Raw genomic sequence first — 144,179 nt, 5'->3', positions numbered from 1 at the left:
TGGGATCTCCTGCTGTCTACCGAACACTCCACACTCCTTCTCTCCTCTTGTTACCCATGCTCTCCCCTTTGCTCATCATGCCCTTCCTGCTTCCTTAGTGAGACCCTCCTCATTCTCCTAGACTCAGCACAAATGTTTCTCTATGCAGAGTTAGTCAATCCTTTATCTGTGTTTTCACATGTGGTGTATACACTCCTTCACACCAAACATTTTTATCCTAATTATCTCTTTTTGTGACCATCTCACTCACCAGACAGAAGTGCCCTAAGTCAAGGCCAGTGTTCTAGGATGCATAGTGCCTGCAGTATGGTAGAGGTTCACCACAAAATATATTTGTTGAGTAAATGAATAGTCATCTCTGGTAGAAAGCCAAAAGAGATACAGTCAGGAGTTACTATGCTTTTAAAAAACAACTACAGAGTCATTGTTTCACCTTTACAGAGCTCTGTGTCTGTAGCAGAATTTACAATTTACTGGTTTATCATGGACAAAGCACAAAAGAAGCCCATGAAACATGAGCATAGTTGCACCCACCCATTGGGTCCAGATCTATGTGTATAAGTGTGTGTTTATGTGCCCATATATATATGTGTATACGTGTGTGTCTGTGTATGCACGTGTGCCTTTGCTACCTGGGAATGCTTTCCCTTTGAGATGTTCTTGTCACCTGGTTTCTTGCAGGGCCCTTTCTCTATTCTGGTAGAGGAAGCTTCCATTTTTCCTCTTTGCTTGGTCTTATTTTTCTCCATATGGAATGTTTCCCTAGACCTTTATAAACTGAATCATTGGCAGTGAATATTTTCCCTGACCTCTCTGAACCCATAGTTGGTAGAAAGGATTCTAAAACATAACAGCAAATATTTTTAAAGAAATACGAAATCTTGAACATAATATACCTCTTCCAAGCCATTCCCCTTACACATAACCATGTGCTTAATGGAAAGAAATGAAAAGCTATATTTTTGTTCACAGGAAACAATAAACAAAATGAAGATGCAGCTAGTTGTGTATGTGTATTTTTTCCCCCCAGACTGTTTTTCATTAGAAAAGAGGTATGTGGAGGAGTGGAGGTTGAAGACTGAATTGTGAGCCAAAAATATTCCTATGTGACTGTAACTCTGTAAGAGGACAGGGCTAAAATTGGCAATTTGTTTTGATTGGTGCACGGAACTGACACCTTAGATCTCCATTTAGTACTTGTTCATAGAAACACAGCCTGTGGGTTTGAATAAGAGCCCAAAGGAACAGCAGAGTGACAGACACAGTATCCAGGGAATTAGGGGAGAGAAAAGGCCAAATAACCTCCAGGAAACAGGCCAAGTTTCTGTAGCTAACTACTTTATAGCTCACCCCTCGGCCTTTATTAGACTCATGATGCAGTTAAAGTGATCAGGGACATTTTCGCTGAGTTGCCCTTTCCTATGCAGAGACATTTTAGAAACGTGCTGGGAAGTCAGGGGCTGTAGGAGCAAAGTGGCAGTTGTAGCTCTGTTAATCAACTAACAGCCTGGCTCAGGAGAAATCATCAGATGACTGACTGTGTCTCCCCCACTCGCCTACATCCTCACATTAAGAACTTAAGGGGCCCAGTGCAGCCCTGACTCAATGAACAAATGATTGGGGGGACACATGTCAAAGGTAGCTGCAACAGATCATGGATTTTCTCTTCTACTTTTGATTCCAGAAGGGGGAAGCTTGCCTTGTCAGTGAAACAAACAAGGAATGAATAAGGCGAGCTGGGGTCTTTCTCACATTTGTCCCATTTATGAAAACATGTGTTCGTATTCATTTCATTTGACATTGAGATGGATCCAACTGAGATAGCTGCTGCTGGATCTGCCTGGTGAGAGGAACTGGTATCAATAGTTTTTGAACTTTGGAATCTAAAGGCAGGAGAATGAACCCTGCTGTCCTAGAGGCCCATCACATCTTTACCCTTCAAGGCCATTTCCAATTACTCAGTGAAAGAGTACAGCAGGAGCAAATGGAAATGCATGTTGTTAGCAAACGGAGATTGATGTCACCTTAAACTCTATTTGTAGATTCGTAATATTCTCCTGAAAATCCCTGTGCCCAGAATAAAATTATAGTTTCCTTTGCCTATGACCTATTTTGATAGAATCATAGAAGGTCATGGCTGGAAGAAACCTTGAAAATCAAACAAATCCCCCATTTACAAATGAGGAAACCAAGGCCTGGAGAGGTTAAGCGTGAGGTCACTAACCTAATTAGTGGGGCTTGAGAGAAAATGAAGCATTGCCTTTTCTTTTTAAGAGGGTCCTGATAGCTCCACTTTGTGAGTGCATGTTATAAGAGCTTTTGTGTGGTGCTACCAAAACTTTCTAGTAGAAAAGGGATTCTTTGAAATATGAAGCCAATTCTCTCCCTGCCAAGATACTTAACAACAGCAATGAGCTAGGACATCTGTCTGTCATTTGGAATTTGGGAGGCAAATATTTTTACAGAACCTAAGTGTTCAAACAAACATGAGGAGCAAATATGGCCTCAACTCCAGCTAAGCCATTAAAACTTGGACAGAGAAGCAACAGAAGATGGAAATAGAAGGTGGATAGGAAATACAGGGTCCAGGATTCTTGTATGGATTACATGAAAAATGAAGTTAATGAAGACTCAGGTTTTCTTTAAATGACATGATTGCATTAGAAGACTCTGCACCATCATCATTGGTTTCTAGGAAAGCATATGAACTTACAAGTTTCTCCTTTGGAATGTTAAGTTTCTGGTTAAAAACTGGCAGAGCTGGTTGTATGCTTAGAGGATTGGGCAACCCGAGCCAGGGAGAGCCTTGTTTCTGCCCTGCAGGACTGGGGTGGCCTAGAATTGTTAAGGGGCATGAGTTGGACCTAGAAGCTCTCAAATAGATTCAAGCCAGGACTTGATTAGGCAAGCAGGATCCTGGGCAGGGAGAGGTCATGGATGGGGAAAATGCAGTATGGGAGGAAGAACAGCAAGGGCCGGGATGTTGGTTTGACGTAAGACAAAATAATTGAGTAGGGCAAGAACTGTCACAGAGGGGTCTATGCCCAGATTTGCTCCTGGTGGGAAAGGGCCAGGTGGGAGCAGGTAAATGGGGCTCTTGACCTTGAATCTTCAAGTGCTTTTGAGGTAAGAGGTGGGGTGAGGGCGTGGGTCTTCCATCCCAGAGCAGTCCCTTAGTGATCCTCCTACACCTACCCAGAACACATGCCATGAGCTCAGGGGGGCCAGGAGTGCTAGCTTACCCCAGGACTAGTGGAAATGGAAGCTCTTGCGATAACCAATGTCATCCAACTTGGGTTCTGATACCACAGATATTGACATAGACCTGATTCTCCCCTTCCTTTTAGGGAAAAGCTGTGCTCTTACAGAAAAATGAGTCGAACTCTTCACTATCTCTTTTGAAATACTCCTGCCTAGATACAGGAGGATCTTATCTCCCTAAAAATTTCAAGCAAATGGCAAACTTAGTCTTTCAGCTTATGAGGAATATGTGATAGCCTACATGATTGACTTAAAAACTAGTTACCCCAGACCAGTGCAATAGCTATTGGAATTCCAATATTAGAGAGTCATTCTTTAGCATTGACTGTAACCCTAACAGTGCAGCTTGCCTTTAAAATGCGAAATACTGTTGGGGTAAACACTGCACATGACATCAGTGTGAATTAACTCAGCAGTTCAGGGCCCTGTGTCAGCTCTGAGTGACGATGGGTGAGGAAGGAAAACTGAGAGGTTAAAAGCATGGGGCAATGTTTTGAGAGGGGAGAAGAAACCCAAGGTAAGGTTTACTTACTGCAGAGGGCAGTCCTGGAAAACAGTGTTGCTTGTCTGCTTCTGATAAAACACAGAAGAGCATGAGCAGACTTGGTGCCAGGTAATATCCTACATGTCCAGGGAAAGGCACAGGGGACTAAAGCCTATCCTCACTGTGGGTTGTACTTTCATTAAGAGAATCACCATGTATTTACACAGTAATCTGCAGTTCCAGTGTGCTTCCATAATTGATACTTCACTTCCTCCTCAGAGTATTGTGATGGAGTAGGATGAAGCACTGTGACAGAAGATTATGGAGAAGATGAAACTCAGAGGCTCAGGGAGGTTAACTGGTTTTCCTGATGTCATAATACCAGAGGTGATCTATTGAAAACCTTAGTGGGATTCCTGGAAAATTGGAGGATGAAGCTGGTGTTGTTGTTGTTGGTGGTGGTGGTGATGGTGATGATGGTGGTGATTGTGGTGATGATGATGGTGATGATGATGATGGTGATGGTGGAGACTGTGGTGGTGGTGATGGTGATGATGGTGGTGGTGGTGGTGGTGGTGGTGATGATGGTAATGATGATCATGGTGATGGTGGTGACTGTGGTGGTGGTGATGATGATGGTGATGATGGTGGTGATGATGGTGGTGGTGGTGGTGGTGGTGGTGATGGTGATGGTGATGATGACGGTGGTGATGATGGTGATGGTGATGGTGGTGACTGTGGTGGTGGTGATGGTGATGATGGTGATGATGGTGCTGATGGTCTTCCAACATTGCTTAAAAGACCTTTCCTTGGGCAGCAGGCAATGTCACTAGGTGGGCATTCATCTTCCATCTTCATTACTTATTCAGAAGACCCTCCAAATGCTCACAGGTACAGTGATCCTGGTATAGTACCAGCATTTTGTCACATGTAAGAGAGGTTCAATTTATAAAATGTTAATTTATAGGCTTGTTGTGATACCTACAAGTTTCTTAGAAATACTTGGCAACTGTGTGTGTTACTTTTGGTCAATCTCAGGTGCTAATCAAGAAGGCCTAGTTAGGAGGTGGCCAGCCAGGGTTAAATCAGAAAGGCCATTCCCATCTTTTACAAAGCCTCCTTGTTCAATTACCATTGCTTTGATAATTCTTATATTAGGTATCAACAATGGGTTTTCACTGATGAAACTAGAGTCTTGTTAATTACTTCTCATTGGTGAATTTAAAGGGATTCAAAATGTATAAATTAGAGCTCAGAGGTGCTCGTTCTCTGTGAATGAACAGTACCTAAGAATTGACTCAACAATGGACCCAGTCCCCTTGGGGATATTTTCTTAGCTTGAGCCCTATTTGGTGCTACATCCAGTCATTGGTTTAAGAGATGAGATGGTGACAATTACAATGTTTTGACTCTTACCTAGGAATATTGCTGTATCTGCTATGAGCAAACATTTTACAGGACATGTTTAGAGTACCTAAAGGAACAGAGAGTTGGGATTTGGTCAAATTTAGAGAACCAGCTAATGAGCTGTTCTGAGCCTGCTTTATTAATGAATGTTTATCAAATAGGTGTCTGTTTGTGTATGAGATCTGGCCTGAGACTTGCTCTCATAATGACTTGTTAATGAGGTTGCAGAGGAAAGTTAATTATTGCCCATTCAAATATTTTTGAAGGCTACTGTGATCTACCAAACCAAAGCAAACTAAACCAAACTCCAAAAGTTGTCCAAGAGCCAAGTGAATTAAGTTATTTCCAATAATTCTATTTTTCAGAGGGTTGCAAATTGCATACGTAATGTAGAGTTTACCTACACAGATTTGGAACATTTTTATTACTCCAAAAATAGTGTGAGGAAAAAAGGCTACTGTTGAAGAGGATTTAGTGAGATGAGGAAGAAGGTGTAAAAAGGCAAGTATAAGAAGACAGCTTAGGGGAGGTCTTCAGAGTATAGGTGAAGATCTGCTCTAAGCACCAGGGAAGACAGGTGGAGACATGGAGGGATGGAGACCTCATCTCTGGATGGAATGAATGGAAACAATGAGCAGAAGCACCGCCTCTCTCCCTGATCCCAACAGAAAAGTTAGAGAAGGAAAATGATGACTTTGCTGTTTCTAGAAAATGCTTAAATGTACCTCGAGAAAAGTTCTAACTGGATTATAAGTAGGGCACGACCATAGCATTTCTGAAAACTTCCTACTTCCGTTTTCAGAAATCTGTGAACTGTGAGCGTTTTACTTGTCTCACGATGTTGGCATGGACCACATCTTTGTAGGTGTTCCGAGTTCCATGTTTAGCAAAATGAATTAAATGTTTATTTAATGTCTATTATGACTATGTAGGCACTGAGGGGGACAGTGGTGAAACACTAGACTCAGTTCTGGCCTCAAGAGCTGGTTGAAGATGCCCATTTCACAGGCATTAAATAACTAGCGACCTATTCTGTGCATTTTGTGCTCACGGTCATTATTGCAATGGAATTTAGCGAAAGGAGATCAGTGTAGGTAGACAAGAAGGCTCTAAAAAGAAGATAGGATTTGAAATGAAGCTGTAGTTTAAAAACATTTGTTTTGATGGGGAATATGGAATCTTTGGAACAGAGCCAAGGGGCTGGGCATGGGGAAGAGGGAAAGCAAACAGTCCTCTACATCAGTGCAGCCGAGTCACCCGTAAACCCGAGGGCTTGGGAGACAAGGGCCCCGTCCCCTCCTCTATGCAGCCAGTCTCGGCTGAATTACACTGTGTCAAGCAGGCATCTGGCCAGTGATTTATGTGGCAGCTTAGCAGACAGAGCACCCTGTGCCACCACCGTTAAGTTAAAAAAAAAAAAAAGGCAAAACTATAACAAAACTCATGTCCAAAAAATGTTAGACCATGATATGATTCACCCACAGGCAAGGATTAATCTGCAGGTCTATGTGTTGCTGGGCTAGCAACCTAATAGTCTCAAAACCATATAGGAAAGGCCCTGAGACATAAGAATGAGCATGGGAGAAACAAGAAGGACTCGTGGGTCCTACTTAGAGTGAGCACGCAGGGGCCTCCCAGGTCCTCAGCTGGGTGCCCCAGAGCCTGGTTCTAAGTAAGCAGATTTTGCTAGTTCACCCCCAGCCCAGCACACAGAAAAAGGCTGTTATCAGCATGTAAACAAATCATGCTAATTTAAAACGCTTTGCTTTCATTGAAATCAAACACAATTAACTTACTATTTTTAACTACCCAATGGAGTTCTTGGTGGAATTTTAAAAACCAAGGAAAAGAATATTATAACTTTAGAGAGTTCAAAGGACAGTCAGACCATTTTATCGGCACAATTGTTTGGGATGTCACTGTTTTTGGAAAGAATTAGAAGTGAGATGGTCCTCAGAAAGCATTTGTTCACCTCACCTCAAAGGTGAGGACACAGGTCGGAGACTAAAGGGACATGCCTGGTTACTTAGCTGTTTAGAGTAGGGTCAATGTTAGGACAAGACAGCAAAGATTCATGCTCTTTCAATGAAATTTGTCGGCAAATTATGAGTATTTAGAAAGCTCACAGTTGTTATTTTTAATATTGTGTTGAAATACAATTCACCTAACACACTCATTTAAACTGTACAGATTGCCTTTAATATATTCACTGGGTTGTGCATCCATCACCACAATCAATTTTAGAATGTTTTCATTACCCTAAAAAGAAACCCCACGCCTCTTAGCTGTCAGTCCCAAATACCCTTATTTGGCCATTTCTGCATTTTCTTCGGAGAAATTTCTATTCAGATATGTTGCCCCCTCAGCCCTGCACAACTACTAATCTACTTTCTATCTCTATTGCTGGTCAGTTCTGGACATTTCATAAAATGAAGTCATAAAATATGTGGTCTTTTGCAGATGGCTTCTTTCACTTAGTATGTTTTCAAGGTTCACCTGTGTTGCTGCATGTACCCGCGCTTCATTTCGTTTTATTGCTGAATAATATTCCGTAGTATGGCTTTATTGCAATTTATTTATCCATTCATCAGTTGTTGGACACTGGGCTGTTTCCACTTTGGGGCTACTATGAATAATGCTGTTATACACATTAATGTACAAGTTTTTGTGTGGATATATGTTTTTATTTCTCTTTGGTATATACCTGGGAGTAGAATTGCTGAATCATATGGTAACTCTACATTTAACTGTTTAAGGAACCGCCAGATTGTTTTCCAAAGTATCAGCACCATTTTACATTCCCACTAGCAGTGTCTGAGGCTTCCAAGTTCTCCACATTCTCACCAACATTTGTTACCTGTCTTCTTTATTATAGGCATCTTAGAGGATGTGCAGTAGTTTTGATTTGTGTTTCTCTGATGGCTAGCAATATTAAGCATCTTTTATGTGCTTTTTGGCCATTTGTATATCTTCTTTGGAGAAATGTCTATTCAGATTCTTTCCCACTTTTAATTGTGTTATTTGTCTTGAGTCCTAACAGCTCCCTGTACTGTATATTCTAGATCCAAATCCCTTATCAGATATATGATGTACAAAACTTTTCTCCCATTCTGTGGGATGATTTTTCACTCTCTTGATGGTGTCTTTTAAGGCACATAAGTTTCAAAATTTGATAACTTCATAGGCTTTTAAATGGTGAATTATATTTTCTCTGTCTTTGGGTCATTTACATATAGACTTTATTATACATGTGGTAATTAAATATGTGCTAAAGAACATACAGTGTCTTGATCTATATGAGGTAGTTTCAGCTAGATATAAGGGACAATGATTTTTTTTTTTTTAATTTGGCCATGCCACACGGCTTGTGGGATCTTCAGGGATCAAACTTGGGCCCTGGCAGTGACAGCGCCAAGTCCTAACCACTGGACCACCAGGGAATTTCCTAAAGGACAATAAAATTGATAGATGCTTCAATATTAGAGAAAACAGCAAAAAAGTAGGGTGTGGTGTCTGAAAGTGTTTTGTGGAGAAGGGCCCTTGCAGTCTTGTATAACTAGGAATCACTCCAGTTGCATAATACCAAAGGCCCCCTAATCAGTGTCATCATGAGAAGAAATAATATCTTTAGGGAACAGAACTCATGTAGAAAAGGACAATCATAAGAGATTATAGTTTATAATTTTCTGCATTCTCCTGTTTAAAATAAACAGAGCCCCGCAGCAATAACTGTTTATTAATGAAGCCAGGTGTGCTTGCTCATGCGCAGTCCGGTTACTTTATTGCACACATATAACACAGGGTTTTTGATAGATGTATGTGTATTTATGTATGAGTGAGCACTTTTATTACACTTGTGGATGAAGCCAGAGTTCCAGGTTGTTATCATTACAGCATGAATAGAATGAAGTTGTTTTTTTTCTTGTTATTTTTCTTGTCTTTCTCCCTTCACTTCCCCCAATCCTGCCACTTCCCGTCTAAACACAGGAATATACTAATCAGGGAAATATGCACTGCTGTTTAGTAAAGGGGTCAAATCCATTTGGATGGAATTCCAGGCTCAATGTGCTAACAATGGCAGGAAACCGGGTCCTCGAGCTGGCTGCAGCATGGAGCTGTTGAGCGATAGATTGTTGAAAGAGTCGGCCCTGGGGTATGCTACTTTGGCTTGCTTTGTGTTTGGAATGTTGTGATTGTTCCAGACACAATGAGGGATCTGTCTGTCCACACAGGAGAAGTTGTAATTACAGGAACAGAAGCTAAATTACTGCTCTTAATTGCAAATGGTCTATATACAAGGCTGCTAATTTGGACTTTGTAGGGACAGGCGGGATTTTTAATTTAATGATTTTGGTGATTAGGGGAGTAGACCGTATATCTTAAATCCACTTCATCCTACTGCAGGTGTTGCCAGGATCCCTTCTGACTACCTGTCTTGTTGATTTTGATGACTCAGGCCAGTACGTGATACTGTCTCTGGGGAAAAGACAGGGTGTTGAAAGTCTGTCTTTGGTGTCCTAAAACCTTGATTTGTTGTGACCATAACATCCTGTAGAGAGGTCTCCTTGTGTGTATCACTTAGGAACCATTTCCTAATGAGGAAAGAAGGTTGAAATCTGGCCTGGCATCATGTTCTAGAAAACAGCTACAACAGGTGAGAGTTTGTAGCCAAACAGAATCACCAAGTGGATACATTTTTTTTTATTGTGAACGAGGATCTTTGTCTCTTTATCTATTTAGGGCCTACTATATGCCAGATATTGCATTAGGAACGGACTGAAAAGTAGCATAAGAAAAGGTCTACTCCATGTGCTTATAGTCTCAGGGGGGACCAAAACATGTCAATGAATAAGGCAGGGGGATTGTATCACGACAGAGTTATGAATGTTTCATGGCCTACAGATAAGAGTGATGACGAACATTTCAAGGAACAGCCAAAATCCCTTCTTCACGTATCACTGCTCAGAATTGAGATGTGGACCAATACTAAACCATTTGCTACGGCAAAGAGTCTGACTCTTAGACCAATCAGGCACACTTAAGGAGATGGAGGGAGGGACAGCTTTCCTCTACACAAGGCGGTAAAGGGAGTTATGGATCCCTGAATAAAATCCAGGCTTTGTTTGAAAGGAGATAGCGAAATGATGCTGGGAGATAACAAAGAACATCCAATGCCTTCAGCTGACATGTCAGAGAGCTCACTCTGGCAGCAGCGTGGAGAATGGGGTGGTGGAGGCAGACTGAAGGCAGGGAGACAGGGAGGACGTGCTGCAGTATCTGGAGAGAAATGAAGAGGCCTCGAACTGAAGTGATGACAGTTACCAACAAGAAGAGGGAACAGTTCTGGGAGCTCTGAGGAAGAACTTATAGTAGCGATTCTTAAATGTCTGGGGGGAAATGCACCCTTTTGAGAATCTGATGTAAGCACTTCTGTAGTAAACATCAAGCTTGCTGGTTTGCTCCATTTTAGCATCAGTGGCAGGGAAGCTGGGCTGGTGTGCCCTTTGTACGGCCACGGTCCTTTGTTCGGGTGGGCACCAGCAATTTCTAACCGTACCATGGGAGTTGGAGAGATAAAGAATGAGAAGCAGCATTTATCGGGGACTGACTACCTGTATCATGCTCTGAGGCCCACCAAGCAGATGGGAAAACTGAGACTTTATAATATGCTGTTCAATGTCCTACCCTGAAAAATCGCAGCTGTACGGTTTAAGCTTGAGTTTGTCTGAATCACAATACCAAGCAGCCTCCTTCTGGTGCTGCCATATTTGGTCCAAATGTGAATTACTATGACTACCAGCTTTTTTCTTTCCTGAAATCCTTTGGTGGTCCCTGTTTGTACAGCTGAAGGAGATACTACCTCATTCCTGACAGTTTTGGGAGCTGACAGCAGAACATTCAAAGAATGACATCAAGCGACTTTCCTCAAGGTCATTTCCTGCCCATGATCTCCACAAAAACCACATTCCTTAAGGATGTGTAGGGGTCGGAAACAGCCCCTGCTCTGTCAGGAGAGAGATGTCTGGGGCAGCTGCAATAGGCAGATGAGTGTATGCGTGTGTCTACATCCTCTGTGACAGGCTTTGCTGGTGAACACACACACCCGACACTTGGCTAAAAACAAACCAGGTCTCCTAGGCTGCATGACTCATGCTTGAACTGAAGTCTTCACCCAGAGTCAATAATTCTCATTTTAAAGGCAAATGCTGAGCTCAACAGCTACTGAGGTTACACTGCCTGGGGTAGCTCTCTGTATTAATTTCGCTTATTCGAAACAGCACCTCCTTAGGTTCTTGAAGCAGGACATTATTCAGTATAATCACGCTATACTGGAGAGTGTTTATGAGACTTGAAGACAATGTGTGAAAAGTACCTGGGCACACAGTAGATGCTTAACAACATGGGCAGCAGCATTTGCTTTGCTGTATGCCCTCTGCCTAGCTGGGACAGGGTTTTCTCCCTTCCCCCTTTACTTTACATTAAGAGCTTTATCTCTTTCTTTGAAGGAGAAAGACATTCAGTCTAAGTGATGTATATTATTATATTCCAGAGTGGCTTTTGCCACCTCTCCCATCACCTCTGTATTTTGCATCACCCGAAAGGAGGACATTGGTTAGAACAAGCATTATGGGGAGGGAGAAGCAGAAAGCGCAGAACCAGGAGACCTCACGTCCATCTCTGGCTCTTCTCTAACTTGATAAGGGCCCAAGGAAAGTCACCTAAACTCTTGGGACCTCCGTTTATTTGTCTGTAAAAAGAGAGGCTTGAACTAAAAGATCTTTCAGAGACTTCAGCCTCTTGCTGGGCTGCTTCTGGGGGCTGTTCTCTCTCAAGCAGTGACTTGAATTCTGGTGATGTGCCACCCATTGCACGAGACACTACCACTCTGCTAAGTCTCGTAGGTGTTTTTCTGTACTGGCTGATACTTGGGACCAAATTTCCTACGCCCGGCACACTAAATAATGCCTTTACCACAAATGTTCCTCTAGAGTACGAGGCAGACAGGGCTTGTCTCTGCTAATCAACCTACACATTTCCAGGAAAATTATTTTTTTCTCCTTGTTATTCAAATATATGGCTTGTGCATATGGAGATTTTAAAACACAGTTGATTTATAAGGGGGTGAATTTCCCTGAAACAGAATTTGTGTTAATTATGTCAGCTAGCTAAAATTGGTAACCTGGCATGGGTTTGTTAAGACATTAAATATCACTCTTCTTGTTTTTCTCATACTCAGGAATGAATCGTAGGTTAAGAAGTACACTTCCAGTTCATAAAACATCAGAGGGACTAATTGGGTCTATTTATGTTTTACTCGAGGGTGTGGAATGTAAACCTTTTCTCCAAGTTAAAGGGTGAGTTTGCTTGGGCCAAGTGTTAGTATCAGAAACATTCTCAAACCTTTTGGAATCCTAGCATGTTAGAGATTGGAAGGGCCTAAAGAATTTCTGGGCAATTCCTTCTCCTTCTCTCACTTTTCCTTCTTTTAGCTCAAAAATGAACTCTGCATAAAATATATTACTTTAAAGAACATTTTCACTTAGAGAAGGACACCTCTGCAGGAACACAAATTGCCCCAAGTGGTGAGGTATCTCAGATGGGAATTTTTTTCAGTAAGAAACGTAAATTCTCTATATTCTTAGAAGTTTACCAAATAAGTTGTATCAGGGTTTTTCATATCTAGTTCATTTGAGAGAATGAACGCATTTACATTCTGTGAATGCTAAGAAGTCAGCGTGGATTTTGCCAGCAGGTGGCACCAAATGTTTTCATTAGAAAAATAACACTGTGAAGGAAAACCTCGTTTGCATCCTCCCTGCTAGTAAAAAAGCCTTTTAGGTGAGTGTTGTGGTTCATTCATTCAAATTCAGGAAACATGTGCATTTCTTATTTGGTAGCTCTTTGGCAGTACACTGTTGTAGTTCAGGGTGAGTTATTTCCTTGAAGTTTGTTAAAAGGGAAGTATGGTGAAATTAAAGACTTGAAAAAAGCTTTATTAGAGTTTTGCCGACCAATCAAAGTCCAATCTCTCAGCCTACAAACCCTTCCACCAGCCCTTTCTAGGCCTGCAAGCACACAGGATGCTGAAACAAAGGACAGTGAGATGGTGGGTGGTTCAATTTTCCCTTTTTATCACAATCTTATTTTTTTCAGACCCCAACCCAGCTTTTAGAGTCTGGTTAAAATTTTGTCCTATTTAGAAAAGAGTATCATAAAGTGACGTTACTGATCCAGGCCCTGTTTTGGAGGGACACACTTACACTTTCAGGTGTGTGTGGTGAGGGGGATGATATTTTTCTTCCTCTGTTCAGAGTCACCAGAAGAAAGTTCTGCCATACTAAGGATCCTGAAAAATACTGGGCAATTTGTGCCAAATTTTCATTCTTATAAGACTTTACTTTAAAAATAAAAAGGCATGTGCATGCATTTACCATTTATTTATTTGAAAAATATTTATTGAGTGTCCACCATGCTGGACATTGTACTAAAGAGCCAGGGATACAGTGATGAAGAAAAACATGTGGTTTCTGCTCTTGTGGTGCTTATTGTTTAGTGGAAGAACCAGATACTAATCAAGTCACCCACATGAATGTATAGAAACAAACTGAGGAAAGTGCTTTGAGGGAAAGGAACACTATCGCATGGTATTGTTGAACCAAGGAAGTTGACTTAGATTCGAGGGGAAATGAAAGCAGTCAAGGTTTCTTAGGGAAGTGACCCTGCCTGGAGCTGAGATTTGAAGGATAAGGAGGAATTAGTTAGGTGAAGGGGTGGGAGGAGCTGGGAAGAATGTTCAAACCAGAGAGTAGTGACCTCAAAGACCTTGGGATGGGAGGGAGAAGGGAGAGTTTAAGACACGGAGCTGCAGGTCGGGAAAGAACTCAGCGATGGAAGGGGAGAATGGATGTTCTTACAGGAGTGAAAACTCATCATGATTTTTGCACTCTTCTCCGAGTTTATTATATTTTCCCTCCATTAAATAAAAAAGGCCAACACCCACACTCCAAAAGTCTATTTATCACCTGATCCCCACTAATTCCCTGCTTTTATAGTATTGTTGGTTTGAAGTCAATGACCTAATATTTCTGAAAAGTCTGGGCATTTTCCATTCCCCATTACAGTGAATTATATAAATAGACACAAGTGCCTTTGGGGAAGGCAAGGAGGAAAATTTACAGAATACACCTGCAATATTAGTACAACATGATTCCTTAGGCATTCTCTTTCCCCCATGATTAGAGGATGTGGCTCTGTGAACTGACTGGGATTTAGAGCTACCATATGATCCAGCAAGCCCACTCCTGGACATATATCTGGAGAAAAACACAATTAGTAAAGACACATGCACCGCAATGTGCACTGCAGCACTATTTACAAAAGCCAGCATGGAAGCAACCAAAGTGTCCATCGACAAAGGAATGGGTAAAGAAAATGTGGTATATATATGTAACAGAATATTACTCAACCATAAAAAAGAATGAAGTAATGCCATTTGCAACAACATGGATGGACCTAGAGATTGTCATACTGAGTGAAGTAAGTCAGACAGAGAAAAACAAGTATCATATGATATTGCTTATATGTGGAATCTAAAAAAAATGGTACAAATGAACTTATTTATAAAACAGAAATAGAGTCACAGATGTAGAAAACAAACTTATGGCTACCAGGAGGGGAAGGGGAGGAGGGATAAATTGGGAGATTGGGATTGACATATACACACTACTATACATAAAATACATAACTAATAAGGACCTGCTGTATAGCACAGGGAACTCTACTCAATACTTTGTAATGGCCTATATGCGAAAAGAATCTAAAAAAGAGCAGATATATGTATACGTATAACTGATTCACTTTGCTGTACACCTGAACCTAACAAAACATTGTAAATCAACTATACTCCAATAAAAATTAAAGAAAAATGAAATGGCCCCAACTTTCAGATAAAGTGGTAGCCTTGATTCAAAAGACTTGAAATTTTTTCAGTTACATACATCAAGCTGGGCCAGAATCTCCATGACCAATCTACCATACCCTAAAATCTCAACAGGTCTGTCTATTCTAATGAGCCCTAATGTCTATTAAAGTAACCATACCCATTTCTATCTGACTGTTCTAGTGTAACTACTTGCCCTTTGCCATCTTGGGACTTTTTCACATTCACTGTAATCAAGGAGTCCTGTTTCTACCAGTCTCCCAAACCCACAGAGAATAGCCACTACACTGCTTTTCAAAGATGCTGGCATTTCCCTTATCGGTGTCTATCTCAGGCCTTGATGATGAGATCATCTATCGGGCTAAATCTACAGCCACATTCCTATCTCTTGACATCTTTGAATTCCTTTCTCTAATTGAACGCCACCATTTCCGGCATCTCAACTTTCCCTAGGCTACACTCCCAACTGATTTCAAGTCTTCTTTAGCCAGCAAGCAAACTATCAGAACCTCTCTCAGCTGCTCTAACTAGCATCACTACACCCAGAGTTATTGCTAAGTGCATCCAAATTTACCTTGATCAAAATGATGTTCCTTCCTCCGTGATCAGTAGCCCCAGGGATCCCTTTCCTCACACATTTTCAGAACGTTGCCAATATAGCTGAGTAAAGTCCTGTAAATCTTTTGGTGGGTAAATCTCCTACTGGGTTTGACATTGTAAATATCCTTCCTCCCTTGGAAATTGCTGGACTCTGACTCCAGCTACAGGTCTCAGAATATCAAGAATCACTGTATATGGGGTGGAGATAGAGCATGAAGAGAATCCGCTCCCTCTTCCAAGGTAACTAATGGCCTCTGGAGAAGGCAGCAGTGTTCTCAGGCCAGACATGAAGAGTCTAATCAAAGCAGGGAAGAGGAGGATGCTAAGGGAGGCAAGAAGGGCTAAGAGTGGGCTGAGGGTTGGGAAAACTGGAGGTCTCTATATCCTCCCACACATCCCCATTCCAGCTCTCTTCTGATCAGTGTCCTTACACATGCAAAACAAACAAACAAAAAGCCATCATGAAGATATGGGTTCAGCTGATGAGGTAATTCAGTAAGCTCAGATCAAACTTCACCTTTGGTTTCCAGCTATCCTGGCCCCATCCTTTTGGCACAGTCATTGAAATCCTTGGTTAAAGTCCATGACTTCATGCTTTTCATCTGTCTTTCAATGTCAGTGCCCTGACCATGTCCCTTTGACCCTTTTCACTTCAGTGCACACATGCCAGACTTCTAGCTGCCAGCATTTACGTTCTTTACATCAAGCCTTTCTCTGGCCTCCAGAACTCCTCTGCCCGTGCACAGCACACTAGAAGGGCAGGGAAGGAGCAACCGTGGCAGCAGCACTCGACCAATGACTGGTGGGAACTGGTGTACAAACACTCCAGCTGCCGTGTCTCTTGGGTGGGACGCTTCTGGCATATGCTTTACTTTCGCACCTAGAGCACCCCATGGGCTTGAGCTCCAGTTGCCCACGGTGGTAACTGGCTTGGTAATGAACCCAATTGCTTGGCTTCCTTTTCCCTGTCTCCCTCCTAGCTCTCCTGCTGGTGTTCCTGGGCTCACCTTCCAAATAAACTATTTGTACTAGAATTCTTACCTCAGGATCTGCTTCCAGGCAAATCCAAACCAAGATAGGACCTTACTGGAAAAATCCCAGGTAACTCACAGATGGATGAAGATGAGTGAGGGACAGAGATGCCAGGGAATAAGATACACTGCCATTATTGATTCATGGCAACATCTGGTTGGGATGCCCCTGCTGGACACCGTATCTTCTAGACCATGCATTCTCAACAGGAGTGATATCACCCCTGAAGGGGCAAAATACATAAATTCTACTCTTTATGTATAATGCATGGATATATATATATATATATACAGTATGTAAGCAGATATACTGAATATCTGTTGTCTTAAAATTACATGGTGGGGGAAATTTGGAAAAAAATGTCCAAAAAATCTCCTTATGAGAGCAATAATGAAAAAAAGATTGAGAAACACAGCTCTAGATACAGTAGTGAATACATGAATGCTGTATTGCTGCCCCTGATGGTGCTGCCTTGAATTCTAATCATAGCATCACTCTCTTAAGGATCATGGTCTGATGGGAACATCTGATTGACAGCGTATATATCATGTGACCCAGTTCTAGTTGTAGGGGTGGGAAGAAGGAACATCTGCCCCCTTGTCCTTCTGTTGCAGCTGTCAGAGTCCAGATTTCCCCTAAGACTCACAAAATAAGGGAGTTCTCCTCCCAAAGACTGAAGGAGGTCTAGGTCTTCTGAACAGTTGTAGACCTTGAGGCGCTTGAGGGCTCCATCTTAGGAACTCCTGGTACTGCCTCCTTCCAGAAAGTAGAATTTACTCAGCAGTGCTTGTGGGGAGACATCAACTATATCTTGAGTTATAAAAGTCTACCAGAGGTTTATTCATCAGAGCAGCTTTTAAAATAGGCAACGGTCTAGTTCAGGGTTCTTGAGTGAAAAGCGTGAGATAAGAGAGCTATCCTTTTTGATATCCCCTTGGATTTGGACCTTTAAGTTCATGCACGTATACATTTTGGAAATTGGGATTTAGAATTTCTAATTCAGCTACATGTGCCCTCCACCCCAAATGGCTTAGTGGAAAGATCACACTATATTCAGGAGATCTCAGCCTTGCCAATGGCCAATGGTGGGACACATGCAAGTCTCTTGCTTCTCTTACCTGTATGAGGAGGGTGCTGCAGTAAAGGATTTTAGGGTCTTTTCTATCTCTACCATTTTATATATCGAGGGAGGTAGGAAGAGGGGATGGAGGAAAGGAAGAAAGGGAGGAACAAAAATAGGCATTGTGGCTTTTTCACGTGTCATGGCCCTTTAATTCTTCTAATAATACCAAGAAGACTTTATTATTTTCACTGCATAGTGAGGAAGTGGAAGTTCAAAGAGGTTAAGTCACCTGCTCAAGTTCACTCAGAAACTAAACAGCACTCAACCAAGATTTGTCTGGTTTTGAAAGTCATGTACTTTCCACCAAACTGCACTGTCCCATGCTCTAAGGGAAACATTAGAGTCAGCAACTGCATGCGTTAGGTGTTTTTCTTTCCCCTGATTTTGGGTGCATTCTCTTAGATGCCTCGGTGTCTCCCATGTTGCTCAGATCCTAAACTATCTCATCCTGGCATGCATGTCTTTGCCAGTGCCCTACATTCACTCTCTTTCCTTCTTTATTTTCAGCTTTCCTTGCTCTCACTGAAATGCACAGTCAGGAGACTGTAAAATGCACTGAATGAACTACACAGGCTCTCAGGACTGAGTGCTGATAGCTTGCTAATCTGGTTAATATATATGTTAATGGGAGAAGGGTAAAGCAGCAGCAGGTCTTTCTGCCTTCAGGCTGTGGAGTAAATTAGATGTCCACTTCAGTCCAATACCTCTAAAGCGTACATCCAGGGCTTCCCTGCTGGCCCAGTGGTTAAGAATCCGCCTGCCAATGCAGGGGACACGGGTTCGAACCCTGGTCCGGGAAGATCCCATATGCCGCGGAGCAACTAAGGCTGTGCGTCACAACTGCTGAGCCTGTGGTCTGGAGCCCGCGAGCCACAACTACTGAGCCCGCGTGCCACAGCTACTGAAGCCTGCACGCCTAGAGCCTGTGCTCCGCAACAAGAGAAGCCGCCGCAATGAGAGGCCCGCGCACCACAACGAACGGTGGCCCCCGCTCACCGCAACTAGAGAAAGCCCGCACACAGCAGTGAAGACCCAACACAGCCAAAAATAAATAAAAATAAAATAAATAAATTTAAAGCATACATCCATATAAACTGTGAGTATAGGGCTGAACACCACTAATTCACAGTAGATATTGCTTCTAGTGTAGCAGCAAAAGCCTTGGACCATGAACTGGGAGAGCAGAGTCCTAGCTCCAGCTCTGGCAGGAAGGAGAGGACTGTGGTGCAGAGCAATGAGAGGCAAAGGAGAGGTTCTGAGCGCGCTCCTTACTTAGTCACAAATCACTCCCATGGGCAGCCATCAGGTCTACCCCAGCCTAGGCTCACTCACCAGGTTCATGCGTGTGTTGCCCTGAGCAGAGATCAGAATGCAGACTGAATTAAAATTTTGGAAATTCGATTAGATGATGAGTGGCAATTTCTGAAAAGATGTGATTACTTTTTCTCATCTCAAAGAGCATAATGATTAAATTTCCCCCATGGTAATCCCAAGGCAATGTGCTCCGGTGGGGAAAGCTGTGTACTGGCAATAGAGGACCCTGGTTTGGGACCTGGTCTTCAGTAAATCGAGTAAATCCTCTGAGTTTCCTCCCTCCCTTCCCTCCTTTGAAATCAACTTTATTGAAGTATAATTTACATACAATAAGTGTACCCATTTTACGTGTACAGTTGATAAGGTTTGATAAATGGATATGTTCACCATAATCAAGATATATGATTTTCCATCAGCCCCAACTTCTTTATTAGATATAAAGCTATAATGACTATTTAATTCTTCTTGAGTGAGTTTTGACAATTTATGTTTTTCAAGAAATTTGTCTATGTCACCTCTGCTATTAAATTTATTGGCATAAAATCATTCATAATGATTTCCTTTTATGCTATCAATGTCCGTAGATCTTTAGTGATGCCTGCTTTTGCATTCTTTATATTGGTAATTTGTATCTTTTCTCTTTAGGTAGAGATTATCCATTTTATTTTGAAATAGTTCTTTTGAAAGAACTAGCTTTTGGTTTTTATTGATTTTTTTCTATTGCTTATCCATTTTTTGTTATTTCTCCTTTTCTTTACTATTCATTCCTTCTACTTACTTTGAGTTTAATTTGCTCTTATTTTTCTAAGTTATTAATGTTGAAGTAGAGATCATCGATTTCAGATCTTTTTCTACTCTAAGCATTCAAACCTATATATGTCCCTTTAAGTACTGCTTCAGCTGCATCCCACAAGCTTTGATATTTGTGTTTTCATTATAATTCAGCTAAAATATTTTCTAACTTCCCTTTTCAGTTATTGGAAATTTTGTAATTTGTTGTTTGATGACCAAATATGTGGATATTTTCCAGATATCCTTTGTTACTAATATCTAATTTAATCAAACATTATTAGTGTGGTTTCTACCCTTTCAAATTCATTGAGATATGCATTATGGTCCAGTATATTGTGTGGCTTGGTGGATGTTCAACACGCACTAGAAAAGAATGTGCATTCTGTAGTTGTTAGGTGTAGTGCTCTATAACTGTTAATTAAGTCAGAAGGGTTGATTATGGTTTCCAATACTGACTTTTACGTGTATGTGTTTTCATAGTATATATTTTTCTCTTCCTACTTTTACCCTATCTGTATCTTTATAGTAAAGTGATTTTCTGTAAATTGTTGGATCTTGCTTTGTTACCCACTGTGACAATCCCTGTCTTTCAGTTGGAGTGCTTAGACTTATACACATTTAATGTAATTATCAATAGAGTTAGGTTTAAGTCTATCATCTTGGTATTTGTTTTCTGTATGTCTCATATGTTCTTTGTTCCTTTTCCTCTTTTTCTGACTTCTTCTCCATCAATTACTTTTTAGTTTTCCATTTCATTTCCTCTATTGGTTTATTAGCTGTATCTCTTTGCTTTCCTTTTTTAGTGATTTCTCTAAGATTTACAAAATGAATCTTAAAATCATCACAGAATATATTCAAATAATATTGTTATTTCACTTATAAAACATAAGTTTTACCCACATTTACTTACATATTTACCATCTGTGACATTTTTCGTATCCTTGTACAGAGATGAGTTTCCATTTGTTAGCATTTTGCTTCTGCCTGAAGAACTTTAACATTTCTTATTGTACAGATTTGCTGGTGAGAAGTTCTCTCAGTTTTTGTTTTACTGAAAAAAAAATTTACCTTCATATTTGAAGGATATTTCTTCTGGATATAAAATTCTATGTTGACAGTTTTTTCTTTATTTCAATACTTCAAAGATTTTCTTCCAATATCTTCTAGCTCACATTGTTTCAGATAAGAAGTCTTTGGGAATACTTATTTTTGTTCTCCATGTATAATGAGTCATATTTTTCCCTCTGGCTGCTGTTAAGATTTTCTTTTTCTCACTGGCTTTTGAGCAATTCAATTATGATGTACCTTGGTATGGTTGTCGTTGTGTTCATCCTGCTTGGGGTTTATTGAACTTCCTGTATCTGTGAGTTTATGGTTTCCATCAAGTTTAGAAATGTTTTATCCATTATGAGTTTATTATTTCCATTTCCCCTTTTTATTTTCTGGGACTCCATTTATACTATGTTAGATTTCTTAATATTATCCCACATGCCACTAAAGCTCTATTCATTTTTTTTTCAATCTTTTTCTCAGTGCTTTAGTTTGGATAATTTCTGCACCTATGTCTTCAAGGGCACTGACCTTTTCTTCTGTGCTGTTAAATTTGTTGTTATTCCCATCAAGTGGATTTAACATTTTTTTAGACATAAGAATAGAACTTTTTGAGACCAGCTGGAAGTACTCTATCCTACACAAATACCAATATGACTTCCTCTACCCTAGGGCTTCTACGCAGAACCACTTTAACAAGTGCTAGCTGAATTACAAGTTAGTGTTAAGCCAATCTTGATCTTGATAATTCTAGACCTGGCCCAAGTCTTATATTAGAGATAACAGCTGACCCCAGGAATGTGAATTCCCTAGATGCTTATCCTATTTTAGCTTTTCATCAGTTTTGGTTCCTGCTCTATACACACACACCTTTTTTTTTTTTTTTGAATAAAATGTCACTTTAATTGAAATAGGCTATTTTCTAAAATCTTACATTTTATTAGTTTGCTTAAAATCTTAATGAAATAATAAATAAAAATAGTATTTTCAATCATATAGTTTTAGTATTTAAAAGCCCAAGAGGCAATTACATCAGAAATTTACATATAACACCAATGCTTGCTTGCTTTATTTATTTATTTTAAAATTTTTATTGGAGTATAGCTGCTTTACAATGTTGTATTAGTTTCTACTACAGCATAGTCAATCAGCTGTACATATACATATATTCACTCTTTTTTGGATTTCCTTCCCATTTAGGTCACCACACAGCACTGAGTAGAGTTCCCTGTGCTGTACAGTAGGTTCTCACTAGTTATCTATTGGGATTGACATATATACACTATTGATACTATGTACTGAAGAATTCATAACTTGAAAAATTGCATTATGTTTAATCACTTGCATTATATTTAGACAATGTTGAACGTTCAGTGGCCTGACTTATTTAAATAGTATCTCATCCTTTTACAGTTTTCTAGATTTGGTTGTTGGAGGACTTAAGTGAAAGATGTATTATCTTGTTAAATAAAACTATGCACATAATCTTGTTAAATAAAATAAAAATGTATAAAATCATCTTATTTCCTTAAATAAATTGAGATACTTGGAAGTTGTTTTAGTGACAAACATATATTAAGCCATCGCTTGCTTTAGAGAAGAAGGTGTTTTTTAACTACTCTACACACTACTTCTTAACATCGAAAAAATTTATAATTTATCATGATAGATGTTAATATTTATACAGGTATCTCACACTTTTCAGAAGTTCGTTTTATGCCACTTTGCTATTATAAAGACTTACATTAGTACCTGTTTACACTAAGTGAACGAAATCCAAGAGGATTTTCAGTTTTATGAAAAAAAGACAAAAAGTGAAAATAGCGTTTGATACTTGTTTTGCAGCAAGCCATTATAGGGGCAGCACACTTCCCAAGCAGGGAGAGTGGATCACCAAGCTCCTTCCCTGGGAACTGCATTCAGCATCTCATCATCAAGCCACCATAGCTTTGAACTGTATCCGTGAGCATCTGTACTTTATCTTGACTTATTCTGGGTACTCATTAGCAAGATCTGTTCTGAGGTAACTGTTTCTTGCTTTACACCATTTTGGCTTATGAAAGGTTTCTTAGGAATGCTCTACTTTTGGATAGGAGGGGAAACCTGTATTTATATATTTATACATATATACATATCATCATATCTAAGATTAGCTTTTTATATTTTATTTTATTTTTTTAAAGATTTATTTATTATTTATTTGTTTAATTTATTTTTGGCTGCGTTGGGTCTCAGTTGCGGCAGGCGGGATCTTTGTTGAGGCATGAGGCCTCTTTGTTGCGGCATCCAGGCTTCTCTCTAGTTGTGGTGTGCAGGCTCCTGGGCACGTGGGTTCTGTAGTTGTGGCGCACGAGCTTAGTTGCCCTGCGGCCTGTGGGATCTTAGTTCCCTGACCAGGGATCAAACCCACATCTCCTGCATTGGAAGGTGGATTCTTTACCACCGGACCACCAGGGAAGCCCCCAGTAGCTTTTTAATAAATTAATTAATTTATTTATTTTTGGCTGTGTTGGGTCTTCATTTCTGTGCGAGGGCTTTCTCTAGTTGCAGCAAGTGGGGGCCACTCTTCATCACGGTGCGCGGGCCTCTCATTATCGCGGCCTCTCTTGTTGCGGAGCACAGGTTCCAGATGCGCAGGCTCAGTAATTGTGGCTCACGGGCCTAGTTGCTCCGTGGCATGTGGCATCTTCCCAGACCAGGGCTCGAACCTGTGTCCCTTGCATTGGCAGGCAGATTCTCAACCACTGCGCCACCAGGAAAGCCCCGAATAGCTTTTTAAATTGTGACCAAAAATCTTGTTTGTGTGCATAAGGGTTTTATTATGCCCAGAAATAGATGAAATCTGACACCTAAAATAACATTAAAGACAGAACAGTACAGAACTCCTAAAATGTGGAGTTTTTAACTTTATAAACCACCAAACATGCAAATTCCTCTCAACTTTGTATAGAAGAGCTCTAAAAACAACTGTCTTTATAATAAAGCCAAAAGTCCTCCTCTCTATGACCAGGATAAAACAGTGAATTAAGACAGGGTTAATGCATTACAATTTGATCAATACCATCTAGATCTAATGTCACTCAATTTTGAGGCGGGTCTGTATGAGATGACAGGCAAGAGGCATGAAGAGGCGGGCAAGAAGGGCATGAAGCCTGGAACTGTGTCGCCATTTAAGTGAGTGTTGCCAAAAGGTGCAGAGTGATATATGTGGAACCTAGAAAATGGTACAGATGAACCGGTCTGCAGGGCAGAAATTGAGACACAGATGTAGAGAACAAACGTATGGACACCAAGGGGGGAAAGTGATGGGGAGGGTGGTGGTGGTATGAATTGGGAGATTGGGATTGACATGTATACACTAATATGTGTAAAATGGATGACTAATAAGAACCTGCTGTATAAAAAAATAAAGAAAAGAAAAAAAAAAGTGCTGCCCAGACACTTAAGATTCTCCTTGTTCCTCTGAGTCCTGGGTCCAGCTAACATGGGACTTGATAAATGATAAAAAAGTTGTCATCATTTCCTTTTCAGAACCTACATGCTCCTTCTCATCAACATTTAAAATACTTAAGACTTTCCTGTACTTTAGGAAGAAAAGCCCTTGACTACAAAATTCCCTTGAACTCTTTCCTCGCAGGCAAACTTTTTGAAAAAGTTTTCTGTACTTCCTATTCTCATTTTCCATTTTTCAGTAACTCTTCCAATACTGCTTCCACCACTCCAATGAAACTGCTCAAGTCAACAATGACTTTTTTACCAAATATAATACATGGTCTCATTCCTTATCTTTTAATCACATTTGATCCTGTTGACCACACTGTACTGAATTCCTGAATTCCACGAGACCACTCTCTCCTGTTTGTTTCTTTTCTCACTAGATTCTCCATAAGTTCTTCTCCCTTTGATAATTTCCTAAACATTGGTGATCTTTAACTTGCTTGGGCCTCATCTTTTCTCATTTTTTGAACTCTACCAGGGAAGTTCATTTAAAAAAAAAAAAAAAGGTGGAAAGAGTGGAGAGGAGAAAGCCCAGGACAAGATGACAGAGAGCCGATATGGAGGAGAAGGTTAAGTACTCACGTGGGTTAACGTCCAGCCAGGATGCCTGGATGTCTCCAGAAGGAAGGAGATCCCGCATTTGATAGACGGTCCAAACAGAGCCCTCCAGCTCCGGCCACTTGCCCGGGATCACGATGCTGTGACCAGCCTGTCTGCCTCCAATGTCGGGCAGGCCTGGAGGGCTGGGGGCGACCCCATCCAGGGTCCGCATCCACGACACTGCCGCCACCTCCTACTTCCGGGATGACGCCTAGCACCTGGTGGTCCTGAAGACAGCGCAGGACCGGGGCATTTCCCCCAGACAGAGTCTGCAGCCGCAAAGTTCCAGAGGCTCCACCACGGGCGCCCCCCGAGCTGAGCGGGGCCTGGGGACACGGGCTGCCTGGTGACGCCGGCACGGAGAAGCGGGTCTTCCTGCTTGTGGACGCGCAGGCCCCGTTTGACGTGCTGGACAGAGACATACTCGACAGGCCCTCCACACCCGCCCTCCGCTGGGCCTTCATAAAGGGACCGTGTCTCCACACAAGCGGACACAGGCACCGCGCGAGCCGAGGCGGGCGTGTCCTCTGCCGGGTGTGCGCGCGCAGCCGCATCTCACCCGGGCCCCGCGCGCCCCGCACCCCACGTCGGCGCCGCCACCCACGCGCCTATAACTGAGCTGGGGCCTAAACGCGGGCAGACACCGCGCCTGAGCTGTGGCCGCAGCGGTCCAGACGTTCGCGCGCTGCGGCCCGAGGACCATGGGCCCGCCTCTGACTACGAGTTCATTAAGTTCTTTGTCCACTGGCGGCGGCGGCTCTGTGGGCACAGCCGCGAGTTCCCGTCGCTGGGCCTGGGGCCCCTCGTCCTGAGGAGATTAGCCGGCGCGTTGAGACCTTCCCGGAGGCCTTCGGGTGAAGGACGGCGCGGCCTTCTCACGGTAAGGACAGGCCTGAGCGCCTCGCGGGCGTCACTGCCTGTGCAGTCCTGCTCTCTTGGGAAGAGGTTCCCGGGGCCCCTCGCTTCCGCTTCCGGCTGCCCTTCCCGTCAGTGCCATGGGGGCTGGGCTAGGGGCTCGGCTAGGGGTTCAGGGCGCCGGTGGCCCAGGTGGCCCTCTGCTGCCCAGGCGCGCCCGTATATCAGCAATTTATCAAGCAACGTAACATGCTAACTCGTTTTATCAGCCAAAAAATAAAAAAATAAAAAATTTTAGATTTTAAATTTTGCATCTCTAGAAGTCCCACTTGGTTCTTCTTAATATTTTCTGTCTCTCCCCAAGACATTTGTGTTTTTCTTTACACACTTGAACATATTTATAATAGCTGTATTAACATTATTTTCTGATAATTTCATCATCTTTGTCATTTCTGTGTCTGTCTTGATTTACTGATTTTCCCCTTGATTGTTTGTCCCATTTCCCTGCATCTTTGTCCAGGGATTATTGGTGGGATGATGGAGGTTGTGAATTGATTGGGAGCTGGATTTTTCCTTTTTCGTCTTTTAATGAGTTTGAATTTTGTTTTGGCAGGTATTTAAGTAATTTGTGGATCAGTTTGGTTCTTTTTAGGCTGTTTTTAAGTTTTATTAAGGCAGCCCGAGGGTAGCCGTTATTTTAGGGTTAATTTAGCTCCACTTCTAAAGTATGGCTCTTCTGGGGCCCATACTAATGTCCTGGTGTTCAGTGTGTTCTCTTCGGTGTAGCTGGTTGGAATGCAAATGCTCCTACCGCTACGATGAACTCTAGAAATTGTTCAGCTTTATAATCTATGATAGTTGTTCTAGGCCTGACTTTGTGGAAATTCACCATGTATGTGTGTGTGTGTGTATATATATATATATATATATACACATACATATATATATATATATATACACATACATATATATATATATATATACACCACTTAATATTCAGCAAAAATTCAAGGGTAGCCCTATTCAGATCTCTGAAGCATTTTCTCTTTGTAGCTCTGATTTCTCCAATACTTTGTCCCATATGTTCTAACCACTTTAGCCTCCCTGGATTCAGATGTCTGTATTCGCAATTCATTGAGACTGCCATGCTCTGCTTGGGTTCCCTTGTCCTGTGTCAAGGTCCAGAAACTGCCTGCAGGAAGAAAGCTGGCCAAATTGTCGTGCTCACCTTACTTGCTTTTGTTCTTTCAGTGATTACAGTTTTGCACTGCCTATTTTCCAGTAACTAAAAACATTTGTTTCATACATTTTTGTCTAGGTTTATATTTGTTTGCAGTGGAAGAACAAGTGTAGTACTAGATAATTAAACTTGGATGGAAGTGAAAGTCCTCTGAGTCTATTTCTTATTCAGTAAATTATAGGTTCTAACAATATTTGCCTGGCCTATTTCACTAGATGGTTGTGAAGATAAACTGAGATAATGTACATGAAATTGCTTTGTACACTGTAAAGTATTATACAAGCCGGAGGTATAATAATAACAATAACAACAACAATAACAATCATGATTAAATAAATCAGGAAGCACTTCAGTAAGACACAGCTCTTGGTGATTAAAGAATTACAAAGAAATACCTCCAATCTAGGGAGTTACGATATATACCTTGAAAGTCCACAACAAAACAAGATGGCAAATAGTATGTGCCATATAATAACATTATAGCTACTCTACATTGAACATGCTAGCTAAGTTGTTTATAAACATTACTTCATGTAACCCTTGAGAATCTTGAGAGGTAGATATTAGTATCTCTTCTCCACAGATCAGGGAACAAGGTTCAGGAAGGTTAAGTAACTGAGAAAGTTTACGTAGAATGTGCTAGAGCTGGAATTTAGACATATAGTTGTATCTTGACTCTCCATTAGGAGGTTAGACCATGAGTTTTATGAATTTGGAAGATAAAAAGAGATGTGTTGGCTTGAAGGCTGCGTGAATGCTTTATACAGGAAGTGGGAGTTTAGACGGATCATTGAAGAAAATTTAAATAAGAGTAAATAGGAATCCAATTTTAGAAGAAAGGGATTACAGAAGCAAAGAAATAAAGATAATGTGTTTCAGAGACAGTAACTAGAGTAATTTTACTAGTTTGTAGGAGTAGGAGTAGGAGCTAAGGTTGCAGCCACATTGAGTAAGATGGTGATAAATTAAGTTTAAGATATTAATCCATTACTTCGATCTTAACATATCTTCAAATGTAATGCAAGTGTTGGTTGTTATTCTTGTTACTTAAAAAAATAGTAACCAGTGCCAACATATTTGACTATTAAGTGCTTTCCACAGACATTATTCCATAATCCCGTAGTCTTACATAATATCCATTCGTTTTTTAATATCTATGACTGTCTACTCTGTAGTACGCGTTGCACTAGGCATGGAGGATATAAAATTAAATCTGATATTGCTCCTGCTTTCAAGGAATTCACAGTTAATTTTCAAGTGGGAAGGTCTGTCAAGCAGATAGAAATTTAGGGGTAGAATTCTGGAGAGAAGTCAAGGCTAAAAATGTAAATTTTGGAGTTGCTGACATGTGCATAGGGAACCTGTGCATCTAGAAAGAAAAACAGTGGTGAGATTTAAGGGAGCAAACAAGAGCAGCTGGAACCTTTAAAAAAGTCTCTGAGTCATACACACACACACACACACACACACACACACACACACACACCTATTTTAGCTAATCTTGCACTAAGGAGGTAGTGAGAAATGTTACTTTGCGGTCACAGAGTAATTATTACAATATGCACATTCCCTTGAATCGGTGGAGTAGGGAAATGTGAATCATTTTCTCAGGACTCTCACTCTTGGGGTAGAAGAAGATAGCTCATTTCCAGAGGTAGAGCTGAACTGTACTCAGTGTATTTGGGACTCATCTCCATTTCTTCAGGAAAAGATTTTATGGGGAATTAATAGCAATAAAATCTTACCACCCACATATGACATACCCAGGGATTTCTTTATCCAACCCTATATTACGATGGAGCAGACTGTGGGAGGGTTCTGAATAAAAGGACTTGGGAGATCCAGGAGCCTTGAAACCCGCTGCAGAACTTGGCCCCTAGCCAGGGATCCTGGAGGTCATAATCATTAAGAGTAGCCAGTGAGGGAGTTATCCCCACAGGGATGCTGGGTGAAGAGATGTTCAGTCTGGGACAGAAAAGGTGAGGCGAGGCAAAGGTGAGGGCCAGAACACTGGGGAAGGCCTGTGATTAGGATGTGGGAAAGACAAAGGGATGGAGTGAAACAGAAGATGAGAGCAGTTTCAGGAAAGTGTTGAATCAGAAGATGAGGAAAAGAGATTTCATCAGAATCAAATACGGCTAAGTGAAAGAACACAACAGGTTTATAAAGATCTTAGATCCGGCTTTTCAAAGTCATTAGCAAAATTTTGGAATATAGTTTCTGATCTTAACTTTCTGAGATCACCAAGGTGTTTTGTTAGCTGCCTTTTTGTTTCAGAAAGCTGATCCTACAGATCAAATCAATTTCTATATATATATATATACATATAAACTAGTAATAAGCATATTTGCTACTTAAAGATCATCTTACAGAGATCAATATGGGAGAAAAGAGGTTAAATATTAATGCATATGTAAGTTTATAACAATTGATAAAAGCAAGTTCAGGTGCCTTCTCTGTCCAGAAGCCAGTGGCTCCCCTTTGTCTGTAAGCCAGAGCACTCCTTCTTCCATCTGAAAATGAAAACCCTGCCATTTGAGCTTTGTCTCCCAGGACAATGACCCTGAACCCACTTATTCTTCCCACATGTGTAGCTTTGCTTACCCCTCCGCTTAGACTTTCTTTGACACGTTCATTCAACAAGTATTTAGATGCCTTCTGTTTACCAGGTAAGGGGATTACTATGGAAACTAAGATGGCAGTGGTCCCTGTCCATGTGCAGCTTGACATCTTGTGGGAGAGGAAGGCATTAAATAACACATATAAGCTGTGTACAGAGGAAATTGATATAAAACTATGAAGGTTAAATAAAAAGAGCTGGACTCAATTTGGGGTAGAGGGGGAACCCTAAGCTGAGATCTGAAGGGTATGTAGTAGTTAATTTGGTAAAAGGTGGGGGAGGTGTTGGAGGTAGAGAGAACAGTGTGAAGGGGCACAGAAGAAAAGAAGAAAACAGCACAAGATGAGATAGTGAGGAAGGCAGGGGCCAGGTTTTGCCACAACCTGGGCCAGAATGAGGCTTTGATCTTTTTCCAGCTGGTAATTGGAAGTAACTCAAGGATATAAGCAGAGTGATTACACAGTCATATTTATGTTTTAAAAGATCATTCTGGGGCAGTATGCATGAATAAAATTACTTTTTTATAACAGCAACGGTAAATGAAATTTAAAAGAATTATATACCGTGACCAACAGGGGCTTGTTCTGTGATGAAAGCCTGGTTCAATATGAAAACTAGTCAGTGTAATCCACCATGTTAACAGGTTAAAGGAGAAAAGTCACATGATCATATCAATCAATGGAGGATAAGTACTTGACAAAATCCAATACCCATTCATGATAAAAACTATCAGCAAAATAAGGATAGAGGGGAACTTCCTCAATCTAGTAAAGAATGTTCATAAAAAAGCCTGTAGCTAACATCAGACAATGGTGAGAAGCTGAATATTTTCCTTCTAGGATGGGGGACAAGCAAGGATATCCACCATGACAACTGCTGTTCAACATAGAACTGGAAGCTCTAGCCAGCGCAGTAAGGAAGAAAAGGAACTAAAAGGTGTATGGATTGGAAAGGAAGAAATAAAACTGTCCCTATTTTCAGATTACATGTTGTTCCACATGGAAATCCCAAGGAACGTACAAAATAACTCCTGCAACTATTTAGTGAGTTCAGTATAGGTACAAGGTCAACATAAGAAACCTATTGTATTTCTATATACTAGCAATTAACACGTGGAACCTGAAATTAAAAATACAATACTATTTACAATTCCTAAAAAAAAAAAAAAATTACTTAGATGTAAATCTAACAAGGCATGTACAAGATTCATATGCTCAAAACTACGAGACAGTGATGAAAGAAATCAAAGGAAATCTAGATAAATGGACAGATATTCCATGTTAATGAATTGGAAGACTCAACATAGTAAAGATGTGAATTCTCTCCAAATTGATATACAGATTAAATACAATTCCTATCAAAATTACCGCAAGAATTTTTGTAGATAGAGACAATATTTTTCTAAAATGTTCATGGAAAGGCAAAGAAACTAGAACGTGTAAGACAACTCTAAAGAGAAAAAATAGGCTTATACCCAACAGGCCCCATAAGAATTAGGGCTTCCAGGCCCCTATCTGCAGGGCAGCCCGAGGCAACAGGTCAGGTGTCTGTTCTGTGCTACTGTTATGGCATCTAGTGAGACCAGTGGTGGTGGCTCTAAAGAAGAACTGAGTTTTCTTGAGGAGCTGTAGGCTCAAGAGAATCAGTTCTGTTTTTCCCTTCATCTTGGTTTTGTGCTTTGAAATCTGCCTGAAATTTTAAATATTTATAACATTCTTTGCATAGAAATTGTGTCTCTCTCTTTGGATGTAGTAATCTGTTTGTGTTTTTTGTTTATTAATTCATTTTGGGTATGTTTTAAACACTTTACCATGAAATAATTTTAGTCTTATAACCAAATTGTAAAAATAGTCCCAAAAGTTTTCACATGATTTTCTTTTAGCTTCCACAAATGTAACCATAGTACAATGACCAAACCCAGGAAAATTAAAACAGTACACACAATATCTTTGATTAGTTGACAGACCTTATTCAAACTTTACGAGTTGTCACACTAATGTTCTTTCTAAGATCTCGGATCCAAGACAGCATCAACAATTGCGTTTAGTTGTTATGGCTCCAGTCTGGGACAGTTCATCAGTGTCTTTTTGTCTTTCATGACCTTGATACTTTTGAGACCTGTCTCTCAATTTGAGTTTTATCTGATTTTTACTCATGGCTAAATTAAGTTTTGCATGCTTCTCCCTTTTAGGCACTGGGTCTTACAAGCTTGGGAACAGGAATGTATATACTATTCAGTCATTATGAGCCTGTGTTCTTAGTGAAGGGCACATTCATTTAGAGGAAGAAGAATCTGCTTCTGGTTCCACCTCTGGAGCTATGAAATTAATTCTAAATGCAACTAATATAACACTTATAGTTCACCTCCTGGGTTTTCATAAAATATTTTTTAAGGCACATGAACTTTAAGTGTTATATTGTTTAATGTGCTATTTAAAACAGCTAAATACCTGGGGTGTCAGTTCTAAATCCCTATCATTAGTCAACATTAATTCACAAAGAAACATTAGTCAACATCCCTATCATTAGTCAACATTAATTCACAGCTAAATCATCAAAAACTAATGCTTAGACCAATTATTGGATCCACTGAAATTCCTAAAGACTAGAGTCACCCATAAATAACCTCAGAGCATAACAGTTCTTTAGGCCAAATGCACCAGCAACTAATCATGGGACATGGAAGGACTGACTCTTTAAGAGATTTACAGGCTGGGTATCATTACTGACATCTCCAAAACAGATATGAGAGGCTGACAGCAGTTAAGAAGTTCTTTCAAGCTTTTAATTCAAATGCCACATGAAACCTATAACTGGGCCAGGAATCAGAAGCCCAATTCCAGTTTCCCAACTTATTGCCATGTCACCGTAGTCAAGGAACTTAACCTAGCTCATTCATTTATTCATTTTTGGAAAATATGGAGTGTCTTCTGTGTGCTCAACTCTATGCCAGGTGCTGGGTATCTTATGTTGAGTCAAAATAGATAAAGAATCGCCCCAAAGGGGTAAGGAATAGTGCTCTAGGTGGGGGGAACAGCGTGAATAAGAGCCTTTGGCAGAAGAGAGCAAGGGTTCTGAAAAAAGTCTACTGTAGCTGGATGGCAGAGAAAGAGGCAAGCAGGGTTGAAGCTGGGTGGGGAAGGGCAAGGCCTTGGGGAGCACTGCAGGCATTTTAAGGAGTTTTGTCTCACCTATCTATCTATCTATCTATCTATCTATCTATCTAAACTTACACTATTACTATTAAAAAGATGTTTAAGTGATAAAACTGACAGGACCAGGAAATAAATTGAGTATATGAGATAAGCAAGAGGTACATGTGTATGTGTTTGAATTCTTATTTGCAAACAATAGATAGTGCCTCTGTCATATTCAAGTTGAAAGGAATTGACAAGAAGGGTATTGGCAGAATGAAGTTCTCCTTGGAGCCAAAATGGGGTAATAGCGACAAGATTTCCCCTCCTGCCTGAAACAACTAAGAAATTAGAAAAAATATATGAAGCAATGGATTTCAAGATGTTGGACATTAAGCAATGAAGGACAGTTATCCCTGAAAGATGATAAAAAGAAAATAGGAGATAAGCCTTACAAATGCCCCACCTTGCTGCCTTGAGAGTTTCTAGGCTACAGTGCAAGGAGGAGGAGCCACCTGGCCCCCCTGAGTTGAGGAGGTGGAGCTTCTAGGGAGTCCAAGGTAGCTAGAGTTTTCAGGTTGCAGTACCAGAACGGAGAGAGCTGTACAGAAAGATAACTCTGGAGGTATGCATAAGGGCCCCTTGAGTATTCAGATGAGTACTGAGCAGCACTCATGGTTACAAACATTACCTGAGGCCAGAGAATGAACTCCTCAAAGGTTAAAGGGTGGTTAGAGGAAACAGTATCTAGAGCTCATAGAATGCCGCAAATAGTTCCTGTGTTCAGCCTGACTGGAAAATGGGTCATTGAATAGATTGCTTAGAAGGGTCTTACCTCAGTAGGAGGGAGAATAATTAGCCCTAGACTAAATTACTAAAAAGTAGACTGTGATAAGTTTAAGATGTATACTGTATACTATAAATGCCAAAGTACTGCTAAAATAACAAAACAAAGAGATCTAGCTAAGATGCCAACACAGGAGATAATGTAGAATTATAAAAATGTTCAATTAATTCAAAAGAACACAGAAAAATAGGAGCTATGTAACAAAGAATAGGTAGAAAACAAATAGCAAGATGATGGCTTTAAACCTAATCATATCAGTCATCACATGAACTGTCTGAATACCTCAATTTAAAAACAGAAATTGTCCAATTGTCTGCTGCCTACAAATATAATGATACAAATAGATTAAAAATAAAATCATGGAAAAAGATATACCATACTAACATTAATTAAAAGAAAGCTAGAGTGATAATGTTAAATAAAGTAGATTTCACAGCAAAGAATAATCAAGAAATAAAGTCATTTTCTAATGAAAAAATGTCAATTTATGAAGAGAACATAATAATCCTAAACTTTTATGCCAATAGTAACAAATTTTCAAAATGCAAAAGCAAGGAGAAATAGACAAATCCACATTTTTAGTTGCAGATTTCAATACCCAACTCTCAATATTTGACAGAACAAGAAGAGAGATAATCAGTAAAGGTATAGAAAGTGAGAAAGCCACTATCAACCCACTTGACATATTTAACGTTGATAGAAGACCCACTATACAACAGTAGAATAGGCATTCTTTTAAAATGCATGTGGAATCTAGCAAGATAGGCAGTATTCTGGGCAATAAAACAAGTGTCAGTTTTCAAAGGATTCAGGTAATGCAGAGTATGTTATTTTGCTCAAAAGAGTTAAATTAGAAATCAATAAGAGAAAGAAATCTGAAAACTGTGCAAATATTTGGAAATAAAGTAGTACTTCTAAGTAAACCATGAGTCAAAGAAAAATTTAAAAATGTGTTAAACTAAATGAAAATGAAAACACAATGTATCAAAATTAGTAGGATGCCACTGTAGTAGTACTTGAAGGGAAAGTTATGGTACTAAATGCCTTTATAAGTAAAGAGAAAGGTCTTTACTTACTTTAAAGCTAGAGTGATAAAAATTGTCATGAAGATAGATAAAAGTGTCAGTGAAGCAGAATAGAGTCCAGAAATGGACCTACACGTATTTAGACACCTGATTTTTTTATCAAGGTACAAAGGAGAAAGAATAGTGTTTTCAGCAAATGCTACTAGAACAGTCAAATACCCAAATACTTGTGTGCACACACACACTCACAAGAACTTCATATCTCACACCATATACAAAAATTTACTCCAAAAGGATCATAGAGCTAAATGTAACACCTTAGATTATAAAACTTTTAGAAGGTAATATAGGAGAAAATCTTTGAGACCTTGAGTTAGGCAAAGATTTCTTGGATGTGATACTAAAAGCAATTTATAATGGAAAAAATTATAAAGTAAATTTCATCAAAATTAAAAACTTATGATTTTTAAAAGAAATTCTTACGATAATAAAATGGCAAGTCACAGGCTGGAGAAAATGTGAAAATATTTGTATCCTGAATATGTAAAGAGCTCTCAAAACTCAGTCATAAGGAAGCAGACAACTCAATTAAAAATGGGCAAATATTGGAACAGATACTTCAGCAAAGAATATATATGGATAGTAAATAAGCACATGAAAAGATACTCAACATCATTAGTCATTAGGGAAGTACAAATTAAACCACAATGAGATATCATTTAATACCTATTAGAAAGGCTAAAATTTAAGAAGACTTATCATACCAAATGTTGCAGAGAATATGAAGAAACTGGAACTCTCTTATTGCTGGCGGGAATGTAAAATGGTACAGTCACTTTGGAAAGTTCTTTGCAGTTTCTTAAGGTAAATATTACCTACCATGTTATCCAGCCATTCCACCCTAGGTATGTACTCAGAGGAAACAAAAGCATATGCTCCTATAAAGACTTATATGTGAGTCTTCATAGAAGCTTTATTTATAATAGCCGAAACCTGGAAACAACCCAAATGCCCGTCAGCAGATGAATAGATGAATTGTGGTCTCTCTTTACAATGGAATACTACTCGGCAATAAGAAGGAATTAATTATTGATACCTGCAACAAGCTGAATCTCAGAATAATTATGCTGGGTGAAAAAAGCCAGACAAAAAGTGTGTACTTTGAAACAGAGGCTGGGAACAGAGACATACTTACCTTATAAGATGGAGGATTCTCCACATGCTACAAGGGTAATCAGATGCTGCGTAGACAAGAGGAAGAATGGCCAACATCAAGAGTCAGGAAAAAAAAAAAAAAAGAGTCAGGGATGCCCTTCAGCTTACCCTCAATGTCCTAGTTTCCTTAGCCAATAAAGGAGTATTTAAGATTTCTGTAACAATCAAACGAGGTCATATATATGGAAATGCTTGGCAATTTTCAGTATAATGTAAAATGTTATTTTTAAAAAACCCAAAAACTTTGGAACTGAACCTTTCTGGGGGCCAACTAAAGCCTTTTTTTTAAAGGAATAAGCGAGAGTTAAATGGCTGAGGGAGGCGGCCCACTGAACAAATAGCAGGAGACTCCAGGAGACAGAGGAAGGCCTAGATAACAGGGTGTGGTAAGAAAATCACAGAGGTAAAGTGCCATTTTCATCACATCATATCAAGCACACATGTTACCAACATGAGTTATCACAGTTGATATGAACCTTGGTCACCCAAGTTAGATATGTTCTGTAATTTGTGTTGTTTACTCTGTGCTATAGCCATTCTGTCTGCCATTTATTTTTTCATTGTTTTCCAATATTTTGAGAATTTGAAAACATGCAGAAAAGTTGAAGTTTTAAGTTTTTAAAATAGTTTTTTACATACACCCCCAACCTAGATTCTACTGTTGGTCTTTTACCACACTCACTTTATCACATACTTGTCTGTTCATTCTGCCATCTATCACATCAATCCACCTTGTTTTTCTGATGCTGTCATTTATTTTAGATTCTGCCAGTTTTGCCCTTTAACATAATAGGGAATAGAATCAGCCTTGTTGCAAAGAAACAAAGGAAGAGAATCATGCTGGATTTTAAAATCCCAAGTTTTATAGATGAGAGGGAAGGGGCACATTGAAAAGAATGTGAAGGATAAAAATTAGCCTGCAATTTAAGAACTGGTAGAAGTCCTTTGACATTGTGAAGGGTGTCAGAAATATCACTGCAACCTCAAAGATTGCCAAACATTTACATGGAAAGAAGCTAAAGGAAACTGTGGTCCAAAGCATGCATGCCCTTAGGACATTTGAAAAGAATGGAAGAGCAGTTGCCAGTTTTAGATACCCAGGAGCATGTCTCCAAAGGGATAATGCCAGGGAGACCTGGATTTGCATTCCCATTTCCAGGAAACCATTCCCGGCACTAAACAGGGAATGCTGGGATACTGCATTTTAATTATCCATTCCCCTAATGCAAACAATGAAGCAGTAATGTCCCTTTATATTTCTCCTTGTCTACAAGTGAGAGAGTTTCTCCAGGAGAGTGGTCTTTGTATATGGTTTGCTAGGGCTGCTATAAGAAAGTATCACAGACTGGAAGGCTTATACAACAGAAATTTATTTCTCACAGTTTTGGAGGGTAGAAGCCAAAATCAAGGTGTTAGCAAGGATGGTTCCTTCTCAGGGTTATTAGGGAAAATCTGTTCTAGGCCTTTCTCCTCGGCTTGTTGATGGCTGTTTTATCCCTGTGTCTCTTCATATTGTCATTCCTGTCTATCTCTGTGTCCAAATTTTCCTTTTTATAAGGACACCAGTCATATTGGATTTGGGCCCACCCTAATGACCTCATTTTAACTTGATTGCCTCTATAAAGGCCGTATCTTCAAATAAGGTCACATTCTGAAGTACTGGGATTAGGATTTAAATGCATGAATTTGGTGGGGTGACACAATTCAACCTATAAGTCTGCAAATTTATTTTTTGTATAACCCTTAAAAGAATTTAGAAAAACTATGTGCCTGTCACACAGTTTAACATTGACATTTAAGGATTTAAATCATAGGTTTAAAAAGTTCCAAAGAATAAAGTTTCTGGCATTTTGTAAATATTAACACTTTAAAATAAAACGGTTACCTGTTTAAGTGTATCTAAAGGAATCTGAATACCATAACAATTTGACTCAGTAACCATAATTCATTATGAAAAATGCATGCGTAATTTCCTGTGGAAAGTTTCTTTCTTTCCATTTTCTCCTTTCTATTCCAATTCTCCCACAGAACTTTATCTGCATGTAATATATTTTCATGCCAGAAAGTCTCTTTTTGAACCACCCTATCATACTTCTCCTTGACAAAATTGTAGATAGAAACTGAAATTTTAAAATATGTTTTATTTCCTGGATCATAAGGCTGTGTTTAAACTTTCTTGTAGGTTGAGTTGTTGCAATTGTTATTGTTACACAATTGATCAAGATAAAGTTTTTTTACAATATTGTAATTTGTTAAACAGAAAAAATAAAATATCATTGAAAATGCTTCTCCTGAAATGGTGCTCCTCTCTCTAATTAGTTCTTGTATCCATTGTTGAGTGGCATAATGCTAGAACAATACAGATTTCTGCACTGATTTTATTTCTGCCCCAACCCCATTTTTATAGCTGAGAATCGGAAAGACTTGGGCCCTTTGCACTAGAAGGTGAAGTGAACTCACAGGTGGGCCATTAGGATACACAGCGGGATATCAGTAATTCCTGAACTAGCTGAAAAACAAAAAAGTTAAAAATAAAGATAAAATAAAGATAAATAAAATAAAATAAAATAAAGATAAAAATAAAGATAAAAATATTTCTCTTACCATGTTTTAAAGTATATTTTCATCAAACCTGAAGCTGCAGATTTATCTAATTTAATTTACAAAACAGTATCCTCCCCATGTAAACAAAACCAATACCCTCTTTAAACCTATCATCAAAATAAGACTTATTTTCTGACGGAAATAATTTAACTTCATTTTTAATTCAAATGTTAATACTGGATTCAAAATCTCATTAAGTATTCCTTGAATTTAATTTGCATCTAATATTGAATAAATATTAAATGCTACTGAAACTACTAAGAAATAAATTTCAAAATGCGTATTGTAAAGAGATTTAAGTGATGCAGATGTACTATAATTAATTTATTTACCTTATAGTAAGTTATACAAACAAGAAAATGTATTGAGATATTATTTCTCATTATTTAATTTATAATAATGTAACATACTATTTAGCAAAAATCATAAGTTATTTTTGAAGTGAGGTATATGATAAAAAGCATGGTGTTTCTTTAACAGACGCGTTCGTGTGCATGTATTGATTGTTGGTATTCTGCTATGAGGAATAATTAAATTAGAACCAACTATAAATATCATAAATAATGCTATTAATTTCTAGACCTCAGGATAAAACTTTTCCTAGTATTTAAAGGAAGAGAAAGCTACCTACTGCTAAAACTCATTGGTCTAGAAGCAAACATATAATTTTATTATTTTTTTGTTACAGGAGTAGAAAGCATTAAGTGTTTTATAAGTAAAATTAGATGAGAATTAACTTCAACTGGAATACATGTTTAATGATACGCTTTTATCATGTGAATTTTAACTGCTTTATTGAAGCGCACACAGCAGATAAGAAAGAAATCATGAACACGTTTCATGTGTGAATTTTATTCAGTTTACTTTGGGCAGTTTGGTAGTTCCAGGAAGACATTTCAAGTGCATTTAAAAAAATCAGAGCCACTAACATATACTCCTTTGGCTAGTCAAAGCTGCTTTTCTTTCCAGCTGATGATACATTTTAGACATAAATATTGAGGATAGCCGAAAGGAGTTGCCTACCCCTGAAATTGCCTATACATGAAAAAGTTAGAGTATTAAAAATATCTTACCCGTTATTTGTTCTCATGAACTGCCCCTGCCCCACCACTGCCAATAGTGTTGCAATTTTTGACACTAGTCTAGGAATAATAGAGGTAAAAAAAAACAGAAGTTATCACTTCCATGCCTCTCTACTACGTAAGAGAGTATCCCATTTTAATTCCAAACTTCACTCTTAACAGAAATGTGTGTTACATAGGAAAGACTGGAAGACCGAAGGCTTTATGGTGCTCTAAGTAATCATTAAAGGAGGCTTCTCTTTTGTTTAGTTAACAAAAGGTTTTGGAACTCAGGAGCAGTGCACTGAAGATTTGGGATGGATGTGGAAGGGGCTTTTGCGAACAGTTGCAGGCTCTTAGGCCAGTTCAGTAAAACTCTCTATATTTGTGAACTCTTTGAATAGCTCTGGTGTGAAGACCACCAAATTCTTGGATACGCACATGCTCGATTTTAATAAATATTGCCAAATTGCCCTGCAAGGTGTTTGGCCAATTTACACTTCCACCACCTGTGTATGGGCATTCCCATCACCCTAGATGCTTGCCAACATTTGATATCATCAGACTGAAATTTTTGCCACCTTAATAGGTGAGAAATGTTATTTCATGGATTTTGCTTTACATTTTCCAAATTATTAATAAGCTTGGGTTTAAACATTTGTTGGCTATTTGAGTTTCTACTGCAATGAATTGCCTTTTATTTCTTTTCCTCATTTTTTGATATTATTTTTTAAAATTGAAGTTTGAAGTTCTCTATGTATATATATTTTATATGCTATTCCTTTGTTTCATACGTTGCAACTATTGTATTCCAGTATGTCACTGTCTTATAACTTCAGTTAGAGTGATTGTCATCATCATCATTATCACATCGTCATCAGCATCATTTTAATGCTATTAATAATAACCATATAGTTAAAATACATTGAGTGCTTACCTTGTGCCGGGCCCGCTTAAGTACTGTATGTGTATTACCTCATTTAATTTTCACAGTAGCCCTATGAAATTCGTGCTTATTATATATCACCATCTTAATAGATACAAAAACTGAGGTATGAAAAGGCCTAAGGAAATTGATCAAGGTTGTTCAGCCAGTAAGTGGCAGAAGCAGGATTAGCACCAAGGCCGACTCATTCCAGAGCACTCATCCTTAATCACGATACTGTCTCATGTAACTTCACCTCAATACAATACAAATAGTATTGCAGTCTTCAAGTAACTTCATTTTGTTATAGTGTAAATGTAGTTAAAAGCTATTGTCCACTTCATTTTGAGAGTTGACATGAAGTTCCCACAATGGGTTATATATTATGCTAGACGTGTGGATTAAAAAGAAAAAGAAAGAAGACAGTCCCCACCCTCAGAGAACTTACAGTGTACTAGGGAAGATAGACAGTTGCAGTACTGTGTGATGAGCATTGTAATAGGGTTCAGCCCAAAGCACTGAGAGAACCCATAGCAGGGGTCCCTAACATGCAATCATGTGTGATCATATAAATAACCATGTCATATGAATGATTCATATTGACTCTTCAGTCAATAAAACTGACGGGAATAAAGACACAGACCTACTAGAGAATGGACTTGAGGATATGGGGAGGGGGTGGGGTGGGATGTGACAGGGTAAGAGAGTGTCACGGACATATATACACTACCAAATGTAAAATAGATAACTAGTGTGAAGCAGCCGCATAGCACAGGGAGATCAGCTCGGTGCTTTGTGACCACCTAGAGGGGTGGGATGGGGAGGGTGGGAGGGAGGGAGATGCAAGAGGGAAGAGAAATGGGAACATATTGTATAACTGATTCACTTTGTTATAAAGCAGAAGCTAACACACCATTGTAAGGCAATTATACTTCAATAAAGATGTTTAAAAAAAAAAAAAAAAAAAACTGCCTCATCTGTATCACATGTGCCCACCTTCCTTTATTTTACACATTAGTTTGGACCTGAATGTCCTAATTAATCTTGTTGATCTGCTCGTTGAGATCTTTTTGGACTCTCATTTGCCCATGGAAAGTTTTAGCTAGCGTTTCTACCAATTGCCATTTACAGGTGCTTAGAACATTATTGACATCCTTATTCAAGTCATTTAAGCCTGAAAAATTGATAAGAGCCCTAGGGTAGATTTCTCAGACAACTCTGGGGGCAACAACCAGGGTGCTGATCCGCATTCTGAAGGTGGTTCATCAGTTTTCCATCTACTTCTAGAGCACAGAAAGGTGGTGAGGGGGAGGGGAGCACAGCGCAAGGCGGAGCTCACCTGGTAAGCAACTGAGGCAGCAGTGTCAGTCGCTGCTGCTGCTTTTATTTTTCCGTTTTCTTTACACACCGCCCCCCCCCCCCAAAAGCTGCGTAATCTCTTCAAGAAATTAATGAAGCTTTAAGTTTTCGTTTGAGCTGAAAATTATGAGATTTACACTAAAACTGCTGGCACCTCAGTGTATTCCTCTTTCCAATGGAATAAGTAATGCTGGACACTAAGTGAAAAATTTTAATTGCTTAGTGTGTTTTGGAGAGAAGGAAGATTAAGGAATGCAGGAGATTATTTTTGCTTTTAAATATTCGTGGTACCATCAGGAAAAAGTGCATCCAGCAGTAAAGTTACTTGTGACTTCATAGCAGGGCAAGTGTTGTTTTATCTGGATTTTTCCAATTCTGTCATTCCAGATTGGTTATTTTTAAGCACACAAGCACAAATATTTATTTCTTGGCCGCTAGTTTTTCGTCTCACCTCAGTTGCTGTTTTAGCGATTGTTCTATACACAGACAGTGCTGTGATCTCACAGAGGGCTGAAAAAGGGAGGGAAGAAAGGGAAGAGGCAAGCACGATGACATGAGTGGAAGGAGAGCAGCGCGTTTGCCGTGAGTGCTGTTAGCGAGCAAAAGTGAACAGGAAAGCAGGCGATGAAGATGCTCCCCCACGGGGATGGGCTCTTTGCCATTTATGGGACAGTTAGGTTCTGTAGAATCACGAAGAAGTGAGGCTGGGTGACACGGACACCGATGGTAAACAAACAAGGGGCAAGTCCCTTGTGATTCTATTACGCCCTAATGGAAGAGGCAGACTTGACGGGAATGGCAAAGCAGACATGGAGTTTGCAGAGTCAGTGCCAGAATCACAAAGCCAAGTATGGAAGGATGGATTTGACGTAGAGAGAGAGTAGCTTAAGCACTGGCTCACTAGCAAAGTGCACTAGGGTGAAATCCTAGCCATTTATCATTAGTACACTTACAGACATGATGAGAGTCAGGACAGTAATTAGGCAAGTAGGAGAGGACGTATACCTTCCCTAGGAAGGAAAATATTATTAGTTTCCCTGTGAAAATGTTTCTTTCTGAAATAGCCTCCGTGGGGTTACTCACTTATACTATGAACATTATTTATTAGCTCATGCATGTATTTAACACATGTCAAGATGTACCTTCTAGGTTTACGGTGTTGCTTCCCGGGGATTGTCTCCCGAAAAGAAGGCTCACTGAAAGTTGAGATTTCCACTGTGGCAGTAGCAAATTTTTCTGAAGCCAAGCAGTTTGTTTTGTTTTTTTACCATGGCCCATTCTTTATCATCAGAAGGGGGGGGTGTGTGTGTGTTGTGTGTGTGTGTGTGTGTGTATGAGAGAGAGAGAGAGATTGATTTTAAAATATTAAAAAATAGAAACACTACCTAATCCCTGCTACTTAATCCATTTTTGCAATCTCTCAGGAAATTTGAGAGAGGGAAGGAAGTTTGAGTCTCTCTCTTCAGGCACTGATTATATAGGGTGAGATTAATTCTCCCATATGGCGCGTGGAATCCAGCTCATTGCTTTGCAGTCATACTTCTGCCTCACTTAAGTCTGTTTGCATCTAGCTAAGCACACAGAATAGGGTGTAGCTGAGAATAGAAAAAAGGTGTTGGGAAGGTAAAAGGAGAAAGAAATGTGTGGAGGGCAAAGAGGGAGATAGTGGGTCATTTATTTCTAAGCTCATCTTTCAGAATGAGTTCAACCTATTCGGGTCCAGTCATTCATTCAGGCATGTACCGTTTAGTAAACATTTACATGCCAAGTGTTGCAGGATACAAAGTCTGTAGACACCAGGCATACAAAGACAAATAAAACATGACCCTTACCCTCAAGAAGCCTTCTGTCCAGTGGAGAAGCTGCATGAGTGAAATAAGCCACAGTACGATGTGTCAAGAGCTCTGTAGAGGGTTGCACAGGGCACTGAGAAGAAGAAAGGGTTCAAAATCACGCTAAAAGTCTGGAAGCCTTCCTGGAGGAAATAGTGCTTTTAGCTGGCTGAAAACAAAGGAAATAAGATTTGGGGTAGAGAGACTAGCATCTTTCAAGGCACAGGGGCAGGAAATAGTTCAGTACAACTGGAGCATAGGACAAGAGATAGAACAAGAGACAGGAGGAGGTAGGGCTATCAAAAAGTGAAGGATATGGAATTTCCCCCTATTTGCAAGCTAATAAGTTAGCTTGGTACAGACTTGTGGATGCTGGCAGATGACACAAGGCTACTGGCTCAGAGACAAAGGACTTCATTATTAATGGTATAGCAAGCATATCATGAGCATCAGCATATTTGCATTGGTTTCCCTTCCCCTCAATGTCCCACACGGGTGATGTGATGGACCTAGGTGGTTGCTACATATTCAGTGGGTTTGCATGGCAGCTGAGAAACCCAGAGCCAGGGGCACAGCACTTTTTATGCAAGCAGCCAGCTGTCCAGTCCCCCTCTCCAAGGGAGTGAGCAGTTACACACTAGTCATGCTGTGGTTGCCTTATGCGAAGACTAGCTATAGGAGCTGCTCAGGACCAGGAGATGGCTGAGTCTTGCAGTTTGGCATCCTCAGCAGAGGGCAGAGACACTTAGCACCCATGGTAGACTGTCTCTTCCAACAGGGGCCAGAGAGTTAAGCACGGGCTATACCATGAAGGGAATTTTAGGCAATGCTAAGGAATTTGAACGATGTTCGAAAGCATGAGGTGCCACTGAAGACTTCTGACCAGAGAACCGTGATGATGATAAGCAAAATTTGAAAAGATTACTCACATAGCTATGTGTGGAAAGGATTAGATAGATAGCTGAGAGAATGCAGAAAAACTAGTTAGGAGGCAATTCCAGTATACCGTGTGTGCAGTGAACTGCCCAAAACCAAGGTAGTAGAGATAGACTAGGGCTGGGGAAAGTTTGCAAGTCAAAGAATATTATGTAAGGTAAGATCTCAAACATTTTTGTGGGGTTAGTAAAAAGAAGAAATTTAAGAAAAAGTGTGATAGGCAACATTACCGATAACTTACTTTGTGTCCTGTATTTTATTAGCATTTTACATGTATTGACTTATTTAATCTCATTCTCTGTGAAGTCGATGCTGTTAGTATCCTTAGTTTACAGGTGAGAAAACAGGCTTGGAGAACCTAGAAGGTGGCCCCCGGTTACCAGTTAGGCAACTGGGTGGGTGATGCTGTCCTGCACGGAGATGAGGCACAGCAGAGGCGGAGCATATGTAAGAGGGAAGGGTAAGGCATTTGGTTTTGGCCCATGTTATGGACTGAACGTTTGTGTTCCCTCCAAATTCATATGTTGAAGCCATCATCCCCAATGTGATGGTATTTAGAGATGGGGCCTCTGGGATGTGATTAGGGTTACATGAGGTCATGAGGGTGTGATGAGATCAGCGCTCTTGAAAGGAGAGGAAGACAAAAAAATCTCTCTCTCTTTCTCCACACACACACACACACACACACACACACACACACACACCCAAGTAAAGGCCGTGTGAGCTTACAGCAAGAGGTGCCATCTACCAGCCAGGAAGAGGGCCCTCACTAGGAACTGAATCAGGTGGCAGTTGGATCTTAGACTTTCCAGCCTCCAGAACTGTGAGAAATAAATTTCTGTTGTTTAAGCCACCCATTCTGTGGTATTTTGTTATGACAGCCTGAGCACACTAAAACAGCCCAGTTGAGTGTGAGGTATCTGGGGAACATCTTAATGGTGATTTCTAGTAGGTATTTCAGTACATAATTGTGGACTCCAGAAGGGAGGTCTTTGTTGGAGAAATACATTTAGAAGCAGTCATTGAGTGGGTGGTAAGTGAAACCATGGGTTTGGATGTAATCCTGAAGAGTGTGAAGAATGAGAGGAGCAGAGGGCCATGGGATGGAGCTCTGAAGAATGCCTACATTTTCAGGGCAGGCGGAGGAAGAAAACCCCCCAAAAGACAGAAAAGGAGTGGTCAGAGTGGTAGAAGGGAAGAGAAGGAGAAGGCACCGAATCCAAAGGAGGAGAGAATTTCACAAAGGAGGCAGTGCTTAACAGTGACTTGACCTCAGACTGGGTAGTGAAAGCACATGTCCACTGAGTAAGGCAATTTGTAGGTAATTTCCGGCTGTGAAGAGAATAGTGTAAGATAGTACACAAGTAGGGCGTCATTGAAATTTGAATTATAGATCAAGTTGAAATACCATTTGTTAAGTGAGGAAGTTACCTCAATGAAAAAGACTTTACAGGATGTTCTGTCTGTGTTGGTTGGAGGAATATGTGAAGCAGAAATGACAACAAAATGGAAAGTCTTTTTTTCTTTTCCTAAAAAATGTGTTTCCATATCTCTTTGGAAAAGAATACAGTTGGCTTTTAAGAAGGTCTTAGCAAGAATATGCATTCCTCTTGCATAGTTTGGAAAAACAAAATGGGCACAAATCCCAGATACTCCACTTATGTTTCAGACAGAGTTTGGACGCTGGTCTAGCATTCCTGTGCCTTGTTCTTCTGCAATAAAAATTGAACACGAGGGGTTAAGAGAAGAGAAGAGAGCTGGCTATCTTGTTGGTTATGCTAAAATGTACCGCTGTTCATAAACGTGTTGGGAGTCTTTTAAGATAGTAGAGAGCAGACAGGCCAAAAAGACCATGTGATGGAGATCTTTAATCTTTCACTGCAGTTAATTAACAGCCTAAAGGAGAAAAGAAATGCTAAAAAAAAGTAAGTAAAACATAGGCATAGGGTCAAACAGTATACTTGTTGTAGAAGGAGATGATTGTTATGATTAATGGTGATGCATATGGATAATGTCAGTTTGTGAAAGCTGTGTACTATTTCTTCCATTTTTCTCTCCTTCTGCAGATCTCTGCTAACTCAGCTACTCCTCTCTTCTACTCTGTTAACCTGGTCACTAACTGTCTTTATATTTCTGGTGTGTGTTGGCGTGGGGGGAATCCAGATAGCTAGATATATGGCTATGATAAGTATTTCTACAGTAGACAAATATCCCAAAATGATGAAACGGGCTGGAAAATGTTCTTAGCTGAATGTAATTCAAAATGTAACCAAGTTCATGGTCACCTGTGATTAAAGTGAACTAACATCCTTCCATCTAAAGATGGTCTTCCCCAAATATTGACTATTCCACATTATCTAGCCAATGGAAGAATTACCAGATTTTAAAGGTGGAAGGGCTTTTAGGAATCAAATTTTCTAACTTCTTATTTTTACAGTAGAAAATTGAGGCCTAGATAGGTGAAATTATATCTCCAAGATCACACAGCTGGATGGTGGCAGGGTCCAAATTAGCACAGAGGTTTTCCAGTAACTTTACTGTTACTCATTGCATGTGGTATACATGTAACTAGAAGAGGTTAAATATGTTATGTGTTCAGACACATTTGAATATTTTTTTAAAACTGCTCTCTCTACACTTAGGTTTTTCATACAGAGACATGGGTTCAAAGACCTATTAAACTTCTACTTATATATCCTTAGACAACAAAATGTTGCTATTTGTAGAATATCAAACTAAATCATTGAGAACCTTACCCCTTGTATCCTTCTAAATCCTGCCTTTCAAAAGCTTCTTTGGTAACCTTTCACTATGATGATAAAGGAAATAACATCGTTAGCTTGACATAAACTCAAGTTCTCTTTGATAATCCTGCCCAAGGAGGGTTCCTTGGAACACAGGGTGGTCTCTGAACTGTAAAGGGGAGAACAGGAAGCAAAGAACACACAGAGGGGTAGAGCTGGTGAAAGCTACAGGGCCTTGGCAGTGATCTCTCTAGCTCCTGCTTGGTCTTTTCTGGAGACTTTTGTCACCTTGAATATTCACTTTTGAAACTTGCTCTCAATTGCTGCTTATAAAAATAGCAGTCATGTCACAGATGCATGTCATTCTCTCTAACATCAGACAGACAGCTTATGTTCTTTGTTGGCATTGTTTCCCGTAGCTGAAGGACGGCCTCCCCTAGCAGGCCATGGGCTCGTTAGTCATAATTCTCCATTTTTATTCTTCCTTTCTTATTTCCATCAGAACTTGTAGCATCAATTGTCAAATCATTTATTTTCATGAATGTTTATATTTACTGCTATTGTTTCCATTTGTCTTTGAAAAAAGCACCGTCAAAAGTTTGGATGTCACGTTCCAGTTTAGCTACTTCTTAATAGCTCCGTGGCTACAACCAAATCACCTGACTTCTCAGAGTCTTATTTTTTTCCTCTATAAAATTAGAAAATTTATGCCTGACTTGCTGCTCCAATGAAATGAAATTGGGATAGTTCTTGTCATTTTCTGGTAAGTATGATAAACAGAATGCAAAGATGGACCCCGAGATTCCAACCCCTGGTATACACACCCTGTGCAACCCCCTCTTCTTGAGTGTGGGTGACCACCTGTGAATATGATGGGATTTTACTCCTATGAATGGGTTAATAATCAGTTGACTATGAGTTAATCGAAAGGGAGATTATCCTGGGTGGCCTTGCCCTAATCAAGTGAACTCTTAAAAGAGGAACTGGGGCCTTCCTGAAGGGAGATATGAAGCCTGAGATACCCTGATGGCCCTGAAGAAGCAAGCAGCCTTGCTGTGAACTTCCCATGAGGGATGGACCTGTGGACATGGCAAGAACTTGAGTGTGGCATCTAGGAGCTGAGAATGGTCCCCACCTGACAGTTGGCAAGAAATCAGGGACCTCAGACACACAGCTGCAAATGAATGAATTGTGCCTCCACCTGAGGGAGCTAGGAAACAGATTCTTCTCCAGTTGACCCTCCAGATAAGAATGCAGCCTAGCTGACACCTTGATTACAGCCTTATGAGACCCTGAGTGGAAAGCCCAGCTGAGGCTATGCCAGAATTCCTGGCCCACAGAAACTGTGAGATAATCAATTTGTGTCATTTTACTAACTGCTAAGTCTGTGGTAATTTACTATGCAGCAATAGAAACTAACATACTCAGTACCAAACACCAAGAGGTGAGGGGTGAAGGAAGTGGGTATTGTCTTTTCTTACCCCCCTAACAGCTAGGGCACAGGCTTGGCCAATCAGACATGCCCACCTGGAACTTTGAATCTGGAGGGAAGAATACAAAGACTCAGGTGCTATAAGAGGTCAGCCCCCAGGGAATGGCAGCAGTGGTGGCAGATTCCCAGTGGTGGCAGAGTCTGGGGCAGCTTTCAGACCAGAAGTGACTGTGGCATGACTTCGGTTGTGCCACAAAGTCCCTTAAGTTCCTGACTGTTCTCCATGCTTTGGTGTTTATGTAAATTCTGTGAGCTAGTCTTTATCCTTCTAATACATTTATTTCCACTGCAATTAGCCAGAAATAGCTTCTGTTACTTGCCACCAAGTATTTGGATTATTATACATCATATATGTAAAAGTGCTTTGTAAACTTTGCCAAATAATATAAGCATAACTATCATTTTAATTATTTCTCTGCTTTCACTTTCCTTCAGGCTCATATGTTTGACTTTTGGCTCTCTTTGAGCTATTATAATTCTTGGTGTCAATCTGCATGCTGATATTCCAATAAATAAAGGTGCCTTTACTCCAAAAAAAAATGGAAGTAATATGTAAGTCTGTGTGAAAATGAGACTATTAGCAAAAAAAAAAAAAAGAGTCAACATTTAGGAGCTCATAAGAGGGACTGTTTTCTGGGAATTTGTAGGGCTTATTTCGGCTTAAGGACATGCCTTCAGTCACACTGAAGGGTCAGACGGAGCAATCTCTGCCTGCCTTAAACCATTTAGAAAACATGTGTCTGCTACTGTGAGGCTCTCCAGGCAAGATGCTTCCTTGACCGTTCTTCTGAATGGGTTTGAGTCTTGGAAGCATATGTTGCAATTGATTCAGATTGACATCTTCACTTGCAGTGAACCACAAATCTGTACGTATCTTCACAGACTTCCTGTATCCCTGCCACTGAAAGGTGCAGATTGGGGAATAAATGCAATGGAAAAAATCATCCGTGAAAATAAATGATTGAAAAGCATGGCTTTAAAAAAGCACTGCATTTATCAGAGCCACCTCAGGGGGGAAAGGAGTTTGGGCAGCTAATTACACGCAGTCCTTGCAGCTATGCTCTTAGATTTACACGTTAGGGTTTTGAGGCTGTGAAAGTTTGAGAGCACCTGATGGCTGATCTATTTGTTTTGACTGTCTAAACCCAGGACCATTGGGTTAGTTCACGTATGGCCACTGGGGCTCCAGGAACCCTTTATGCAAAAAGGCCCCTGTATTTTAAGGGAGAAGACTATAACCCTGACTTTCTCCACTTAAGACATTTGCATTTAGTCTTCAGCAAAGGGAAATGAGGTTTTTGCCTCTGAGCCATGGTCAGAGAGCTCTGGTGAAGTACGAGGCCAACTTGGGGCTGGAGGCAGTCAGAGAACAAGAGTTCTCTTTAGAGCACAGAGAACGTGGTAGGAGGAAGAGGAGTTGGGCTGTTGCGTGGAGCTTTTGCTGAATAGCTTCCCCTGTAAAACAAGCAGAGGACTTCATTGAAGAAGAGAAAAAGCTACCAACATGACCTCAATAGAGAAAGCTGGAAAAGTGAATAAACATAGCAACCTCGGGTAGCAGTTTACCTGTAGCAGTTGGAACAGAAATGAGGATTGTATCAGAAAGCCAGCAACCAAGTGATAATCAGTGGGGGTACCGAGTGCATTGGTGGTAAAAGCAGCAGCTGCAGGAAAAGCAGAGCAAGGGCAGGAGCCCTGCCCTCTGACCTCACTGGCATCAGACCCAAACTGAGGTGGGTGACAGGTTTAGAGGAGCAGTCTAGAGGCAGTCCCAGGCCTGGCCATATCTGTCCTGGAGGAACCTGTTACCCTGAGGTGCCTTATGTTGACTCGACATTAATGGTACATCCCCCAGCATGGGAGAAGACAGGGGGTGGCCAGGGGACTTGGCAGTGTTTAGAGTCCCATGGCATCTGTGTGGTCGCTTTATTTTGCAGGCGTAGGCTTGGCTGCGAATAACGGTTGTGTGCCAATTGATGCAGCAGAATCAACCTGGCAGTCAACCCCTCTGGTTGATGTGAGGTCAGGAGCTCTGCCTCTGTCCCTTCAGTTTGCATTTATGAACATGGCCTGTGCTTTAATGAGACTTGTAGCTTTTAAATTTCCTATGAAAATGATGCTTCCAGTTAAGGATAATATCATTTCAGTATTTCAAGGCTCAAAAGTTAACAAACAGCTAAACAAAGTTTAAATTATAGTCCTTGGTTTATATAAAAATGAATGTGTCTATATGTGAGGCACTTTATGTTTAGAAAAATTGATCACTGATTTATACACACAGTTCACTTTATTCACATTAGTGAAAAATCAGAACTGCAGTCTTTAAATTAAAGGTAATGAGAGAACAAAGGGCACTGATATTTGCGAATACTTTGATTATTGCTGGAACCTGATGTGATTGATAACAGACGCTTTTCTAACGGGTATTCTGATTGGTTGCTTTGGTCAAAGCTTTAGTATGGCTGAGAGAGGGAGAATCATGCAGCCTGATGAGGAGCCCTCCTACCTACCAGGGAGTGACGAGTTGGCCAGGAATGAAAATATGAACAAGAACCATGGTGCGAACAAGCCAAGGCGGGCATCAGCAACAGCTCTGTATTGAGCAGTTATTCGGTGCCAGCTACTGCACTGTGCTTCATGCATGTTACATCTTCTAATCGTCATGATGCGATGTAGGCATTATTATCCCCTTTTTGTAAGCTAACAGTAACATATCTAAGGACACGCGGTTAAGTGGTCAAAAGATGATGATGATGATGGCGACGATGACGACGACAACGAAGATGAGAATTTATCTGTTTATCATGCTTTTCTGTTTAGAGAATGAATTACTACTAAATAAATGACCTCATTGGATCCCTGTAGTACATAGGTGATGCAGTTTTATTATTATCATTCCAGTTTTTGTGTAGAAAAACTTGGACTGAAACTGTTTTCAAAAGTAATGCTTACTAACATAGTAAGACAAAACTTCTTCATATTCATTGCAGATCCACCAATTTTTAGCTGTGTGACGTTAACCAAGTTACTTAATTTCTGTAAGCCTTGGTTCCTTGTACCTACTTTTTGGAGCACAAGGAATGAATGTGATGATTATTGTAAATTGTTTAGTATTGTTAGGGGTCAGTAAGTATTAGTCATTTAAAAATAGTTATCACTACAAGTTCAAAATTCCTTGGGCCTTTTTCACGGGATTTATTTTACAAAATTGTCAAAAGGACTTTTTTTTTCTTTTTCTTTATTTTATTTTATTGAAGTGTAGTTGATTTACAATGTTGTGTTAATTTCTACTGTGCAGCAAAGTGATTCAGTTACAATAAGGTGTTCATATCCTTGAAACAGTACCAAGGTGTAACCAAGACAAGCTGGATTGAAGATATATTGTCTGCTTATATTTTTTGTGTTTTTAAATACTTTTTCTCAATATGTTGACTCAAGAGCTGCATGGTTAATGCCTCTTGTGTGCCCTTTACAGTGCAAGACATTGGAGATAAGCCAATGCACCAAACCTGGTCCTACTTTCAAAGAGCTTGCAGTTCAGTGGGGCAGCCATTTATGTGGATAATTACAATACGGTGTGGTGAGTGCATTTTGACCCAGAAGTTGCACTTCTAAGTATTTCCCTAAGAGAAAGGAGAACATATGTCCACAAGAGTACTTGTACGGGACTGTTCATAGCAAATTTATAATGGCTCAAACTGAAGTTCACCCAAATGTCTACAGTAGGAAAATGGATAAACAGATTATGATATATGCATACATACTAAAGGCAATAAAGAGAATGAAACACGGACGCAAAGACATGGATAACCTCAAAAACATCATGCCCATGCTGAGGGAAAGAAGCCAGACACAAAAGAATACATACTATCTGATATAATTTCTGTGAAATTCTGTAGTAGACAACACTATGGTGAAAGGAGTCAGAAACGTGGTTGCCTGGAGTTGGAGGTGGAGCACAGGTTGACTGGGAGGGGCAGGAGGGAGCTTTCTGCAGTGAGGAAAATGTTTTGTATCTTGATTGGGGACAGGAGTTGTGGGATAACATATGCAGGTGTATGCATTTGTCAGAACTCATCAAACTGAACACTTAAATGCATTTCACTGTATATAAATCCTACCTTAATTTTTAAAAATTCTAAATACTTTGTTTTTATACTACTGTAAATAATATTTTTGAACATTTTATTTTCTGAATTTTGCTATTATTAAATAGCAAGATAATTTATCAATATTTCTAATATTGATAAATTCATTAATTAGTTCTGGTAGTGGGTTTTTTATATAATTTCCTCTGGGTTCTACATATGGTAGATCTCCTTTCATCTTCCATTTCCCTTAACTGCTGCCTTATGTTTTCCAATTTTGTCTCTCCATGCTACAGTTGGGATAATTTCTTTTGATCTGTAGTCTGTTTCTCTCTAGCTTTGTCGATTCTGCTCTCAAACCTATCAGTTGAGTTTTTAATTTAGGTTTTTGTATTTTTCATTTCTAGATGTTCTACTTGATTCTTTTTCAGATCTGCTAGGTGATTTTTTCAAGTTCCTATTTACTGCAGATTTTACGTTTTTATTTTTTTAAACATAGATATTTTATAACTTGCCTCTGATTATTCCAGGATCTGAAGTCTTTCAGGGTCTGTTTATACAGTTTTGTATTTTTCTTTTGCTGCTGTTTCTTTCTCATCATAACTTTTTTCCTGTGACTTGGTTGCCATTGACTTCTCACCGCTCACTCTCCATGAGACATCGTTTTTGGTGATTCCTGTGGCTTGGTGGGTGAGGAGCCCTGCTCCAGACAGTCTTGCATTTGCCTCTCCAGATATTTAGGATTCAATTCAAACTAAAGTAATGGCTTGAAGTTTTCTGAATCACTCCTGGGTTTTGAATTATGCTATAAATTCTCAGAGGGCTGGTCACTGGGTAGAACTATGCGAGGACAGATTTTGTGTGTGTGTGTGTGTGTGTGTGTGTGTGTATCCCTTCTTTGCTCTATTAAGACATCTCTGTCTTTGGACTGTTGGGTTTTTATGGGAAATGGGAAGTGAGGGGTAGGTAGTTTTACTCCTGGTTTACCTTTCTCCTGTAGGTTCTCCCTTTGGGATTCTAGGTTAACATAAGAGGTGGTGTCTAATATTAACTTTTCACCCTGGGTGGACCCTGAGCTTTGACTTGTCTCTCTTATTCTGTGAGATCTTCAAAACAGTAACACAAGTCCCCCAGCATACGTCCTCAGAGCAAAAGGTTTTGGTTGTTTTTCTTGCCTTTCTGGGTTCTTGGAGTCTCTTAGAACTTGGTCTCGTAATTCCTCATTATCTTATCCTTCCTTTGATGCTTTTAAGGAGATTGGAAAATTATCTGACACATTTTTAGCAGGAGGGTTGGTGCAAATGGCCCAGCTCTTTATTATTGGAAAAGGGGGAAAATGAAATTAGGAACATTTTTTAATGGTCTCTTTTTCAACATTTCTGAGTATAAAAGTATTCCCCTAAATTTCACGATGTTTACATATGTCTACATAGTGAATTTTAAAAATTCTGCATGGCAAGAAAGAAAAGAAATAAAAAAGAAATCACAAAGAAGACCAGGAATAAACATTCAACAAATGGAGAGAAGTATTTGAAACTCATATAAATAAGCTCAAACTCAAAGGAAAGAAAGGACTGGTTTTTAAAAATATATTTAGAGCTCTACATTATTATTGATTGAAGTATAATAAATTACTTCAAAACTTAACAGCTTAGAACAACAAACATTTATTATCTCTCAGTTCCTGAGGATCAGGAATCTGGGAGCAGCCAGCTTAGCTGGGTGGCTCAGGCTCACTGTTTCTCATGATGGGATTGCAGTCAAGCTGTTGGCTGGGGCTACAGTCTCATCTAAAAGCTCAGCTGGGGCTAGAGGCCCCACTTCTAAGGTCGTCATTCATGTGACTCTTGGCAGGAAACCTCAGTTCCTCGCTGGCCACTTGCTGGAGGCCTAGGTTCCTCGGCACTGGCCTTCTCCATCAGCAGCTAGCTGAGATGGCAGCTTGTTTCCTTCAGAGTAAGGAACTCAAAAGAGGCGCACCTCCAAGAGAGAAGTACAGCATCTTTTACGAGCTCATCTTGAAAATGACATGCCATCACTTCTGCCATATTGTATTGGTTCACTCAGACCAACCCTGGTACAGCACGAGCGGGGACTGCACAAGGATGTGAATATCAGGACGTGGGGGTCATCTGGGGCTATCTTGGAGGCTGCCTGCTACAAGTGCCTACAGTTCAATAAGGAAAAAAGACCCTTCAAAACAGAAAAATGGAAAAGAGATATAAAGTCTGTTCATAGAAATATATATAAATTATACATACTAAAATATCTTAAACATAAAAAGATGCTCATCCTCACTCAAAATAAGAATAATGTAAATTAAAACTATATTGAGATACTGTTTCTACCCATGAGATTGTATAACCCACTGTATTGTTGAGGATTTGGGGAAACAGGGTTTCATATCTTGTCGGTGAGTGTAGATATTGGTAAAACCTCTATGAAGAGTGATTTGGCAATAACTATCAATAGTAAAAAAAAAAACACATTTCCTTTGATCCAGCAATTCCACTTCCAGGAATTTATCCTAAATATGTGCTGGCACATATGCAAAATGGTGTCTGTATGAAGATCTTTATTGCAGCATCCACTTATAATAGCAAAAGATTGGAAACCATCTGAATTTCCATCAATAGGGAACTGATTACATAAATTATGGTAGTATATATGTAATAGAATTCTTTTAATCTCTTAAAAAAGTATGAGGCAGCCCTCTTTACACACATTTATGATTTTCTCCAACATGAACTGAAAGATGTGAAAACAAGGTGCAGAACAGCATGTCACTACTGTGAAAAAAATATGTATATGCTTGTACATGAATATAGTATCTCTAGAAGCATACGCAAGAGATTGGAATTATAGTTTGCTTTTGTAGAGGGGAACCGGGTGGCTAGGGAATTAAGGGTATGAGAGAGACTGACTTTCTATGCATTCCTGTTGTACTTTTTGAATTTTATAATATGTGCATGCATTAACCACTCAAAAATAATTAAAATATTTAAAAAAGTATATTGTAATAACCTGAAATGATGGTGCCCTAAGCTAAACTGGTGTCAGTAGAAACAAAGAGAAGTAGAATTGGCAGGACGTGGTGAGTAATTGGAGTGGTGAGTAGGAGAAGGAAGTGTCCAGGAAGGTGCTCAGATTCCTGCTACAGGCAGCCAAGAGGATAGAAAGGTAGAGAACCTAAGGGTATAACTCTTAGAAGAAAAAATATATATTTTATAAGACAATTAAGTTTTATAGAAAAACCGCATTTTAAAAAGCTAAAGGCTCTTGTTTTCTGTACTGTTCAATAAGCTTCTTGTAATTAGAGATTATATTTTAAATTTCCTTGTATCTCTTACAGTACATAGTATGGTCTTTGACTTGTTATAGATGCCCAATAGATATTTGTTAGATAAATGTCTGAAAATTAATTTTTAAAAATGTGTTTTAGCTTTTCAGAAGGATTTATCTGCCCAAATATTTGCAGAGTGTGAGCATCAAATAAATTGAAAATAAAATATCTCATCATCTCTTTATCCGAGGGTGAGGGGTCACAGGTGGAGAAAAGGTGAAGTTCATGCAGCAAGTTGCTCATGAGAACAATGCATAGGGCTTTCAAAACATAAGATAATTTGTTTTAATATCTCTAAGAAAAGGGAAGAGTAAATTTAGCCAGCAGAGGGCTCTCATCATTCCATTTAATTGTAGGCCTAGAACTATTCATGAGATAGAGAAAAGTGCAGTTGAAGACCAGAAGAGGGTATATATCCTTTCCCACTCCATTAACTTTATACACTACCGTTGTAAGGACATCCTGCCAAGTCATCTTATTACAAGATGAGAGAATTGAAACTAGCAAACTTGTTTTAAATACTCCGTCTCCAAACGGGAAGGAGGGGCTCCTTGTCTTTTGTTAATTGAAAAATGAATTTATCTCTCATGCCCTATAATAAGGCAAGGACTGCTTGGGAGGTATTCCCATATGTCAGGTGGAAAGAAGTGGGGAGTTACAGTGAGGCCTAATGTAAGCCTACCTGAAGTGGTGATGTTTGCTGAAATTTTAGTGCTTTGTGAAGACTTAGAGGGTTCTAAAACCTAGGATTGCTGGAGTCTATGGCATTTACGATTTTTCATTGCCTTCTCTCATTTTTATATTGTTGGGTCATTTGTAATGGTCTTCTGTTTGTATTTTAAGTTAGGGAATGATTGGGACCCTTTTGTGGATTTTGTGAAGTCATGCAGACAATAAGTTAGATTTCCCATTAAAATCTTCTGACTCCTGGTGCCCCCATTGACTGCTTTGTGCTCTGTGATTTGACACTGAATCCACCAAGGTCACAAGTGACAACCTATAAATATATCCCTCCTTGGATTAATAGAGCCTTTGAGTTAAGAGAGCAGAGAAGGAAATGGATGTTTGTTGAGTGCCACACACTGGGCTGTGTTCTAGGTTCATTATTATAGTCCATCCCTAAAGTAACTCTAACACAAGGTAAGTATTGCTCCCCCAACTTACATAGGAGGAAACCCAGACCCGAAAGGTGGAATGAGTCACCCAAGATGGTAAATGCTGTGGGCGAACTGAATTTTGCCTACCCGTGAAGCTCATCTTCTTTCTGACATTGCAGTAGCCCTCATAATATGAGCTTATACCTTGGGTTTTCTTTATCCTCTGGCTGCCCAAGGATTCCTCTCCCCAGGCCATTCAGGGGTCTTTGGAAGTGTGCTCATTGGTTGGGCAGCGTGTTCCATAGCCTCTGCAGTGTGTGCCGAGCGTGTGGCTTAAGGGTGATTGCAGCAACGTCACAAGGCCCCTCCACACAGGTGGTGGGAAAGGGAGGGGTAGTGTCCCCCAGCGCTCCGTCATCCGGAGTGCAGGGGTCAGTGACAGTGCCCTTGCAGGTCTCTTGCAGGAACCGCCATGGTCTGGCCATGGCTATTCTTCTCATCCCAGACACTAACGTTCTCTGACCGTGGGATGGTCTGCAGGTAAACACAGGCAGGGTTGATGAGCCACCAGAATGATTGTACGTATTGATCATTTGTGTTGAGCTTGTGTAAGACTGGGCTTTGCCCCCAGGAGGAAGGCAGGAGGACATATGCTTATGGATTTGTCCTGACCCCTTTACACCTTCTCACCCAGTTCACCTGGTAAATAGTGTCACATGAGCAGGAGGGTAGTGTGAGGTTGGTTGTAAAATCTGTAGCCATGGAGGGCAGTGGCCTTCAGCACCTCAGTCCGGAAGCCACACCCAAGACCATGGCCTCGTGAGCATCATTAGCACGTGTGAAGATGTGCCAAAGACAAACCTCTGCAGTGCAGACCCAGCCTCTTGCAGCCTGGCCCCTAAAGCAGAGAATTTTGAAACACCCAAGTCCCCTTATGGTCATGTGTGCAACAGTCTCAGAATTTAATTTTCAAAGCAAAGCTCATACTATTAGAGTTTTTTCAGAAATCTGTTCCACTGAATGGACTCATCTGAGGGAGGACAGACTGTTGTTTCCTTGATTGGATAATGTGGGATTTTGGGAGACTCTTGAATGAAGAGAGTGGGGAGAGAGTTTGTCACACGGAAGCTGAGGGCTTATTACAGGCCTGTGAGTCACAGGGGCTGCAGGCAGGTGATGGGGAGAGGGGTGAGTGAGTGCGGGCTGGCGTGGAGCAGAGCCTGGGAAGGGTGGGGTGCAGCCAGGGAGGGAGGGAGCGAGGCCAGGGAAGAGGAAAGGCAGAGGAGTGAATGAGGCTAGCCAGGATTCTCCAGAGAAGCAGAACCAAGAGGGCTCTGTGTGTGTGTGGAGAGAAGGAGGGAGGGAGATCGAGAGGGAGAGGTTTCAGGGAGGTTGGTTCACGCTGTTGTGGAGATTGGCAAGACCTAAATCTGCAGGGAGGGCCGCCGGGCTGGAGACCCAGGAGAGCCGGTGCGGCAGTCAAGGCCAAAGGCCGACTGCTGGCAGAGTTCCTTCCCCACAGGAGCGGCGGCTGCGGCTGTGTTCTAGCAGTCTGGAGTTTGTCACCGCTAGGGAGCTGCGCTGAGATCGAGGGATAGACATGAGAAAGCCCAACCAGGACGCTCCGGAGAGGACTGTGAACCATCCTCAGAGCCTGGCCACACTCTGCCTCGGGGTCACCTCTGATACTGCGTGCGAAGCGAGCAGACAGTCAGTTATGCCACCAGGTCTGCCGAGCACTAGGATGGCGGGGTTTCAGAAGGCAGCTAGGGTAGAAGGCGGTGGCTCTCCCAGGCGATGTGTAAAGCAACTGCAACTTCTTATATTCAATCAGACCTCAGCTGCTGCCATTTCCAAATAATATTCGATCAGAGTTCCCATATATCAGTGCTTCCAACTTTGGCTGCACGTTGGAATGACCTAGAAGTGTTTTTAAAACTCCCAATGCCTAATCCATAGCCTAGAACAATTCAGAATTTCTGGAGGAGGGATCTGGGCATAAGTACTTCTATAAGCTCCCCAGGTGACTCCAGATATACAGGCAAGGCTGAATAGCTCTGCCATATACAGCTCCAGCAGCTTTGTTCTACGGTTGACCCTGAGTAACACAGATTTGAACTGCACAGGTCCACGTTTATATGGATGTTTTTCTGTAGTAAATAGTACAGTACTACATGATCTGCTGTTGGTTGAATCTGTGGATGTGGAATAGTGAATACAGAGGAACCTTGGATACAGAGTGCTGACTATAAGTGATATACAGATTTTCCACTGTGCGGAGTGTTGGTGCCCCTAATCCCTGCATTGTTCAAGGGTCAGCTGCATTTCCTTCCCCACCTCCCCTATGTGAGGCTCCCCCAATGTCCATTTAACCCGTTTCCATGGCCATTCGAGCTGCTAGGGCTCTGGAAAGGGAGTTTTCCACAATAATGTGATTTTCTTGGGGCCTGCACTTTCTCACATTGTATCAGAGGGTTTAAAATGAAAATGTTTTAACGTTTTGACCTTGAGGAGCCAGCAGGAAGGGTTGATCTTGTAGACATCATGAAGGAAACAGAAGCAAGATTTGGCAGAAGTTACGTGGTATAAAGAAAAGGGGGCATCTGAACTGACCAGACTGGGCTTGGGCTCCATTTTTCTGGGGTAATTCTTCCTTGGGCAAATTCATCAGCCTCACTGAGCCTGTTTCTTTATCCTTAACATTGGGATGATAATGTCTGCTTTTCAGATAGGGAAGGACTAGAGATAATGAATAAGTAAATGGCTATCCTGTAGTGGGCGTTCAATAGATGGTATAAACTGTTGGTGACTGCTTGACTTAAGACAGACAAGACAGAGGAATTAAAAGCCAAAATTTGATGTCCAATGACCTCTGACCCTCAGTTCTCTCATTTGTAAAATAGGGATAATGTGTTGGGTTGAATAGCATCCCCCCAGTATTAATGTCCACTTGGAACCTCAGAATGTGACCTTATTAGGAAATGGGGTCTTTGCAGGTGTGATTAGTGAAGGATCTCGAAATGGAATCATCCTAGATTTAGGGTGGGCCCTAAAACCAATGACTGATGTCTTTATACGAGAAAGGAGAGGGGAATTTGGACACAGGTTCCAGATTTCCTCTAAGGTAAGAGACACAAAGACATACAAAGTAGAATGCCATATGAAGATGGAAGCAGAGGAGTGATGTGGCCACAGGTCAAGGATTATCAGAAGCCACCAGAAGGAAGGATTCTTCCCTAGAGCTTTCAGAGGGCACATGGTGCTGCTGACACCTTAATTTCAGACTGTTAGCCTCTGGAACTGTGAGAGGATAAACTTCTGGGGTTTTTAATCCACCTGGTTTGTGGTCCTTTGTTATGGTAGCTCTAGGAAACCAATTCAGGTAGTAATATAGTACTTCTGGGCTATTGCAACTATACATGAATTTATATTGTAAATATTAAATTTAGAAATGCTAAAGTTTTAGCTAACTGTTAATTAGGATTATTTAGATATTGGATAAACAGCCTAGTCTGATGATATTCTGTGCTAGGAGCCAAGGCCGCTGGCGCTTGGAGGGTCCTTCAAGGGTGACCGTTTGAGAGATGGAGTGAAATAACGAGTGTTGCATGTAGCAGGGGGCCACGTGAGAGGCAGTAAGGCAATAAGTAAAAATCAAATTGCGGCCTGCCCTGGGCACATCCACCCACCAATCAGGGGAAAAGGGCTCCCTGCCCTTTGATCTCAGGAGCAGAAGCACAGCCCCTTGTGACGCACACATAAACACACGCACGCTCAACTAGTTTAGACTGTGCTGGCTCTCATCCTTGGACACCGGCTCCTGGTGTTGTGATTTCAATCTCTGTCCCAATAAGCAGCCACAGAACAGAGATTCATGTGCACATGACATTTTCGTTAAACCCACTGGAATGTACAGCAGAGTCTCCCTTTATCATTGTTGATACAGTCACACAAGTAAGCCCTGCAAATACTCCATGCCTAGGGTCTAATGTGGCTTCCAGGTGGGCCCGGGGGAGGTTCATCTGTATGTTGGAAGAATATTTTGCAACAGGTCTTTTCTTTCTCTTGACGTGAAGCTTACCCAGAAATCCACTTTGCTGGGCGGGGAGACTGTGACTGAATTGGTTGCAGGTAGATCTCTTGGCCTCTTCCTCTGAGTTGGGTGATATAAGGGCACTAAAAGGTCACGATGGCAGGAAGTCTAGCAGAGGAAAATATAGGCAGTGCCAATGCAATTTATTTTACAGTAAAAAGAATATTATTTAACCCCATGACTTTAAAAATTGGCAAAGTTGAGTTAATGCATGTACATAAAATGTCAACACGAGTGCATTTTAGAATTTAGTTAGAAAATTTTTCAAATGGAATAAAACGTGCCTAGATTGAGAGTTTTCAGAACGCTGTACCAGATTCCTGGCAAAGTAGAAGTCGTATAGCATTTGTTTTCCTAACTCTACATCATCTAACTTCATAATTTGAATCTTAATAAAATTAAGTGTTGAGTGAAAACAAATCCCCAAAGTATAACCAAATATATTGGCTCAGGCCGGATTAAGCCTCAGCGGAAGGTTTTGTAAGCTCTTGTAGTGGAAGTGTTTTTTCTCTTCTTCCTGTCAGCATCTCAGAGGAGCTGAGTCTGGCAGAGCAGCTGCTAACAGAATGAGCTGGAAAAACAAGGCTTGGTTCTGCATTCCCAAAGGTGCTGCACGATGAAAGGATACAAATCCCAAAGCCTAATGCAAGTGGCCTGGCTGATGGCCACCATGTTCCTGTCCTCAGGCCATGACGTGCATATGGCCAGGGCCATACACGTAGTAGGCACTTTACCATTACTTGTTCAGTGAGTGAATGAATCCTACAGTACGGTGGAGTACAATGTTGATCAACTTATTGGTTGCAACCCTATTGTTGTTGTATTAAGAAATCAGTTTAAAGGACTTCCCTGGTGGCACAGTGGTTAAGAATCCGCCTGCCAATGCAGGGGACGCGGGTTCAAGCCCTGGTCCGGGAAGATCCCACATGCCGTGGAGTAACTAAGCCTTTGCACCACAACTACTGAGCCTGCGTGCTGCAACTACTGAAGCCTGTGCACCTAGAGCCCGTGCTCCACAACAAGAGAAGCCGCCGCAATGAGAAGCCCATGCACCGCAACAAAGAGTAGCCCCCACTCGCCGCAACTAGAGAAAGCCTGCGCGCAGCAATGAAGACCCAACACAGCCAAAAAAAAAAAATCAATTTAATGGTCACAATATCTTTCTTTTTAAAAAATTTTATTTATTTATTTATTTTTGGCCGTGTTGGGTCTTTGTTGCTGCCCGCAGGCTTTCTCTAGCTGCGGTGAGCCGGGGCTACTCTTCGTTGTGGTGCACGGGCTTCCCATTGTGGTGGCTTCTCTGTTGCGCAGCATGGGCTCTAGGCGCACGGGCTTCAGTAGTTGTGGCACACGGGCTCAGTAGGTGTGGCTCACGGGCTCTAGAGCACAGGCTCTCAGTAGTTGTGGCGCACGGGCTTAGTTGCTCCACGGCATGTGGGATCTTCCCGGACCAGGGCTCGAACCCGTGTCCTCTGCGTTGGCAGGCGGATTCTTAACCAGTGTGCCACCAGGGAAGTCCCACAATATCTTTCAAACAATAGGATAGAAAATAATAGGATAGAAAATAAAGTGGTCTATCACACGTGTTAAAAGTGTGTGTGGGTGTGTTGTGTGGGTGTGTTGTGTGTGTGTGTGTGTGTGTGTGTGTGTGTGTGTGTGTGTGTGTATGTTTCTACTGAGCCATGATGTAAAATGTATTTTTGAAGGCATCAGAAGCTCTTCAGGAGCCAATGGAATCTATTTTCTCTTTGCTGTCTCTCCTCTTCTTAGGTATGGTGACAACCCAACAGTAACTTCTCTCCCCAGCCATAAAGCAGGTTTAAATTCTTGTAGTGCCAGCTAGTTAGTCAAGACTGGAATCATAAAGTGTGGCATGTCACAGCTGTGCCTCCTCTTTCCACTCCTTCAAAGGGATGCAGAATTTTGCTGACCCATCAGTGGCTAAGATCACTGTCTACTCTATATTGCGGTACTCTAACCATAGATTAGCTCTCTTAGGGAGGGGTGAGAGTCAAGACACACATACCTAGCCATTTCTTGGCAGCCACGTGGTAAAACACTGTGAACTCGGTAAGGTTTGTCCTCCAAGTCTGCAGCTGACCCTTTCTATACCGTTCCTTTTCTCACAATATCCCCATTTTTATTCTTCCAAGCATGCTTCCTCCCATGTTAAAACTTGCTTTTAAATAATCAAATAACAGGTATCATCTGTGAGGAAGGGGTTAGCAGGCACCTAAAGGAAAATAAATTCAGATCTAAACGAGATTTTAAAGATCAATCTCCCTGATTTTGGACCCTAGTGCCCTATAGGCTCTCCTTGGGGTAATCAGGGTCATTCTAATAGTCCAATCTGGAGTGTCACCTGCATGCAATCTTTATTCTGCAGGCCTTCCCTCATCTTTTTTTCTTTATCAAAATTTATTTGTCCTGTGTCTCATTCTATCAGTATGCTTTCCACTGCTGGATCACATGAAATTATAATTTGATCATCATTGTCAATAGGATTCTGGGATTTAAGATGGAGAGAGTATCTTAAATGAAACAGTGAGTCTCATGTTGGGAATCTCAGCTTCTGGGAAAGGAGGAAGCTATTTGGTGATTAAGCCTGTAAAATTAATAAGTTGTTAGTAATTCTCAAGTCAGTCTGTATGTATTTTCAGTGCTTCCTAATGGCACGGAGTTAGGCCTTACTGGGGAAACAGACAACTACCTGGCCTCAAGGAGTTTGCAGTTAAGCGAGTGGAATGGGGAATCTTGGATCCCCAGCACTTGGATCCGTCACTTTAAATAATATTTAATCGCAGTAGGGATTATCTTATGACTTTAAGGAACCAAGGCTGAGAAAAATAAACTGCTTTCCCCAGGTTCTATATAAATAGTGAGTGGTGGAGTCAGGATTTAAATTCAGATCTGGTCTGGTTCTGATGCCTATGTTCTTTTCAGCATTCCACATTGTTATGGACACAGAAGCCGAGAGGGAGAGGTGAAGAGAGCAATAGAAGACTGTGTGGGGCGGATGTGGCCTGCTGTGGGAGTTTAGAGGAGGAAGCGCCCAATGCCCTGGACCGGTAAGAGAAAACTTTTTAGGAGAACTGGGAAGTGGCACTCAAATAGGGTCAGAAGCCATGAAGGGCAACTTATTTGATAGTAGCTGGAAGAAGAGAGGTCTTTCCAGGTAGGATGACCAATAAAGGAAAGGCTTGGGAGTAAGAATAAAAATGTGCTGAAGGACAAAAGGGGGGAGATCTGATTAAGGGAATGAAAATTATTCCTGTGGGCTGCCTTCTCTTTTACTGCATCTTAATTCAGTTGAGGGAGGGGGAGTCATTGCAGGAGATGGTTTCCCTCTAAGGGACAAGAGCTCAGGAAGCTCAGCCTTCCACATAGTCTTACCTGGAACCACTGCCTCTGAGAGGATGTTCAGGGTCCCCAAGGAGAGGGGCCTTTCTCAAAAGTCCCTGATGATGTAAGTGGTGAGCTTCCAGGGAGCCAGGGCAAGGGAGCCAGGTGTTTCTTCCTTCCCTTTTTGGAATCCAGGCCAGTTTCAATTTACATTACACAGCTTAATCCACAGAAACAGGAGCCAGAGGCTGGTTCTTTCTCTCTCTCTTTTTTTTTTTTTTCTCTCCAAGACACAGAAACCTTTATTTTCTCCCTACACCACAAACCAGTGCTGTTAAATAATATTGGATAATTGCACCTGTCGTACTCCCCATATTGTGCTGAAGAAAAATAATTGCCGGTTTTCTGCTTTTCAGTTTAGCTGTGACTCCGTCATTTGACTTGGAGCATGTCATTTTCTCCCATTTTAGACTGTGTACAGTCAAACTGTGTGAAAGGACTCATAGATAGCGGCCCTGGGTGTGTGAGCGGGCGCGGGCCTCATTCAGCAATGATTTCTAATTTATACAGCATTGAAAATCCACAGCTATAAATAAACAGTTCTGACTGGCTTTGCTGCCTACTCAAATGCTTTATTAAAAAAAAAAAAAAAAAAGGAACCACCAACTGCATGAGAATGGAAAATAATATCTGGATATGGATTCTGGTTGCTGACACTTGTGCCCTCGGAGGGAGGGATACCCAGACTTGGGATGGGTTCAGTGCTCATCCAGGCAGCCTTCTGGGAGGCCCAGCCTCCCCACTCTTTCCTTGCCCCGCCTCACACTCCCCATGTGCAGGCGCAGCATGTTTGGGGATTAGGGTATATGAAACTGACTTCCTGTTATGACAAGTATTGCAAGCGAGTAGGTGCAGAGGAGCCAAAAATAGCTTGAGAAATGTATGACCCATTTGCAGGGAGCATGGGGCTAATGTATTGTTTAGGCAAACAAGGTTAAGTCTTCTCCCCAAACTCAAAATTGGTGTCACATGTGAGATAGCAACTCCAGAATATAAGCACAGGTATGGACCAGTCCGTGAAGCAGTAACGTAGCTCCTCCCCCTGCCTGTATGGGTGAGAGTTTCCACCCAGTTGGGGTCCCTAACCCCTTCTTTTGTGTAACCTTGCAGATGTACATACGTTTTTGCTTTTTAAAATAAAGGCTTCCAGATGCTCAGTTCCTGCTTTGTTCTGTAATAAAGAGGAAGGAAAGTTGGCTTGGGAATCAACCATCTGTGTGACCTTGGATCAGTTTTTTCCCTTTCTCTGAACCCAGTGGTGTGCTGGAGAGAGTTTGTACAGGCTCACAAGGATTCAGTGGTCTGCGTCTCTCTTCCCAACTCTGCATTCAGTGACATGTTGGTAGCTTGAAAAAGGTCATGTTGGAGTGTTTACACCATGGCAGTGGGCAAACTATAAATCAAGGCCTTAAAGTTTTCTTTTTTCCAGAGAGTTGGATTTTAAACATTTACAGAACACCAACATCAGAAACTCAGTTTGCTCGTTTGTGAAATGAGGACATAATACATTTTCTACTTTTAAGACTTTTGTGAAGATAAAAGGAGGTCGTGGAGGTGAGTGGCTCTAAATTACATGACGCTGTACAAGTATTATTGCTGGTTTTCTCATCATTTGGTTTGTATTGTTGTTTTCTAACCACTAAGGGCCAAACACAGCCTTATGTAGGCAGCTAATACTGTCTCCCTTTTAATGAATGTTTAGTCAGTGTTCATTACAGGTGTTTTGTTGCTTCTCCTTTCTTAAGCTACACCAGCACCAAGGAAGCACTGTGTGCTTACGTATGTGCTCAATGGGGAATGGTTCTGAGGTATTTCTGGTGTTGGAATAGATATTGCACAGTGGCCAGTCATGCAGCAATCCCAGTTTGATTTGGTCCTGGGGACAGTGAAACCACAAATAGAAATCTGCAAGCTCATCGCAGCCAAGAGCTTACTATGACTCCGAGAAGTATGCAGCCCGAGTCATCTTTGGGTGTGGAAAATCTGGGTGATCCCCTGCAGGCTTCACGTTTGGAGAATTTCCACTGTGACAACTGCTTCTGGGCTCCTGCTAAGACAGGTGCTAGGAGCAGTCAAGAAGCAGCAGGTGTGGGAAAAGAGGTGGTGTTCCCAGCTTAATCCAAAAAGACTTGAGGCTCTTATTTGTATAACTGTAAGAGTAGGTTTCAAGCAGTTTTCTTGGTGCCTGTCCTAGTCTTCCCTTGGACTACCTGTCCTGTTGGGATAGTCTGCACTCTTCCCTAACCCTATCAGACTGCCCTTGGTGTCCATTTCAACCAGATTTCTCCTCTATAATGTTAGGTTGGGAAGCCCAAGTACAATTTACCCTGGTGCCCACACCCAACCCACATGGGCCTGTTGACCCATCGATGGACTTGAACATGTTTACCTACCACTAGTCATTTGTGTTCTTTACAAAATATGTCTGTAAATAAAGACCCAGAAAAATCCTCTAGGAAAATTAAAGCAGGGTTCATGAATGTGCTTGTTAATCATCTGACAGTCAGCTTTGTTAAACCGTAAACTAATGCAGCAAAGTGCTTTGTACTTAAAGCAGTCTCAGCAGTCATCATAATGTCAGCATAATCATATCACTTCCCATCCAGATTATTCCCCAAGTAAAATGTACATTTATTTGACAAATTAATCAATATACCAATGGAAGAGATTTTGACAATATCAGTGTGTTCAATGTTTACCTGCCCCAAATGCTTGCTCACAAGAGGGACAGATTTACCAATATATATATATTTTTTTTACCAATATTTTTTATAACTTATTTTCTCATTGCCCCAGTTAATTTGCTATTATACTAGGTAGACAGACAACTTCAAAAGCAGCCATCTCCCTACATTTCCATTTAGACTGAGAAAAAAATAGTTGAGAAATCCATGAAAATATCTAGCTTATGAAAGTGCCTCTTTTTACGAAAATTGGGATTATTCAAAAATGGCCCAGGACTGGGAGTTAGAAGATACGGGAGACAAAAGCTTTTATTTTGGTTCTGACGCTAATTCTTTGGCCTCATGCAGGTAACTTCTCATCTAGGTCCTCAGCATCCTCCTCTGTAAAGTGAATAGTTTGGATGATCCTAAGTTCCTTTCTCTCTCTAAACATTCTCTAACACCACATTTACGTGAGTTTCTTTGGCTTTGGGCCAGATGTTGACCACAGACCATCCTCCACAGAGGTCAGACGGATGTAACAAATTCTGTGACAGCAGGAATTGTTTTGGGTGTGTCCAGTAAAAGTTTTAAAAAAACAAGAGTCCTCAAATTCAGCTACCTTCATGTCTGTCTTATTAAATTTAAATATCATTCCCTGTCCTTTTTACCTTCCTTTGTTGCTCCACCACCTTCCTGCACCAGGAAGAAAAAAGATGAAAAAAACTCTCATGTTTTCTTCTTCCTCGGTTCTTGGAAAATGGTGTCTAATCACTTCCTCTTCTTCCTCGGCTGCATCGTGTCACCTGCACAAACAAGAACAGAAAGAGACCTTAGCCTTCAGGCTTTCCCTAATGGGTATTCTTGTGTGGGTGGACATTCACCCTGACTTGGGACAGTGGAAAGTTGAGGAAGCTTTTCCGAAGGCAAGATGATGTATTTTAAAGAGTTCTGGGAAACCACCGGCACCGCTGCAAGGGCAAGAAGGGACGACATCTTGCTGTCCTACTTGGTGCCTGGCTCACAGCCGGCCAGCTGACCAGCGGTGCAGTTCATATCGCGTGGCTCTGAATACGTCCTGTGAACCACTGATGGCTGTTGCTTTTGGCCATGTGTTTGTAGGCTGCACACAGTTCATCAACAAACTTTGAGACTTTGCGGATGGAGATGAACAAACCACATCAAATGAGAGAGGAAAGAGAAGAATGGATATTCACCTAACTAGGGGCCATTCTGTGACCTCTCGCCAAATCAGCTTATTGGCCTGGGTAGAAAAGTACTGGCATATTGATTTAGTTTTTAGTAAGCTTATTACTAATTGTAATAAGTAATAAGCTTACTACTAATTAGGAATTACTAATTACCAATCTAATTGTAGCATTAGATTTCTAGAATGACTTCCATTTAGCCAACCATGGGTACCCCCATATTTAATGATCACAAATCTTTACATAAACTTTGAAACTTTGAAAACTTCATTAACTCATTGTCCTTCCTGTCTGTTGCCAAATGCAGTCTTTTTTCAGCTCAGCCTCTTCTCATCCATTCTGGAAGTTAGAGCCCTGTTACTTCCGGCTCGGTATTACCATAGCAATCTCAGCTCCCAATTCCATGCTTTATGCTTCAGACCCTGCCCCCTCCATCAGTTATATCTTTAATAGTAAATTTTAAATATCTTAATAATTTTATTTGCTGGAACTCCCCTTCTCAGAGGCTTTAGTGACTGATGACTTGAAGTCCTCCTGTGGCCCCCTCATCACACTGATTTTCTAGGGCAGACAGCTCCTAATCACACAGCCCTCGTGGCCACCCTTGAATTCATGTCTCTCAACATTTTTAGGCACAGTCCTCTCCTTTCTTCTACTCCTCATCAATCCATACTATATCCAGTCACTCCAGTGAAGCCTAGCTGATTTATCCAGCTTTACATGCTTCGTGTTCTTTTCATTTATGCTTCCACTTGTTTTTCATTTTTCCCCAGTTAGGTCTTCTCTACATTAGGTCTATAAGGACAAACACAGTATCTTCTCTTTTCTGAAATATACACTTAGGGCCTTTAATGAATCAGTTTTCCGATAAATAACACGTTAATTCTCCTGTGTTCAAGAGCTTGGTCAGTATAAACTTCTCAAAGTTGTTCCCTCTGTGGTCACTCTGAGGGCACCTAAAACTTTGTTTATCCATGTTGTTACCAACCCTCAACACTTCGAATCTAACTGTAATCAAAACCTCGCTTCTTCAACCCAGGGTTCCAAGGATTGGAGATTCCTTCTCCAGTTAAGAAACACAACAGAGCATGATGGCTTAGAGAGAAACAGCAGAAGCAGCAGCAGAAGTGGTGGTGGGAAGTTCCTCTGGGGGAGGAGGGCAGATGGCTTCTTCCAGCGGATCAGGGTCTCCCCTGTCCAACACCTTGAAGCTAGATGGAGCACCAGGAAATTCCCACATGCCCACCCGTGTGCTAGAGAAGGCACCATCCCCAGATGTGTCTCTGTGTGGAGCTCTAACAGTCATTTCATTCTGTAGAGACGTACACGGTGTGACTATCACAGAAATCACATTTTTCTTTTTGTTTCTAGCAGGTGGGGATGGTTCCTTAGTCCTGAATTCTTATGAGGCTGAGCAGTCTCTAGACTTCTTTGAGTCTTCAGAATTTATCTCTGACCGTGTTTCCACAGTGCATGGCTGGAGATAAGGGAAGTGTTGACTTAGTAATAGACCATATTATCTTACCCAAAGTTCACAAGATGGATTTCAAACTGGTTGAGAAATAATGTTCCTTGTTATCACTCTTTTCCTCATTGAAGGGAGTCTTTCCCAGTGGAACACCTCCTAGTTGGTGGTTAGGGGGTTAGGTCCACCCCGATTTCATTTGTTTTAGTTTTTGTTTTACTGAAGTATATTTGATTCACAATGTTACATTAGTTTTAGGTATACAACGTAGTGATTCAATATTTTTGTAGATTATACTTCATTCAAAATTATTATGAAATATTATATTTCCTGTGCTGTACACTACATCCTTGTATCTTATTTATTTTATACATAGTAGTTTGTACCTCTTAATCTCCTTCCCCTATCTTTCTCCTCCCCCACCCCTTTCCCCACTGGTAACCACTAGTTTTGTGTATCTGTGAGTCTTTTTCTGTTTTATTATGTTCATTCGTTTTATTTTTCAGATTCCACATAAAAGTAAAAATATACAGTATTTGTCTTTCTCTGTCTGACTTACTTCACTAAGTGTAATACCCTCCAGGTCCATCCATGTTGCTGTAAATGGCAAAATTTCATTCTTTTTTCTGGCTGAGTAATATTCATAGGTTATCTTCTTTATCCATTCTTCTGATGATGGACACTTAGGTTGCTTCCATATCTTGGCTATTGTAAATAGTGCTTCTATAAATATTGGGGTGCATATATCTTTTCAAATTAGTGTTTTCCTTTTCTTTGGATGTATACATAGGAGTGGAATTGCTGGGTCATATGGTAGTTCTATTTTTAATTTTTTGAGGAACCAATTTACATTCCCACCAGTGTGTACTAGAGTTGCCTTGTCTCTCCATCCTTGCCAGCATTTATTACTATTTGTCTTTTTGACAATAATAGCGGTTCTAACAGGCATGAGGTGATATCTCACTATGGTTTTGGTTAGCATTTCCCTGATGATTAGTGATGCTGAACATCTTTTCATGTGCTGGTTGGCCATCTGTATGACTTCTTTGGAAAAAAGTCTATTGAGGTCTTCTGCCCATTTTTTAATTGGATTGTTTGTTTTCTTGATATTGAGTCATGTGAGCTCTTTAATATTTTGGATATTAACCTGTTATCAGACATATCATTTGCAAATATCTTCTCTCATTCAATAGGTTGTCTTTTCATGTTGTTGTTGGTTTCCTTCACTGTGCAAAAGCTTTCAAGTTTAATTTGATGTAGTCTTATTTACTTATTTTTGCTTTTGTTTCTCTTGCCTGAGGAGACAGATCCAAAAAAAATGTTGCTAAGATTTATGTCAAGGAATGTACTGTCTGTGTTTTCTTCTAGGAATTTTATGGTTTCCGGTCTTACATTTAGGTCTTTAATCCATTTTGAATTTATTTTTCTGTATGGTGTGAGAAAATGCTCTAATTTCATTCTTTCACATACACCTGTCCAGTTTTCCCAACACCACTTACTGAAGAGACTGTCTTTTTCCTGCTTTATATTTTTGCCTCCTTTGTTGTAGATTAATTGGCCATATGTGCATGGGCTTATTTCTGGGCTCTTTATTCTGTTCCATTGATCTGTGTGTCTGTTTTTGTGCCAGTATCATACTGTTTTGATGACTGTAGCTTTGTAGTATAGTCTAAAGTCTGGGCACATGATGCTTCCAGATTTGTTCTTTTTTCTCAAGATTACTTTGGCTCTTCAGGGACTTTTGTTCTTCCATACAAATTTTGGAAATTTTTGTTCTAGTTATGTGAAAATGTCATGTGAGTGTTTCAATAGGGATTGTACTGAATCTGTAGATTGCTTTGGGCAGTATGGACATTTTAACAATATTAATCCATGAACACAGAATCTTTCCATTTAATAGTATCATCTTCAGTTTCTTTTATCAGTGCCTTATGTTTTTAGGGAATAGGTCTTTCACTTCACTGGGTGAGTTTATTCCTAGATATTTTATTGTTTTTGATGTGATTGTAAATGGGATGATTTCTTACTTTCTCTGTCCGATAGTTCATTATTAGTGTATAGAAAAGCAATAGATTTCTGTATTCATCTTGTATCCTGAAACTTTAGTGAATTCATTTATTTGTTCTAATAGGTTTTTTTTTGGTGGAGACTTTAGTGTTTTCTATATATAGTATCATGTCTGCAAATAGTAACAGTTTGACTTCTTCCATTCCAATTTGAATGCCTTTTAATTCTTTTTCTTGTCTGAGTGCTGTGGCTAGGACTTCCAATACTATGTTAAATAGAAATGGTGAGAGTGGGCATCCTTGTCTTGATCCTGATTGTAGAGGAAAAACTTTGCTTTTCACTGTTGTATATGATGTTAGCTGTGGGCCTTTATTATGTTGAGATATGTTCCCTCTGTACCAACTTTGTTGAGAGTTTTTATTAGGAATGAGCGTTGAATTTTGTCAGATGCTTTTTTTTGCGTCCATTGAGATTATCATGTGATTTTTATCCTTCATTTTGTTAATGTGGTATATCACATTGATTGATTTGCAGATATTGAATCATTCTTGCATCCCTGGAATAAATCCCACTTGATTATGGTGTATGATCATTTGTATATGTTATTGAATTCAGTTTGCTAATATTTTGTTGAGAGTTTTTGTGTCTATATTTATCAAGAATATTGGCCTGTAATTTTCTTTTTGTGTAGTGTCTTTGTCTAGTTTTGGTATCAGAGTAATGGTGGCCTCATAGAATGAATTTGGGAGTGTTCCCTCCTCTTCAATTTTCTGGAATAGTTTGAGAAGGATAGGTATTAACTCTTGTTTATTTGTTTGGTAGAATTCACTCTGTGAAGTTGTCCAGTCCTGGACTTTTGTTTGTTTTGGGAGTATTTTGATTACTGATTCAATTACGATACTAGTAATCGGTCTGTTCAGATGATCTATTTCTTCCTGATTTTGTCTTGGAAGATTGCATGTTTCTAGGAATTTATCCATTTCTTCTACATTGTCCAATTTGTTGGCATACAACTGTTTGTAGTGATTTCTTACGATTTTTTGTATCTCTGTGGTATAGTTTGTTATTTCTCCTCTTTGGTTTCTTATTTTATTTGGGTCCTTTATTTTTTTCTTGATGAGCCTAGCTAAAAGCTTATAAATTTTGTTTATCTTTTCAAAAAACCATCTTTTGGTTTTATCGATCTCTTCTATTTTTTAATCTCTATTTTATTTTCTCTCTGATCTTTATTATTTCCTTCCTTCTGCTGATTTTGGGCTTTTTGTTCTTTGTCTAATCCCTTCAGATGGTAGATTAGGTTGTATGAGATTTTTTGCTTGTTTCTTTCTTGAGATGTGCCTGTATCACTGTTAACTTTCCTCTTAGGACTGCTTTTGCTGTGTCCCATAGATTTTGGAAAGTTGTGTTTTTATTTTCATTTGTCTCGAGGCATTTTCTGATTTCCTCTTCAATTTTTTTGTTGACCCCTTGGTTTTTCAGTAGCAGGTAGTTTAGCCTCCATGTGTTTGTGTTTTTCTAAGTTTTCTTCCTGTAATTGGTTTCTAGTTTCATACTGCTGTGGTCAGAAGGGATGCTTGATACAATTTCTATCCTCTTAAATTTTTTTGAGACTTGTTTTGTGGCCTGGAATGTGATCTATCCTGGAGTACACTCTATGTGCACTTAAAAAGAAAGTGTATTCTGCTTTTTTGGATGGAATGTCCTGTAGTTATAAGTCCAACTACTCTAATGTGTCACTTAAGTCTACTGTTTCCTCATTGATTTTCTTTCTGGATGATCTGTCCGTTGATGTACATGGGGTGTTGAAGTCCCCTATTATTTTATTATTGTCAATTTCTCTTTTTATGTCTGTTAACATTTGCTTTATAAATTTAGGTGCTCCTATACTAGATGCATATATGTTTATGAACATTATAGCTTCTTCTTGTATTGATCCCTTTATCATTATGTAATGTTCTTCTTTGTCTTTTGTTACAGACTTTGTTTTAAAGTCTACTTTGTCTGATATGAGCATTGCTACCCCAGCTTTCTATTCATTTCCATTTGCATGCAATATCTTTTTCCATCCCCTAACTTGCAGTCTGTGTTTCCTTAGCTCTGAAGTGAGTCTCTTGTAGGCAGCATGTTTTTTTATTCAGTCAGCCACTCTGTGTCTTTTGATTGGAGCATTTAGTGCATTTTTATTTAAAGTGATTGTTGATAGGTATGTACTTAATGCCATTTTGTTATTTGTTTTCTGATTGTTTTTGTAGTTCTTCTCTATTCTTTTCTTCTTCTTATGGTCTCTTCCCTTGTGATTTGATGATTTTCTTTAATGTTATGTTTATGTGCCTTTCTAGTTTTTGTATATATATTGTAGTTTTTTGACTTGTGGTTATCATGCAGTTCATATATATTGATCTATAACTATATCTATTTATTTTAAACTGGTAGTCCTTTAAGTTCAAACACATTCTAAAAGGTCTACATTTTTTCTCCTCCCACACCATGTTTTGTATTTTTGATGTAATATTTTACATCTTCATGGCTGTCCCTTACCTGTTTATTATAGTTACAGTTGATTTTACATTTTTGTCTTTTAACCTTCATACAAACTTATTTCAGTGGTTGAGCCACAGTCTTTATATTTGTCTTTACTAGTAGGATTTTCCCCTTCCTATAATTTCTTATCTCTTGATATAGCCTTTTCATTTTCATTTAAAGACTCCTTAACACTTCTTGTAATATTGGTTTAATATTGATGAATGTTAGTTTTTGCTTGTCTGAGAAACTCTTTTTCTCTCCTTCAATTCTGAATGATAACCTTGCTGGGAGGAGTATCCCAGGTTGTAAGTTTTTTCCTTTCAGCACTTTATCTATATCATGCCACTCCCTTCTAGCCTGCAAAGTTTCTGCTGCAAAATCAGTTGATAGCCTTATGGGGGTTCCCTTGTAGGTGACTCTTTGTTTTTCTCTTGCCACCTTTAGAATTCTCTTTTTATCTTTATCTTTTGCCATTTTAATTATGATATGTCTTGGTGTGGGTCTCTTTGAGTTCATCTTGTTTGGAACTCTCTGTGCTTCTTGTACCTGGATATCTGTTTCCTTCTTCAGGTTTGGGAAGTTTTGAGTCCCAGTTTTATCAATTACATTTTCTACCCTTTTTTCTCTCTCTTCTCCTTTTGGGAACTCTATAAGTCAAATGTTAGTACGATTGATGTTGTCCCAGAGGTCCCTTAGACCATTCTCATTTTTAAAAATTTGTTCTCCTTTTTGCTGTTCTGATTGGGTGACTTCCATTATTCTGTCTTTCAGGTTGCTTATGCATTGTTCTATATCACCTAATCTCCTGTTCATGCCATCTAGTGTATTTTTCATTTCAGTTATTGTATTCTTCAACTCTGACTGGTTCTTTCCTGTATTTTCTAGTTCTTTGTTGAATTCTCATCGTGTTCATCTGTTCTTTTCCCCAGTTCAGTTAATATTTTTATTACTATTTCTTTGTACTCTTTGTCAGATAAATTATTTATCTCTGTTTCATTAGCATTTTTTCAGGTATTTTTTTCTTGTTTCATTTTGTCTTCCCATTTTGTTTAACTTTCTTCGTCTGTGTGAAATCAGGTGAAACAGTTGCCTGTCCTAGTCTTGAGGTCACGTCCTCGTGTGGGACCATTCCCGTGCAGTCTGTGTGAGCCCAGTGGCTTTGGTGGGAGAGCTGGATTTGAGGTGAGCATGATCTGCATCATCCCCCAGGGTGTGCTGGTAGCCACTGCCTTGGTGGGAGATAGGCCTGGAGTTGGAGGGGCTAGAGCCAGAGCCAGGTGCAAGCCAGGGCTGCTTCTGTGCTCAATGACTGTCACTGCTCTGTTGGGGGTTGGGGTGAGGGCGGAGGGGCTGGAGCAGGAGCCCTGAGGGAGCTGGGTTTCTCTTGGGTATGATGGCAGTCTCTATCTTGGTTTGGGACAAGGTCAGGGCCTGAGGTCTTGGGGCCGCACTTCTGTGCTGGTTTTACTTTTTCCCCAGTGTGTGCCCTCAGTTAGAGGCTGGGTCAGGGCTGGAGGGGTTAGTGCCATGCCACTGAGCTGACCCCACCCCTCCTCCCCCAAGTGTGCACAGAGATCTGTGCTCCAGCGATGGCATTCTCCATCCGGAGTGTGGGCAGGGATTCGTGAGCTGGTAATGGTTGCCTCTACCCTGGTCAGAGGCAGGGCCAGGGTCCAAGCCAGCTCCATTCCCTCCAAGTGTGCACATTCTCATGGGCAGTGGCAGCCTCTGCCTTAGTGGAGAGCAGTGCTGGAGCAAGAGGGGCTGGAGCAGGTGCCTGGTGCAGGCTGGGGGGCACATTGGGATGGTCCCTAGGCATTTTTCAATCAGCTGCCTCTTTGCTGTCACTGGGAGTAAGCAGATCTGTGCGTGTGCTCTTCAAGAGTGGAGTCTCAGTTTCTTACAGCCCTTATTAGTAAATCCCACTGGTTTTCAAGCCAGCCAAGGGGGCTCGTCTTCCCCATGTCAGACCCAAGGGCTGAGGTGCCTAATATATGGCTTGCACCCCTCGTTCCCCAGGGAGGCTCCCTTAGCTTGTGATAGCCCCCTCCTCCTCTGTGTCCCCCACCAGCGGTGCGGGTCCTGACCAGATGGCTTCTTCTCCCTTCCTACTCAACTGCGTGTGGACCTTTCTTTACAGCCTTGGTTGTAGAATAGCTATTCTGCTAGTCCCCAGGTCAGTTTCAGTGAGAGAAGCTCTATATGCAGTTGTAGTTTTGATGTGTTCATGAGGGAAGGTGAGCCCAGTGTCGTCCTACTACACCGTTTTGATCTCCTCCCACCCTGGATTATTTTAGTCCTTTCTTTATCCTATGTTAGTACCAAGGAGTAGAGGTATTTTAGGCCAAACATTTAATGTTCGTCTTGTGCAAGATTCAAACATTTTCTGCTGGCGTGGTAAGGGAAACCATTCCTTTAGTCAACATCACTATGGATACATACGTAATTATATACCTTATTATTCCAATAGTTGGAACAGGATAAGTAAAAGCATACTATTAAAAAAAAAGATTTACACCTATGTATCTACCATCACAAAAGCTACTGCTAGACTTTGAACTGAAAATTTGAAGAACATTTGCCTGGTTTTAGAGGCCTGGCTTGGAAAAGGGTGAGAAGGCAGATTGTGGGGGGGGATATGAGGTGTTAGAAGAATGAGATTTGAACATAGTACAAGTGAGTACAAGATTTGAATGTAGTTGAGTACAAGAACATGAGTACAAGTCACAGTGCAGAAGTAGTAGGAGGAGATGGAGTTGAGAGCTGGCTGGAGAAACCCTAGTGGGGAAAGAGGCTGCGGAAGAGGGAGAAGTAATAATCCCTAGTGGACTCTCTGAGCTTAGGGAGATGAAGTTAGGACAAGAAATGCAAAAAGGAGATGTATTTTTCTAATAGACTAAATGGTGCCCAGTGAGGCCATGCTTTATAAATACACGTGGAGTCAACTCATGATAAGATTTTTTTTTACTGAAATGATTAGGGACAACATGCAAGATAGACCTTATAATAAATTTCTTTATGGGTAAAACTAAGTAGGTAAACTAGATGGCCTCTAAGCAGCTTTCAACAATAAAATCTCTTTTAAATAAATCTGATCTGTAGGAAATAGTATTAAAGGAAGGTTTTAATATCATTCTGTCCAAGGCACTGTCACAAGGTCACTTGGCCAGATTGGAATTTTCAGCTTATAAACTATCCTGGGTGAAAAGGATCTGTGGTCTTGGGCCCTGACAAAGGATACCCCTGGCATATATCCCTCAGTGAATGTAAGGAGAGGGGCCGTGGGCCACAGGTAAGCTGACTGCCTCTCCAGCTACACCTACATATAAGAGGCCCTCCATTTTGGCCTGGAGGCACTTAGTCCCTTTCAGTGCCTGGTATATCTTGTAGATTGGGTTTCTCTTCCTGATGGACTTGTGTCCTGGTGTCAGCATCCTTATGTCTTATCAAGAAGGAAAAAAAAAAAAAGAGAGAAAATTAAGTAGTTAAGTGGCAGAGAAGGAGGCCTATACTGGGACCCCCTGACAGCCCCTTTCTCCCATTCAGAGTGGAAATAATCTGTCTGGTGTATCCCTAGATGCTCAGCCATGGTGAGCCAAGTTTTCAGTGATCTACCAAAGACTGCTTCCCCCTGCCGGCTTCCATCATTGTTTGAAATCAGTGTTTCACCTAGCTCTGCCTGAAAAGTAGAAATTGACTCTTTCCTGGTGGGTATCTGGTCCCAGTAATTGACTCAGTGCTTGTCCACCCTTCTGTTCCATGACACAGAAAAGCTAGCACAGGTCAGGAAATGAGATGGTGACAAGTCAAGCAGGGTGGCCCTCTGGAACCTCTTGAGAGCTTTTTGAAGGCCAGCAGGACCTTCCTGAGGGCTTGACAACAGTTGTCTCCCTGGCGCACAGGGTCAGCTCTATGCATCTGTATACCCCTAGAGAATGTCACACACTTTCCAAGTTTACATTTGATTCCTGGTATCACTCCTTATTATTGCCCTTCTCAATCTCTTCTTCATTTTCACCCACTGACATGACACGCGAGGAGGTAGAAAGTGGGTAGACGTGACCATCATTTCCAACACCCTTCTCAGCCAAGCAGCTGACTTGGGAGAACACCACATTGGACAAGGATGCTTGTAGACATAACTATTTAAACTGAAAGGAGTCCAGGGTCCTGTGGCACATAGGGCCTTGCTCTCAGACCAGCAGTGTCAGTCTCTCTGGGGCACATGTTAGAAGGACAGAATCCCAAGCTATCCTCCAGATCTACTGAATGAGAATCTACATTTTAACAAGATCCTAATTTTAACAAGATTTTCAGGCACATACAGGTTTGAGAAGCGCTGTTCTGTGACAGTGGTTCTTGACCCTGACTGCAAATTAAAATAACTGGGAAGCTTTTCAAAATACCAGTGCTGAGTCCCCATCTCCATAGATAGATTTAATTGGCCTGGGGTGGACCTGGGAGTTAGTATTCTTAAAATTCCCCTAGTGATTTTGTAATGTGCAGTCAAGATCGAGCATTACTGCTAAGAGAGATACTTGCATATTACCTGGGTCTTGACCGATACCTCTTGATCACTTGGTTAGTTGGCTGGCGACTCCCAGCCAGGCCACCCTATGGCTCAGAAATTTCAGAAGCAGAGATTCTAATCAATTCTAATCTCAATTAGCCCAGCCTCCTGCTTCACTCTGTAAGTTCTTCAGGAGCTACACCATCTCTGTCAAGTTTGCATTCAGTTAGGTGGCTGTTACTTTTAATCACCTTCAGCTGGGGAAACTGGTAATTTATGCATGAAGTTGAAGGGGATGATTGGAATATCCACATAGAAAAGAAGGTTACTGATTTTTCCTTGGAAAGAATGAAATTAACAGCAGTAGTGACTAACCCTGTGTGCCAGATCCTATACTTGGCAGTTGACACGTCCCAAGTCATTTATTATCCTCCAGAATCCCACGAGGAGGGTACTAATATTGTCTCCATGATGTGTAAGAGAAAACTGGAACACGAAGACATTGAGTGCCTCGCCCAGTGAAACAGGTCTATAAGTGGTAAGCCCAAGGTAGGAACCCAGGCAATCAGGCACAGAACTTTTCTCCAAACCACAGCCGCCCACTGCATCACTAAAGCACTCCTTTGAATTTCTGCTCTCATCCAAGGAAGCTCAGGCTGTGGGAAAAGGTGAGAAAGTAGAATTAGCCCTGAATTTGGACAGAGTAGGTGGCCACTTAACATGTTTCCATAGATCCAGAACAGAGGGTCTAGAGGGGGACTCAGAGATAGAGGGACCGCACAGTGTGTTGTCCAAGCCTAGACAATGAAAAATTCTTTTCACACTGGCACAGCTGGCATTAACCAGGACTGTCCTAGGCAAACTGAGATGTGCAACTGCCTTTCTTATAGGTCGTCTCATCAGCGAGGAGTTGAAGTGCATTAATACAGGATACATGGTTGGTTTGTGGCCAGGTGAAGGACATATCCTAGTTTTCTTGATTCCTATTCCGATGCTCTTCTCCTGTTTTGTATTGCCTGCCCTAGTTTTCATCTCTTTTTCGGCAACTCTCTAACCAGTATACCGTATCATACCCTCCTATTCTCCTTAAACTCCCTGTCCCACACTTTAATCTCCAACCAGTAGAGTCACTCCTTGACCACTGTCTCCAGAACAACTTTGCACAAAGTCCCATTTAATGCCTAGAGAGAAGAGGCCTTGAATATCCTCTACTTGTGTTGATTGATCCATTTAATATTGCGGACGCTAATGGAAATGGGGGATTCAAAGATGGATAAGACATACTTCTACCCCTTAAGAAACTCAGGGTCTAGTGTAAAAACAAATCTCGGGGCAGACCATGGGAGGCTTCCTAGAAGAGGTGAGTTGAAATGAATGAGTGGGTGTGAGACAGGCAAAGACTGGGGGAAGTGAGAGAGCCCATGGAGGTGAGAAACATCAATGTGTAGGGGAAACAAGCGGTTCCGTGCTGCTGGGGCACAAGTTTAGAAGAAGGAGAGTAAGAGTCAAGGCAGGGACTGGCTCACAGTGTGCCATTCCAAGGGCTTGGATTTTCATCTGATGAGGGAAGGCTGACAGTGCTTTCAGTGGACTAGGACACGGGAAAATGTGTTCACATATACAGCTCTGTTTAGTTTTAGGTGATTTAAGTGTTCACTGCCATTGGAATTTTAAATGGTCTAATTTCTCTTTTTAATTTCTTATTTAACCATTTATAATTAAGATCAGTTCAGAATTTAACACATTTATGATCCTATTCTGATGCTATATAGAACTTTTTACCCATTCTATTCTTAAGGAGTTTAAAATCTAGAGAGAAGAGAGAGACACATAGCCACTGACGGTAGTGTCCGTCGTTCACGTGAACATTCACATATGCATGATGCAAATGAGGGTCCACACGTTGATGCCAGCCTGCTTGCTCATTGGGATTCAACTGTAGTAGACAATTGGATGTAGCACTTAAACAATGAGGCTTATTAAAAAGAGCTTTGTGTTGAAAATAGTATTGATTTAAAAAGTTATTGTTCTCTAAGCACTGAGTAATCACTTTTTTTCTCTGCACATTTTCTGCCAAGTTTTAAATGGATTAGTGTCTTGCTTTCTTTCTTTTTTTTTTTTTTTTTTTAATATAGATTTGGGGAAGGCATCAACAATCTACCCAGAACTTCAAGGAGCCAGAACTAGTTAGAATTAGATGTCAGCACATCTGAAATGTCAACACATTTTTTTCTGGATAATTTCCTGTGATTTGAAATCCTGATTTTTTGAGTCATTTTTAGTATTCCATTTTTTAAGTGTTTGCTTTCAAGGAGGATATTGCCTCTGAGGCTTTCTCAACCAGTTAAATTCTCCAAGAGCAGAAAATATGTGAAAAAGCCAAGTTGCATGCTTATTTCTCCAGGGTCTCAGTCTCCTCTCAGAAATACAGGCTCTTGTACTGAACCTTCTGAGACTGTCGTTTTTTTTGCATACACAGGCTTATGTTTTCACACCAGTTCATAGATTGGGCGGAAGATGCCACTTCTATTTTAATAGAACAGAATGGCATGTGGGTGTGTGATGTGGGGGACTGTGTGTGACTCTTGCCTTCCTTATATACAAAATCAGAGTGGAGTTCCTGCACTTCTCCTTGGATAGGTAAAAAATCCTGGCTATTTTGCAACCTGACTTTTTGGTGGTTACTTTTCCGACAGCAAATATTCTGGGAGGTGAGGGCAGTAGGGGAAGCAGGGAGAGAATAAAATCTTCCACTTTGAAATCAACTAAGTTAAGATTGCTTTTTTTCTATGAAGAAGCAACATGGTTCTGCCTACCTATAATTAGAAAGCTTAGCTTACGGGCATATTCACATTGCCTAAACCCCAAGTGAGAATTTCAGTCTCAAGTACAGGGTGTGATTCTACCTGGTGAACACTTTACTAAAGGTTGAGAAGCAACCTCATGAGAGAGGGCTGGCAGCACATCAGGGAAGGCACTGCTGAGGGTGGAAGAGCTAAGAGGGTCATCTGGATCCATTTCTTTCAAAGAGGAATTCTCGGCATTTAATAACTTGTGAACCTCAAGTCCTCACTTAAGGGAGGGAGAGACCTTGAGTCGGTTTTTTCATGCAGGGGTTGGTGATACCCGTGCTCTCTGGGTCCTGAGCTCTCTAAACAAGATGATTTTTAGCCTTAAAGTTAAATGAGGTGTTGTTTGGAGGAGAAGGGGAGATAATTTGATGGGGTCCTTTGAGAAAGTATGAACTTCCCCCAGGCTTTTCCTTTGCCGGCTTTGGACAAAGGCATCAAACATCACTGCTTTCTGCGTTACTGGTTTCTCCTTCTGTTTCCAGGAGGAGTCAAGAGAGCATAACGAAGAAGTGTTTCTGTAGGTAAGAGAGAGATGAACTGACCCCATTTCCAGTGGTTGAGCTTCTCTCCAAATAGGTAGATGCCGACACTAAAGACGTAGCTGAGAGAGAAGAAGGCTGCTAGACCCACTGGGCTGAGTTTGGCAAACACGGGATACACCCATGTACCGGTCTCAGAGTAGATCCATAGAACCCTGCAGAAAAGGACAAATCGCAATGATTAGGACAGCAAGGGAAAAAAGCCGTAGTCCCTCTTCAAGATCATTGGGGTTCTGGAGTCCAGGCAGAGGAAAAGAAGCCACGGGGGACATTTAACAGCCGAGGTGTTTCCCGAACCTACAGAAGTGAGTGTTCTCTGGATAAATAGACTGATTCATTGAGACATTCTGTTTCAGGCGCTGGGCTTGGCTGTTTTACCTAATCCATTAAAATTCAATGATGGTAAAAGACTATGGGAGAACACTGAACACATCATTAGCCAAACAAAATGTATAAGAACATGAATTATTTCTTTCCCTGAAAGATATGACCTGCTGAGACATTGAACTTGCTAAGATGGTGCCCATTTGCTCACTCTCAGCCAGACAAGTGGGGTTTGCTTTTCCGTGCCTAAGAGTTAAGTGTAGCTTTCCATTAGCTCTCCAAGCCTGTTGGGGTAGGAGAGGCAGAGATTGAGCATTATTACTATAATACCGTAGACCTGGGGTTTAATTGTGGGCCTAGATTTCAGCTCGTGGAAATAGCCACGGATAGAGTATTAAGTAGGAATAGATGGATCTACAGGAGGCTCAGATCTTGCTCATGTGAGGATAGAATATAAATCATTTCTGTCAGCCAAGAGAAGGAAAAGAAATGCTAGGAGAGGAGCCACAATGTCTAAGTGAAGCCTAAAAATGCAGTTTGCTGGAAACAAACTGCACCGGAAGATGCCAAAGTCTGAAATAACTTTTAAAATTAAATACGGGGAAGATGATGTATCAGCTACAGTTTATAATCGGTTAAGAGTACGGAATATGGAACCAGGCTTCTGTGATTCGCATCCTAGTTGTGCTACCTGCTAGCTGTGTTACCGTCACTAATTTATTCAACTTTTCTCTCCCCCTACCCTCATGTATAAAGTAGGGGTACAAACAGCATACAGCTTACAAGGCTATTGTAAGGATTAAGGGAGTTAATTTAGCACATGTAAATTACATAAAACAGTGCCTGGCAGATTGTAATCATTTTATAAGAGTTTAAAAGCTTCTCTCCTCTGAGGGAATACACAGTGGGTGTCGCCTCAGCAGTCTTTCTTTGAGGCTATTCATCTCTTGTAAAAATTAGGGTAGCCTAGGTTATGCTTCAGAAACAACGTTCACATGTGGATATCCCAAGTTGTCGAAGGAGTTCAGATGGAAGAATGAAATTCTGTGCTTAATTAAACTTTCAGAACCCAAGTGCAATCTTGGTTGTTTCAAATACTTTAAGTTTGTCAAATGCTTTGCTGGAAGAGAGGGGCTAACATCAGGGCCAGGACTAGGGTGAGGCAAGGGAGGCACCTATGGCATAAAATTTAAGAAGTCATCTCTGTGCATCAAAGGACACAGTCAACAGAATAAAAAGGCAACTTATAGAATGGGAAAAATATTTGCAAATCATGCATCTGATATGGGATTATTATCCAGAATATATAAAGAACTCCTAGAACTCAACAACAAAAAATAAACAATCCAATTAAAAATGGACACAGGACTTGAAGAGACATTTCTATGAAGAAGATATACAAATGGCCAACAAACACATGAAAAGATACTCAGTGTCACTAGTCATTAGGGAAATGTGAATCAAAACTATAATGAGATTCCACTTCACACCTATTAGGGTGTCTTCTATCAAAAAACCCCCAGAGAATATCAAGTGTTGAAGAGGGTGTGGAGAAATTGGAACCCCTGTGCACTGTTGGTAGGAATGTAAGGTGGTGTAACTGCTGTGGAAAACAGTATAGCAGTTCCTCAAAAAATTAAACCTAGAATTACCATATGAGCCAGCAATTCCATTTCTGGGTACATGCTCCAAAGTATTAAAAGCAAGGACTCAAAGAGATATTTGTACTCTCATGTTCACAGCAGCATTATTCACAATAGGTAAAATATGGGAGCAACCCAAGTGGCCATTTAAGGACGAACAGATAAATAAAATGTGGTACAGTTATATACGCACAATGGAATGTTATGCAACCTTTAAAAGGAAGGAAATCCTGGGACTTCCCTGGTGGCGCAGTGGTTAAGAATCGCCTGCCAATGCAGGGGACACGGGTTCGAGCCCTGGTCCAGGAAGATCCCACATGCCACGGAGCAACTAAGCCTGTGTGCCACAACTACTGAGGCTGTGCTCTAGGACCTGCGTGCCACAACTCCTGAGCCCGCATGCTGCAACTACTGAAGCCTGCGCGCCTAGAGCCCATGCTCAGCAGCAAGAGAAGCCAGCGCACCTCAACGAAGAGTAGCCCCCGTTCGCCGCAACTAGAGAAAGCCCATGCGCAGCAACGAAGACCCAGCGCAGCCAAAAATAAATTAAAAAAAAAAAAAAAAAGGAAGGAAATCCTGACATATGCTATAACTTGAATGAAACTTGAGGATATTATGTTAGGTAAAATAAGCCAGTCACAAAAGGACAAATACTGTATGATTTCACTTATATGAAGTACTTAGAGTCATCAAATTCATAGAGACAAAGTAGAATGGAGCTGGGGGGAAGGGGGAAATGGGGAGTTTGGGAAGAAAAACAGTCTGGAGAAGGATAGTGGTGATGGCTGCACAACAATGTTAATGTCCTTAATGCCACTAAACTGTATGCTTAAAAATTGTAAATTTTGCGTTATGTGTATTTTACCACAATAAAAAAGAAAATTTAAGGAGGCATCAGTCTCAGGTTTCTGCATGTGTAGTATTGTCCCTTGGGCCCTAGTCCTGGCCCTGCTGGTATCACTCTGCTGCCCCAGACTTGTCTAGATGCTACTCTCATGTACTCAAAACTGCACTAGATTGAAAACAAGTAATAATTGTTATCATTGTTACTAATATTAGAATTCTGTGAGATGTGCATCCATGGATGCATTTTAGAAGGATATCCACAGCACTTCTTTCCTGTGTGCCTGTCTCTCCTGACAGGCCGGAGGAAGTATAAGGGACAGAAAGTAAATATCCTCAAGTAGCTAAGGCCAGAAGTTTGGCGTCAGCGAGGAGATCTAAATACACTCCAAACGGGTTGCATTAATTAGTTCACTTTGTTTTCTTTATGTACTTGAAATTAGGGCTTCCTAGTTTCCATGCACATTTATATAAGATAGTCTACAAATAAGGACATTCCTCTAGAAGCCTGGGAAGTTTCTGTTTATTTACTTCATTTTTGTTTCCTCCAGCATAAGGTTTGTAAAGGAAAGTTCCTGAAGTAAGCTAATGAAGTCTGCACTTTCACAGAGGAGGTGCAAAGAAAGTTATAGGTGTGTTAACTGACAGTGGGAAAAGTAATGCAAATACAATTAGAGCGTGAGGCATGATTGCAGTCATTTAATGAAGGGCAGTCAGCAGAGAGGCCTGAGTGCAGAGATAGTCATGGTCAGGTGCTATCACCTCTTTATGGCTTCTGGAATATATGTTAAAAGGGGGGAGAGAGAGAGGGAGGGAAGGGGAGAAGGAAGGAGGGGGGGAAAGAAGGAAGGGAGGGAGGGAGGGAGGGAAGTGGAGAAGGAAGGAGGGGGGGAAAGAAGGAAGGGAGGGAGGGAGGGAGGGAAAGGCACTCAGCACGTGTGCAGCCGAATTGTCCTTGTCCTCCTTCTCAGTCAATGTCAGCTCTTCCCTAGCTGCCATATATGATCCCATGGAATCATATTTAAATATTGCTGCAGTGCACTCATTTCATGATCTCAATCCAGGCTCCTTCATCTCGTATACGTTTCTATAATTGTCTACTCACTGGGCTTTCTTGCTCACATCAATCCACTTTCCACGATGCAGTAACCCAATAATCTCTCTAAAAGAAAACAGTCCGTTCATGGTGCTCCCATGCTTCCAGTGGATCCACGTTGCTTTAGGAAAACACCCAAGCTCCTTCCCCTGGCCTACCTGGCCCTGCCCTGCCTACCCATCCACCCATCCACCCTCAGATCTGCAGTCTAACCCTTTCTGTTTCTTGAATGAACCCAGCTCTACAGCTTCTGGTCTTCACACAGGCTATTGTCTCTGCTTGGAACACCTCTGCCTTTACCCTTCCTAGGACATACTTCTTGCTCTGTCCCTGGCTGAATCTTACTCATGCTTTTTGAATTTCAGCTTAAAAGTTAATTTCTCCAGAAAAAATTTCCTGACCATTCTTCCCACAACCCACATTTGGTTAGGTTGTTATGTGCTTCCCCTACCATGAATTTACCCTTGTTGCATATTTGACTGTCTTTCTCCAGAGCTTCTGGAAGCTTTGTAAGGACTGGGATTTTATCTATTATGTGCATCTGTTTCCCAAGTGCTAGGAACATGGCAGGTTCTTTATTTTTAAATAAATGGCTGTTTGGGTGGCACTACCAGCACCTTGGTTCCTTTTAACTGCTGTTAGCTGTGGCTTCTATAGACAGGTCTCAGCTGCCTGACCCACCGAGAACACTGCAGCCTCTGAAAACTGGAAAGTGTAACCAGTAGCCTTCCAAATGGTAGTTAATTGGGTGCTCACATTAATGGAATCACCATCTTCCCAATCCACCAGCTGAAAATTCTGAGAGTTATCCTTGATGTTTCCTTTTCATTTGCCCACTACACACCAATTAATCCATAAAACCTATTCTGTTACACCAACAGTGTGTCTCAGGTATGTCCCTCATTCCTAATCGTACAGCTATATCCCTCTTCAGGCCCTTCTTGTTTCTAAGTTCTGTAACAGGCATTTTGGGTGAGCAGGAGCTGAGATTTGGACAGGAAGGATGAGAAGTGTAGATAATCATTTCCATTCTTAGCCCTCCACCTCCACCCGTCTTCAATTTGCATGCTGGCTGGCCTGGACCCCAGATGCTGATAATAGAGGAAGTTGTGTGGCATCTTCATATTTATTTTCATATATTAATTTACATGAGGGCTAGGGAGTCTTTCTGTGGAAAATGAGGCTGGGATTCTGATCCCCACTAAGATTTTAGGTTGTAAAACAATGGTGCCATCTAGATGGTCCCAGACTAAGGTCATATTTCAGGAAAGGGTAACAGTGGCTCTAGGAGTGAATTCACATAGTGCGCTAGTGGGAGTAGGAGAGGATTGTTGGTAGCGGGTATGACCAGGTGGCTGGTCCTGGAACTCAGCTTAGTCTGCCCCTCTGGCAGTTTCTGATGGCTTCTGGGGGTAAGATGTCTATATGTGTAAGTGTGCACGTGTAAACGGGTGCACGAATTTAGAGGGTTATTACGCTTGGGGTGTCCAGGCAGCTTTGCTCTGGGGCCTCACCTGAGTGAGCATACAATAGAAGAAAGGAATCATCTCTCTTGCCCCATAGGAACTGCTATTGAGAGGTGACTTTAAAAGTATCTTTCCCCAGGCTGGGTTACAGCTGTATATCTGTATGACACTTGCACTTAGCATGCAATACCCTACACGCTAGCAGAGACAAATACAGCATCAGCTGATTTCTGGTCTACCAAGAGCAAGGCGGTGGTGCCCTGCAGGCCAGCTGGGGCTGTTGCAATAGCCAGTAGCATTGTTCGACTTCCACCAGCATAGGAGACTAATGGGCAGTGGCATTGTTGGCAGTGACAGCAGCGGGGGAGGCGTGCTAACCTTAAAGCAAGCGCCGTGGAGGCGTTGGATCCAGGAGGCTGGGTATTGTGGCTTCACAGTCTGTGTGGGAGAGTGATTCTCAGGTTCTGTGCACTACCTGGATTATTAAAATATTTTAGAGATGGAGGTCTTGGAGGACTGGACCCCCTGCAGAAGGGTGTTCCAAGCATCCAGACATGGGATGACACTGGAACTGTGAAATATCCGTGGATGAAGAATAAACCATTGTGATTGAACTAGATGACTTAAGAGTATTCCGGCTAACCTTTATTCGTGTATCGCTTTATTCTGTTTTGCTTCCCATGTCTTGCCACTTCAATCCATTTTAAGCACTATAGTCAAGATAGTCATTTTAAAGCATAATTCTCTGGCCATGTTACTAAGAATTCTCACTCCTACCTCCATGGCAAACAGACACATCTCACATTGTCTGTACCGTGTCCAGCCTCCTCCTGCCTGCCGCCTGCAAGGCTCTCTGTGAGTGGGCAGTTTCAGGGTGATTTCCTGTTAGTCTCTTTCACTAGCAGGTCCAGCGAAAGTGAATCGCTAGCCATTGCTTTAACGTGACGTGTGCCCTCTTGGCTTTGCGACTGTGCCGTGTTCGCTTTCTCCCAGTTTTTGCTGCTGCAATCCAGGCAGTCCTTCAGGGCCCAGATCCAACGACACCTTTCATGAAGTCCTTCCCACACTGCCCAGTCAGGTGTAACTGCTTCCTCCTCGTGTTCCCTTTGGCTCCTCGTTTTTGTGATGACATTTTATCGCTTCCCATCTCGTGTTCTTACGATTTGTATGCATGGCTCATCTCCACTTATGAGGTACAAACCCCCTACGGGCTGGGGCCTGGCCTTATGTAACTTTGCTTTTCCCAGCAGGACCAGCCCTGTGTTAGGGGAAATATTTGTTCAATAAAAGAATGAATGAGAGCCAGCAGTAGGAGCGTTTCTATTTTCCTGCTCCTTAGGAAGAGCTCGGTGATGTGTTTTGGGGTGAGACAGAAGGGGGGAGTAAGTGAGCTGCCATATATATAGATGACTAATGCTTTCCAAAGGAAATGAAAGATTTACAGTTATTACTACTTCGCAAAGCTTTATTTTCCCGCTTAGGGGCCAGCCCTCCAATTTTGCAATCTGAAAAATAACAAAAAGCAAGTGCCACATATGAGGCAGTCCCCATGGTCTTGGTGGATATTTTTAGGTCATTGTAACGTGGTTTCAGCAGTGAAATGCTTCTCCGGCTCAGGGTTATTGCCATTTTTTTGAGTCATGTTTGTTTCTCACGCTCTCTCTGGCCCGGGACCGTATTCTTTACCTCATTCCTGCTATGCTGTTTCCCTATTTGAGCATCCAAACTGGCACGCCTAACAGCTGACCTATAGCCGCTTCCCTAAAATATCTCCGTGGACATCCACAGTTTGTGGAACTTGTTGCTGACCATCCGTGGCCATGAAGGTGCATGTGCCCCCGGAGTGTTGTGTAAGGGTGGAGGCAGCTGGCAGCAAGGAGGCTGAGCTCCCCTAATTAGGCAACGGGCGGGGAGGGAAGCTTCAATCAATAGGGCAGCATAAAATGCCTGCGTACAGGTGTGTTTGCTTCACTCCAGCAAAAATGAGGCCTACTGGACAGAATGCTGATTCTGTACTGCATTAATGATAAGAAAGTCCAAATCCCAAACCACTTCAGCTCCCTGCCAGGGTCCACCCAGTCACATCCCTGCTAGCGATAGGTCTCCATCCCTTCCCTTCATTTGCCCCATTACATCACTTTAACGTACAGTCAGAGCACAGAGCTGGAAGGAACAACACCGTGAAAGCTTTTAGACTGTAGAGATGATGGTAAGCTTTTTTGCGTTCTCACCCCTTCAGCATTTAGCAGAGTGTGTTTTACACAAACAGGGAGCTGAACAAATACCTGACCATCTGAATACACTGAAAAGAGAACTGGATTTGGAAATAGAAGTCCTTGATTTAAGTCTCAGCTTTCATTTTCCCCAGCCACACGACCTTGGACATGTCATGTAGCCCACTGGGGCTCAGGTCTCCAAAGCTGGGTGATCTCTGAGTCGCCTTCCACCACCCACCCTCTCTGATTCTATTTGCAGATTGATTGATATTGTCATCTGTGGGCCAACATCAACTCTCTTGAGTTACCACAAATGCCACCAACTGATCTCCCTGTCTGATTCCTCTTTAATTTCCATACTTCAGCCAGCATCATCTTTCGAATCATCTTTCTTACATAAGCCATGTTATTTCACTTCTCTGCTTATAAGTTTTGCATAGAAAAGCCCTCATTTTAAAAGTCCAAATTCACTAACTTCTCCCTGTCCTACAGTTCAGCCATGCCCTCAGCTCCTCCAGCCTTTCACAGATGCTGTTCCCTCTGCCTGAAGGTCTCTTGCCTATCTCTTTTGCCTTATTTCTCCTTATTCTTTGCATCTCAGCTTAGACACCACCTCCTTTAAGAAGCCAGTCCTCCACATCCCCCAGCACCCTGCGCTTACCCCTGTTAGAGTCTCTCCGCCCTGTCTTCCCATTGTTTCTGTACTTTCCTCTCTCCCAGGCTGTCCCTAAAGGCAGCACAGTGTCTTGTACATCTCTGTATCCTCATACCCTAGCACAGTGCCTGGCACTGAGGAACAATTGACTGGACGTGTGACGTGTTCACTCCTGACCATCTTGCTGCACCTCCTTTCTCCGGCACCCCAGTTCCCTGCATTGTCAGAGCTCATGCCCAGGCACCAGTGAGCCAAACCCTCTTGACCACTGCTTTTCATCCTTATGGGCACCACAATTTTCCCCAAGTACCAGTCACCTTAGGTGCTCTGTTACCTTCTTGGTTTCTGAGGAGGAAAAGAGCAAGGGTAGATACGAGGATTGATGATCACCTTCCAAGCCCTTAGGTAGAAGAAAATTAATAGACCAAAAGTGCTATCTCATATATGAACTCTGAAAGTTATATTTGGCAAGAAAGAATAAATCAGATGAAAGTCCACCAAAAAAAACAGAGTATGGAAATTCATGTGCATAATCAACCAGCTACCACCCTGCTTCTCCTCAACACATACATGAGAAAAAAATATATCTTTTGTGTATACCTTACCCGATCCCAGGTCCTAGATATTCTGTCTTTAGGGATTTATTCCTTTGGGTTAAGCCAGACTTGGAATATACATGGCGCATGTCCCACCACTCTCCATTCACATGCTGTAGGGCAGATACTGCTAAATGATAGCACAACTCTTTTGGTAGGGCCTCAGAATCCTTCTCAACACAGTGCTCCAGACCTCAACTACCAGTAGGTCCCCAATTTATGCCTTATTCTCTACAAGTGTCCTTTGTTAAAATGCAAAGGCCCCAGGCTAGTGAACAGTGTAAATCAACTGAGTCTTGGGGTGGATTTACTGAACAAGTGCTTTCTTTAAGACAGGTGAAACATGAAAGACTTTAGGCACTCGGGGAAAGAAGGGTGCAGAAGGGTGGGAGGAACATACCTTGCAAAAGGGAAGGAAAGGCTAGGGAGGAACCGTCACCTGAGTTCTGGGCACAAAGGTTACTGGCTCTAAGACAAAGGCTGGTGAAGCACATGAAGCAGGCACTGCTGGAGACCAGTCCTTTGGAATGTGTTCTTTCCCTGGCTTCCGTCTCTGCCAGAGCACTGCCCTGAGTGAAACTACCCCTCACATAGGGATTGGGGGATTATCCGGATTGGCAGATGTGAAAAGCTTATGTGAGGCTAGGCTAGAGTAGGAACATCATGATTCGCTTCCAATCTGCAGGTATTATGCTTGGCATGCCCCTCCCGGTAGAACAAGAGCATGGCTGTGGGTGAGAAGGCTGTAGAGTAGAAAGGGGGGTTTTTCCAGTTGCTAGGTGGAAGGCCAAGCACTTTGCCTTGATTACAGACATTGGGCAGAATTTCTGAGAATTAGTGTCACCAGGTGGTTGAATGATGAAATCTAGGCCAGCTACTTAAGTTATCTCTCATGCCTCCAGTTAGGCTGTTCTGCAGGCCCCTGGGCAATTGCCCAAATGCCCTTTCGGTGCTCCAGTGCCAGATGTTGATGCAGCCAAGCCCATAATAATACAGGCAACAGGAATGGACCAAACCTTGCCTGCTCAACCTGTCAAGCGCCCTTTTAGATGGAATATATTTAGATGCCTTAGATCATTCAACCATTCAAACATTTTAATTACAAATGAAACCAAAGATTAATGTTTTTCTAGGGAAAGTAACATGTGTAGCTTTACAACGATTAATTCTTCATGAGAGGGAGGGGGAGCTCATGACTTGCTGTGTGTGTGCACGCATACCTGTGTATTCTTGGGCATTTGATGTTTCCATGAGTATCAAAAGGAAACACTAAGATTCCTTTTTTCCTGAAATTTAAAGATGGTAAAATCCCTGTTAACCCAAGATAAAGGCACTCTTATAGAACAGTGTGCTTCTTCTGGAATATTCCTCTGAGTCTGGAATGACAAGTCTAAGTTGATTTTCTCTCTGCAACTCTTACCTGCTGACATAAGCAAGGCTAGCAGCAGCCAACAAGGCGAGTCCTTTCTTCTTCAGTGGGTAGCAGTGTGGCCTGAGGATGACTTCAGCCAGAGAGAAGGGCAATATGGACGTGTGCTGCAGGAGAAAAGACGACAAATCATCAAGTCAAGTTGCCCCGGCTGCCTCCAGCACCCCTAATTCTCTCTTCCCCTCCAGTCTACCTTCTTACACAAGTACCAGATGAAACTTTCCAAAACTTGGCTTGAATCGTACTCCTTGGATGCCAAGGACCTACAGCAGGTCCCTACTGCCTACCATATTGATCCAGACTCCTTCATCTGGCTACCAAGGCTCTTTATAATATGCTGTCACCCCCTTCCTAACACACACACACACTCACACACTCACACGCACACGCACACACTCCTTCATAGAACAAGGCTATCTCCTTCATTCTTTGCACTTGGCATGCTTGCTCCCCCTTCACACTCCTGTTCATGCTTCAGCTGTGTGGAGTGTGTCTTTTCTCCCTGTATTCATATCGTCCATGGTGTTCACAGCCAGTGCAATCATCCATGATGCTGTCTCTGTATTTTCCTCTTGCTAATTTCTCTCACTCAGTTCTGCTGCATTTATATCCTGTGCCATGTAGTCTAACACTTACAGTGCGTATTGGTAAGCTCGGTGCGGGGAGAGGCCGAGAACACATTTAGCAGTGCCCTTGGCACCGTGGAACCGTCCTGTCGACAGGTGATGGGTGCTGTAGGGGGTGTGAGAGTCTCCCTCTTAAACCTCTATATTCTCCCCCCTCCTTCCCTGCTTCACCTCCTTCTTTATAACCATCTGTTTTCTCACATCTTTCAAACTCTTAACACTAGATTTTTTCAAATGACATAATCAAGGAATAGTGGTGTTTTCAGGTGCGAAGACTACTGAGTCCCACTCCTCTCTTGGTTATGGGAACTGATCTGGGAAAGGTGACTTGAGTCTCTTTGCAATGTCCTTTCATTTCTTAAACACATTTATTAAGTTCCTCTGCCACACTCTGTGCTTATTGGTAACATCTCATAGTGTTAGTATTTTATACTTTTTACATTGACATCATTCCTCTTTCATCCCTGCTCCCCAATTTCCTCAGCTCTTGGAAGCCTCTTGCATCCATAGCTTCCACTTGCAAGCTCCCTCCCAGTCCCATTCTTGAGCCCCGAGACAGCTGTGTCAGCACCTCAATTACAGTAGGGGCTGGGGCTTAGGAATGTCACAGTGCCCATGCCACCATGCTCCCATGCCCAGCTGTGCTGCTGGAACCCTGGGTGCTGACTCTGGCTGGCCTTTGCTGTCAGTCATACCGGTCTTGTGCTCAGAAGCGTCCACGGGAGGTGGTAGCTTCTTCTTGCTCTACCTGTGCTGGCGTGGGTCCAGTCAGGAGATCAGAACCCTCTGATGACAAGACATGTGACAAGTTTTAATGGAGCAGGGGTGGGATGAGGAAGAACAGGTCTTAAATATAGGGCAGTACTGGGCAGAGGGAGCCTGCACTTCAGTGGCACAGAGCAGTCAGGCTTCTTGAAGGCCCTGGGTACCCACATTTTAGCAGCAAAGCTTGGAGGAAGAGCACTGTGGACAAACCACAGCTTTTATAGACTTTCTGCAAGTTTGGTCCTGAATATACTGACTGGTTGACCACACAATGGAAAGACTTCCAGGCCCACTGTCATATCCTGCATCTTTCTTTGGTCTAATTTTAGGGACCAAAATCTACAGTTTCTCTGTCTCTCCCTCCAGTAAAGGAGCGTGGTGTTTAAGGGCACGTATTTTCGAATCTGACCCTGGACTAGTTACTGAATCTGTCTGAGCTTCAGCTTCCTCGGTTATAAAACGTGACAGTAAATAGTACACATGTCATAGAGGTACTGCTCTGAGGATTGAGATTAGTGCACGTAAAGGGCTTAGTGCTTAGCCCAGGAGAGCTTCCAGTGAGCATTAGCTGTGATGATCACTGTTATCCTTGTGATTGTCACGCTTCCTCTCATTGGTGGTCCAATGTGGAGTGGGGTGAGGCCAGCTTCTGGGGTGTCCACAGCACCAGGTGTCTGGATGCACCCTTGCCTGTGGCCTGCAAGCGGCTGGAGTGTGGTAGCAGGGCCATCCGCATGGCTGTCCCGTGGGTCCCTCTCCAGCCCACAGCTGGTGCCTGCGCTCCCAGTGATGGCCACCTCAGAGCCCTGGCAATACTCTGTGACGGACACTGATGCTCCTTTAATCCAGAGGCCGCTTCAGGAGGCCAGAGATGGGGCTGTCTGCCCAGTACAGTTGCCTGCCTTTCTGCCCACCTTCGCTCTATCAGGAAGGTCCGACTTCTATCAGGAACCATTAACAGTCCCATTATACTGGCCATTGACCTGACAGGCTCTATTATCCCTGCTCACAGTCAGCAGCTTCTGTTCTCTACATTAATGATCATTTGGAACAGAATTCCTCTGGGATAGTGTAGCGCGTTTGCATTAGGAGCAAATGAGTTCACAGTGATTAATGCTTTTATAACAAATAACTCAGGAATGCATGACTGGTCACCTCTTCTAGGAGCCTGCCCTTTGCAAGTGACATTCAGTTGGATTTCCAGATGAATTCTCCCTGATGGCTTCTGGGAAGTTTACTTCAGTGATGTCATTAGTGATGGGCCATATACTATGGCTTAATACCAGCTAAAAGGTCTCTAAAAGAACCACATCGTTTTGGCCAGGGCTGGGGGTATGAATGAGGAAAGGAGGAAGATTGTATTCTGTGAGCTTTCTAAATATTGAGCTACTGTGAAGAGCCAAGCATGACACAGTAAACCTCCTGGTATTTCAAACCTACTGGTATTTCACCTCACGTTGATATAAATTATATAACCTTTGTCAGGCAGCACATATTTTTCAAAAAAGGAGAAAAAATTTAGTAAGAGAAAAATCAAATATGCTTTCTGCTTCCAAAAAATCTAATAATTAGGCTGGGATTGACACAAATTAGAATGCTGCCAAAAATTACTGAAAACAGTGACTCATTCTGTATTTCAGTTAACAGTTTTTCAGTTTCCCTTATAAACAGTGAAGCTGACAAAAATTAATTATCTCAGAGGGGGTAAAATATTTCCTTCCAAAGTAAACAAAACATCATGGGCTGAAACAATAGTATGTGTAAACAGAGGGGATGGAAGGAAGCTATCTTTCCTTGTTAACTGAGCCATCATTTTGGTAGATTTTTCTTTAAATACCTCATTCCATAAGCATTGGTTAAAAGGAAAAGTGTTGTTCTTTTTTCATACTTTTCTACTAAATGACACCTTTCCTCCTGTCCTTTGTGTGATGCCTACTTCCATCGGAATATCTTGGAGACAGAACTATAAGCATGAAAGATTGATTTAAGTGTTAGTATAATAGTTGCCCTGTAGATTCCTTGGTTGCAAAACAGCCTTGTAGATAAGTACTACAATTTACCAGCCCATAGAGAATTCCTATAAGGTAATATGAGTGGCAACATGGAAAGTAATGAGCACTTATTTTTACTGGCCTCATACCAGTAGATAAGTAGCTGCTCTAAACAGCTTCCCTGTGTCTGAGGCTCAAATTAAAATGAGATGCATTTGCCTGACTCTTGAGAAAGAGGCAAGCCTCGATCACTCAGGTAACCCATGGAGCCGACAGTCTTCCATCCTTGTTGTGCAGCCTCCAGAGACTGACTCCAGAAGGCGAGGACGGCCACACTCTTATCTCTAAGATTCTTGGAGGTCCAAGAGCACTTAATTGTCTTCAGTGAAAGAAAGTCAGAGAGCCTACACATTGTAAAAATCAGACGATAACACTTTAAAATAAGTTCTCTGCCTCTCTCCTCTGTTTCATTTCCTTATTGCACCAGCTCTTATGTTGAGTGGACCAATATAAATACATCAGCCTTTGCCTTCTCAGGCTGGTCATTGAAAGGCTTTCTCCTTCATGTGCTGTTCCTAATCATGAGCTTATGTAGTATTGCCCACTTCACATCTGCTTCAGTCTTCTCCTTCCTTCCTCTGTTCAGGCAACGCTTGGATCTGAGAATTCATTCCTTACACTGGCTCTTCCCAAACTGAGTTTCTTTCTCTCAAGTCTCTAAGATAATGTCTTTGGTTTGTTTATGGTGCTACTGGATAGATATTTTAAAGTGAAGTTTTAGTGCACGGACAAGATTTTACTTCTGGGTACATTAAGGAGGATATTTTTGCTTACTGTATATTAAATATATCATTTTTAAAATTTATTTAAAAATGAAAGCCTTCACAAAACCTCCTCGGGGCAAACACATGGTCAAAACATCAATTAAAACTTAAACATAAATACAACAACAGACATGAAAATGGAGGCAAAACAAACCTTAATAGAACGCCATTGTACCCAGGCTTGTTATTACAATGGCGGATCATGTTCCTTAAGCTTGAAAACTACACACAGTTAAAACATGCAGTAATAGTTGTTTTGTAAATCCTAGTAAGGCAATCTCTGGTTTTGATAATATCCATTTACCAGCTAAAAAACTTTACCTCACTCCTCACCAACTTCCCCCACTGCAGTTTCTGCCTCTAACTCTTACAGTTTGGGACAGTGGTGATGGTCTTTCTGGGAATATTTTGTATCCAAAAGCAGAGACCATCTGTATTCTCTATGCCCCACCCCCATGTTACTAAAGGTGCAGTTTTGCTTTAAGTCAATCCAATATATGGTAATCTGGATATGTAGACACAGGTTATAATGCTTACATATCTAGGGGACCTTTTTTTTCACTCTTCCACCTGCACTACCTGCAGGAGTCTTTTCCATCTCAAATACTAGAGTTTAGAAGATAATTGGATTTGTAAAAACTTCCTTTTCTACTTTCTAGGAACTTAAGTGCACACACTAAGCATCACTGTAATTAAAGAGTCAGGGCCTGGGGATGAGGGATTGGGAGGATAAACCACCCATAGAAAGAGCCAAAGGCTTCTCTTTGATCTCCAGTCTACCTAGGTGGGCTGACACAGCCCAGTCAGGTAAAAATTCAGAGAACAGAAGTTAAAAACCAATAGTTTTATTTATTGCAGAAGAGCAGTAATGTTTGCAACTTACTCTGATATGCACCACAAATAAGATGGTGGTTGGATGGATAGATGCATAGATTTGTGATAAAGCAAATACAGTAAACTATCAATAGCAGAACCTAAGTGGCAGGTAATACAGGTGTTCACTGTAAAATTCATTCAACTGTGCTTTATGTTTGAAAATGTTCATAATAAAATGTTGGGAGAAATATGAATAGTCTTACTGACCTGGAAAGAGAAACGAATGCTCCATTGGGCTGAGGAAGAAAAGCATGCCATTATTTATGAACTTGTATGTGAAATGAACAGGTGGTTAAATGATAACTTTCTGAATCTTTTATGGTTAAATGATAACTTTCTGAATCTCTGAACTTCCTATGTGATTTTTTACTTGCTACACTATTGTCCTTTGGGTTAATATGTAGTTTAGCCAACATTTCAAAGTAGCATTCTTCTAGGAAGCTAGTCGGCTTTGATGGTGTCCAGCCTGGTGAAGAAGTGGTTTAGATTCTATTCAGTTAAGGGTAAGACAAAAGAAAGATCTGGGCTCTTGAGAGCCTGCAGTCAGGAATATATCTGCCTCTTCCCATTCTCCTCCTCTCTGTCCCTGCCTCTCCAAAGCACCAAACCCCTTCCTCTAATTTAACTCTCTCCAGCAATAATAACACCCTAGACACCAGCTGTAATCAGTGACTCATTTCTTTCCTTCTCGATCCAAACTTGATTCACTTTCCTCCTCAGATGCTTCCCGTAGCTGTCTATTCTTTTATCTTCCCCAACATCACCTCCCTAGCTTTCTTCTATTTTGGTCCATACTCAACATGGCAATTAGACCAACCTTCTTCAAACAAGTTTCATGTTACTACTCCCCCCAAAACCTTCTGTGGCTCCCTGTTGCCTCAGTCCGCTGTCTACTCCTCTAATCTTATCTCTCTCCCGTTTTCCACAGTATCTCCACAGGCTCCATCCCTTCCACTCAATCCAGTCTCCTCATTATTCCTGTGTTTCATTCTGTTTCCTTCCCTAGAACGCCTCCCTCTTTTCATACACCTAACTCTTTTCTTTAATTCTTCTCTCCCAGTCAGACCCACACACTTTTGAGATGCCTTCCAACCAAAAGCACACACATTAACATGAGATGTAAAAGAACATCAGGACCCAGGAGAACACTGAAACAGAAACACGCCAACCAGAGGCTTGCTGGGTTGCTGCTGTCGAGATTTAAATTTAGCAATTTCTTTCCAGACAGCCAAAGTGAAAAGAGAGAAATGGAATGTATACAGTTCCTGTTTTTTTTTTTTTTTTTTTTAAGGGGAAATTAAGTTTTTCCACTAGTAAGTAGGCCTCAAAGAAATGTTCACTGTTGCATCTCATTTAGGGAACACTCAGTAATAGTAGGCAGTGCTCTTACCAGTGTCCCCATAGCAAAACATTTCAGAGATCTAAGTTCCATAAAATGATAATATCTGATAAAATTTGAAGACAAAATAATAAAACATATTTTGAAGGGGATTCTGCCAGTACGGAGATAACATTGTATGATTATGTAGGCTTCTGATGATCAGAGCATTAGAGGGACTCCAGAAATAACATTTCCCCCCACGAGAGTTTTTGTTTGTTTTTACTCTAATTGTGAGTCACAAAACAGCCAGTATTTTATTCTGTGTTTAGAGCCTAGAGTGTAGGTATTATACACTGTTGATGACATGGAGATATAAATGCTTGCAGGAATTCAGAGAGTCAGTGGTAATGTTGACACCCTTTCACTGCAGATCAGAAGCCTCACCAAGGAAACCATCCTGCCTCTAGGAGCTGAGCACCCAGCGCTTTCTGCAACCTCTGGGGCCCATGTCACATGCATGTCATACTCGTGTCACATCCTGCCTTTGCATTAGATGCTGACTCTCTCCTGTCCTTCCTGCAGCTCTTTTGGTTTGCATTAGACTCTTCTGTGCTTAATTCCATTCAGTTTTCACTTTTACACTGTCAATTTCGTGTACTTTTTCTTCTATTCTCAGTTAGATTATAAACAATTTGAGGTCAAAGCTTTCATCTCCTATTTTTTCAGGATTCCCCTCCACCCTCTGATTAATAACTACTTTTCGACCGATTTTCTTCATTCAAACCTATGTGTTACAAAGTATTATAGAATTAAGCCCTGAATATGGCCTGCAAAGCCCCTGGTGATCTGGTTACCTGTCCCATCTTTATTTCCATGCCCTGCTCCGCATCCTGTGACCTTCACCCAGCCCTCACCCGCTGATTACGCTGCCCTCCACCCACAGTTCCCTTTCTCACCACTGGTACATTACACACACTTATGTCTCCCCTTCCTCAGCCCCCTCCACCTTCTTCTCACCTTACAGGGCTCAAGGTAGATATCCCTGCCTCCAGGGCAGAATCTGGACCTCCGGCAGGTGCCCTTCCTTGGCACGGCTGGATCTCCCTGTGCCCGTCGCCATCACAGCATCACACTATTGTGTTCACCCAGTACCGGCCAAACCTTCCAGAGATGGAAGCAACTCGAGGCTAGGGCTGTCACCATTTCATCTCCAGGGCTTAGAACGGTGCTTAACCTCTCTGGCCACTTACTATCTGTGGCATTAATGAATGAATCAGTGAAACAGTGGAGTGGGGCAAAAGAGGAAGAAGAGTTCCTCTGCATAGCCTGGGAAGATAATCAGTGTACCAGAGTGAGAAGACGACAGCTGCAGGCCAGACTCACCTGGCTTGGCAGCCACATGTCGGGCTGTGCCCATGGTTAGCAGGGCCACAGAGTCAATCCCACTTCAGGCTGGTCACCCATACCCTTTGTCATGGCTATAGATGGCACCCCAAATCCTGAAAATGGGTGTTGTGGGTCACGGGGAAACCTGTGAGAAAATGTGACTCTGGGAACAATCTCCGGGTGCCAACATTACAGCAACTAAACTATAGACTCAGTAAAGGGGTGTCACCATCCCTGCAGCCCTGCAGGAGTCGGCAGCCCTGGAAGAAGTCAGGAAATTTTTATCCAGCAAAGGCTGTTCTTTGGGACCCACTGGCCTGTGGCCCTCCATTCTGAGATTGGGCCAGGTGTAAACAAACTCCCCAGGTCTTGTTTGGTATCTTCTTTGTACCCCCTCCTCTATATCAATCTGTAATCCACGCTTCCTCCGTGCTTCTGTGCCTGGCTCCACAGAGCACACATGGAGACTTGTTTTTAAGACATAGACAGATGGGCAGCTCTCTAGAAAGCTGCTCCGAGTTGGAGAAAGGAGACTGTTCTTTTCAAGAAAGAGAAAGTTTCAGAAGCATAGGAATCTGCTCTTGCTTTAGAGCCACCATCTCTCAGGGCACCTTCCTTCCTCTCAGCTGTCTCATCTCCATGTCAATAAAGGACTCAATATGTAGGCACCTGGTTTCCCTGGGAGATAAAACAGTGAATCAGGAAAGTACCCTGTAAGCACAAGCACCAGGGCAGAGTTCCAGATTCTCCATGTGACGGATCCCATGATGGACCAGTTTCCACACTTTCTCCTTCCTGCCTCTGGCTTTCCCTTGCTGACCCATCAGGATATTCCTAGAAGGACTCACCAGCTGTTCTGCAAGAATGGCAGTTGCTCACTGGTGATTTTCCCAGATGTGTGTACTTGGTTGATTTAGGGTTTGTCTGCATGAGGGGCACATGAGCTCACTGTGGGGTTTCGGTGGTGGTGGTGGGGGGTCTTCCCAGTAGAGGGAGGGGATGGACGGGAGTGGCGCCTAGAGGTAAAAGAAAAGTTTGCTTCGGAAATGCCCTCATTTGCTATCCATCAAATATCTCATGAAAAGCAGTTATGTTTCAGCACTCCAGGCAATTAAAAGGTCCATAAGATATGGTCTTGGAACTCAAAAATATATTAATGAATTTCAACTTACATTTACTGTAACCCTACAGGTTTTACACTACGCCTGGGCTAGTTCTAAAGCATTATGTAGTGGAGGCTCTGAAAGTGTTAGACAGCAGTAGGCAGCACTGGGTTGAGCCCTTGAAGTCCACAACCAAAGAGAACAAGTTCTCATTTACTGCAAAGGCCTGCTTCTCCTTCACGCACTTTGTAAAAATTCTTCACACCTAAGAGACTCAAGGGTTTCTCCTCATCAGCTTTTGTGGCATCCCAAACTGTCTTAATATCTCATAGGCAGTCACTAAGCTGTGTTTTGTTCTTTCAAAATAAAAGTCAATTTTAATTCTCTTTTATTAAAAGCAGGTAGCTATAATCACAGACTACTTTTCCAATTATGAACAATTATTTTTCTTGCTGAGAATCAAAAAGCAAAACAAAATGAAAACAAAAGGGGCATCTGTAGGATATCAAACAGAGGAAGTCCTGTAAGATAGTAGATACACAAGTTTGGTGCTCAGAAGAGAAATCTAGCTGGAGAGAGAGATATGGGAGCAGAGTGTAGAACTTTTTTTAGTGGTAGTAGTTGAGATGACCCAAAGGGAGTGTGTGAGTGAGAAGAATAATAAAGGATCTAGAAGTAAACAGTGTGAAAGGCAGGGTTTCTCAGTCTCTGAACGATTATCGTTGAAGAATAGATAATTCTTTGTTGTGGAGGGCTGCCTCTGCCTTGTAGGATGTGTGGCATCATCCTTGGCTTCTACTCACTAGAAGCCAGGAGCACCTACCCACCCACAGTTGTGACAATCAAAACTATCTCCAGATATTGCCATGCATTCCCTGGAGAGCAAAAGCAACCCCAGTTGAAAATCCCTGATTTAAGTGATGGACAAAAGAAGAACGTCTTGCAAAGGTAGTTGACAAGGAGTGTCAGAGAGTCTGGAGGTAAAGGAAGAGAATATTTTGAGAAAAAGATGTGGTAAATTAGTGTCAAAGATCAAGGAAAGGTATTAAGACATGAGCACCAGCACCCCTGGTTTTAGGGACGAGAATGTGTGGTGAGCAGAGAGGAGCTTGCTCCTTGTGTCCCCGATTGCTCCTTCTTCCTTCTAGGCTGACTCCCATGTTCCTTGTCCAGTCTCCTGCATCTTTGGGTTTCAGCCTCCTGTTCATAGTATTTTTAGACCTGGACCTTGGAGCCCCTGGGCTCTGGGAGGAGGTTAATACAGAGATGTCTCCAGGGCTGCCATTGCCTTCTGTTCTACAAACCCCAAGAGTGGGTGGACATCTAGACAAGTTTTTTTTTTTTTTTTTAATTAAATCAGGTTATTGTTGACTTTCTTCTTTCTATAAGTACGTGGTATAATGATAATTACCGTAGGTCTTTTTTTTTTTTTTTTTAAAGATTGATTGATTGATTGATTCATTGATTGATTGCTATGTTGGGTCTTTGTTTCTGTGCTAGGGCTTTCTATAGTTGCGGCAAGCGGGGGCCACTCTTCATCGCGGTGCGCGGGCCTCTCACTATCGTGGCCTCTCTTGTTGCAGAGCACAGGCTCCAGACGCGCAGGCTCAGTAGTTGTGGCTCACGGGCCTAGTTGCTCCGTGGCATGTGGGATCCTCCCAGACCAGGGCGCGAACCCGTGTCCCCTGCATTAGCAGGCAGATTCTCAACCACTGCGCCACCAGGGAAGCCCCTAGACAAGTTTTTAAGTGTAAAATTTGGGAACCTACATGTGGCACAAGTTGATGACAAGTCCACTTGCTCAGAGCCCGCTACACTCCTGGGAATGCAAGCCTGGGGCATTGAACTTCTCCCATTGCCAGGAAATTTGGCTTACTTCCTTTATCGTGGTCCTCTTAGGAAAAATAGAACAGAATTTCTCAAAAGGTCACAAAATTCCGTCTCACCAGAGAATAGTAAAAATGTGGCTTTTATGAGTTCCTAGATGTGTTTGGAGAGAGATGTCAAAAACACACAAGCTTTTATTCCCAAGCAGTTTGTACAGGAGAGCGCTCCAGAATACCCCTCTGAAATGATCGTGCATTTTTTGGTTTCCAAACTCAGGGGGGAAAAGCACAAAGGTTTTTGTTTTGTTTTAGTTTGGTTTTTATAGCTTTCAGATCTGAATTTTCACTGGTGAAATCTGGTCTGATTAAGGGAAGTGAAATGCTGAAATCTCCCCTGACTTTATGAGGGGTTTTTTTGTTTGTTTGTTTGTTTGTTTTCCAATTCTGCCCTCAACATAAGACTCTTGATTACTACTGAACACTTAAAACATTAGGTTCTGGCTTTATGGAAGAGGGGCTACAAAAAGTTGCTGCTGCAGGTGGCCCAGCTTTAGGAAGACCAGTATAAGTGCCGTGAAGCCACACATTCTTGACTGCTTTTTACTACTGAAATCCATGGATCTACATTAGTTCCTGGTTCATAATTTTCAGAAGGACTGGAGAAGAGCAGAGATTAGAATGACTCTCAGAATTATAGCAGCTTGGAAATCCTGAACAGAAGCCAGTCTAACAAGGTAGAAAGGTTTGCTTTTACCATTTGTCCTAGGGTTCTGACTGTTTGGGTTTTTTGTTGTTGTTGTTGTTTGTTTGTTTTCTTTTTATGAGTGTGTGTATGTATGTTTCTTTGTGTGATTTTTTTTCCATTTAGTTTTGCTTTTACCATTTGGCTCGGGGTTCTATCTGTTCATTTTCTTTTTTTTTTTTCCTTTTTTCCCCTTCCTTTTCTTCCAAGCCTTGTGACTGGCAGGGTCTTGGTGCTCTGGCCAGGTGTCAGGCCTGAGCCTCCGAGGTGGGAGAGCCAAGTCCAGGACATTGGACCACCAGAGACCTTCTGGCCCCATGTAATGCCAATCGGTGAGAGCTCGCCCAGAGATCTCCGTCTCAGTGCTAAGACTCAGCTCCACCCAATGGCCAGCAAGCTCCAGTACTGGACACCCCATGCCAAAAAACTAGCAAGACAGGAACACAGCCCCACCTATTAGCAGAGAGGCTGCCTAAAGTCATACTAAGTTCACAGACACCCCAAACACACCACTGGACACGGTCCTGCCCACCAGAAGGACAAGGTCCAGCCCCACCCACCAGAACACAGACACAAGTCCCCTCCACCAGGAAGCCTACACAAGCCACTGAACCAACCTAACCCACTGGAGGCAAACACCAAAAACAACAGGAACTACAAACCTGCAGCCTGCAAAAAGGAGACCCCAAACACAGTAAGTTAAACAAAATGAGAAGACAGAGAAATATGCAGCAGATGAAGGAGTAAGGTAAAAACCCACCAGACCAAACAAATGAAGAGGAAATAGGCAGTCTACCTGAAAAAGAATTCAGAGTAATAATAGTAAAGATAATCCAAAATCTTGGAAATAGAATGGAGAAAATGCAAGAAACGTTTAACAAGGACCTAGAAGGACTAAAGAGCAAACAAACAGTGACCAACAACACAATAAATGAAATTAAAAATACTCTAGACGGGATCAATAGCAGAATAACTGAGGCAGAAGAACGGAAAAGTGACCTGGAAGATAAAATAGTGGAAGTAACTGCCACAGAGCAGAATAAAGAAAAAAGAATGAAAAGAACTGAGGACAGTCTCAGAGACCTCTGGGACAACATTAAATGCACCAACACTCAAATAACAGGGGTCGCAGAAGAAAAGAAAAAGAAAGGGTCTGAGAAAATATTTGAAGAGATGATAGTTGAAAACTTCCCTAACATGGGAAAGGAAATAGTCAAGTCCAGGAAGCACAGAGAGTCCCATACAGGATAAATCCAAGGAGAAACACAGGAAGACACATATTAATCAAACTATCAAAAGTTAAATACAGAGAAAAAATATTAAGAGCAGTAAGGGAAAAGCAACAAATAACATGCAAGGGAATGCCCATAAGGTTAACAGCTGATCTTTCAGCAAAAACTCTGCAAGCCAGAAGGGAGTGGCAGGACATATTTAAAGTGAGAAAGGGAGAAACCCACAACCAAGATTACTCTGCCCAGCAAGGATCTCATTCAGATTCCACGGATAAATTAAAACCTTTACAGACAAGCAGAAGTTAAGAGAATTCAGCACCACCAAACCAGCTTTACAACAAATGCTAAAGGAACTTCTCTAAGCAGGAGACACAAGAGAAGGAAAAGACCTACAAAAACAAACCCAAAACAATTAAGAAAATGGTAATAGGAACATACGTATCGATAATTACCTTAAATGTAAATGGATTAAATGCTCCAACCAAAAGACACAGACTGGCTGAGCGGATACAAAAACAGGACCTGTATATATGGTGTCTACAAGAGACTCACTTCAGACCTAGGGACATGCACAGACTGAAAGTGAGGGGATGGAAGAAGATATTCCATGCAAATGGACATCAAAAGAAAGCTGGAATAGCAATACTCATATCAGACAAAACAGACTTTAAAATAAAGACTATTACAAGAGACAAAGAAGGACACTACATAATGATCAAGGGATCAGTCCAAGAAGAAGATATAACAATTGAAAATATTATACACCCAACATAGGAGCACCTCAATACATAAGACAAATGCTAACGGCCATAAAAGGGGAAATCGACAGTAACACAATAATAGTAGGGGATTTTAACACCCCACTTTCACCAATGGACAGATCAACCAAAATGAAAATAAATAAGGAAACACAAGCTTTAAATGACACATTAGACCAGATGGACTTAATTGATATTTATAGGACATTCCATCCAAAAACAGCAGAATACACTTTCTTCTCAGGTGCTCATGGAACATTCTCCAAGATAGATCACATCTTGGGTCACAAATCAAGCCTCGGTAAATTTAAGAAAACAGAAATAGTATCAAGTATTTTTTCCAACCACAACGCTATGACACTAGATATCAATTACACGAAAAAAACTTTAAAAAATACAAACACATGGAGGCTAAACAATACGCTACTAAATAACCAAGAGATCACTGAAGAAATCAAAGAGGAAATCAAAAAATACCTAGGAATAAATGACAATGAAAACATGATGACCCAAAATCTATGGGATGCAGCAAAAGCAGTTGTAAGAGGGAAGTTTATAGCAATACAGTCCTACCTCAAGAAACAAGAAAAATCTCAAATAAATGACCTAACCTTACACCTAAAACAATTAGAGAAAGAAGAATAAAAAAAAACCCCCAAAGTTAGCAGAAGGAAAGAAATCATAAAGATCAGATCAGAAATAAATGAAAAAGAAATGAAGGAAATAATAGCAAAGATCAATAAAACTAAAAGCTGTTTCTTTGAGAAGATAAACAAAATTCATAAGCCATTAGCCAGACTCATCAAGAAAGAAAGGGAGAAGACTCAAATGAAAAGAATTAGAAATGAAAAAGGAGAAGTAACAACTGATACTGCAGAAATACAAAGGATCATGAGAGATTACTATAAGCAACTATATGCCAATAAAACGGACACCCTGGAAGAAATGGACAAATTCTTAGAAAAGTACAACCTTCTAAGACTGAACCAGGAAGAAAGAGAAAATATGAACAGACCAATCACAAGCACTGAAATTGAAACTATGATTAAAAATCTTCCAACAAACAAAAGCCCAGGACCAGATGGCTTCATGGGTGAATTCTATCAAACATTTAGAGAAGAGCTAACACCTATCCTTCTCAAACTCTTCCAAAATATAGCAGAGGGAGGAACACTCCCAAACTCATTCTACGAGGCCGCCATCACCCTGATACCAAAACCAGACAAAGATGTCACAAAGAAAGAAAACTACAGGCCAATATCACTGATGAACATAGATGCAAAAATCCTCAACAAAATACTAGCAAACAGAATCCAACAGCACATTAAAAGGATCATACACCAGGATCAAGTGGGGTTTATCCCAGGAATGCAAGGATTCTTCAGTATATGCAAATCAGTCAATGTGATACACCATATTAACAAACTGAAGGATAAAAACCATATGGTAATCTCAGTAGATGCAGAAAAAGCTTTCGACAAAATTCAACAACAATTTATGATAAAAACTCTCCAGAAAGTAGGCATAGAGGGAACCTACCTCAACATAATAAAGGCCATATACGACAAACCCACTGCCAACATCGTGCTCAATGGTGAAAAACTGAAACCATTTCCTCTAAGATCAGGAAGAAGGCAAGGTTGCCCACTCTCACCACAATTATACAACACTGTTTTGGATGTTTTAGCCACAGCAATCAGAGAAGAAAAAGAAATAAAAGGAATCCAAATCGGAAAAGAAGAAGTAAAACTGTCACTGTTTGCAGATGACATGATGCTATACATAGAGAATCCTAAAGGTGCTACCAGAAAACTACTAGAGCTAATCAATGAATTTGGTAGAGTAGCAGGATACAAAATTAATGCACAGAAATCTCTTGCATTCCTGTACACTAATGGCAAAAATTCTGAAAGAGAAATTAAGGAAACACTCCCTTTTACCATTGCAACAAAAAGAATAAAATACCTAGGAATAAACCTACCTAAGGGGACAAAAGACATGTATGCAGAAAACTATAAGACACTGATGAAAGAAATTAAAGACGATATGAACAGATGGAGAGATATACCAGGTTCTTGGATTGGAAGACTCAACATTGTGAAAATGACTATACTACCCAAAGCAATCTACAGATTCGGTGCAATCCCTATCAAACTACCAGTGGCATTTTTCACAGAACTAGAACAAAAAATTTCACAATTTGTATGGAAACACAAAAGACCCCAAATAGCCAAAGCAATCTTGAGAAAGAAAAACGGAGCTGGAGGAATCAGACTCCGTGACTTCAGACTCTACTACAAAGCTACAGTAATCAAGACAGTATGGTACTGGCACAAAAACCAAAATATAGATCAATGGAACAGGGTCGAAAGCCCAGAGGTAAACCCACGCACATATGGTCATCTTATCTTTGATAAAGGAGGCAAGAATATACAGTGGAGAAAAGACAGCCTCTTCAATAAGTGATGCTGGGAAAACTGGACAGCTACATGTAAAAGAATGAAATTAGAACACTTCCTAACACCATACACAAAAATAAACTCAAAATGGATTAAATACCTAAATTTAAGGCCAGACACTATAAAACTCTTAGAGGAAAACATAGGCAGAACACTCTATGACATAAATCACAGCAAGATCCTTTTTGACCTACCTACTAGAGAAATGGAAATAAAAACAAAAATTAAGAAATAGGACCTACTTAAACTTAAAAGCTTTTGCATAGCAAAGGAAACCATACACAAGATGAAAAGACAACCCACAAAATGGGAGAAAATATTTGCAAATGAAGCAACTGACAAAGCATTAACCTCCAAAATATACAAGCAGCTCATACAGCTCAACATCAAAAAAACGAACAACCCAATCCAAAAATGGGCAGAAGACCTAAATAGGCATTTGTCTAAAGAAGACGTACAGATCGCCAACAAACACATGGAAGGATGCTCAGCATCACTAATCATTAGAGAAATGCAAATCAAAACCACAATGAGGTATATCACCTCACACCGGTCAGAATGGCCATCATCACAAAATCTACAAACAAGAAATGCTGGAGAGGGTGTGGAGAAAAGGGAACTCTCTTGCACTGTTGGTGGGAATGTAAATTGATACAGCCACTATGGAGAACAGTATGGAGGTTCCTTATAAAACTAAAAATTGAACTACCATATGATCCAGCAATCCCACTACTGCGCATATACCCTGAGAAAACCATAATTCAAAAAGAGACATGTACCCCAGTGTTCATTGCAGCACTATTTACAATAGCCAGGACATGGAAGCAACCTAAGGTCCATCGACAGATGAATGGATAAAGAAGATGCGGCACGTATATACAATGGAATATTACTCAGCCTTAAAAAGAAATGAAATTGAGTTATTTGTAGTGAGGTGGATGGACCTAGAGTCTGTCATACAGAGTGAAGTAAGTCAGAAAGAGGAAAACAAATACCGTATGCTAACACATGTATATGGAGTCTAAAAGAAAAAAATGGTTCTGATGAACCTAGGGGCAGAACAGGAGTAAAGACGGAGACAGAGAGAATGGTCTTGATGACACGGGGAGAGGGAAGGGTAAGGTGGGATGAAGTCAGAGAGTAGCATTGATACATATACAGTACCAAATGTAAAATAGATAGCTAGTGGGAAGCAGCTGCGTAGCACAGGAAGATCAGCTGAGTGCTTTGTGACCACCTAGAGGGGTGGGATAGGGAAGGTGGGAGGGAGGCGCAAGAGGGAGGAGACATGGGGATGGATATATATATACATACAGCTGATTCACTGTGTTATACAGCAGGAACTAACACAACATTGTAAAGCAATTATACTCCAATAAAGATGTTAAAGGAAAGAAAAAACATTAGGTTCAGTGGCAGCCACCGAAGTAGTTATTCTCTTTCTATTGGTGGAATTCCACATTCGTGGGTTCACTTTTCACAAATACTAATGCACCCCGTTACTAGCTTCTGCTCATCAGTAGGAATCCTTGGTTGTATGTTATCAAGAATCTCTCTCAGAGGGATTTCCCTGGTGATCCAGTGGTTAAGACTTCACCTTCCAATGCAGTGGGTGTGGGTTCGATCCCTGGTTGGGGAGCTAAGATCCCACATGCCTTGGGGCCAAAAAACTAAAACATAAAACAGAAGCAATATTGTAACAAAATCAATAAAGACTTTTTAAAAAATGGTCCGCATAAAAAAAAAAAAAGATCTATCTCTCTCAGAGCCACTGCTAGCCCACCAACAAAACTGGGGGATATTGGCCTTCCACACACTTTCACAGAGATAAAAAGAGGCAGTTTTTGCAACCAATTCTTCTCCTCTTTCTTCTGACCACTTTTCTTTCATCTGGTTTTTTCTGTGGTCATGTCTTCATTCCTTTTCTTAAATTCAGCCTCTGCCACCCTTCTTCCTTGATTTAATGGTTTTTTGAACTCTCTTTGGCTACATGAATACTCAGTTACCTAATTAACATCTGAGAATGGTGATAACAGAGGAAGGTGTAAGCCTGGAAATGGTTTTTCCAGAACCGCTTTTGAGCCCCAGTCCAGTCCAAATCAGAATAAACATCATCTCTCCTTTAACAAAATATATGTCATTGCCATGACTCTGTGCATCTCTTTGAACATAAATCAGTCACTAATATAGCATATGTCTCAGATGCAACAACTAAAAGCCCCATCGATATTTCAAGGTACCAATAATCTCTCTAGAATTTTCCTCACTTGTAACTTTCTGTACAAAAGAACACCTCAAAGTTTCAAACGTGTCATGTCATCCACAGATTGTAAAGGCAGGGCTGCTAAAGGCTTTCTCTCTGCCTCCAATGCCCTTTGGTCCCAGCACACCTCACTCTACCCCTGAGGAGGAACTCTAGGGTCAGTCTAGGGCACAGAGAAGCTACCAGAGCAAGAGGAGAAGACTTCATTCTTCCGTGCAGCCATCTTCATTAGGTGCCTACCCCATGCCAGGTGCTGTGTGAGGTGCTGGGGATTAAACGGTAAACAAATATGGGCCCTGCCCTTGTAGACCTTACAGTCTAATCAGCAAGATTTTCTATAAAGAAGTAAACAGCCACATAGATACCAGTCACGATATGGGCTATAAAGGAAACAAACAGGAATCTACTCATTGGAAGGAAAGTGGAGGCACATGCTTTACATAAGGCAGTCAGGGAAGGTCATTCTGAGGAGGTCATTTTTAAGCTGGGACCTAAATGTAAGGGAAGGTCATTCTGAGGAGGTCATTTTTAAGCTGGGACCTAAATGTAAGGGAAGGTCATTCTGAGGAGGTCATTTTTAAGCTGGGACCTAAATGTAAGAGCAAAGCCAGGGAAGAGCAAATGGAGAACATTCCAGGCAAAGGGGACAGCATATGCAGAGGTCCTGGTGTGGGAAGGAGCTCTCATAGTTACAGAAACAAAGCAGAGGCCAGAAGAGCTGTAACATAGTGTAATGGGGGGACAGGCTCCCCTGGAGTCTGGAGCATTAAGCAGGGGCCAGGTTCATCAGGCCTGTAGGCCATGGGAAGGAGTTCCCATAAGCATAGTTTCCACTACACTTATTCTAAGTGTAGTGGAAAGCCACTGCAGAGCACTAGGGAGGGGGACACTATTTCCTGTGGATCATGCTGCTGTATGGAGAAGGTTGAGAATGGAAGCAGGAAGACCAGTTTGGAGGTATTGTATGGTTTAGATGAAAAGTGAAGGTGGACACCAGGGTGTTGGCAGTGAACAGAAAGCAAACTAGAAAGCGAACAGATTTGCTGCATGTTTTGGAGGTAGCATCGACGACATTTGTTCGTAGATGGGATATGAGGTGGTGGGATGGAGGGAGGTGGGAAGGTCAATGCTGGTTTCTGTCTTGAGCTGTTGGGAGGATGGTGGCTCCATTTTCTGAGATGGAGGTGCCCAGGACAGGTTTGGCAGTGAGTATAACAGGTCCACTTCCGGACACGTTGATTCAGAGATGTCTGTGGCACGCCTATAGGTGTGCCTATAACAGCGATGTCAGGTAGGCAGTTGAGAAACAAATCTGGAACTCAAAGGCTATCTGAGCTATAGACTCAGCACATGGATAGAACTAAACCCATGGGGATGGATGTGAGTAGTTACTGGGAAAAGAGTACTGGCAAAGAGGGTCCAGGACAAGCCTTAAAGAGGGCATCACTTAGAGGGCAGGTAGAGGACACAACCAGAGACTGAGGTAGGAGGAAAACTAGTCAGTCTGCTATCAATAGAACCAAAAAGGCACAGTTTCAGGGAGCGAGAAGTGTAGTGTGCTGACCGCTGCTGAGAGTAAGATGGGGGCTGAAACAGGAGCCCTGGGTTTGGCAGTTTGGGGATAGTTGGTGGCTAGAATAAGAGGAATGAGCAGAATGTATAGATAATCCGTATGGGTCTGGGGCAATGCTCTTGGACTTTGTTCTGTTCGGAAAAGTATACCTGCTTGTTTTGCGTGTGGCTCAAATAGCAGTATCTGCCCTGAAGGAAACTCCTAATCAGCCAACCCCACAACCACCAGAATAGAATAGAATACAAGAACAGAAGGGATTGGGAAATTGGGGAAAAGAAAAGCAGTGCCTGTGTTGGCAAAGTCTCCATTTTGGGGCATTGCTGAGCTGGGGACTGCTGAGAACTTGGTTTCCAGTTAGATCTCTCAGTGGGGGAAATCCCGGGTAACAAATAGAACTTGCATTTCACCCCTCCCCTCACTAGTAGGTCCAGGTTGTTGTATAGATTTGTGTGCAGAACTCCCATGTTGACATTAACAGGAAAGTAAATCAGGCAATCCTGAGACATTAAAACCCAACCTTGAAACTTTAATTATATACAAAGGAATACACAGCATGCACCATGATATAAAAAAGATACAAACTTGTGCCTAATTGTTACATTGCCTAGCATGGAAGGCAGGCAATTTGATCACCTCCAGAGATCACTTTATGGTCAAGAGCCCTTTCTTAATTGCCAGAGAACTCTACGGGCCTCCTCTCCAAGGACAGCTGCCGGGATTAGAAAGGAGAACACTCCACCAAATTCATCTATAATCACAATTTAGTATTATTAAATAGTGGCCTGTGGAATAAGCCTTCGGGAACAGGGCTCTTGTCCCTACTAAAGGGATGAGCAGAAAGGATGATTTAATCATTAATTCCCTTTTCTTTTGCCTACCCCTTTAAAATGAGTACTTCAGAAGCTTAGCATTTTACTCTCAAATATGTTCTGACCTTCCCATCCTGCACCCCAACCCCCATCATATCAACTACTTTATTACCTGGAACAGCTCAACTAGGGGTTGGTTGCATCATTTAGAGATCTGTGCCTGCAGGAACAGTAGAAATGATTCTCGGGGGAAGGTAACTTAATCCTACAGGAAAGGCCTTTCCACCATAAGCCACTTCCCATATTCATGGGTTTGAATCTACCTCATACCAGGTCCTGTTCCCATGCTTTTCTCCACACCTTAGAACAGTCTCTGACCATGGATTCGAACTCTCTTCAGTTTATTTTTTTTTCTGTTCATTTTTTCCTTTTCTACTGATGCATAAGTCATACACTCCATTTGTATGTGGCTATTCTAGACATTAAAACACACGTATTTAATGTGGTAACGGCTAATATAAGTCATTATTTCTAGCCCCTCCCCACCAGCAATCCAGGGGGGCTTAGCATGCCTTAATTCTAATCAGCCCTCTCTCAATTTACATTCTGTTTTCATCCAGGATTTTAATTCATTCTTTTTTAGAGTCACCATAAACTGAACACATTGCTTGCCATTGTTTTTGGTATCTCGTACCTCCCTTCTGAGATCATTTTCCTTCTTCCTGAAGTACGACCTTTAGCATTTTACATTACTGAGGGTCTGTGGGTGATAACGTCTGTTTTAATGTGCCTGAAAATGTCTTTACTTTGTCCCTGTTTCAGAAGATACTTTCGGAGAGTAAATAGGTTGGCTCTTTTTTTCTTCAATACTTTGAAGCTGTTTATTCCACTTCTTCTGGCTTCTTTGTTGGTATTGAGAAATCAGCTATCAGTGTAACAGTGGTTACTTTTTGGGAAATCCATTTTATTAATCTGGCTGGTTCTAGGATCTTTTTGTCTAAGGTGTCTGTGATGTCATACAAGTGACTAGATGTCTGCGCTGTGTCCTGTGTGTCTTTTTTTTTTTTTTTTTTTTTGGCACTTCTTGACTCTGAGGATTCATTTTTCATAAATGCCAAGAAATAATCAGTGATTCTCTCTTCAGATATTGCCTGCATCTCACTCTCTTTCTTAGCTCCTCTTCTGTTTTATTTTAACTTTGGGGAATTTCCATTATTTTCTTGTCCGTAAGTCAGATGTTTACAAATATTTTAAAAATATTCTTTTCAGCGTTGGAGGTGCCTTGTACTGTTTATATGTTTGTTTGTTTCAGGCTACTGTTGTTCTCTATGGCCAGAAATGGACGTCACTCGGGACCTTGTTTCCTTTGGATGGATAACTTTCTCCTCCTGCTAAGGGTTGTGGGCATGATTTGGAAGGATGCAGGAATTTATGGTCATTATCAGTCAGGATCCCATCAGGAACAGGGAAGCCCATTGAGGGATTCCAAGGATGAAGGTTTTAGAGGCTTTGGTAGTTATTGGAAAGGTCAAAGCAGTAAAAGTCAGGGAAACTTCTACTACAAGGGGAGGGTTTGAGGGAGCTGGCTCAGAAGGTGTGGTAAATCTCAGAAGTCTCTGGGAACTGCCGCCTCGCTGCTTGTAGTATAAAGCCTGTGATTCCTGGGTGCTTGTCCAGCAGTTGATGCTACCCTCGTGTCTGCACATCTGTTCTCAACTGCCACTAGAGAAAAAGGCGTCCTCACTTTCACGTCTCATGACAGTGCCTGTCATTGGCTGACTCTCACCTGGAACCATATGGAGAAAGGGATTCTAGGACCTTGTGTGTGATTCCAGGCTTACCCCTTGCTATGCAGAGGAGAATGGAGAAGGGGTGACAGTGATTCCAAGCTGACAGCAATTTGGCATAGGTTGTTACAGATCACGGATAGCACTTTATGTTGCACACATATTATTTTATTTGCTCCTAATAGCATCACTGAGAATTAAGAACAGTAAACATACCTATTTCAAGGAACCAATACCCAGTGTAGGTCTGTTAGCTTTTCCAAAAATCACACAGCAAGACAATGGCAGAAATGGGACCAGAATTGAGGTTTTCTGGTACCTGTCAATTCTTTTCATGAAATCAAAAATTAGCTTGTAGAAAACATCTGAGATCAATTATTTTTGCAACTGAGACACAGGGCTAAGACATTTTGCTTCCACTCATCCCAAACTAACTCTTAGGGATCAAGCTCCAGCACTTTTCTTCCTAGTAATTTATCCCTTCCAACTTTTTAGCCCAAGAAGAACCTTAACAGATGTGAAAGGACATTTGTGAAGATAGAATATGATTCACCAGATGGTCCATTTCCTGATGACCTGTACCTGGAGATGTCTTGGACTGTCTGCACCATCCTCTAAAGGTCACCGCCTCAAAAGATACCACTAAGATTGTGTCATTCCCTTTGCCTATGCAGCTTAATATTCCAGTTGTCAAATATCATTCAACAAATATTTCTTAAGCACCTTTTTTGCTAGGCTTACAATTTCTGTGATCATCATGATATTTTAATGCCACTAACTCTGACATTATTAGGTTAGCAAAGTATTTTAAAATATGTCAGAAAAAGTATGCATATTAATTAAAATGTTCCCACATATAAGCCTTAAACTAAAGTCCCTGGGTTGATTGGAGACAAAAGACTTTTATTAAATACTATTTGATAGGTTAAGTGTTTTAGTGTCTCTGCCAATCATTGCTACAAAAGAATATTTATCGTCAAGCATGAATTGGGTAAAAAGGGAAATACCACTATATTATTGTCTGTTAGTCATATGTACTAAGACAATAGCAAGAACAGCATTTTCAAGCAATGGCCATGCCCTCTTGCCCCTGATCAGCAAGCTTGTCTCTAACATCAGGTTTTTATTGTTTCTCAGCATTTAGAATTAGATAGCTGATTCTTTTTTTTTTTTAATTTATTTGTTTTATTTATTTAATTTTGGCTGTGTTGGGTCTTTGTTGCCATGTGCGGGCTTTCTCTAGTTGCGGCAAGCAGGGTCTACTCTTCGTTGCGGTGCATGGGCTTCTCATTGCCGTGGCTCCTCTTGTTGCGGAGCACAGGCTCTAGGCACGCGGGCTTCAGTAGTTACAGCACGCGGGCTCACTAGTTGTGGCGCACGGGCTTAGCTGCTCCGCGGCACGTGGGATCTTCCCAGACCAGGGCTCGAACCCGTGTCCCCTGCATTAGCAGGCGGATTCCTAACCACTACGCCACCAGGGAAGCCCTAGATAGCTGATTCTTTGAGTGAATACATGGAGCGTGCACCAACATGCCTATGGATTTTTGTATCAATGGAGATGCTCTTTAGTGGCATCTGGGCCCTTTTATCAGACCACTGTTAAAAGACCGCAAGTATACACTCAGTGTAGAATCACTGAGCGTAAAAGCAGGGTCTCCACTCTGAGCAAACCTTTTGCTCACACTCTCACAGACTCTGGCAGTTGCCCCTGTCTCACATGGCTCAACATGCATGAACTCCCTAGAGAAAGAGCTCATTCTTGTTCCCATGTTCTCACTCTTCTTTAGCTTTGCTCTAATTATAAACTTTTAGAGAAAACAAATGAGTCTAGTGAATACATGAAGGTGATAGAAAAAGGATGAAGCTGGTAAGTGAGTAAGGCTGGTGGTAGGTTGGAAGAGTTGTTGAGATTTAGGAAGCAGTTGGGAACGCAGGCACCTATGTATTAATGAATGTGCCCATTGGATTGAGAGGAATGAAAGGCAGGGCTGAGAATTCAAAACTTAGGACATAAGCATGTGAGAGCTAGGAGTCCATGTGATGGGTGTATAATATGTGGGCAAGTGGAATAAAGCAGACTAGATAACGCCCTACAGAAATCATCTACTGGCTGATAATCCAAGGACCTGGAGGTGAGAGTAAGATTAGAGGACTTGGAAAAGCTCAATTCCCAATTAGGCACAAGTGGTTGCTCTGTAGGCAGAGAAGATAAAGAGACCAGGGAAAAAGATGTGGAGGCTGGTTGAGAGCCTGTCAGCAGCTCCCTGTTCAAGGACAGGACTCCGCAGCTGTCAGAGTGTCTGCCTGTGGGGTTATGAAGTAACTAGAAGCACGAAGGGGGCTTTTCTGTGCTGGCTCCCTAATCAGGAAGGGGTTGTCCGTTCAAATGTGTGGAGAAGGCTCTCACACCCTCCACCAGGCTGCTCGTGGGCATTTTCACTTCTGCTCTGAGATCATGGGACTTTTGCCCTCTCCTACCCACTTAGATTTTATTTCTTTTGGTATTTCAGAGAGGTTTAGGATCTTCTGTTGTGAGTTTCTCCATCTTGGTTATTCTCCAGCATAAAGTCATTCTTCCTGTTGGTCGTATTACCCGTGGTTGCCATGGAAGTGGGGACTAATTACATCACACAGGAGGGGAGACCTGCTAGCGAACCCTCAAGGACACCGAATGATTTCAATTATTCAAATTCCCAGTAACTTCTTAGAAGACATGTATAGGTTTTGATCATTAAAAACCTTTGACTTTGATTTTGAAATTGGGATGTATTTTCTACTGGTATTCTTCTATTTCAAAAGCAGCCCATTGATAGAGCATCACTGGATAATGGAATTGTAAAAGCAAGCTACTCTTCAGCACACACTGGAAATTCTCGGAACTGGGATTTTTTTTTTAAAAGATATACTTCCACCATTCTGGTTTCTGCTCTCAAGAGATGAAGAAAGCAGGCACTGTGATTGCTTGGTTCTAGTTATATAAAACCTTCAGTGGACTGGTGATCCTTTGGCAGTTCATTATCAGAATCTCCTGTGTTTACCTTAAGGCTTCCTGAGGGGCAAGATGGCTTTACTGTCCTTACCCAGCTAACTCTGCTTCCTCATCCCAGCTTAGCTTCTGATTTCACTGCGGAGCTTTAAGCATTCATTTAACTCAGTGTTTCTCCAGTGCCACCAGAGAGTCTAACCTACCTTAGATTAGGAAGCGAATGGAATGAATAAAGTGTTTTAAAACAAGAGGCCAACTTTTTATAACACTGTAGTGATTAAACCTGAAAAAAAATCCAAGTAAATTTCAGGGTTTGGTAAATGATTCTATCTTCATTCTTGCTCAGAGCTTTAGAACAATTCTCTGAGAAAGGATCTTTCCTGTGGTACACCATCGGCTTAACTAGTGCAACTCTTCCCTCTCCAGAGTCACATGACGAGTTTTTTCCCAGCACCATTTTCTGGTCATTGTTGGCAGTCATAGTTTCTCTTTCTGATGTGGACTTGGTCTAGAGTAGAAAATGGCCAGAGAAGATTTTAGAATTTAATGGTACAACAGATTTGAAGGAGGAAGAGACCATGAATCAAAGAAGGCAGACAGACTGTAGGTGGAAGAGGGAAGGAAACAGATTCTCCTCTAGAGCTTCCAGAAGGAATGCTGCTCTGCTGACACCTTGATTTTATCCCGTAAGACCCATTTTGAACTTCTGACGTCTACAACTGTAAGATAATTTGTATTGCTTTAAGCCATTTAAGTTTGCATTAATTTGTTACAGTAGCAGCAGGCAACTAATACGTACAGCACTACCAAGGCTCTCCCCTCCCCCCAATCAAACTGCTCTTGTACAAGTCACCAGAGAGTTCATTACTGCAAATCCAATGATCATCTTACAGTGTCGTTCTTACTTGACCTCTCAGCAGCTTTTGACATAGAAGACTTCCTCTTGAAACATTTTTATACTTGACTTCCAGGAGACTAAACTGCACTGGATTTCCTCCTCACTCACTGGCATCTCCTTTTCAATCTCCTTTGTTGAATTCTCCTGTTTTTCCTCCCAAGTACTGAAAGTTGGCATGTTCTAAGGCTTAGTCCTGGGATATCTTCTCTAACCATACTTACTCCCTAGGTGATCTTATTTAACTTTAAAAACAATCTTTATAATGAAGACAGCCAAATTTATGTCACCAGCCCAGAAATCTCCCCTAGGCTTATATGTCCAGCTGCCTATTCTGCATCTAAAGTTTGTTGTCTGATTGGCACCTCAAACATGTCCAGACAAAACAATTTCCTTCTCCACAGTCCTTGCACCTCCCCTACCATCTCTATCCATACCTCCCCTGTGTCTTAAGCTGATAATCTTATCTCCCTTTTTTTTCTTGCCAGATGTTCAGTAAACCCTGATGGCTCTACATTCCAGATCTATACTGAACACAAGCGCGGCATGTCTGCGGACTTAGACCAGGCCTCCAGAGGATCTCACTTACCACCCTGTGAGTGACATGGGCCGGGACGCTGCTGTATCAGCAGAACGTACTCTGGCTGTTGTCTTGTATCATATGGAAACAGAAGTAGATGGGAGGTGGAGTTCCCCATAGGAACCGTGACCAGGAGCCTCTTCCTTTTCAGGCATGGACTTTCTGGGGAATAATACTGGAGGGGCGGGGGGCTGTTTTTAACTGTGGCAGATGTTCTGCCAGAGTTCCTTCAGAACACAGCCTCTACTTACAGCAAGTTAAAAGGCTGGGTGGGAGTATGTATATAGATAAAACTATAATTTAAGCTTCTTGAGGTTAGGAATCATATCTCAAATTTCTGTTGTCACCCCATGAATAATTCTTGATTTTGTATTAGAACTCATCTGGGGGCCCAGTTTTCAAGTATATGTTCAGTTATGTCAGGAGATTTTAACCTGCGGTCCATAAATGGAATTTTGAGGGTCTATGAACCTTCTAAGATTGTACACAAAATTTTATGGTTATTTGTGCTTTCCTTGGGAAAGTGTTCATAGATTTCCTCAGATTCACAAAGGGTTCTGTCTCCTAAAGGCTGAAAACCACTGAGCTATCCAGAGATATCTAGACTGTGGGTCCTCTCTGCCCAGAAGCACTGGGGGAAAGAACCAAGGAGGCATGGGCGAGGGGTTTGTAATGTTGAGGACAAAGAGCGGCCATTTGATGCTGATGTCCCCACAGGTGACCTTCTGTACTCATTAGGACTCACCTACCTCTACCTAGCAGCCCGACAGTTTCACACCAAGCTTACGGGTGGGAGAGAAAAATCTGAGACTGGGCCTGAATTTAGTGATGGACAACATCTGGCATACTGTGAGTGAGGAAGAAACTGGAAGGTTTAGAGTTTCACTCCCTTGACATTTTGACTCCCCAGCAAGCCCCCAGAGAGGGCTAAAAGGCCTTCCAGGTTGTCCAGTCATGACCCACGTGCCTGTCACAGCCAGGCTGGGACACAAGGGGCATAGCAGCCCTCCTGTCTATGTCATTCACTTGGCAATAATAGCATACCGCTGCATGACACCACCTATGTCAATGTCTTATATTAGTATTAACTGTTATTTTTATTATTTCAACTTTGTGTGTGTATACTAGGCTCAACCACATTTAAGGGTGCCAGAAGTCAAAACCCTTGTCAAATATCCATCCTGGTGTTACCCTTATAGTTGGTACTTAATAATTACTTTTTTCAAGTGAGTAAATGACAACACATTAAATAACTAGGTAGCTGGTATTTGCTCCAACATTAAATAACTAGGTAGCTGGTATTTGCTCCAATTTAAAGAGCCAAGATAAGGCCTGTCTCTTAAGAGCAGATTGTTTTGAAATCTCCATTAATATAAATGAAGCCTTTCCAGTTCTAAAACTCTGTGATCATGGATTGAGAGTCTTACATGATAATAACTATTTATGCAGTCCTTGGTAGTTTATAAGGTGCTTGTATGCACATGCTCAATAATCGTGTACTGATTTCAAATGTAGAGGGCCTCTGAGGGGGTTCTCTGATCTTTTACCTCTCCTTTAGGGAAACCTGAATGGTTTAGGTTGATTTCCGGAGAAATAAGTTCCCCAGCTCCCTTCAGGGTAGGATCTGAGCGTTTCTTCAGTTACTGAGTCCTCTTCCTGCTGTTTGAATCTATCTGTTCTGGTTCTGTCTTTAGTAGTCATTTAGATAATGCCTGAGGAGTTAATGTTTTCCTGGCAAAACCTGGAGGAGTACTTTGCTATTCTTTCCCTTCTTTCTTGAAGACTGGAGAACAGCTTAGCAATAAAACAGTCCGGTTGATCTACTTTAAATAAGGCAGGCTGCCCACGGTTGATGCAGATATTACACTGATGTTACTGTTTGGTTTGAATATATAACAAGGATAGAAAAATGTCCATTAGAGATGATAGTCAGCTTTGAATGATCTACTGCAATGGCAAGTCTATAATGAGCTAGAAGGGTTGGGCTGGGAGGAGCCCAAAGGCTTGATGAATCATGAAGGTTTTAGAACTACACTGTGTCAAAGGGGAGAGTGGTGTTTCTTAATTTGACAAATTCTACTCATAAAACCCAGGGCAGCAACGCAAATGGCAACAGGGAGAATATTCCAAAGCTAAGGCTAGAATAGTAAACATAAAGACTGTTGTGAAATGAAAGAACCTTCAGGAAAGCGTGACACTGGCTTCGTACAGCAGTAATTCTTATATTGTGGAAGAAAAAAAGGAGCAATACAGGAAGTGATTCCTTTTAAGATCAGGCCCAGCCCCACATGGAAGCAACTAGTACCAGTGACCTCCCATCCTCACTTTGGCTGCCACAGTGGTGGTTTCTGGGTATTTACTCATTTGAGTTGTCGTGGAAGGACACTGTTAAAATGCAGAAAGTGTCAACAAATTAACCCAGTAACAGCCATTTCCATATTCTTTTATACTAGTATTTAAAAAGTTAGCAGAGAGCCTTCCTTGAGGTAATAGACCAGGAGTATTTGATAGTGAGGACAGAAAATGTCCAGAGTAAGGGACACAGTTTGGGGGAGAGGGATGAGATGCAGTCACGAGCACCCTGGATTTGGAGCAGACACCATAAAGAAGCATGGACGTCTGGGGATGACCCCATTAGGAGCACCCAATGCTGGTTTTGCTGATGCCAACATTTTCACTAGAAATGGCTCTGTTGGGAGTTTCTCCAATTAAATTAACAGAATCACAGAAGAGTCTGTGTCTGACCCAAGGCAGGTTGCCTCTTCTTTTCTCTTTTTCACTGTCGTTCCACCTTTTTTGACCCTAGCCCCTTCTCCCTAAGGGATTCAGTTTACTTGATTGACCAAAAGGCAAAGAGCAGAGTCAAAAGAAACCCCCAGGTTGTGAAGGCACACAAATATTTTATGTTCTCTGTTGTATGTTATCTGCCTTGCTAATTAACTGATGGATATGACATACATTATCAAGCTGTCTGCTTCCAAAATTACCAAAAATCCATATGGCTGTTTAGCAAGGTCACAAATGCTGGGCATCACCATCACAACTATTTGGAAGAAATCTAACCTTACTTCCATGTGGAAAATGGTACCCCAAAGAGGTAGGAAGCTTGTAATAGTTGTAGGAAAACTACTAGCTGAGCTAACAAAACCTTGAAAAGGTATTTGATATATGTGTTTGGCTCCAAATAAAAGACACTTTCAATACTCTGCCTTTTTATTTTAGTAACATCTAGCTCAGTCAGTTGTCCCAAATCGCTTCATTTTCTTAAGTAGAGTTTTGGCTTATTAGCATACAGATGGGGATTTTGGATTTTTTTAAGTGAGAATTCTCACTTTGCTTTGTTAATCAAGCAAAGTGACATCCTCTTTGATTGCCTGGTGAATTATGAAACTAGATTGAACCACAAGTTCTGCACTTACTATAGTACAAGGCAAGGAAGAGTGAATTATGAGCTCAGTGGCCCCAGGCAAATCACTTAACCTTTCTGAGTTTTTATTTTTTTAACTTGGAAAAATTCAGGATTGTAATTGTTATCTAAAGAAAGTTGTGTGAATTAAATGGGCTCCTATTTGAGGAACATACTTAATATAGTCTAAGTGCCATAAAAAGCCACAGTATTCCCTGTGTAGGGGTTTCAGATTAATGTTAATGGGAAACTGGGAAGATGAGGAGGTGATCTGACAAAAAGAAGCTGGTAGGACGGGTCTCTGGGAGGTGGGACTTATTAAATATATAGTTTTTGGTCCTGAACTCTAAATGAGATCGGAACTTGTACACCTTAGTTAACTAATTAGTATCTCACTGAGCACCTATTTGAAGTGAAAGTATGTTTTTCTGAGGGGTGGGGGGCAGGGCACATGGTGGACTGAGCTGCTTTTCCAGATTGGTAATCATGTGAGTCTTAAGACAGTGGAAAAGTTGGAGGTAGAAGAAAGTCTGTGAACCTGAGGAGCCTTGATATGCTACTCCCTGGTGACTTCCCCCTGGTTTTTAAATGTCATTTGCTTCACAGACTCTCGGACCTCCTTCTGAACTCCTGACTAGTGTGGAAATACATTTGTAAATATTGAGAAGCGGAGCGAGTACTTTGAATGATTACTTTGTGCATGTGGTGCTGATGACTCAGACCTCCTCCTTCATCCAAGACCTGGACAGTCCTGCTCCAGCTCTGCTTTCCAGGCCACTGTCCCTGGTATTGAGATGCAGTGCCCCGAATAGCTCAGAACAGGTTCTGGTTACTCTTCAGCCCCTCGGAAATAAATACATGAATAAAAACCCAAGTGGGAAACAGAAGTATGTAAATCATTTGTGATAAATAGCCCTGATCAAGTGTTACGTAAGAAACTGCTTCTGAGCCGTGAGTTATTCTTTGGCCATTTGGGTGGATTTTTTTGAGGTATAATTGACACGTATAGCATATTAGTTTCAGGTGTACAACATAATGATTTGATATTTGTATGTATTGGGAAATGTTCACCACCATAGGTCTAGTTAACATCCAGGGTGGATTATTTTTAAAGCTTGCTTGATTCCATTCCTAGATAGGAATTCATTACATGTTATTTGCTGAAGTTACTTCTCTTTCAGGACTGCAGACTCCAAGAGTTTGCTTGCCCTTATGGTTTCACGTCTTTTCAATAACTTCGTAAGCAACTTGGCAAAGAGTCTTGCCTGGACATCCCATCTGCTCTCCGTATCTCCAATTACAGCACCACTTTTTGTTCATTTCGTATTCTCAATGTGTTCTTTAAATAAATAGTGACGGGATGAAGAGGGAGGAGTGAACGGGATTTTGGGGGTTGAGGAGAAGTTTGGAAACATAAATAAGGCACTTGGAGTTCTCAGAACAGAGGCTATTGCCGTTCTGTATTCACTAAGTTTTCCTTTTACTCACCATTGCATGATTCAACCACACTGGAAAGATACCATCTAGGGCCTTAGGGTAAACGAGTTCTCGATCATAGAGAAAGAGGATCCAGAATGACAAAAATACAAACTGGAAAATAGAACACAAAAATAGTATCATTAGGTTTATTTTCAATCAGTGCTTCCTAAGATAATCAAGGAAACATAGCAAAATAAAAATAGATAACCAGTTTTAAAGATACAGTCCTATATATACATAATGAAATACTAAATGAAGGAAAAAAATATTTATTGTAGAATTACGATACCCAGTCTCTGGGGATTTCAGAGAGTTAGGGATCAATTATTTGTCATTGTGGCAGGCAGAGAGGATGTAGATAAATAGGATTCACAGACCATTTCATGTTAACCAATGACTTCTCTCTTCTCTGAGCTTTACCAGGAGTGCTGAGAGCAGCCACATGGAATGGCTTGAGTCTTCCACTTGCTTTGCCCACCCTCTAAATAGGCATGGCAAGGGGAAGCAGGAAGGCTGGGGCGAGGAGAGGTGACAAGCTCCCAGGGTAATTCACAAGCTAGTTAACGGAGAGTTGGATCTCTTTATTGCTCAGAACTTTGGATTGATCCCCATCCTCTTGTAGCCCTTGGCTATCTTTTCAAAGTGTCTGTCTTCCATGCTACAAAATCAATGTAGAGATGGAAAAACATAACTATTAATCTTCCGATCATCTTCTTAAATTCGAAAGGCTCAATTTCTAAGTCTTAAAAAATGAATAAACTCCATTGATACAAAAAAACTTAGCCTTTAGAAGATTTATGGGGGTGGAGGAGGAGGTGTCCTGCAAAGTAAAACTGGAATGCCAGTACTCGCTCCGTTATCTGAGAACTCATTAGTGTTTGGAGAGTTCCATTTTGGATTTAAGTTTGAGATCTCAATACTATAGGAAGCGGAACGATGGCGGGTAGAAAGAGGTAATCATTTCTAATTATAGGCCCTGCTGGGCAGTCCGCGTGCCTGGTCTCAGTTTGTTTCCATTCTAACTAATGAATGAAAACATGAGCAATGTTGTAGAAATGTGGACAGTATCAGCAACAAGCCAACTGTCCCTTGCATATATATGTCTTGCTTCTTCCCAATGTCCATTCATTCAACAGAATGCATGAGTCACCCACCATGTGTCCCACACCAGGTATTTCAAACAGCCTGTCTCTCTCTCCTCAATTTCAAAGTGTCAACTTTGAAAGTTTTCATACCTTTTTTTTTAATGGTTTCCACTTGCAGAAGTAACAAATGCTTATTGCAGCAAGTGAAACAAGGTGTCTGAAAGGGAAATTAGTCATCTCCCTCCTCCGCACCCTCCATTCCCATCACCCTGATGGAACCAAGGTTATCGCAGTTGTATTTTGGTTAAGAAAGGTCCTTCAGACTTCCCTGTCAGACAGTAAGAAGGATCTTGTATCAGATGTTCACAAAGATACAAAAGCTAATGATAAATCTTGTCAGTTAATGTGCCTTATTTCCCGAAGACACTGGGCAGTGCTATGCAGTCCTCAGGCCACTTATGCAAATGCAGTTGCCCTGGATAACGATATGGGCTCCTTGCTGCCCAGGAGAAGTGTCAGTCCATATGACATGTGTATTATATTACCTGCACATCTTTGTAACTTACTGCAGATATCGGAAAAGCCAGTGTGGTGAAAAGCAGGTCTCTGAAGGCAGTTATGAACTTAATGTCTTTTTGCCCTTTAGCTCTTTTCAGCACATCTTCCAGGCAGGCCACCCCGTAGAAAATGGCCTGCAAGAACTAAATTCATTACAACAAATGAGGACCTTTTCATTTCCTTTAATTAATACATTCTTCACTGATGTGAAGCGCCATCCCTCTGGGAGCAGTGTTGATTTGAGAAGGAGGGGCTGCTGGCTGTTTCGGTTGGGAGCCAGTTCGAAGGTTGGTCTTGCAACTTGCTGGGCCCTGACCTTGATCACTAAAACCAACTGTGTAAAGTTGTTTAGGGGATAATGATGTGTACAGTATTTAGCATAATGGACTTGAGCTAAAGTGGAAACAGAGTAGAGTCAGCTTAAAAGGAGAATGTAATGAGATAGATACCTTGGCTGCACGGAGGTGGGAAAAACCAAGTAAACAGCACAAGGGCAGAGCACCAGACACAATGGTAGATATATTCTGGCCTCTTCCTAGGAAGAAAAAAATTTTTAAATGCCTAGTGTTGCAATCTCATTAGAGAAGCCAGAATCAGGGTCAAGAGCACCATGCAGGAGCTCTGTGCTCCCCTGAGGGCGACCCACAAAATGGCATCTCGCCTATCTGAGGGAGAAGCCAGAGGAGAAGGCCCCTGAAGCCCTTACAGAGACAGTCTGTGTGAGGGAGTGACTTAAATCCACAGGGCTATAGAGCAAACCGTGGGCTCAGGTGCATCTCTAGGTACCTGAGGGCCTTGAAGGAAAAAAAGAAGCAGGGCCTTTTTCAAGGACGTAAGGTCACAATCAGAACAGACTTTGTCCATTCTTACAGTTTTCCACAAACCCACGGCTTCTAATTTAAGGGGCACAATAGTACAGAGTTGGAGTTGGTTTTGAGTTATTGCTTCAGAATCAATCCTGTTCCTTGAAAGCTCTGACTGGTACAAAAGGAACAGCCTGGACTCTGCTCTGAGCCCGAGTCAGACAAGTTCTGGAACCTGGGCATCTGGACTAATGATGAACCAAGTCGGCTTTGGGGGAACAAGCTCTGAGCTCTGAACCCTAGGAAACCTCTAGCAGAGTTGGCCTCCTGCCACTGCTCAGGCTGAAGGGTGGGCAGGAGGGGACACAGAGGCGGATGAGGCCAGCGATGTGCCCACCGGGGTCCTCAGACCAGCAGTACCAGCATCACCCCAAAGCTTGTTAGAAATGCAGGACCTCAGCCCCACCCCAGACTATGGAATCAGAATCTCTGCGAATGGGGCCCAGGAATTCGTTTTTCAATAAACTCCCAGGTGCTCTGTGTATATGCTAAAGTTCTAGAACCACTGGATTAGGCATAAGTTTATCACTTAAAAATCTTACTGACTACTCAAAACTATAATAGCTGACTTTTTTTTTTTTTGTAATAGCTGACTTTTATTGATTTCTTGTTATGTGCTGGGCACTGATCTAAGCTTTTAATTTCTTATAACAACCTTATGAGGTAAGTCCTATTATTCCTTCCCCACTTCCCATTTTACAGATGAGGAAACTGAGGCACAGAGAGATAAACAAACTTGTCTAAAGTCTGATGGTTGATAAATATCAAGGCCAGGATTTGAAACCCAAAGTCTGCTTCTTGAGCCAGACTTTAAAAAAACCACACACATCATGTGATGTGTCAGGTTTCTAAGAATAAGGATAAAGCACTGTGGGAGTTCAGAAAAAGAGACCGTTATCTCCAGGTGGGAGAATTAAAAATGACTTCAAAAAATACCGATGCCTGATTCTCACCCCCAAAGATTCTAATTTAATTTAATGAGTCTGAGGGTGCAGCCTAGGCTTCAGGATCTTAAGACATTCTCCCAGGTGATTGTAATCAGGGCAGCCAAGGTTGAGAACCACTTGCCTAGAGGAACTTCCATTTGGAAATGCAGACCTGGTAGTCTCCAGGGAGGCGGGGCTGCGGAGATGAGCCCGCATGGTGGGATGAGGGTTCTAAAGAGAGGACGAAGGGAAGAGGAGAGAGAAGTGGGAAGCAAATGCTGAGGAAATGCCCTCCTGTAAGGGACAGAAGGGCTAAGGGGGAAGCAAAGTAGCAAAGAATGATCAGATGGTAGAAAATCAGGAATGTGCAAGAACCCCATGGCCCTGAGGGAGGAGGAAGCTTCAAGCCAGAAGGGGCCATTCCAGGGAGGGTGGGCTACAGTTTTAAATGCCATGAAGAGGCTGCCACCCCAATACGCATCATTTACTTTTGCCGTTCAGCCCTGAGCGCTGCAGAATTGGAGTGCAGCCTCTGCACTGGATGCTAGGAGAAGTCTCCTTCTCTCCCCTTCTTCCCCAGCAGCTCTCAGCTCACCCCTGAGGCCATAGCAGGCAGCTGCTGGAGTTAGGAAAGGCAGACGAGGGGCCTGGGCCCCGGTGAGGAGGCCTGCACCGGTCTATCAACACGGCAATTAATGCACACAGCAATTAATCTCGCACTGAGCGCTGAGCGCCTGCCAGGTTTTCCCTCCTTGGGGAGAGGCCGCCTCCACCCAGCATGTGAAGTCCATGTGACCACTTTCCTTAGCGAGAGCTTCCTAGCATCAGCATGAGTCAAGCTCGTCCTGACTTTCTCTTGCCTTTCCCAGTCGCAGAATGTGGAAATTGGACTGGGGAAAGAACACATTACTCAGAGCCTCCGTGGCTTCTCCTTCACCGATAAAAATTTGCTCCACACCACAAACTTGCCAATCACTTCTCCCCCTCTACCCTCAGCTCACACGTTATTTCCCAGGCATATGTCACTTTGGAGAGATGCCAGCTGTGTGCATGAGGCAGCCTTGTCTGCACCGATCTTAATCCACGTTGACGTGCCATCATCTGTATCAACAAGGAATATTTATGAGCCCCTACATAGGAGCCCAGGGGGGAGGCGCTAGGGTGTTGCCAAAAGAAATAAATAGGCAAGAACTAGGGCACAGAGGATCCACACAGCAGAGCTGGAGAGCAAGGAGAGGGAGGTGGCATCAGCTTACTCAATGGGGAGGCTTCCTGGAGGGCCTCAAGGACAGGTTTGCATCAGCTCACAAAACCAGACGCTGGTCTGCTCATTCTGTAAGGACAGTACACTGGAATGTTTGTAAGACATTCGCAGAAAAGAATAGTCGAGGGGGAAAATGGCAGCTGTTAGGGACTGAATTGTATCCCCCCAAAATTCATATTTGAAGTTATAACCCTCAGTACCTCAGGAAGTGGCTGTATTTGGAGACAGGATCTTTAAAGAGGTGATTAAGTTAAAACGAGGACAGTAGGGTGGGCCCTAATCCAGTAGGACTGGTGTCCTTATAAGAAGAGGAGATCAGGACCCAGACCCACACAGAGGGTAGACCACGTGAAGACACAGGGAGAAGGCAGCCATCCACAAGCCAAGGAGAGAGGCTTGTAGAAACCAACCCTGCTAACAACACCTTGATCTTGGACTGCTGGCCTCTAGAACTCTGAGGAAGTTTCTGTTGTGTAAGCTCCCCAGTCTGTGGTAGGTTTTTATGGCAGCCCCAGCAAACTAATACAGTAGCATTCAAAGAAGATAGCAACAACTGGCCTTCTTTTACGACTCTTACAGCAAAATTACTGTTGTTTACATTTCTCAACTGTTTGGGCTGCTCAGAAAAGCAGAGTTAATGGTATCTTCTTGGTCAGGGTTTACTTCAGAGTTGCTGCTGTCTGATTTATCTTTTTTCTACCAGTTCTTCCCTAATTCCGTTTGTTCTTTTGTGCCTTCTTCTGAAATACTGCTGATCTAAGTTTGTTAGCTGTCTTCCATTTTTGTTGCTAGCTGACAAACTTACCACCTGGGAGAGCTTAATTTACATTCTTTTTTATAACTAGTGCAATTTGAGAAACCATAGCTAAAGGATGTTTCGTTTTTACATTCATGTGTCTTCACAAAATTCACAAAAATCTTGAAAACACAGAAGCTTAACCTTTCTAAGTCGTCAAGTTTATTTTCCTTGCTTTAAGCCAGAACCCTCTTAAACTATCCCAGGAAATGAGAATTTCTTCATTTAAAAATAATTCCAGAGAGGGAGATTCCACAAGTTTCCTGAGCAAGACATTACAACTCTGATTGAATGAGTCAAGTAATCCAACGCCCAGCTCAGCTCTCTGTGCCTGACTCAGACAGGCCGGGACTTTCTCAGGTCTCGCCTTCAAAATGATGCAACACTTGCAGTGGAGATTAATTCAGAATAAAACAGCACATGGGGACTCATTGTGATGAGCATTTTGTATAACTGTGGTGGTAAGGGTGGTGGCACTTGGGACAGGTAGAGGAAGTCTTTGTCAAATATGTCTGTATTATGTGTAATATTCTATTTCAGACATTATTCATGTGCATTGAGCTTATGAAACAGATGAAAGAATGAGATAAAGAACATGGGAGAAGAAATGATATGAAGAACACAAGAAAAAAAAGAGAAGGAACTAAGAACACTGAGGGACAGGTTGGAAGGAAGATTTGTGAGAATGCTTGGCCAGTGCTGTGTAGCTGGTAACAGCTGGCTTCACTGTAGCAGTAGGGTGGCCGTGGGGTAGGCTGTCTTACAGGTGGGATGGGGTTCTCTAGAAAGTGGCTCTTACCAGTTAAGAGTTACGTTCTGATCATTTATTCATGCAGCCAACATTCACAGAATGTCTCTTAGGTGTCAGAAATCAGGCATAATACAGACCAGGGCAGGTTCTATGTTACTATGTCTTTATTAGGAAGAAGAAGAGGCAGCAGAAGAGGAGGACCCTTTTCGGTACATTTCCCATTTTACGTTTTGTAGGCCAGGTTCCTTGGGAAACAGAATCTGAGATGCTGAGATCTGCCTGGAGAGTGTTCATGGAGGAGTGCTCTCAGAGCATCCGTGAGCGGGAGGGAGGGAGGGAGAAGGACTGAGCAGGAGGGAAACCGGAAGGGCAGTACAGTTGCATGGAAGCAGCTAATCCCTGAAGGAGCGCTGGCATTGAGCCGTCCCTTCAGAGTTGTCCTGGAGCCCAGCCTTTGTAGCCCAGCTCAACCAGGCTTTGCACGCAGCAACCTCAGGGAGGCCTTAAGCCTTGGTCCAGGTAGCTCCCTTCTGCTGAGGACAGTTGTGGGATGAGAGCTCAGCTGTGAGTCATCAGCAGCCAACACCCCTTCCCCCAGGAGCTGGGGAATGAGTACCTTGATGCTGAGGAGGTAGGGGAATCTGTGTGCCACCCCACAGATCCACTACGTATGAGGCACAGAGAAGTTAGGTAACTCACTCAAGAGCACACAGCAAGTGAGCGGCACCCAGGCAGTCTGGCTCCAGAAGCTAGGCCTTCAGTCACTAATCTTTATACCGTGCGCAAAGAACCTACCAAAATGCTGTCGTGGTTACTCAGTAAACCACAGCTGTTTTATTTTGGGTGCTGGTGGTGACTCTTCCCTTCTCTCAGCCCTCACTCTTTCAACTATCTGAGAGGTAAAAACAGTGATCTTAAGCATTTTTGTGGAATAGACAGTTAAGTGTATTTCTGACTCTGTTGAGCTTAAGAGTTCCACAGATGAATATATTAACCCGATGATGGAAATTAAATGTTGGCCCCAAGTATCGCAGTGGGTTCTATATACTACAGATGGATCCCTGTCTTCTCGCTGTTCATGGGCTACCTTGGAGTTTGGACGATGGAACGTCCCCAAGGATCTCTCAAGGATCTCTCTTCCCCTGGCCTTGCTTTGACCTATGTAATGAAGTGGCTGTTGTCATCCTGAGAGCTTGACGATAATGAGGTCACAGCTGCCTGCGGCTTGGGCAACTTTATATGAAGAGGGGAGGGAAATGTCGTGCCTCTGTTGGTGAAGTTGGGGGAGGGAAACAGGGAGGGGCCCGCCCAGAATCTCCCCTGGAGGTCCCAGTTATGAGGCACCAGCTCTAACCATGTTTCAGAAGGAAGTTTTTTTTTTTTTTAATTTTTTATTTTTTTTTTAAGATTTTTTTTTTTTGATGTGGACCATTTTAAAATTTATTTATTTATTTATTTATGGCTGTGTTGGGTCTTCGTTTCTGTGTGAGGGCTTTCTCTAGTTGTGGCAAGCAGGGGCCACTCTTCATCGCGGTGCACGGGCCTCTCACTATCGCGGCTTCTCTTGTTGCGGAGCACAGGCTCCAGACGTGCAGGCTCAGTAATTGTGGCTCACGGGCCCAGTTGCTCCGCGGCATGTGGGATCCTCCCAGACCAGGGCTCGAACCCGTGTCCCTTGCATTGGCAGGCAGATTCTCAACCACTGCGCCACCAGGGAAGCCCGGAAGTTTATTTTTAAAAAGAGGAAAACCCAGCAAACTCTATGAATTCTGCAAGCCGATTTCAATTGTAGCTGAAAATCCCCTTTATCCCCTCTCCGCAGCTTGAATTCCCTGGGGTCAGGGACAGTCCCTGGGTGGAAGTGGAGTGGGTGGAGAGGAGGGAACACAACATTGTGGAAGACCCAGGCCCTGGAAGCCTGAGCCAACATGAGCACCCGGAGGATGTCCACAGCACTGCCTTGTCTCCATGCCCAGCTCCTGGGGGCTGCCCCATTCAGCAGGATTCACTGCCCTCTGCCTGAGCTTGCAGACTCTACCTCTAGGGCTTCCCCAGTGCCTGAGGGCATCCACCTAGGCAACTATTATATAGGGAAAGCATTGACTCCACAGTGGTCCTCCTCTAGCTGGGAAGCTGAAGTATGAAGCCTGTGGAGGGAAGTACTTGAGCAGTGAGGCAGTTGGGTGACCCTTGCCTGAATCCATGACCCACCACCCATGGTGCTCAGTGAGGGGACTGATGTCCCAAAAAATTACCCTCCCCTCTGCACCATCCCTTCTGTGCTCAAAGATGAGATGGCTAGAAGCTCACCAGCACTCTCCTATCTCCTCATTCCATTGTCCACTGCTTACACCATTCTGAGTGCTTCCCTCATGTCCTTTGTCCCTTACGGTCACTCTGTGGTTATGCACTATTTGACAGATTTGGAAATAGAAGACAAATACCCAGACCAGGGTCAGTAGGAGGTGGAACTGAGGAACCATCCCAGAGAGCTCATGATCCTAGAGCTCATGCTTATAACCACTAAGCTGTACTGCCTTCCCTCCCAACAGGGAATTGGCTGCCTCTTCCCTGGGGTCAGTTTACTCCCTCATTAGACAGAGACTCACATCTCTCCTCTTCTTCCTTTACTCTCCTTAGGCACTAGGCAGGAATTGGTCACCATTCCTCAGTGGCACCCCCCCCAACTCACCTCATGCCCCAGGCGTCAATCCTTTGAAGCCCCTGGGGTAGCTTCAGGAGGAAATGGGGCCCACTTAGAATGCTGACTTGCATTAAGTTGGACTTTGTTCTTAGGGACCATGACGGATATTCAGCCAACTAGAAATGAAAGCTGTTTAAAGGGGCGGGGTGTAGATTTCCTGGAAAGCAGGATGGGGTACTGACTTCAATATGTTTACATAAAATAAATTTAAGAGTGTTATAGCAAGTTATGAGACCTCTGTGACTTTATAAACGCAACCATTAACTAATTATTCGTTAGTTAACACTAATTAATCATTAGGAAACACAACCATTAATCAGCCCACAAGACCTCAAGAGCTAGAAGTTTTAAGGCGCAGTATTTCACGTGCTGTCACATATTTGAAGTCTGACCTTAAATTGATCCTCTAAAACACATTCAACCCATCTTCACCAGTTGGAAGACGTTGCATTAAGTCACAATTTCAGGATGACACCTAACAGCAGAAAGGAAACAGCCATAGGGAAGCCCCTCTCTGCCCATTTCAAGGACCAGAAGATGTCAGAAGAGACTATACTGCTCAGGAATACGGAAGAGTCTGAGGTCAAGTCCAGTCAACATACCAAGTCAGCCAGCTTTTATTATGGGGATAATCTGTGCCAGCCACTGTAGCAAATACAATGTAGAATCAGAGAACGTTAGGGCTGGCAAAGACTTAGGAGACAAAACTCCTGTTTTGGAGCCACTTACAATTTGATTGAAATGTTGAGAATCACATGTGGGTGGAAATGAGAAAACAATACTATACATAAATAAGCGGAGACTGAGAGAAGCTGTAAAAATTCAAGGAAAGGAAAAAACGAATTTGGGCTAGAGTTGGTCAGCAGAGATTTTAAGGAGAATATGGGATTTCAGGTGGTCTGTGAAAGCAGCAAGGTGGTGTAGAAGCAGGTAGGCCTTTCATTCAAGGATAGTGTGAATATGGGTAGAACAGTGACAGCAAAAGCCTAGGGACCGACACTGGAGAAGACACAGGCCTTCCTGGAGAATAGACCAACCTTCCTAGGGAGGCGAGCGCCCGACGGCTAAGTAGGCAGGTGAGCTCTTAAATCAGGAGTTTGGATTGGTCCTGTAAGGTAGGAGGGAGCCCCTGTGGTTTCTTGAGTAGCTGACCACACTTCTCAAGCAGGCTTGTGATGTTTGAAGCAAAACCAAACCAAAAACAGTTCTTTGGGAAGATTAATCTGAAATCTGAGTGATGGATGGACTGATAATGGGAGGACAGTGAGGAGGTGATCTGGTCATCTAGGTACCAGTTAATAAACACCTCCAATGAGAGGGGCAGTAAGATTGGGGAAGAAGGGACGAACCTAGCAAGAGGGAAGACATAGGATTTGGTGGCTGATTAGTCAGGGAATTAACACTAGGAAATAAGTGTCTTGGACAGATGAGTGTCTTTTTCCATTCTTGGAAATATGATGACTCTGGGACATGTAACCGAGCTATAATTAAGAAGCCAGGGAGTGGGTTTTGGGAATAGGTGATGAATCTGCTATTAGCCATGCTTAGTGTGAGGGAGGACAACCATACTAGAATTTGGATTTGATTAGGTCATCAATCCTGGCTGACACTGCTCTCTTTACCTTGACTATTCTTAATGTGAAGCTAATAGGTACATAAAGCTGAGACTTTTACTGTATTATTCTAATTCCACAAAATCATTTTTTGTTATTGTTTTCTATTTACTTGTTTTCTCATAAAATTCTATAATTGAAACAAGCCATCACCTTGATATTTTTCAAGCACAGTAGAACTGTATTCAGGGCTCAAATCTCAAAATCAAAAGCCAGCAAGTTACCAGAGAGGAGGAAGCTGAACTTCCAGGCTTCTTTGATTTGAACCTTCTGAATTTCCTCTCCTTAGCATTACAGAGAGTCATCTTTTTTTCTTTCTTTTTTTTTTTTTTTTTTTTGACCATGCATTACCTCTGCCTAGGATTATGATGCCAAAGAACTGGAATAGTTTGTCTAGTTTCTGAAATCAGATGTTTATATGGTACCGTACATTTAGGTTAAAAATCTCAAAACTTGAATTAGCATCCCCAAAGGCTGCAGCATTTTTAGCTTTTAACTCTAAAAATAATTTTACATATTTCTAAAACATTTTTTAAAAACCTATTTTTCTCCCATTCATTCACACTTCATCACTTCATTCATCAGATTGTGGTCAGCTGGGCTAGGGAGACAAGAAAGGATCAAGTGATGTGATTGGTTTGTAAATAGTTGAAAATGTGTATTTGCCATTTGGTTGGGTGATTTGTCCTTTAAGATGGAGCCTGAGCCTATAAAAAATTGAAGTGGGATCCGAACATGGCAAAATGTATTTGCTTTTCTTAGATAAATCTGTTAGTCTGTGTGTGCTGTAAAATGGCATTATTCCTCCACTGGAAATTGCACTTCCCACGTAGCATACACCACTCTGCCTTCCCTCACAGACTTCCCCAAGCAAAGTTCAGAATCCCTCCTGCATATATAGTCAGTCCCATGGCGAAACCATTAGTTTAGCTCCCCATTTGGGCTCATCTGAGAAGAACTTCAAGACAAGATTCTTTTCAAAAGAGCATTTAACAATTAGCCAGCACAAAAGGTAGCTATGGATAACTCCCAAATGGGGTTTCTCAGAGCAAACTGTCAAGTAAGAGAGAATGCCAAAACTCACAAACAGTGAAGAAGAAAGACAAATATTGGAATTTTGTACTTGATAAAATCAAAAGGTGTTATGTGTAGAGTCACTGATATTACAGACAAACAGCTTGCTTCCTGATACAGCCGAATGGACTTACCAGATTAAGGAATGTTAAGTACTTCCATTGTCCACCACTTAGAAAGACTTTGGATTTCCGCCGATCCTCTCCTTGTTGTGAGATATAAAAATTGAGGAAAATATACCAGCTCAAAACAAAAAAGTGGTATATGCACGTAGAAGTCCTCGTCATGGCTAGCTCTGACCAGGGAACTGTAACCGTCTCAAAGCAGCTTCCCTCTGGCGTACTTGCGCAGGTCACGGCGCAAGTCCTGTGGCAGGCCAGGCCGGAGAAGGAGAACTGCGTAACACACCGCTCCGGGACTGAGAGTTCTAACATGGCTGAATTTTGCTTCTCTCATAGGCTCCTTTCCTGATAAACGTGGGAGACAGGATTATTGCTGATTTTCAGATGTCTTCATTTAGATACTAGCAGGTAATCCGCAAATTTGCATATGTTTCAGTATTTAGGCTTTGAAGAGGGCAGGGAGCAATGTAGAAGTGCACTTGGCACTATTTGACTGGGTCGGGGCATGATTAAATGACCTTATCATTAAGTACCAGAGAACTCTAATGAAATACCTACCATCATGGTCGTGTTTTCTTTTCTTTGGGGCAGAATGAGGAAGTTGCCATAATATATCTTGAGAGAATGAGAAGCAGGTTGGCAGACCAGGAGGGAGAGATGGTGGGCGTGTTTATCGCATGGAGGGAAGTAAATATTTAGAAAGGGGAAGGGTGTTGTAATCTTGCTCCTAAGGTCTCTGAGGCCCTAAGGTCTCTGAGGCCCTATAAAATCTGAAACAACCTTTGATCCTCTAGGGAGCAGCCCCAGCGTTTTAGTTGGTTGTTCCGCCCCCCCCCCGCCCCCCCGCAGTTTTTTATCTGTATCCTAGAGAACCAAGAGTTACTGAGAGCTGCCCCAGACACTCCATTGAAACAGGCATTTCTGCTCCCTCGGAGGGAAGAAGCATAGCAAGAGGTCTGTGACCAAAGAATCAGGAAGAGGTGTGTGGTCACTACCCCAACATACCTGAGTTCAGACATTGCTGATTGAGAATGAGGGTCTCTGCATTGCCTTGGAGAAGACAAGAGTACGCTTAGGCTGGGCAAAGTTTTCAGAACCGGGCCCTGCCTCAGGCTCGACAGAAGGGACCCGAGAGAGGGCTGGAAGTGTCATACCTTGTGACATCACCAGTTTGTTTCCCTGGGCAACTGACTCAGAGGGTTCTGAGCAAATCCCCAAGGGGAATGCTCCTGATGCAGTTATGTAAGTCTGTAGGTGGTGCTGTTCAGTGATTTAATCAGGGCTTACAAGTACTGGGAGAAAGAACTGCAGGCTATATATACATGGAGTACAAAACAAAAACAAACCTACCTCCTAAGAGTCATTGGATCCCAAACATCAGGAACTGTAAACGGGGGTAGAGCGGGCCTGAGCCAACAATATAGGGTCTGCATTGTAACCATTCCCAAAGGAGAGGATGGTCTGGGAAATGAGAGACGTAAAATGCTGTACACAACTCCATGGCCTAAGTTAAAATGGTAAATAACAATAGCGGCTAATACTTTTACAGTACTTACTATGAGGCAGGCATTGTTCCAAGTGCTTTGCGCATATTAACTCAGTGAACACTCTAAACACTACTATGACGTAAGTACTATTGTAATCCCCATTTTCAGATGAGGAAATTGAAGCCCACGCTGGATGCATTCAAAAGCTAGTAAGAGGCAGGCAGAGCTGCAGGCTGCACTCTCAACAGTGTGCCTGACCACAAAGAAGCACACCCTCAGACGCCCTTTGCAGTATTTCTCCACTTTCTGCTGAGCCCCCTTTATTCCTCTACCTCTCCCATCAGAAAATTCTCTCAGGAAGGGATCAGATATGCTTTAAAACTTGGTGCATATATGAGGTACTGTGCTATGTCTCCCAGGGTGTTTTCATGGTAAGCATCATTATAGGTTTAGGGATTTTTATCCCTTTATACACAATCTCAAGCACAGGTCTGCAGATGGGTAAAGAATTGAGGAAATATTGGGAAAGGAGAGGAGGCAAAGACCTAAATCTCCCTGGTGTTTCCCAGGGACCTGGTCCAGCTCTTTGTCCATCTCACACTACATACTCACCGTAGTGATTTTGCTGACTATCATGATTTCTACTACTGCTTTCTAGTTTATGACCAAAAATTTTATACCTCTAATCCCTGCCCTCTCCCCATCCCCATCAAGCTTCAAACATATCTTTGACTGCTTGTTGGACATTTCCTCAATTAGTTAGATGCACCTCAAACTCAAGATGTTTAAAATGAATTCAGTACCTTGCCCCAAACCTGACTATTTACCTCTATTCTCTGTCTGTGAGTATGGCCCTGTCTTCTAACTGGGAGTCTTCCTTGTTTCCTCTCTCTCCTTTACTCTTCAAATCCAACTAACCACCAGATCCTGCCAAGTTCATCTCCCAAATCAAGCTCAAGTCAGTCCTCTTCTTTCCATTCCTTCTACAACTGACCTAGTTCAGTACTTTAGTAACTGTCTTCTAACTGGTTTTCCTAATTCTAGTCTTATCCCCCAACTCTGTTCTTCACAAGGTCAGGGAGTGATTCTACCTAAAATGCCAGTCTTACCACATCTCTCCCCCGCTTAAGTCCCTTTACTGCATCAATATCATTAACAGAATAACATCCAAGTTCCATAACTTGATGAACTGGCCACTCTCAGCTAGCTTTGATACTCTTTCCTGCCTTACTGTTGTCTCATAGTTAATGTTCCTCCTACAGCACCAAACTGGCAGAGTTTTCCAGTCACAACTGGCTATGTCATGTCCTAGTGCCTTTACTCTTACTATTTCCTCTCCCTGATGGCCTCCTCACAGCATGTCTTTGACTGGTTATTTCATAACCATATTCAAAAATGCAGCTCAGCAGTTTCCTTCTCTGGAAACCCTTACTTGAACCTCTCCTCAACCAGGCCATATTAAATAGCCACTTCTAGTCTTCCTTAATACCCTGTGCGTCTCTGCAGATTGCATGATGATAGTGTTTTAGTCCATTCAGGGTGCTATAACAAAAACACCGTAGATTGAGTAGCTTGTAAACAACAGAAACTTATTTGTCACAGTTTTGGAGGCTGGGAAGTTCAGGATCAAGATGCTGGTAGATTCTGTCTGGTGAGAGCCTGCTTCCTAGACAGTCATCTTCTGGCTATGTCCTCACATGTGGGAAGGGGCCAGAGATCTCCCTGAAACCTTTTTTGTAATGACACTAATCCCATCATGAGTGCTCCAGCCTCATGACCTAATCACCTTCCCACCTCCTAATATCAATACTTTGGGGATTAAGATTTCAATTCATGAATTTTGGGGAAACACAGTCTGTAGCAATTAGGATTTTATCTTTTTTATATGCCATTATCTCCCATTATATCCCAACCACACAGAGATGGTATGTTTGGATTCCTAGAGCTTAGCATATTGCTAGGCACACAGTACGAACTTAATAAATATCTGTTGAATAAATGAATGTGTGCAAACCAGGTGTGGTTGTCTATTGAGCCTTACTATAAATAGCTGCCTCATTCATTAAAAACCTACGATGTTCAAAATGTTCAGCTGCTGGGTTCTGGGGAGGAGGTGGAATACTAAAATGAGTAAGACATAGGCTAATCCCCGTAGGAACTCACAGTCAAGTGGCAGAGACAGATATGTAAACAAAAAATTACAGCACGATGTGATAAGTACTGTAATAGAGGCATGTATAACATACTAATGGAGCCTAAATTATCCTGCAAATTATTCTGTCATTCTAAATATGCAGAAGATGGAGTTAAAGATGAACGCATTGAGTGAATCATAGGAGACTCTAGATGACATGTAGGAGAAGGTAAGAATTAATGTAATCTCACTGAGTAAAGTTGTGATAACCACCAGCACAGATAACAGTTTTGTCTGATGGAGATTGTAGCCCATTCCTTCTTAGACCAGTCACAGAATGATGAGGTACAAAGAGCAGGGGCTCAAGCCTGGGCTTGAGTCTGCCGCATGACCTTGACCTGGTCAGACATCGGCCTCATTGGGATGTTAGTTAGTTCCCTCAAGTGTGAATTGGGGCTCAGGGAATCTGGAATGGTGATTGTCTCACTTCCCAAAGCCAGGACATCTACTGGGCTAAAGGAGTAATTGATGTGGGCTAGCCTCTGAAGAGATTGGCGGGAAGTCCCAGGCCCACACAGATACACACCCACTCCAGCACATACCGTAGAGCCAACCATAGTGAAAGGTGTTGGAAGACCCTTCACAGTGATGACTGCAGGTAGCACAGTGGAGAGAAGGAATTAAGGATGGTGGAGCCCAGAGTTCTTGAGGTTATGGTGAGAAGGATGAGGGAGTGTGGTTTCATTCTGACACAAGGGAGAGACCCCTCCCGCTGATGGTGCTGAACAAACGAACCGGTAAATCCCAATCATTTTAAGCTTCAAGACAAGACGTGTTGGTGGGACTTACCTGTATTCCACTTACCCTCTTAACCTACAGAGAACCATGTTGAGATGGCTCCTTCCCTTTAAAGTTGATATATACCTCCCCAGCCCTTACAGGCTCCCTTAGCTTCACCCACCCTTTGGTAAATAGTCCCATTATTAAATTCCCAGCTGGGTGGGCCTACCTTTTTCTGCTGGAACTCTAACTGATGGAGCCAATCAGACTGTGTGCTCCTCCAGGAGTATCTGATACAATTCTGGGACCTCAGCACCGTTTATGGTAGCAGGTAAATTCTAGATGCTAATGACGATCTGTCTGCATGGATCAATTCTGGTATCGTGGTATTCTTAATACCTACTTGGGGCAGGGGGAGGTTCTCTAACCCTTGGGTTTCCTGATTATTACCACTCTCATAACCCAGTGCTGTTTGTATTTCCCTAGAAACCCTGCTGCCTCTGAACCAATATCACCCCCACTGTCTTCTAAAGGCCCTCTCCCCAGTAAAATGTACCTATTTTTATTCTGGAAATAATTAAATGTGTGAGATGCCCAGTTGAAGTCAAGGTTCAGGGAGACTAGGATCTTCCTTCCAGTGGACTTTGCATCCCTAGGATCCCTTGTCCATTTGCTGTACATGTGGCTGAAAACTGAGTTAGAATGAAGCGTTTCACCCATTGGGTTATTTATACCACATCTAACAGCACTTGATTTTCCCAGAGGTCACTGTGACTGCCCTGCTTTTTAAAAACTAGAACATTTATTAAAGGCTCCCATCTGAAGTCTGTTTGGTGAGACCATGTGTGGGTTTCCAGCCACCAAACCAAGCCAGCTCTGAAAGGCATTGGAACCTGTTTTTTTCAGTCTATGAAAACTTCCCTGGCCCATCACTTTGCCTGTTGCATTGGGAAACCTGATTCAGATCTGCCTTACTCTTTGATCTCCAGTTCTGCTTTTGCAGTGGAATGCAATGTCTGTGTTAATCTTCTCAGACTCACTCAGAGCAGCAGAGTTCTCTGTTGGTAGTTTTGATGGTGCATTTTCAGTTGGGAGGCCAAAGAACTCTTCCTGTTTACAAGCATGAAATTGACTCACATTGTCTTAAAAGTTTAGAGCAGTAGAGAACAGTTTGAGGTCAGTTAATTCAACCTCTTCATCTTTCAGATGAGAAAATTAAAGCTCAGAGAGGTTAAAGGACTTGCCCCAAATCACACAGCTGTTAATGGGGGAGGAATGACCAGAACACAAGTGTCTTAACAATCAGGCCAGTGAGCTTTCACTGTTTCTTGAATTGCTTTGTTTTGTACCCAAGCTCTGAAATTTCCAGGTGAATTTCTCTTGCTTGAATTAGTTTGTGTGTCACTTGATTATGTGAGGTCTGATGAAGTTATTAAAGAGAAACTGTCTACCTAGAAATGACTTTTTTAGATGCCATGTCAGATTTCATGTTTTGCAAAATTGTGTTAATGAGAAATACATGAGTTTTCTCATGAAAGTACTCAGATATTTCAGATAGATTTTTATATGCTGAACTAATCAGCAAAGTTAAAAAACACATTCAGTGCTGACCAATCAGCAATTCCAGTTTCAATCTTTTAAAACTCTCATGTAAATGCCTGTTTTCTTGGGAAGTTCACCACAAGAAGATCAGCAGTTAAGCTCTGGTTATCTTGTTTTAGTAGTCTGTATAGTACCATGTGTGAATCATGTATATTCATATACCTAAACTGCACTTTGCTGATTTTCTATCTAATAATTATGTCATTTGCTGAAAGAGCAGTATTGAAGTCCCTAATAATAATTATGGATTAGTCTATTTCTCCTTTCAGCTCTATCAGTTTTTGCTTTATGTGTTTGAGACTCTATTATTTGGTACATGTATCTTTAGGATCGCTATGTCTTCCTGGTGATTAATCCTTTTCACATTATGTAATGTCTCTCATTGTCTCTAGTAAGTTTCTTTGCTCAGATAAAGTCTACCTTAACTGATAGTAATATTATTATTTCTTCTTTTTTAAATTAATGCTTACGTGGTACATATTTTCAGTCTTTTTACTGTCAATCTACCTATTTTGTTGAAATTAAAGCAAGTTTCTTGTAAACAGCATAGATGAGTTGTGAGGTTTTTCTTAACCCACTGTGCCAATCTCTGCCTTTTAATAGTTGTGTTTAGACACTTACATTTAAGGTAGTTGTTGGTATGTTAGGACTTAAATCTTCCATTTAGTTATTTTCTTTCTCCTTGTTTCCTGTTTTTTTTTTTTTTTACACCTCTGTTCCTCCTTTCTTGCCTCCCATGTATTAATTAAACACTTAGGATTCCATCTTGATTTAATTATAGTATTTTTGAGTGTATCTCTTTGTATAGTTTTCTTAACAATTGCTCTGGGTATGACAATATACATATGTGACTTATTACAGCCTACTTGCATTACAGTTTACCACTTGGACTCCTTACTTCCATTTTAGTCCCTTTACTTTTCCCATTTTTAAATATCATAGTCTCGGAAATCAGATAGTGTTGCAATTTTTGTTCTACTTATTAAATGATTTATAAAACTCATGAGGAGAGTTAGTGTATTGTATATACCATATTTCTGCTCTTTACATTTGTTCTTTCATCCTTTCTGATGCTTCAAGTTTCATCCTTTTGTCATTGTCTTCCAGTTTGAATTAAGTCGTCCTTCAGGATCCTTGGGGGATTGGTTCCAAGACCTCTTGCAGATACCAAAATCCAAAGATGCTCAAGTCCCTTAAATAAAATGGTGTAGTATTTGCCTGTGACCTAGGTACATCCTCCTGTATATTTTAAATCTCTAGATTACTTACAATACCTAAAACAATGTAAATGCTATGTACAGGCAGACCTCGGAGATATTGCAGGTTCAGTTTCAGGCCACCACAATAAAGCAAATATAATAAAGTGAGTCACTTGCAATTTTTTGGTTTTCCAGTGCATATAAAAGTTATATTTACACTATTCTATAGTTTATTTAGTGTGCAATAGCGTTATTTCTAAAAGAATGTACATAACTTAATTAAAAAATACTTTATTGCTAAAAAATGCTAACCATCATCTGAACCTTCAGTGAGCTGTAGAAACATCAAAGATAACTGATCACAGGACACCAAACAAATATAATAATGAAAAAGTTTGAAATATTGTGAGAATTATCAAAATATAACACAGAGATACAAAGTGAGCAAGGGCCGTTGGAAAAATGGCACTGACAGACTTGCTTGAT

The 144,179-nt window shown here is 41.7% G+C and overlaps 1 protein-coding gene across 2 annotated transcripts; it reads right to left on the bottom strand.

The window, feature by feature from the left end:
• Nucleotides 1-67,756: 67,756 nt before the first annotated feature.
• On the bottom strand, nt 67,757-136,671 carry ADTRP (androgen dependent TFPI regulating protein). 2 transcript variants are annotated; one of them, XM_068558518.1, is made up of 6 exons: nt 136,504-136,671; nt 126,387-126,521; nt 124,745-124,846; nt 93,040-93,155; nt 82,784-82,935; nt 67,757-68,482 (listed from the first exon to the last, which is right to left on the bottom strand). In XM_068558518.1, exons 1-6 carry the CDS (start codon nt 136,654-136,656, stop codon nt 68,448-68,450), a joined length of 693 nt encoding a protein of 230 aa, XP_068414619.1. In that variant the 5' UTR covers nt 136,657-136,671; the 3' UTR covers nt 67,757-68,447. The 2 variants fall into 2 exon arrangements, with proteins under 2 accessions (XP_068414619.1, XP_068414620.1); XM_068558519.1 differs by lacking the exon at nt 67,757-68,482 and adding an exon at nt 79,987-80,045.
• Between the last annotated feature and the right edge of the window lie 7,508 nt (nt 136,672-144,179).

The sequence above is a fragment of the Eschrichtius robustus genome, chromosome 12 (genome assembly GCF_028021215.1).
Source record: "Eschrichtius robustus isolate mEscRob2 chromosome 12, mEscRob2.pri, whole genome shotgun sequence".
In the NCBI taxonomy this organism is placed as follows: domain Eukaryota; kingdom Metazoa; phylum Chordata; class Mammalia; order Artiodactyla; family Eschrichtiidae; genus Eschrichtius; species Eschrichtius robustus.
Note: the sequence above shows the minus strand (reverse complement) of the source record. Positions and strands in the feature narration are given on the sequence as shown.

What these genes read in the sequence shown, in the direction of transcription:
- ADTRP (XM_068558518.1), bottom strand. Translation starts at nt 136,656, where the DNA reads ATGACGAGGACTTCTACGTGCATATACCACTTTTTTGTTTTGAGCTGG. An exon ending in AGCCTTGCTTATGTCAGCAG is followed by an intron (nt 82,936 to 93,039) that starts GTAAGAGTTGCA and finishes CCTTTTCTGCAG; the next exon opens with GGTTCTATGGATCTACTCTG. An exon ending in GCTCAACCACTGGAAATGGG is followed by an intron (nt 68,483 to 82,783) that starts GTCAGTTCATCT and finishes TTGTTTGTGCAG; the next exon opens with GTGACACGATGCAGCCGAGG.